Genomic DNA, 144,179 nt, shown 5'->3' with positions numbered 1-144,179 from the left:
ATGTGGGGTTATGAATGTTTGCTTTTCGCTCTGAAGTCATCTAGAAAACCTGAGTCTCTCCAGATAAGCCCTCTCCACTAGCTGCCCTCCCTCCCAATTCTCTTGGAATTATATCAGTTCATCTGTGGCTAAACCGAACCAGAAACTAATAAATACTCATTCACATTCCTATTATGTTAACCCGGTAATTTTTAAAGAGCTGTTTAGATCCATAGAAAAACTAAGGCACAAGGCTCTTGTACACTGTGCAACAGCGGTCGAGTAGGACTGAGCTATCCACAGTCACCCCTGAACTGGAGTCAAGAGCCTGTGTCTCCTGTGCAGTAAAGAGGCCCCACACTGCACCTGGGTCCTGCACAAGCTGTTGCTTCCCTAGCCCAGGAAACCATTCGGTTTTCCAGCGTGACCCTGCAGCCTGCTTATTTAAAGATGGGAAAGATGTTGGGGGAGGGAGGTTGGGGGTGGGGGGCGTGTAAGAAGTGAGCAAACTGCAAAAGAAAGAGAGGTGGCCCAGTCTCTGTCATCTGCATATGAGGGCATGGAGACTCTTGGTGGCCTTTTCCCCTAACTTTGAAGGCCATCACCAGTATTTGCTGGTTTATGGGAAACTATTATTTAAGACAACTCATCAATTAAGTGGGCCTTATCTGATGCCAGTTTTAAGAGAGAAGTTCTCTTGTTCAGAAAGGGGAGCTGTGAACAAGAGCTGTGCTCCCTCTTCTTACAAATGGCTTTTCCAAAACCCTGGAGTCAAAAGTTATTAAAACAGATCTATGTCAGATGGCTGGGAGGGTAGATATAAAGTACATTGGCTTTGTAATGATTGGATCATCCAGTTGGGGAGGAGGGGTGGGAGGCTACTTCAGATGAATGTGTTTATTCCGGCAATCTGGGTGAAATGCAGGATGCATTTGATAAGGTGCTAAAACATGACTTCCCATTAACCCACTAACTTTCCATATTATGACTGGGTTACTAAACTGCCTTTGAAATGTCTTGATCGACTAATTCTGACACACAGGGCACTAATTTAGAAAAATAAAATCTTGGAGTTGGTCAATATTGATCCAAACAGCCACAGCTCCCTAGGACGAAAATGCTGGGGGTCCCCTGATTTGCAGTAGTTTTATTATACTTGAGGGGTGGTTTATTTTATTTCTTAAACTAGGTACAAAATTTAAAGTTTCGTGTAAAGCAAAATGAAAGGAGGAGGAGGGGCGGGGGGAGGAGGAAAGAAAGAAAAATCCTGGAAGACCTGCATCTCTCTCCTTGTACAACTACAGCCTGAGCTCCACTGGGGACTTCCGTGTGTGTCCATGTGTCACAGTAAATCAGCTCAGCTTTCCCACTCGGGCTGGGAGAGCAGGAGAACAAAGGGCTGGAGCCACAAGGGCAGCCGTGGGGGAGAGGAGAGTCCCCCCGGCCACAGAGGCGGCCAGGAAGCACTGTGGTCAGGCACGCGTGTGCGGGCCCAGGAAGGAAGGCTGGCAGAAGGGCAAGGCAAGCCCGAGAGACAGCCCAGAGGAGAGAGGAGGCGTCATGTCAGCCCAAGGAAAAGCGGCCCCAAAATGATGACCCTTTGAAGGCACCGGGAATTTCTTTAATCAACTGATTTCCTTGGTGTCTAAAACACCTCGTTTAGCCAGGCTTGTTCTGGGCTGAAATTGAATAGGTGTAATTGACAAATGCTTGAATTTGGGTTCCACTGTGGGGGGGGGGGGGGCGGGGGGGCGTGGAGGGTGGGAATACCTCTCCACTGGCTTCTCAAATGGAATTACGGAGAAAGATGCATTTTAAGGCCTCTTCTTCCAATTCAATTTCCAGGTAGGTCCTGGCTTCCCTCTTGATCCCCGCCCCCTTTACCCAACACACACACACACACACACACACACACACACAATGCCAAGAGATCTGGCTTTCTTTCTCAGGAGAGGCACTAGGGCCACAGATGAGACAGCTGTCAGGGACTAGGCTATAATCAGCTTTAACTGGCTCCCAGCCTGCAGAGGACACGGACCCCCTTATTCCTATGCTAACGGGTCAGGCTGCTGGCCCTGGGATGAATGCAGGGGTGATCAAATTGGTTTCTGTTTCAAACATCCTCCTTGTGCAAGATCTGCCTGCAAATCTTACATTATCGCCAGTCCCCAAAATGTAAATATGCACACAGAAGAGGGTACTTTAAAATTCCAGATCATGACTTCAACCTCATGGGACATGTCACCCCCCCCCTCTACCCCCAGAATGGTTTTGAAGGACAGTAAATCAATGAGACAGTAAAAGGAAAAGTTAAAACACAACTGAAAATGAGTTTTCCAGGCAAGTCTGAAATGCTTCAAGATTGCTAGTTAAGAACAGTATCCCTTTTCTCAACTTGAGTGTTATAGCCCCCTCTCTTCACCAGCATCACAAACCGAGTGCCGGGTAACTTGGAAACCAAGATGAAATGTGGAGGCTCCTAGCTGCACAGGTGGCCAAAGATAGGGGTTCTCTCTACGCGGTTGAGCTGTCTGGGTGTGACAGGACCACCGACCCTCCCATCCCCTCAGAGGTCTATTGTAATAAGATATGGACTGGAGGAGATTAAGGTCACCATATCTGTACCACAAAACAAAAGAAAAAAGTTAAAAAAAAAAAAAAAAGGCATTCACTCGAGTCTTACAATGGGAGGTGGGAGTGGTGGGTGGGTGAGGGTGGGGATAGAAAAGCGAGGGGGGATATCTAAACAGCGGGATACGACAATAAATGGGGAAACAGCAAGAGAAAAAGCACACTAGGTTAATATAGGAAACTAGTTCTTTATTGAGAGATTGTATATTAGTATTAGTGGATTCTGTGTGTAACAATGTTGTCATGCACACGATACAAAAAAAAAAAGAAGAAAAAAAAAAAGAAAAGGGCTGGGTCCACCATGCTTCGAAGGGCAACAGAACAAAAGCAGCGTACAATGAGCAGATGGCCCGGGCTACACGACCACAGTGCGGTTCAGCAGGGTAACATCTCTAACCGAGCGCTGTACATTGTCAACTGGGGGATGGAAAAAAATACAGATCATGCTTTAGTTTTAGTACAAGAAAAGGTGAAAAAGATACACAACCAAAAGGATATTTGGTACAGAAAAAAATTACCCACAAAATAAGAACAGGAAGTAATTCAGCACAGCAGAACACGCTATCCCTGTTTAATGGAAAACCATTTTGCTGGGGATTCCTTTTTGGTTCTTCTTTTCTCCCCACCCCCCCACCCCCCCCCCCCACTTTCCTTTCAGATTGCCACATGGCAATCTAGGGAGGCCACTCGTGACTTTATTTTGGAAGGGCCCTTGAAGTAGGGGCCTTATTCTTTCATTATTGTTCCGTTTTGTTTCAAGCAGGTCTGGCCAGGGAGGCCGCAGAAGAGAGCGGCTATTAAAGGGGCAGCTCTGATGGCCAAGGCAGATGTCCAAAGATGCTCTTGACATTTTACAATTAAACAATTAAGACACCATGGGCCATGGCTCCCCTTAAGCCAGGGACCTTGCTGCACCAAATTTTCAGAAGCCATGGAGGAGCAGCAACTATCATTTCATCAAAGGTTTTCATAGGTATAGTTTCATTATTTTTTGCCTCCGACTAAATGTGATCTGTTCACTTAGGCCTGGGTGCTGCCAGAAAGGTAGCTGACGGTCACCCAGATAAGTGGGAAATGGGGTGCAATGGCCTCCAAGCCAAGGCAAGGCAAAAGGAATCCACTTAACAGGGATTTACAGTGCAATGTACTTGGCTAAACAAGATGAAGATACAAAAATGGTTATTTCTCTACATCTATTCTGAAATGGCCTACATCCTATATTACTACAATGGAAACTAAAAAGAACAGATTTAAGCTTGCAGGCTGTCTAATAGTTTTACAAGAAGATTGTGGTTTAGGACCTTGTTGGGTTAAGCATTAGTATCCGCTATCAGAAGGTCATGAATTCTTATCACACTGCTCAATTTTACCCACAGCCCAGTCATCCTCAGCCCTTGGATTTCCTGTGGGCGGGTTTGCATGAAAGTAAACTTTGACCTAAGGGCAGGATTTTTTCTGTTGGATTTTTTTTTTCGGGGGGTGAGTGAAGAGAGGGGGTAATTAAAATTAAAATTTAAAGACCGCTGAGCAATTTGAATTTCAAAACATGGACTCGGCATCCTGCAATGGTATTTAGAGATCGGTGGTATTAATGAGGATGATAATGATTTAATCAGGATAATTATACTTTCAGGCTCAACATCCTTCTTAATCATTTTTTAATTTCTGCCTAGTGTAACGTTCCACACTCGTTTTCAGAGGAAATGCCAAGTAATAAAACATAATTGTGATTTGGGGGAGTGGGGTTGGCATTTCAAGGGAGACCTCATCCAGCCCCCCATTCCAATTCCTCACACACCCACTCCCCACCACCACTCCCCCAGTGCTAGGCTGGCCTGAGATAGGGGATACTGCCGCTTAAATAGCAATGCTTCCTCAGATGGAGACAGGAGATGGTTAAGAGGGGTGTCACAATACAGCTAAATGCGGAGGCAGAGGGTCACAGCGCACACAGCAGCGAGTTGACCATTCACTGAGCTACACAATGAAGAAAAAAAAAGATTTGATAAATGCAGAATGTCATCATTCTATCATCACACAAAAAAACTGCGGTTCAAACAGGCCTAAGAGGGTCAACCTTGCCTTTTAGGTTCTGGGGAGAGGCGTGGGGTTGGGGACAGTTGGGCTGAAAGAAAGGGGGCTGGGCTTTCATCTTCTTGCCCAATCGGGCCCCTGGGGCGCACTAAGGCACTGGCCCCTCGGCCCACCCCCACCCCACCCCCCACCCCCCAACTGGGTCTAGGTGGAGCAGCCCGGTAGCTAAGGGAGGGAAGACATCATCGAAGACATCTTGGTGTGAGTGCGGGAGGGGAGAGGCGGGCCTTTGCCAGCAGGGATTTAAGCAGATGTGGAGTGGGAGAGGACAGAAGAAACATTTCCAAGAGAGAAATGTGAGTCCAGAAGCAGAATACAAAAAGAATAAAAAGTGAATCTAAATGAATCCCGGATTTGCTTTGGGAGGTGGGGATTTTTTTATTATTATTATTAAAAGAGGATGGAAGAAATGTGGGGAGAGGGAAATCAAGCTACTGTAGCAAAATGTGAGGGAAAGGGGTGTGGGGAAGGGGACCGTGCAAACACACCCCATATATCACAGTTAAAAACAAAGCCGGCGCTGGCCTGCTGCTCGGTCAACGCCTGCCCGGCAGCGGCCAGGCGGGGCAGCTCACCACCTCGTCCTCACACACAGCAACACCCAAGGGCCGGGCACCGGCTCTGGCTGGGCCCAGAGGTGCACCACAGTGCACGTCTGACTCTCCGAGGCGCGCACACTCTTGCACACACACACTCACACGCACACACCCAAGCATTTCGAACCCGTGAATACAACTGTCATACAAAGGCAATGGGGGGTGAAGGGGGTAGCACAAGGGCAAAATACAGAAAGGGTTAGAGGGAGAAAAGGATGGGCCGGGAAATCATGCAAATGCCCAAGAGAGGGCTGGGGGCTGGGGCATGGGATGGGGCCAAGACCAGATCCCAGCTACCCAGCCATCCGTATCAGTGGCCAAAAAATGAAATACAAACAACACAAAACACACATGTACCTTAAAAAAAAAAAGGCACATCACAGAAAACCAAGTATGTTTACACACACACACACACACACACACACACATACAATCCCACGCACACGCGCGCACACAGGCATGTATCTCCGTCTTGCGATCACACAGGGCTAGGAATCAAGGGAAGGGGCTGTGACTAGGGGAATTGCGATCGCCGCAAAGAATAAAAAATGGGGCTGGGAGGGAGGGACTCAAATTCGCCAAACCCTAACTTCACTACAAAAGCTCCCACGAGGGCGGCCGCCCCCTCACTCAGGGGTACCCCCCAAAAGGGAGAGGGGAGAAGCCACCGCTCGCCCTGCGTCCCGCGGGTGTGCCCTGAGCCCCCCGCCGCCCCGGTGCCCGCCCCCGCCCCGGTGCCCGCGGCGATCCACGCTCCGAAGCGGACCCCGAAAGGAAAAAGCGATACCTCTGTTTCGCACAGAGCCAAACACTGGAAGCACGAGATAGCCGACGTGGACCAGGACCATCCTGGCTCCTCGCGCGGCGGCGGCTGCTGCGCGCGGGCCCTTTGTGGCGCGGCTCCCGGGCGCGGGCGCGGGCGGCGGCGGGGCTGCGGGAGCCGCCGGGGCGGGAGGCGGAGCGCGGGGCGCGGGCGGCGGCGGGGCGGCGGCTGGCGGGGAGACAGATGGCCCATGGAAAGGCTCCCTTCCCGGCCCCTCTCGACATTCAAAGGCGCTGGGGCCGCAGCTGCCGCCACACAAAGGCGCGCGCAGCCAATGGGAGCGGAGCGCAGCGCGGCGCGGCCTCGCCGGAACCGCGGGGGACAGCGGGGACCGCGGGCGCGCGGGTGGCGGGGGGAGGGGGGAGGGAGGGATGACGGCGGAGAGGGAGCGGGCGGCCAATCGCGGTGGCCCGTGGCCCAGAGCGAAGGGGTGGGGCGGGGGTCAGCCCCGGGGGACGCGTGGAGCCCAGCGCGGATCCCCGGTCGCCTGCAGCCCAGAGCACACGCGCGTGAAGCGCCCTGCACACAGAATCGGGCGGCGTGCACATGCAACCTGCACGCACCGAGAGGAACGTGCACTCAGACATGTGGAGGTGCGTTCGTGCGTGCGGAGAGACGGGCACGAGCGCACCAAATGCACACGACCCGGAGGTCCTTGCACACTACACGCGGGTCACTCGGGGACTTGCGCGCGTGGAGGCTGGCGCACGTGCCGCGCCTGACTGCGGACACGAGTGGAGCTGGTCCGCGAGCCAGCAGCCGCACACAGAGCCCAGGCACTGTCACACAGACATGTGCACACCAAAAGCCTTGTTCATGCAGGAGGCGTGCGTGCCAAGAACACGTTCCCAAAGACACACAGAGGAGAACACAATGCAGATATGTGCACAGTGCAGATATGTATGCTCCGTGCCTGCCGCACAAAGCGGGCAGTAATCATATGTTGAACTGAAACCCACTCATCCACCAAGCTATGTGCACACATTCTATGCAGAGACATGGCCCAGAAAACCCAGTCATTCAACCAACATTCGCCCCACTCTGACACAGACACCGCCAGCCATGTGCACAGACACGCCCACTTCCCAGCAGGCAGGTATACACAAGACATCAGGGGAACTCAGCTCTTCTTGGCTTTTCAGATTCACACGTGGAGGCATAGCCACACTGTCGCATGTGGTCTGTGGCTGGCCTTCCAGGTACAAGCAAGAGAGAAGCAAAATGCTCAGCCCTGCTGTCCAGCGGACTGCTAAGACTGTTCCCGCATTCAGCACACCTGCAGTAAAAACTTCCAACATGACCCCCAGATCAAGCCTGCAGAAAGACAGAGGCCATTGCCTGCATTGGGGCTTGTCTTCAAAACCCAGTGGCTCCTTTATTTAATGAATCCGGTACAAACTAGATGGTAAAATTACAGAATGTGGGACTGGAAGAAATCCAATTCGTGCCAATCTGGCCCCCTTTTAGAGATGAGGAGGAGGACCATTCACTGAAGACATCTGTGCTTGTGTCAGGGCGAAGGACTGATGCAGATCCTCCTGGGACCCCAACCCTTGCAGCCCAGACGGGGCCTCTAAAATGCCAATGCAATCACCATGCCTGCCAGGTGCAGAGATGGGCGACAGCTGGGGGTGCTGGGGAAAGGACACCTAGGAGGGCCCATAGCCTAGTGGGTGGGAGGTAGGGAGGGCAGGTGGGGTTGACTGCAGGAAAGTGACTTCTAAGTTGAGACTTGAAGAATAAAGAACAGGAGAAGTGAGGTGAGGCAAAGGAAAAATGACAGCCTGGCTTTGTTGAGACAGTAACCGTATTCCCAGCAGCGACAGCAGGGCAAGATCCCAGTGCACATCTTCTTCTCACAAACACATATATCCCCTTCCCCACCCTCAACACCCCCGCTGACCCTAGAGAGCTCAGGGAGGAGGGCAGCCAGGGGAGACCTCCCAAGCCTCACTCCAGAAGATCATTTCAACCCGGTCCTGCCAGCAACTCTTTCCTTTTTCCGTTACCTGTCAAATAAACACAATGCCACCACTGATAAGAATCTTAAAAATGAAAAGACTGAATGCCTGGCTACTAGGAACTGTTTCCTGTTCTATTTCAGGCTTTGTCAATATGCATATATATCAAATTCATCGCCATAATCTGCATATTTTCATCCTGCTTTTTCCACTTAAAAATTTACCAGAAATGTTCCTGTCCTTCTACATGATTATCTTCATAATTTTCATTTTAAGTGTTTTCATAGTATTGCAACAAGTGAGTGTACCGTGAAATTACCTAATTATACTCTATTCTTAGACACTTAATTTGCTCCCAATTTTCCATCAGACAAAAGCAATCATCCAGGAACAGATCAGCACCGTAAACCTAGGGAAATCCACCTGCTAACTGTATCCTTCATGTTCACACATCAGAGAAACACAAAGACAGATGCCCACATCCACCAGTATACCAACATTCACACATAGGCACGTGCCACCTGCTAAGAAGGGATTATTGTGGATTAGGAAGGGGAGTTCCCTTTTTAAGGAAATATTGGGTAAACACCTACCATTCCTCAGCCTCAGTGCACTGATCTGTCTAGTGGGGGTAATGCTAATCCCTGTCAAACCTTCCTAAAGGTTCATTGTGTGGATCAAATGAGAAGATAGCCATGGAGGCTGTAAGCAGTACAGAGAATTCTAAAAACATAAACACAGTGGTGTCTCCAAGAATGAAACGATTATTATCTTACCCACCCTTTATTTAACAAATGAGGAGACTGGGGCTCAGAAATGGGGTTATCAACAAGGTCACAACCATTCTTGGCTGAGTTAGAACTGGAATCCACATTTCCCAGCACATGGCCCAGTATTGCTCTTACTTTCCATTTTCTTCCATCGCCTGAGATGACCTCTTTCTACCCGCCCCCCATTAGTCAAAGTCCACAGAAGTACAGTAAAGCAGATTCTTGAGAACAGAAAGATTTGTAGGAATACTCCATCCATCAGGGTATTTCCTTTGTATGCTCTTCCTGCCAAAACCAACACCTAGAGCATATTTGCGGGCTTAGCATGTAAAACTCAGTAAAAAGTATAAAAAATGAAAGGTGAAGGTCAATCTATAATTCTTGATCCAAGATGGAGACCATGACCTTGTAAGGTAGAAATGTCACTGTCACCTGAACTGTGACCCACACTTTGATGCCTCTGTCTCCACCCTGGCCACCTGCAGAAAGGGTCCTGTAGAACATCATGTTTATGGAGCCCAGAAGCATTTGTTTCAAGAACTACTTTGGCCCTAGCCTGTTTGGCTCAGTGGGTAGAACAACAGCTTGTGGATTGAAGGGTCCTGGGGTCAATTCTGGCCAATGGCACATGCCCAAGTTGTGGGCTCTATCCCCAGTGTGGAGCATTCAGGGGGAAACCAATCAATGATTCTCTCTCATCATTGATGTTTCTATCTCTCTCTCCCTCTCCCTTCCTCTCTGAAATCAATTATATATATATTTTAGAGGCCCAGTGCATGAAATTCATGCACAGGGTGGTGGTACCCTCAGCCCAACCTGCACCCTCTCCAATCCAGGACCCCTTGGGGGATGTCTGACTGCTGGTTTAGGCCTGATCCTGGGGCCTAAACCGGCAGTCAGACATCCCTCTCACAATCCAGGACTGCTGGCTCCTAACTGCTCACCTGTCTGCCTGCCTGATCACCCCTGTCTCTGCCTGGCGACCTTATTGCCCCTAACTGCCCCCTGCCAGCCTGGTCACCCCCAACTGCACCCTCTGCCAACCTGGTTGCCCCCAACTGCCCCTCTCTGCCGGCCTGGTGGCCCCTCACTGCCCCCCTCTGCCAACCTGGTCACCCCTCACTGCCACCCTTGCCGGCCTGGTCGCCCCACACAGCCTGCTGCTCAGTCGTTTGATTGTCCTCATTAACCCCTCTGCCGGCCTTGTTGCCCCACTCAGCCTGTTCGGTCATCCATTCAGTTGTTTCGGATGTGATGGCCCTTAGCTCTTCATATATATAGATTTTTATTTTATTTTTTTTAAATAACTACTTTGGAGCCAAACATCAGATCTGGGGTAAGACCACCATTACCCTTTAATCAACAAATGGAAATAAATCAAGCACACCAGTCATGTAGACATCAAAAATTTTTCCAAGACTAAGCACAAAATTCTTGCTTTTCTCCAGGTTGTGTTGGCATCAAGTAGATACAGCTTTCAAAATCTGTGCAAAACAGCTGTGCTACAATCCATGTGATTGGTGTCACAACAGCCCTCTGCTAAACATGGTGGTAATGGCGGGGTGGAGGGAGTGTCTAGTTGCAGCCTGATGCAGAAGAGGCACGGCCCCAGACACTGACAATCACAGGGCATAATCACAAGAAAATGAAGAGGATTCAAGAGGGGCTGCCCATAACCAAGGATGATGGGGAGTCAGACAGAAGTCAATGTGGCACAGTAGGAGAGGACCCTAAAGTGTGGGTCCATTTCTAACAGCCTGAGAAAATGGGGAAACGTTGAGTCAAGGAGGCAAAACATGTGCAAAGACCCAGAAGTAAAGTAGGAGAAGGAATTGGAAAGGGGGGCAAGAAGGAGAGAAAGAGAAGAGGAGGAAAAGGGAGGGAAGGAGGGTGAAAGGAAGAAAGAAGAGGAGGGGGAGAAAAAGGAGGCAAGAAGAAGAAGAAGAGGGAGGGGAAGGAACAGGAGGAACAGTAGCTCGGGCTGACTGAGGCTGCAGGAGGGAGTTCCATGCCCTGTGCTGAATTGGAAATTTGGGAGGTAGAACAGACAGCAGCAGTGAGGACTGGGCCATGTACTCGAGTGCTCCCTGCACACTCACTGAGCAGAGCCCTGTGTGCCAGGAACTGTCTCAGCGCTGAAACAGGTTTGGTCACAGGAAATGAAGGAGAACCGGGGCCCATGATCCTGCTCCGCTGTAATAGAGAAAGTGCCGAGCACCTGCTGTCCTGGTTTAAATGCTGAAGATCTCAGACCCCCTGACAGTGAGGCGGGGCCCTGTGACCGGGCCCTGGGAAAGGGATGAAAGCAGGAATGGTGAAGGATGGCTTTCTTAGAAAACAGAGCTGGTTTCGAGGATGCTAGGAAATCATTGAAAAACAAACAACTGGTAAACAGAAAGAATCAAGCATGTATCTTGCCTTTCCTTCTACGAACGCCATTTCAGGATAATGAATATTTGGTGAGGGGAAGTTTGTCTTGATAGAAGTATCCTATATAATAAAAGGCTAATAAGCAAATCAACTGAACAGCGGAATGACTGGTCACTATGATGCACACTGACCACCAGAGGGCAGACGCTCAACGCAGGAGCTGCCCCCTGGTGGTCAGTGCGCTCCCACAGGGGGAGTGTCACTCAGTCAGAAACCCTGAGCTGGGCTCACAGCTGGCGAGCACAGCGGCCACGGCAGCGCTAAGAATGTCTGACTGATGGCTTAGGTAGGGAGCAGGCCTAAGCCATCAGTCAGACATCCCCCAAGGGCTCCTGGACTGTGAGAGGGCGCAGGCTGGGCTGAGGGGACCCCCCTCCCCCCGAATTTGGTGCACCGGGCCTCTAGTTGACTAGTAAATGAAGAAAAAATGATATAATGAAAATACCTTAATGAAATGATAGTTCTAGGCAATGACCATCCATAGTTAATATCAAAAGAGAAACCCTGGGACATGACTTGCTTCCTGAGAGAAGAACGGGCCAGCACCTATGAAGTAGTCCTTCCAGAAAAGGGAAGCTGAACCTAATCAAACCTCTAGATTGAATTCCCAATTCAGAGAAAGCACAGGAAACAGAGATATACATTAAAAGATACTATTGGAGTGCAATTAGCAAAATCCAGATCATGGAGACTTTATGGGAAAAACATTTTCTTCAAAAAAATAAATTATAAGGGGGGAAAAGGAGATGGGGGGGAACTTAGAGAGACACAGGAGGCATGTCAACCAAAAGCAACATTCAGACTTTTGTGAAATATGATTAGAACAAATAAGCTACAAAAATAATTGGGAAAGCCCTGGCCAGTGTAGCTCAGTTGGTTGAGCACTGTCCCATGCAATGAAAGGCCACTCATTCAGTTCTCGGTCAGGGCACATAGCCAGGTTGTGGGTTCAATCCCCCATCGAGGTGCACGTGGGGGGCAACCAATCCATTTTTCTCTCTCACATCGATTTTTCTCTTTCTCTTCCTCTTCCTTCCTCTCTCTCTAAAAAATCAATAAAAACCTATTTTAAAAAATAATTGAGGAAATGCAAACACTGACTGGATATTAATTATATTAAGGAAATGTTGGCTTTATAGATGGGATAGTGGTATTGTGCTTATGTTTACACAATATTGCAGATGCTTTACAGGTTATAGTAATTGATGTCTGGGCGTCTCTTACCTCTCCCAGGGTGAGGGGCATAGATGAAACTAGATTGGTGTTGAGTTTATAATTGTTGACATTAGATGAAGGATACATGAGGGTTCATTATCTTATTCTCTCTACTTTTGTTTTTGTGATGGTTAGTTTTATGTGTCAACTTGACTGGGCTAACATTATTTCCGGGTGTGTCTGTGAGGATGCTTCTGGAAGTAATGAGCAAATGAATAGAGACTGAGTAAAGAAACACCTCACCCATGCAGGTGGCTGTCATCCAATCCACTGAGGACCTGTGTAGAACGAAAAGGCAGAGGAGCCCAGCCGGCATGGCTCAGTGATTGAGCGTCAACCTATGAACCAGGAGGTCACAGTTCGATTCCCGGTCAGGGCACATTCCTGGGCTCGATCCCCAGTGGGGGCCGTGCAGGAAGCAGTCCATCAATGATTCTCTCTCATCATTGATGTTTCTATCTCTCTCTCCCTCTTCATTCCTCTTTGAAATCAATAAGAATATATTTCTTTTTAAATACAGAGGAAGGGTGAATTCACTATCTTTGCTTGAGCTGGGACATCCACCTTCTGCCCTTGGACATGGTGCTTCTGGCTCTTGGGCCTTCACACTCAGACTGGGATTGAGGCCATGGCTTCCTGGTCCTAGGGCCTTCCGTGGACTGGAGCTCCACGGTCAGCTCTCCTCATTCTCCAGCGTGCAGACAGCAGACCTTGGGACTTCTCAGTTTCCATAATTGTGTAAGCCAATCCCTTATAATGAATCTCCTCTGTATATCTATACACATGCCCTAGCGGTTCTGTATCTCTGGAGAAGTTTGACTAATACAGTTTACATTTGAAATTCTTCAAAAAGAAAAGTAAAAACAAAAACACAACAAGACAGCTGGCATGAATCCGTGCTCTCTGCAGGGACACAGAAAGCTATTTCCTCGGGTTGGGCAAGTTAGAAAACGGTGCTTCTTCCTCGTATTCCCCACAGCCCTGGGCTGGGAGCTCGGCTGAATTTCCACTCCCACCCACCCCTCGGATTGTCTCTACTCTGCTGCGTGGAGGGCTCGGAACCAGACTGCTCCAGCCACAGCTTTCCCATGAGAGAGAAATAAACTCCTATCTTGGCTGACCCACTGTGGGAAGAATGTATCTAGTTAGGTGGATAGGTTAGCTCTTACTGAAAAGATAGTACATAATAAACAGTTATAGAATCACAGAGGCACACAATAGGCACGTATTCTCACAGACCTGCGCGGGCCAGCTCCGCCCTGCACAGAGGCAGCTGGTGGTTCTGCTTCTCAGGCCGGTCTGTGGGCAGCTGGGCGGCTCTGCTCCACTTGTCTGTCATCCTCCTTGGTCCGGCCAGGACATGCCCCTCTCCAGCAGGGCCAGTGGAAACTCGCTGAGGCGAGCCAGCGACGCAGCTTACGCAGAAGCTCGGAGAAGCCAAGACCCGGGGTGAGTTAAGGAAACAGTGAGTGGTTTTATTTGATGGGAATCACGTGTGGAGCACTGGAGCCTTCCAAGCAAAGGAGTGAGCTGATCAGAAAGAGTAATCTGTGCACAAAATGAATGGGGTGAGGGTAGGCTCCAGGGGCGGGGAAATCAGGGAGATCCATCATGGGGTGGGGTTGAAGGTCAGACTAGAAAAGGCACATTGATCCTGATTGCAGGGGTGCGAAGGAGGGACAGAGGACACGCCTGGCATTTTTCATGGAAAAGAATATTCTGTGAGCATTGCTCCCCTTAGGAGGATATAGTATTCCAAAGGTGGTCTCCACACCCAATTGTTCCGAAATCCAAAGTCATTATACATGCTCATTTGAAAAGTTACAATTTACTCGTATTCACTTTGTAATAATCTCACTCTGACTCTTACTAACTTCTCCACATTTTCTCCAGTTTTGCTCTTAATGGAGGTGAGGCAGTCAGCTATATTTATAAATCAGCTCAAATGTAACTATCACCGTAGCAAACAGGGGTCGGCTTGAAGAACTACAGTGGTGCCACAGAGTGCTAGCGGCCCCCATTTTCCGTCCTCCCCTTCTTCTTTGATTAGACAACCCCTGACTTTTAATTGGACATATGGGCACCTGAAATAAAGACTACATTTCCCAGATTTCTTTGAGCCATGACAAAGATCTAACCAATGGGATGTAAGCAAAAGTCATGTGTGACTCCCAAACGGTGTCTTGAAGGCAAGGAGGTGTGCCCTTCTCCTCCTCTTTATTGTTTGTACTAACTGGAAGGTGGATATGAGGGCAGGGGCTGGAGCAGCCACAGAGGACCATAAGTGGAAAGTACATAGCGAACCTCATGCAGAAGATAGAGAAGCAAGTTGGGAAGAGCCTGGATATTGGATGATTTCATAAAGCCACTCTACAAGCTCCAGGCGCCTCTCCTTAACTTCTTTAAAGTAGAAGAGAATTAAATGTCTATCTCACTGAAATCATTGCTATTTTGCAACTTTCTCCCACTTTTTCCACGTGCCACCAGATGTAAAATCACCACACGATCCCTGATTTCTGCTTATGTGGGTACAAGACAATGTGACATGTTTGGGCTATGAGTCCCAGGGCTTTGTTCAGGTGGCAATGTGTCCGTTGTAAGTTCCTAAGTAGGGGCACTACTTTCATGTGCATCAAGAGGCAATGAGAAAGGGAAAAGCAGGGGGAGAGTGGCCCAAATGTAGTCAACAAATGTTAAGGGCAGATCGAACAAATTGGATGTGACAGATGAATGACAGTCTGTCCTTGTCGGCAATGGGGACATTATGACTTTATCTCAGCTCCTTAGCTCCTTCATTCTTCTTCCTTGGTAGTGGGCATGGGTGAGGGGTGGAAATCCACATGGGGGCAAAGGGCAATCCCTAGATTCACGATCCTTAGGTGCTGGTTCTCATACTTCCGTGTGCAGAGAATCACATGGGGAATTTGCTTAGAAGGTGGATCCCCAGGTCCCAGCCCCTGAGATGCTGACTCAAGCCCTACCTCCACCCAGGTAAATCTCATATAGATGGTGCGGAAAACGCAGCTGGAAGATCTCAACTGTTGCACTGTGACTTGCTCCCCACCATATGCCCAGCACCCAGCACCTGGCACGCTGTTGGCCCTGGCAGCTGCTCAGTGCCTATCTGTTGGCAATGGGGAGCTGCTGTGCGATCTTGAGCAGGAGAGTGACTTCAAAAACACTCCCACTCCTACTGGCTCTGCTGCCCCGAGCCTGCTGAGGGAGAACCAAAAGGAATGTCTAATCCAGTGATGGCGAACCTATGACACGCGTGTCAGAGGTGACACGCGAACTCATTTTTTTGGTTGATTTTTCTTTGTTAAATGGCATTTAAATATATAAAATAAATATCAAAAATATAAATCTTTGTTTTACTATGGTTGCAAATGTCAAAAAATTTCTATATGTGACACGGCACCAGAGTTAAGTTAGGGTTTTTCAAAATGCTGACACGCCGAGCTCAAAAGGTTTGCCATCACTGGTAATCCAACAGGAACTGAGGAGTTTCTTAAAAAAAAAAAAAAAAAAAAAGATTCTCAGGACAGCATTTTGATCCTCAGCCTACTTTCTCCCTTTGTAGCCAGTGTCTCATTGGCCTGCAATGAACTCTGTGTTGGTATTAGGTGATTCATCCTTTGGAGATGGGGCCTGAGAAGACCTGGAGGAAAGAGATGGGGTGTGGAGGGGAGGCAGAGTTTAGGGCCAAGGCCTCACGTGTGCAGAGCTTCCTATAGTGTCCACTGGCCTTCCCCACGGGGCTCCTCGTTCCTCCCTGCAGGGGCATGGTGACTGTGCTTGTCCTCCTTTCACGGCTGGGGAAACTGAGGCTTTGAGAGAGTAGGTCACTTTATCCAAGTCAAGGGTAAAAATTCACAACCAGGCATGCCTCCTAGCCCTGGTCATTCCACCATGGGACACAGCTCATGGTGGCTCAAGTACATTTATGCACAAGCACCTCCCCCACCTCCCCCCCCCCCCACCCCCCGCCTGCACACACACACAACCAGGAGCCCAGTCTTCCCACAGCTCAAGATGAGCATGGGTAGCCCACCTTAGCATGTTTACCACGTCAGCTGACTTTGTCTCCCTTTCCCCTCTCCGGAGTCTCTTGTCCCCACTTCTCTGGGTGGTCTCCATGCCTTGGGTCAGACTCCAAAGTCAGTTTCAAGTGTTAGCCAGGCCAAGGGGTGGATTTGAGAGGCCCACTGGTCCTTAAGGTAAGGAAAGGGGAGAGAGAGGCTTAGGGCAGAGGCCTGGTCTCTACCCCCTAAGGGGCCTGGAGGGAGGTGGGAAGAGGTCAGAGCCAGCAGACCTCCTGGGGATGTCCCCCTGCCACTTCCTGGCAGGTCACAATCTGGCAGCCCCAGGACGGCCAAGACAGATGTGGTCCAGCCCTCACCGCACACTGTGTTCAGGCAGCATCATTAGGGCTGGATTGATGGTTGATTACCAATAATAACTGCTCCAAAGCAAAGCCAGATGGGGAGTGTTCAAACTGAATGAAGAAGGAAATGAGCTGCCATCCACAGGGAGAATGGCTTCATGGGGGGCCTTGGATCAGAGACGCTCAGATCCAGAAGACACGGTTCACAAAATCCAGTCCACCCCCGACTCAGGAAGGGAATCTTCGTTGTAGCATCACCCACAAGTAGTCACTCAGCCTTTGCAAAAATACTCAAGGTGACGAAGGGCTCCTCCCCTCATGTGTCTGTCCTTCCGGGTCCCATCTGCCCATCTGCACATTGAGGAGGTCATCCAAATGCTCTCCAGAGGCCCTGCCTCTTCTAACACTCTCCACCCTCACATGCTTAAACCTTGTAGGCATCTGACCCAGAAGGCTGTACTTAACTGAGGTTACAGCTCAGGGAGCTCTGAAGTGTCTAGCCAGAGGTCTGCAACATCTTCCTCCTATGAGCTTACAAACAAGGCTGGAGAGTGAGTCCCAGCTTCCCACACAGCCCCCCGGGGAGGGGGGCGGGGGCGTGCGATGAGACACCTGGAAACCGCCTGAGGTGAGAGCAAGGGGCCTGAGCCACTTCCTGGCGGGTCACAGAGGACGGCCAGGGCAGCAGAGGTGGGGGCTTCCCATGTATGGCTGTTTAGCCAGCAGAGTTGTGGTGGTGTTTGATTTTTGTGTCAAAGCACTTCACTCCACCACAGAATCCCACTCCCTATGGTCTTAGTCCCTACCTAGACTCACACATCTCATTTCACTACCTGCCTGCCCCTGAGGGTGCTAGAATTTGCCACTCCTGGTTCATCCCTCTGCCAGGATGCCCTCCCAGCTTGACACCTGTGCCTGCTGGCCCTCTCCTCACCTGCCCCAGCATGAGGCTAAACCAGCCCCGGGTTCTTATTTTGCATGAGTTCTCAAATCCCTTCGCTGGCCTTGCTTCCTCCAGGCCCGGCCTGTCTGTATCATTTTTGTTTCCTCACACTGTCTGCTGCACGGTACAGACATTCTCAACCTGGGAAAAACCTGAGCCTCACATTTTTGTTTTGTTTTGTTTTGTTTTATTGTAGTCAAATATACATAACCTCAAAGTTACAGTTTGACCATTTTTTGGTACATTCACATGAATTACTTTCACATTAACATTAAGTGCTTTCACAATGTTGTGCAACCATTACTACCATTTCCCAAACTTTTGCATCACCTCAAACAGAAACTCTGTACCCATTAAGCACCCCATCTCCCCTTCGCCCCCGACCCGGGGCGACCTCTAATCTACTTTGTGTCTCTATGCATTTGCCAATTCCAGGCACCTCATGTAAGTGGAATCATACAACCTTTGACCTTTTGCGACCAGCTTATTTCACTTATCATAATGCCCTCAAGGCTCATCCACACTATAGCCTGTGTCAGAATTTCCCTCCTTTTTGGGGCTGAATATTATTCCGTTGTAGAGATAGGCAACGTTTTGTTTACCCAGCCGTCTGTGGACAGACCTTTGTGTTGCTCCCACACTTTGGCGATTGTGCATGAGGCTGCAATGAATGTGGGTGCACAAGTACCTCTTTGAGTCCCTATTTTCAATTCTTTGGGGCCATTATACCTAGGAAGAGGATTGCTGGGTCAAATAGTAATTGTACACTTAACTTGCTAAGGAGCCACCAAACTATTTTCCTGAGCCTTGCTTTTAAATCCACAAAATAGCCCCTTTACTGTGATCCTTCAGTCTCCAGCGCTCTCCCCGTCTCCTGTAACAGGCATCTATGTATATGACCATGCAGCCCCATCACATTGACCTCTGGTCATTGTTTGCTGGTGTCTAGGCTATGAGCGACCTGAGGCAGGGACAGGGTCTTCTCTAGCCTCATGTTCCCAGAGCCTAGGAGGTGTGCTCTTGGCTCAGGGTAAGCCAATGAGGAAATGAATCCACACTTATTTGAAGGCTGAGTGATCAGTCGCTCATTGACTCACTGACTAGCTGCCTGGCCGACTGACTAACTGAACAAACACCACACTCTCCCTATGATCTCTGCCAAATCATATCCTTTTATTCTTGGCTGGAAAGGGGACACTCATTACCTGTACACCTGTGAAGTGATTAAGTGTGGGCTCAGGATCCAATCCTTACTAGCTGTGCTGCCATGAAAAAGTTTTGGAAGCTCTCTGAGCCTCAATTTCTTCATCAGTATAATGGGGATAATACCTCTACCTACCACAAGTGGCTGGTGTGCCAATCTATATATATAAAAGCCTAAGTGACCGGCCGGTAGCTATGATGTGCACTGAGCACCAGGGGGCAGATGCTCAGTGCAGTAGTGGAAACCACAGGCATGGAAACATGAAACAGACTGATGAATCTCAGAGGGATGGGGGGAGGGGAGAGGGTGGGAAGAGATTAACCAAAGATCTTCTATGCATACTAGAGGCCCGGTGCACAGATTCATGCACCGGTGGGGTCCATCAGCCTGGCCTGTGGGGATCAGGTGAAACCGGCTCTCCAAAATCCCCCGAGGGGTCCCAGATTGCGAGAGGGTGCAGGCCAGGCCGAGGGACCCCACCGGTGCACAAATCCGTTCACCGGGCCTCTAGTTGAATATAACATGCTTAGTGCAATGCCCGTACATGGCCTGATATACTCAGTGGTAGCATCAGGAAAATCCTGCTTAGTCTCTTTCTGCTTGATGCCTCCTACACCTTTCTGGTTTGTTTTTGACACAGGGCAATGGGATTGCTGTGACTGGCTTTAACAGCTCATGACCTACCTGGGTTGGCCCAACAATCAATATTCTGTTAGGCAGGAAGAGAGGCCATGGCTGTTGAGTGGGTACCAAGAATGTCCCATGAATTGGGAGAGACACAGGCAAGCAGACTATAGCCTCCAACATACAGGAGGACATTGTCATCAGTAAGGAGTTGATCTCACAGATAAGAGTGAGCCTCAGTTCTGAAAAGAAGGAACCCGTGCCCCAAAACGATCAGGCTTCAGAAGGCAAACATTTCTCTTTTTTTAAAGCAGTTTTTTTATATATATATATTTTATTGATTTTCCACAGAGAGGAAGGGAGAGAGACAGAGAGTCAGAAACATCGATGAGAGAGAAACATCGATCAGCTGCCTCCTGCACATCCACTGGGAATGTGCCCGCAACCCAGGTACATGCCCCTGACCGGGATCGAACCCGGGACCCTTCAGTCCGCAGGCCGACGCTCCATCCACTGAGCCAAACCGGCTTTGGCAAGAAGGCAAACATTTCAATAAAGACCAGAAAGAACAATGTAAGGGCCTTTCCAGGGTGTGGTCCACCCTCCCTGCCATCACAGCACCTGGACACGTGGACATGAAGGCAACTGGACTGCCCACCCAACTGCTGGATTGGGTTGTCCTTGGCCTTGCCTGGCTGGACTCCATCCCCTCTCACACAGAGAACCGACTGGTCCATCTCAGCTCCCTGTGAAGGAGCCACAGGTCTTTGAGGCTCTGAGAGGCCTGGGAGGAGCGGGGTGGGGGCTCTGTCCCCGGGGAACCTGTTCCTGCCTCCCAGCTGCCGCAATTTGAGAAGCAGCCCAGCAGGGGCCTAACTAACTGCCAGGCCACTGAGGTGACGCGAACAGGACTGAGGCCTCTGAAAGGATCTGACCCCTCGGTGGGATAATCAGAGCATAGTGGGAGGTCAGGCAAAAGTGACAGATTGAATCACACACCTGAGTTTGTTCCCTTCCACAATTCACTAAACTAATTTGAAAAAAACTTTTTAAAGACTTAAACCTACAAGGTCAGGGAAGACAGGAGATAATATTGCAGCAACAAATTGGGGGGCTTTGGCGGGGGGGGCGGGGGGGGGAGCTGGAAAGCAAATGGACAAGAAGTAACTGGAAATGTGCAGCCCAAGGGAGCTGAATCCTAAGTCAATGAGAGAAAAACCGAGAAAGGATTCGATTCCACTACCGAATCCTCAGAGGGTTCAAGAGCTGCCTGCTAGGGCAGTGGTCGGCAAACTGTGGCTCAGGAGCCACATGTGGCTCTTTGGCCGCTTGAGTGTGGCTGTTCCACAAATTACCACGTGCGGATGCACACATACAGGGCGATTGAAACTTCATGGCCCACGCGCAGAAGTCGGTTTTCGGAAAGGAGACAGACGAAACAAATATACAAGACGAGTGTGGATGGGAGAGTTGGAAGGGGTCGACCTCAGCGAACGTACCTCAATCAGATTGAGGACGTTTTTAGCAAAGGCCAGCTTAGGAGTACCCTAATTACGTTAATAACAATGTACCTACCTATATAGTTTAAGTTTAAAAAATTTGGCTCTCAAAAGAAATTTCAATCATAGTACTGTTGATATTTGGCTCTGTTGACTAATGAGTTTGCCGACCACTGTGCTAGGGTATCCTTGGAACTGGGAGTAAGGAGCTGCTGAAAATTAGGAGATTTGAGCAGCACTCCACCGTGCTGGGCATCTGGCCCCTTCTCCATCAGCCCAGGGAGTCTGTAGGTTTATCTTCTATGGAAGATAAGACAGAGTCTTTGGACAGGGGATTAATTAGTACCCCCACCCCAAATTCCCTCCAACTCAGCCTCCACAACACTGGCACCCGACATTTGCCCTCCAGACAGGAGATCAGAAAAGAACCCTCTGGACATTTGACCATCCAAAAGAAAAGACCTAAATAATGGCATTGACTTCATCCTGGCAGGGTATCTCAGTTGGTTAGAGTTGTCCCAAGCACATACAAGAATCAACCAGTGAATGCATAATTAAGTGGAACAACAAATTGATGTTTTCTCTCTCTCCCTCTCTCTCTCTCTCTCTCTCTCTCTCTCTCTCTCTCTCTCCCCCCCCCCTCCCCCAACTTCCTCTCTTTAAAAATTAATTTTAAAAAAGGCATTGACCCCGAGGTTCCCCAGCAAAGGGCCCACCAAAATCATCCTAAAGTGAAGCTTAAAGTCAAAGTGCCCCACTCACCACTCAGTTTCCCATCATCTTTTTGGTCTCTCCTCACCATCACCACACTCAGTCCTAAGCAGACACCCAAAGGTTACCAGGCTTCCCAGAAAATCCTCCCTAATACAGAGACTAAATGACCTGGGGGCAGCAGACACTGTGCAGGAAGAAGAAAAAAACAAATTTTAAGATCATTAATATCCCCAGAGAAATAAGAGAAAATGCTGCACACTAAGAACAGAATGTTATCTTAAAAAGGAACATTTAGAGAACAAAAAAAGGAGTTCTTGGAAATAAAAAATAAAAAGAACCTGAGAGCAGACATGTGAAACAGTGAAGGGTTGGAAGATCAAGTTGAGGAAATCTCCCAGAAAGGAGACAAAGACACAAATACAAGGAAACCCAGGAACTCCAGCGTGGTGCTGGGGGTGGGAAGGCGGGGGGGGGGGGGGGGGGGGGGGCGGGGGGGGGGCGGGGGGGCTGGAGACACACAGAGCAAATGGAGATGATTAAACGATTCTCGAAACCACCCGGAAGAGCATGAGTTATAGGGCTGTTGTAAACACGGGTCCTTCTGGGTCTTCACCCCTGATGTGCACCAGGGTTCAAGGAGAATTACACAACCCATAAGTGGTGAGGAAGAGTCTTTACTGGAAAAAGATAAAGAAAAACACACACATGTAAGAAGAGACATGAAGACAAGGACTGGGAATCCCTGACTCTCAATCATGCCCTGGAGAAGCGTGTTGGGGACAGGGTACTGCTGGGCCACAGTGTGAGTCTGGTTCCAGTGGAGGGACTCCCATCCTCACGAAGGGTCTCCCTCTTACAGACAACTGTAGGAAAGCAGCCTTGTCAAGGGGGGTACTAGCAGGCTCCTGGGCACCAGGCAGATGGGATTCAGGGTACCTAACGTTTGCAGTTGCTGGGTAATGCCAACTGCCCAGCACCCGGTGACCTTGGAGTCTGTGGGAATTTGTAGATGTACCACTAGGGAAGGGTGGGAGAGAGGAAGCTGGTGGCCCTGTAGGAAGCTAAGCTTAGGTGTAGTTCCCTGAGGTCTAGCTGGCTTATGTCTAGGCAACCCAGGGTCTTTTTAATAATTCGGCACCATGCAGACTGAATAGCCCACTGAGCCTCCAGAGTAGTGGCTAAGAACAGTCCCATTCCAACGCACATCACTGGAAATTTTCAGGACACTGAGGACAAGGGGAAACCTTTCAGACTTCCAGGGAGAAAAGCGCAGGTCCCTACGAGGGGTCAGTGACCCCAATGGACTTGAACTTCTCAGCATCCATAGTAGTAGAGAAGAAGATGAAGCAAGGCCCTCCTCATTCTAAAAGAATAGATAACCCAGAATTCTCTATCCAGACAAATTATCAATAAAGTTGGGCCCAGCTGGCATGTCTCCGGGTTCAGCATCGACCTATGAACCAGGAGGTCATGGTTCAATTCCCAGTCAGGGCACATGCCCGGGTTTCGGGCTCCATCCCCAGTGTGGGATGTGCAGGAGGCAGCTTATCAATGATTCTCTCTCATCATTGATGTTTCTATTTCTCTCTCCCTCTCCCTTCCTCTCTGAAATCAATAAAAATATATTTTAAAAATAAATGTAAAAAAATGAAGTTGGGAAAGTGTTTTGTTTGTTTGTTTTCAGCTGTGCAAAGTCTCCAATTACCACTCCAGACCCTTTTTTAAGAAACTACAAATTGTTCACCACTAAAACCAAGAAAGATGGCTGCAGGAAACAGGCGATCCAAAAGTCAAATGAATTTCGTGGCGGATGATGGAGCGAGGCCTCGGAGGGCAGTCAGTCCAGACTGGAAGGATCATAGTCATGCCCTCTGCTCTTAGACCACACTATTCACCTGAAAATGTGCTTTACCAACGCAAGGGAGGAAACCAAGGAAGAGAAAGCCATGACATCCAGAACACACCAACCCCCCACCCAAAAGAAAGGGAAAGGGAATTGTAAAGACGACCGAAGCGTGAAGTCCCAGGATGACAACTGCATGGCAGAGAGAACAGCAAGTCCGACTGGAGAGAAATGAAAGTCTCCAGGAGGGGCACCTCCAGGGGAAAAGCAACCGGAAATGGCAGATTACCTCCTAGGACTGACCTTATGGAAAATTCTGCTGTGGGAAGGATAGGCAATGGGTGCGAAGAAAGTTGAGCAGATGAAAACAACAAAGCAATGATTAACTTCAGGAAAAACAAAAGCAAAAAAATAAACAATAGCATGCATTACAATGCTCAGCTGTGAATAATTTTTAAGCATAATAGGCATAATAACTAGACTCTGAATGTTGATTTAAACAAAAGTTGTAAAATAGCCATATTGGCAGGATGGGTGAGGGGAAGGAGAGAGAATACTGGTGTAAGAGCACTAAGCCTCATCTATCACAATAAGACATGAATCGATAATGCCTGTCATCAAGCAACCAAAAGATGGCAAACAGCATAGGTATATTCTTCAGAGATATAGAAATCGGCAAATTCCAGAAGAGATAGGTAATAGAGTCTGGTGGTTGCCTCATAGGAAGAGAACTGGATAGAGCAGGGAATCAACCACCACATTATGTCATAAGCCTTTTAGTACTCTTTAACTTTTAAAAATGTGTGTGTATATCAGCTGTACTTTTAAAACTAGTTAAACAAATACAAGCATAGCAATATGTAAGGCTGGGGCTTGGGAATTGTTCCAATGTTTGATTTGACCGACTGACTGACTTGTAAACACTGTAAAGACTCACAGATTTGCTCTTATTTAATAGCTTTGGGTCTGTGATTCTCCCCAAGAGGGTGGATGTTTCCAACATACACAATAAGCATTTGTAGAGGGAATGAATGAACCGAAAAGCCAGGTAGCCACCCGAAGTAAAGCATAACATACTCATAAGAACCCAATGGATGCTGGTACTGTATTGTGTCACAGAAGCCATCCGTTAGGGCCAAGGCAAAGACGACTGCACAAGAGCAGGCAGCCTCTTGGTGAGGGATGGTTGGGATCCAGGAAAACCCCCCCTCTATAGGAGGTTTTTTGGTCCCAATTCCAGACCTACATGGGACAACTGACCCCATGGCATGGGTGCCAGGTACACAGGAGCTGGGGCTTTGTTAGTTGGTCTCCTCTGGTAGAAAGAAACCAAGACTCACCTAAGCCACTTAAGGAAAGCGACATGATGATCAGGAAATGTGAGGCATGAGACAGGACACACAGGGAGGTGGTTTCCTCATAAGAAAGCTGGTCTAGACGACTGGAGAATGAGAGGTCACATGAAGGGGGACTGAGCCACCCCAGCCAACTGCCAGACACATGAGCAAGGCTGTTGTGGACCCTCTATCTTGGTCAACCTCCATTGAATGCAGGTGCATGAGGGAGCTAGGTGAGAAAGCAGAAGAGCTGCCAGCCAACCCACAGAATCATGAGAAATAATCGAACATTATTGTTTCACACCACACAATTTTTGGATGGTTTGTTCCATGGCAATAGAGAACTGTTATATCAAGCTAGTTGCCACTTGGGGCAACTGGAGCTCGACCCTGTGGGGAGCTCTGGGAGACGCTGTAGGACATGCCGCAGAGAGCTGGGGTATTTATTCACCAACTCTCCATCCATCGTAGTTTGAGAGCTGCTTTCAGGGGCATGAACTCTCTAGCACTTCTGGTTTGTCCTGCACACAGACCACACCTGTCCCTGTGGCCAGAACTCTATACATGGTCCCATTAAACAGAATGCAAGGGGGTCTGGCCGGGGCACTGACAGAGCCTTCTACAGTGTTTTTTGTTTGTTGTTGTTGTTTTTTTAAAGAAACTTCTTTCCTGTTTAATCAGCCAGTAACTGTCTGTTGCTTGCACCCTGGAACTCTGGCTGATGAGTGTATATCTCTATTCCAGTCCTTCCTGGCCCCTCTCTATTCCACAGTCCAAATTCTGAAGGCAGCCAAGTAGATGGCTCCCCATACCTCCATCGCTCCTGATGGGCTGAGCTCTTCCAGCCAGGTGGTCACCACGTGGCCTGCACATAGGCCGCCTGCAGTCTGGGACCTGCCTGGACCATTCAGGGTTCAGTTACTTCCCTGAGCAGGGCCATTGAGTGTGTGCAGGCACCCTGACTGATCTGCTCCAACGAGGTGAGGAGAGGTATTTGTGTCTGAATTCCTACCTCTGCCCTATCTCACTGTGGGAACTTGGCCCATTGTTCCCCAATTCAGAACCTCCGGGGCATGGAGCCCTCTGTCCACCCACCATGGGGGAGAAGTAAGGAGTTCCTGGCATGCAAAATAGTTGCCCCACCCCCCAGCTCCCCAAGGAGCCCCCAGCCTCCTGATGCCACTTAGAAGTGAGATGCATACCTGAACTCCAGAGCCAGGTTCCCATAAACCCCCTTTTAACTATTGACCAAGTGCAGTTAACATTGCACTGTTAATGATAAACTTCAGGAACATTATGAGTTAAACAGAAATTTGTGGGCTGGCCTGAGAAACCAACCACCATTTATAACTTGGTTTCTATGGGGAAATGCACTGAGTTCCAAACAATTGGTCCACATAGAGATCTCTGGAACACTGCCTGGTCACAACGTTGGGAACTGTAGGTGGCTGCTCGGTATACCCAATTAACGTGGTCATTGTGGGTAGTTAATGGTGGGCTCTCCATCCAGGCTCGGAGAGCCTGAAAGAAAGGTGTGGGGTGCTCTGGGCAACCTTGTGCAGTATCCCACCGTTCCTTCTGCAGGGGACAGAGCTGATGGCCACCCAGGGTGACATCCCTGACAGTCTCTCTTACATGTTCCCAAGGCCAAGAAGCTTCACAAACAGAAGGTATGAAGGGCCAACAATCTTTCTCATATTGAGGTGAAATCTGCCCTCCCCTTCCTCCCACCCTGACCCCACCCCTGCAATTTCTACTCATCCTTCAAACCTGGCTCAGGTTTTAAGTTCTCTGTGAAGCCTTCCCTGACCCCCACCTTCCTCCATGTCAGAGTACTGTTAGCTGCCTCAAATGTTTTAGACTGTATCCTTCCTTGTCATAGTGGGGGTCTTACTCAGCTCAGACCAAATACCACAGACTGGGTAGCTTAAACAACAAGCATTTACTAGTACTTCTCACAATTCTGGAAGCTGGGAAGTCCTGTGATCTAGTGCTGGCAGGTTCCGTGTCTGGTGACTTCCTGGTTCATAGACAATTGTCTTCTCACTGTGCTCACACAGCAGAGAGATCATCTCTCTCATGTCTCCTCTTATAAGGGCACTAATCTCATTCACCAGGGGTGCACCCTTACAATCTAATTACCTCCCAAAGGCCCCAACTCCTAACACCATCACATTGAGGTTAAGACTTCAACATATGAATTGGGGGCACAGGTACTCAGTCCACACACAGCAGTGGGTGTTTCTAGCTAGCACTTCCCATCTGGTGATTTCGGGTCCCAGTCTCCTGCCAACCTGCCAACCTCCTCTTGGCAGGTGGGAAGGAGAGCAAGGAGAAGACATACCTGCTTCTTAACAGCCAACGCTTATCTGGGAAGTGAGCCACCACTTCTTTTCAGTGCCATTGTCAAGAACTAGTCACATGCCTCCATCCAGATGAAGAGAGAGGAAAGATCTGAAAATGTTATCCAAAGCTAGCCAGGCATTTCTAGTGACAACTATAGACCAAGGAAGCAGAAGCACAAAGTTTTGATGGATATCAAGTTGTCTGTCTTCCTCTCTCTGTCACTATATTTCTTTCTCTCTCTCTCTATCTCTCTCAGCCTGCTATCAGCGGGTTCATAATTCCCAGCCAGTCTGCATGTGTTAAGCAGTACACTGAGCTCAGACTCATTGAAGCAAAAGACCTGGCCAATCTCCTTCCCCTGAACTCACCCAGGTATCCCAGAGGTCACAGGACACAACGGGGAGGGAAAGATTAATGCTCCCAGAATTCCTTCCTCCAGCGGGGGACACAATAGAAACAGAAGCCTTACTGACTACCTGCAACTGTACGAACTTGAGAATGGCCCTGAGAACTCCCTGTCCCTAAAATGTTCCCTATTGGCAGATGCCAGCAATTCCACCCTTAGAGAAACCCAGCATGGAGAATGGTCAAACAGTAATAATCACTCACATTTACTGGACTCCTACTATGTGCCAGCATTCTTCTGAGAACTTGACACTGTTAACTCGACCACCACTCTTCCACCCCATGACTGAGCTCTGTTATTTGGGCTGTATATTACAGACCGAGGGCACTTGGGGGCGCTGGGATTAAATCACTTGCCCAACGTCACAGAACCAGGATGTGGAGGAGCTGGGCTACAACCCCAAACTCTGGCTGCAGAGCCAGGTTCTTCTAACCACCGGACCCTCAGGCCTTGGCACTTCATTGTAAAGCCATCCTAATTCCCCTCCACTCCAAGGAAGGTGGAGAGGGGAGGGAGCATGAAGGTGGGAGGCCAGGTTGAGTTCCTCACTGGGCCTGGGTGTCATGCAGAGAGCAGCATTCATGGGCCCTGCAGTTCCGGGCTCTGGGCCCTCCCTGTCCCCTGACCAGCACTCTCTAGTAGGTGACCTGTGACCAGAGCACAAAGAGCAGCAGGAGCCTGGGGGCCCCCTCCCATGAGGGGATTCCCTAGGCAGGGAAGGGGAAGCTGACCCAGGATAGACATGCCTAGTGGCTTTTCTGCTGGGGCTGGCAGCAAATCCCCCAGCCCAAGTGCCATCAGGGATGATGCATGGTTACTCCATAAGGTCATCGGGGACCCAGGCTCCTTCTGGTTTCTTTCTCTTTTTTTGCACATCTTCAGTGTGCACAGTCTATACCCAAGGTTGCCCCATGGACCAAGATAAGCACCAGGAAGCAGGAAGAAGGAAGGCCACATCTCCCCCATGAGTCACTTCTTTTTAAGAACCTCTTCCAAGAGTTCCATATCCCACCTCCACTGCGTCTCACTGATAGAAGCTGGGCTCCTGGCCACATCTAACTACAAGGGAGGCTGGGAAATGTAGTCTTTCAACTGGGCACGCTGCTCAGGGTTCTGTAAGTAGGGAAGAGGGCGGGATGGATATTGGCTAGGCCATCTTCAGCCTCTGCCACACCATCTCTAAAGCCCACTGCATTCAGTGAAGCCTTGTCCACCCACTCCCGATGGCCAGTGGTCTCAGCTCCCTATGCCACCTTGCAGTCTGCATCTAAGGCTTTTATTTTCTGATTCCCATCACCAGCTGTTTTAAAGATACCTTATTGCTGTTTAAATGGTTTTCTACCACAAGATATCAAAGTCTGTGGAATGCAACTAAAGTAGGACTTTGAGAGAAAGTTATCACACTAAATGTTTTTATTAAGAAAGAGAATCTCAAATTGGTAGTCTAAGTTTTCACCTTAATAAACTAGAGGGGGGGAAAAGAGCAAATTAACCCAAAGCAAGCACAAGAAAAGACATAATAAAGAGTAGAAATCCATAAAACCAAAAACAGAAAAACAATAGATAAGATCGGTGGACCCAAAAGGTGATTTTTGAACAGATCGATAAAAAAAGTGATAAACCTTTAGGGTTTGATCATAGTGAAAACCTGTACCTCTTGGGCTTTCACTAGACCCTGGGTGCCCTTCCCAGCATTCAGCGTGCATTACCCTGTTTAATACTGAGATCCTCTGAGGTTGGGACTCTTGCCCCAGTTTTATAGATCAGGCATGGAGGCTCAGCAAGCCTGCATATCGCCTGTGGCCACACGGGTGATGGATGTGAGGCCCCCGGGCATGCAGGCAGGCCAGCACCGGAGCTCCAGCTCTGGGGAAAGTAGGAGGTGAGTCAGAAGAGCATGGCTGGAAATGTGTGGAGAAAGAAGAGAGCCCCTGGAAATGCGAATGCAAACACTTCCCAGCCATCTCTTAACTTCTCCTGTTTTCTTGGTACCAGTCCTAGTCCAGTTGAGATGTAAAGGAAAATGAAGTTTATTTGGGATTCTTTCTCTGCTTCCTTCCCTCCCTGTATCCCTCCCTTCCTTTCTTCTTTCCCTCCTTCCAGGGGTCTGCTTCCCCCATCAGGGAATCCGGATGGGGTCTCTCAGTGGCTTCAATCACAGAAAGTTGCCTAGTAAAAGCTGCTGCAGGGCATCACAGACCTTATGCGTATCTATGCAGGAACCTCAGACGTTAAGAGTGTGATGAGCATGATGGAGGACCACTACTCCTCCAGTGGGGAGGGGTGCGAGGGCTGCCCTAAGGTGGGTCCCCAGGAACTGGGTAGAATATGTGAAATTCCACCCTGCCTTCCCTACCCCCAGTTAAAACTACAAGTGCCCTGGGAGGGGAAGCTTTGTAATCAAGCCCAGGAAAGAACAAGTTTACGAGATCCTCTTAAAAGTGATGAAAGGATGGGGCCAGGCTGAGTGGAGCCTGGGGGGAGGAAGGGAAGGTCCTCTGGGGAAACAGATGCCTGTGGTCAGGAGAGAACAGGCCCCAGATGGGGAGGTTAGAGGTGGTCTGACTTCGCCTCCCCTGCTCCCTCTTTTGGGCTCCTTACCAGTCCTGCTGACCCTGCTTCCACCCACTCCCCGGTGCTGGCCAGCACCTGGCCAGATGCCCCAGCAGAGCAGAGCGGATTAGGCCTCTCTCTGCAGCTCCCAGGGCCATCCTCAGAGCCACAGCTGCTTACACAGCTGCTCCTCCTCACAGCTGGGTCAGGGCTCCAGTGGCTCAGAGCTCCCGGAGAGACCCTTTCGAGCCTGGAGCCCTACCTTCTCCCTGCACAGGGCTGACACCCACGAGGGGATCCAGGGAGGTGGGAGGTGGAGGGTGACCTTTGTTGCATGAGAACAATGCAGTTTGGCGGCAGCCGCTGGGAGGGGCAGAGCTTCTGGAGAGATGCGTCCTTAAAGCCTCCTGGCCCACTCTGCTGTAATAAATTATGTCAACCTAGTGGCTTAAAACAGAGCCATTTAATTCCCTCACAGTGCTAGATGCTAGAAGTCCAAGATCACGGTGCCAACAGGGTGGTACTCCCTCCAGAAGATCTAGGAGAAAATCCATCTTTGCCTCTTCCAGCTTCTGGTGGCTCCAGGTGTTCCTTGGCTTGTGGCCACATCACTCCCATCTCTGCCTGTGTCTTCACCTGGCCTCCTCGGGGTCCCTGGGTCTTCTGTCCTCTTCTGTCTCTCTAAGGACCCCTGCCATTGGGTTGAGGGACCCCCTGGGTAACCCAGGATGATCTCATCTCAGGATCCTTAACTTAATTACACCTTCAAAGACCCCTTTTTCAAAAAAGTTCATATTCACAAGTTCTGATGGTTGAATGTATCTTTCGAGGAGCCCCTGTGCAACCTGCTGCCCCCACCCACTCCCATGGGCCCCTCAGAACCCCCTGCCTTCATTTCCAGTGGATCCTCCAAAGGCAGGTGACCTTTCCTACCACTTTTCCGGGGACAGGTGCCCAGGGTGTCCCCTTTCGTTCTCACAGGTGTGAGAGACAAACTCCCTGGTGACACTGCGCAAAAGTCAGACTCCTCCCGGGACACACTGATACTCTGTGTCACTCCACCATCCTGTGCCACGCCTGGCAGCAAGGCAAGTCCCACTCCCTCTGAGCTCCCTTCCTCTCCATTCCCTCCTGGCACCTGAGGGAGGAAATCCAGGTCTGGTTGCAGTCCCTGAGTTGGTGCAAATGCTAAGGCGCATGTCCAAATGCCCCACTCTTATGACAGTCCAGGGGAAACTAAGCTAGTTTAAGGTCCAGGGCAGCCTCACGATGGAAGGAGACCCAGGGAGGACAGGGGAGATGAGTTTTTATTAGTGACCAGGGCAGTGGCTTCCATGCTGTGTTCTGAGACTGAGTGGAGTTCCCTCAGGGGCAGGGATGGGAGAGGGGGGGTCCAACCACCCCACTTCAATCAGAGCACCTCTTTATTGTTTGCTAACAGGGGTTCTAACAGCAACAATGTACATGAACATCCCTGGGGAGGACAGCAGGTGCCTCCCTATCCCCACCCTGACACTGCACCAGGCCTTCCAGCCCTGCTGGTGGGCAGCCAGGTACCTGAGCATCTAGACCAGACCACCTGTCTCTTTCATTTGCAGAAGAATTGGCTGAATGGTCCCTGACCTTGTTTGACTACTGAGAGCCCCTGAGCCACTGAGAGCCTCTGTCCAGATTCCCTGGTGGGGGAAGCAGACCCCTGGAAGGAGGGAAAGAAGAAAGGAAGGGAGGGAGGAAGGGAGAGAGGAAGAAACAGAATGGTCAGCGCACGTGGAGAAAGTTTCTCCCTGAGTAGGGCTGACTCCCTCTTGGAGGAGTTGAGGGGAGGCCAGGAGTTACGGTAAGAAGTGGCCCCATCCCACTCAATAGTAACCCACTGGCTTCTCCAATGTGGTCCTCTGCTCGCCCTCACTGTCCACAAGCAACACCCACTGGCAAGGGGGAGCCCCACTCACTATCCTCGAGAGAGGCCTCATTCTCTCTCCAGGGTCCCTTGTGCCCTCCCCCCGGCTAAGTTACAACCCCTGGAACATGCTGGGAAGGTTTCTCCTATTTGTCATACCACATGCACAGATGTCCCCTCGGCCTATCACACACACCAGCGAGGCAGGGAATTATTCTAAAGATGTGGCAACGGAGGCACCAAGAAGAGAAAGTCCCATGGCATGGCCAGGGAGAAATGACAAAGAACAATCTGGAATCCTTAGTTCTTCATTCATTCAACATTTGGAAGAGGCAGTGGGTAAGGACAAGATTTCAGAGTTTGGCAGACCTGAATTCAAACTATCCCCAAAATAACCAATAGCATGACCTTGGGCAAGTAATGTGCCCTCACTGAACCCCAGTCTCCTCATCAGTAAAGTGGGAACAGAGGAGGTTCTGTCTCAGTGTTGTGGAGATTAGATGAGGGAATGATGAAAAGTCTTAGCACAGTGTCCATTGTTATGGTTTAAGGCAGTGGTTCTCAACCTTCCTAATGCCGAGACCCTTTAATACAGTTCCTCATGTAGTGGTGACCCCCAATTTCATTGTTACAAATTGAACATAATTAAAGCATAGTGATTAACCACAAAACAATATGTAATTATATATGTGTTTTCCGATGGTCTTAGGCGACCCCTGTGAAAGGGTCGTTCGACTCCCAAAGGGTCACGACCCACAGGTTGAGAACTGCTGGTTTAAAGGCTTGTGTTGTGTGTGTGTGTGTGTGGGGTGTGGTGTGTGTGTGTGTGTGTGTGTGTGTGTGTATACTTTAATTTTGAAATAATTCCAAACTTATTTAGGAAAGGTTGCAAGAAGACTTCGGTATGGATGTCCTAAGAACAAGAATATTCTTGTATGTAATCACAGTATAGTTATCAAATCTGGGGAATGTGGCCCATTGGGTGTTCCCTAGTTTGTTCAACCCATCTCTTGATGTTTAGGTGGTTTCCTATATTCTGATCACAGATCATGCTGCCATGATCCCAGCATCCTCATGTACGTCCATACTGTTGAGGTGCACAGTCAGGGTAAGTTCCTGCATGGGGTTCCTGGGTGGAAGGGTACATGTACTTGTGGTTTTCTTGGGTGTTGACAATTCTCCATGGGGTGCTGTTGTGCATCCCCATCAATGATGTCTAAGATGGCCCATCTCCCCGCAACCTCGCCAAGCAAGAGCTTATCAAGCTACTGACTGTTTGCCAATCTTAGGAATAAGAAATGGTATCTCAGTGTAGTTTTAGTGAGCAATTCTCTCAATATTTTTATATGTTTAAGGGCTATTTTAATTATTGTGTGTGTGTGTGTGTGTGTGTGTGTGTGTGTAGGAATTGCCTATTCATATCTTTTGCCCATTTGTCTATAGAGTTTTAAATGTTTTTTCTTCTGTTTTTTAATGTTCTTTATATGTGATGGTATCTCCTTTTATTGTGACTGTGTAGCTCCTATCTCCTCTGTGCTAGCCACCATACTAAGGGTTCTATATTTGGAGCAGTCAAGTTTAGAAGAAGAGAAGAGTTTGACACATCATCCTCAAAGTTGTAATAGGGACACAAAAAGGTAGGAGAAACATTGCTGCCTGTGGAATCCAGGAAGGCTTCACAAAGGAGGTCACCTTTAGGAAGCTATCAGAACTGTAAAACATAGAAAGACAAACAAATGCAGGTGGGAAAGAGTGGGGAATAGAAGGAGGTGGTCCGGGCTCCAGGGTCTTTTCCAGTACGTCTGACACATTTACTTACAGACCATGCTCAGACTCCTCCCACCCAGCCCTCTTCCTGGGCCACTCCCGTGTCCATTCATGGAGGCATACTTCTGCCTGGACCGTGGTCAGCCAAGGCCTCCTGCCAGCCGCTACAAGTACTCTTACCTACCCAAGTTGGTTAGACTAGTGGGAGTGGGCTCAGCTGTTGCAAGCACAATTGGCTTTGCTGTCTTGTTTGTGGGCCTGAAGACATTTGTGTTTGTGAGAGAATGAGAAAGAGCAAGAGAAAGCGTGCATGGGGCACGTGCCCAGGAGCACCCAAGAGAAATGTAATCCATTACCGCAAGGTCATGTTTCCTCCATGTGCCTGCGACCTGTGGGTTTGCAGTTAAAATTAGCTCTCGCCTTTCCTCTGCCAGCGGAGACTCCCACCGCCCCAGGCTGCGGAGGAGTCACATTCTTGTCTCCCTGCCTCTCTACCGGGAAAGGAAGGGGACTCATGGACCGGCTGGGCCGGAGGGTCGGACCTGTCAGAGGCTTTTCCTGAAATGGCCAGGGAGGGCTTCTGGGCAGACATCGAGATTTGAACCAGACTGTGAAAGTTGAGTGGAACTTAGAGAAGCTGGAAAGGCAGTGGGGAGTGTGAGCGACATAAGGGAAAAACAAGGATCCCGCACTCGGCACAGTGTGTACATTGAGGAAAGGCCATAGCAGCTATGGGAACATAAGTTGAGAGAGACCCCAGAGAGATAGGATGTGTGCAGCTGCAGACCTAGAAAGGCTAGAGTATAGTGAGGACAGGGAAACTGCTGTGATAAACAGACCCCAGATACACAGAGACTTGAACACAATAGAAATCCAAGGCACAGTCCAAGGCTCACCAGGGAACTGCTCTCTTCCATGTGGTGATGCAGGCACCCAGGCTCATTCCCTTTTGTGGCTCCACCATCCGTAACCGAAGGCCTTATTGCATGCAACTGCCTGCTAGAAAGAGAACCTGGAGGAGGCACGCAGCGGTGCTTAAAAGCACCAGCCTAGAAGTGACACGTGTCATTTCCACTCACACTCTAGGAGGTGGTGGCCACCCCTCCAGGTACTTGGGACCCTGAACCCTTTTCCTTTCATGGGCCCTGTTGGAGTCATAATACCCCTGGCCCTTCCCTTGATGACCATGGCCTCTGCAAAGCTGAGCCTGCTCTCCGGAGTCCTGTCCTGGGGTTTGCTGGACTGGATCTCCACATTTTCTGGTGAACAGAACTGCAAACTGGGGCTCTCATCATTGGCAAGTTTGGACCCTGATCACCCCCTACATGCACACATGACACAGGAGTTCGTGCAAACTGGCCAGCTCAACAGGACACCCAGCCTACCCTCCACACGTGCACTAGGGATCCAACTCCTGCAGAGCCTGGGGAACATTTCCCAGCCCCAGCAGCAGCCCAGCTCTTGGCTCATTCCCTTTCAATGGTGCTGAGAAAGGATCCTTAAGGGAGTGTGCCGGGGAGAATGGTCTTACCTGTTCCCTACAGATCCAGGGATCCCATCAGCTGCCCCTACTTCCAGAGAACATTTTTCCTGCTCAGCCTCGTCAGCCTCTGGCTGTGTGCCTCTGGCTTCTAGCACTCACCGCCTTCAGGAAGTCTGCTGGATTAACACCCCCTGACCACAACCTACCAGGCAAAGCCTCAGTGAGAGCTCATACATTTGGTTCACGTTTGATCTATAAGAGGTTCCAGCATCATTTGGGCTCCAGGAGTCCTCTCCCTCATCCTAATATATAAAAACCCTGGATCCGTCATGACGGAGGCTCGACCAACCGGAAGTCAGTCCTGCAGTCAGCGCTGGGTTGCTGTGGCGACCCAGCACTGATTGCTGAGGGGGGCTGCAAATCAGGCCTGGAGAGAGGCCTGAAGAGAGAAGCAGGGTCTGATCCATAGCCTCTGTGGCAGCTGTTGATCAGCACTTGCCTCTCTCTTTCTCTCCAGCAGCCGTGCCTCCATTTCTCTCCAGGCCTCCACCAAGGCTGCTGATCAGCCCTGCCTTTCTGATCAGGCCCCATTGATAGGCCCAGAGATGCTGACTGGCATAGAAACCAACCAATCAGAACCAAATCTGGGTGAACTGTGAGGAGCCAATGGCTGCTAGGAGGCAGAGCTTTTGATGCTGACTGGCATAGGAACCAACCAATCAGAACCAAATCATGGTGAACTGTGAGGAGCCAATGGCTGCTAGGAGGCAGAGCTTTTGATGCTGACTGGCATAGAAACTGACCAATCAGAACCAAATTGGCCAGCAGAGGAGGGCAGTTGGAGGCAAGATCAGGCCTGCAGGGGAGGGCAGTTGGAGGCAAGATCAGGCCGGCAGGGGATGGCAGTTGGGGGCAATCAGGCTGGCAGGAGAGCAGTTAGGTGTTAATCAGGCCGTCAGGGGAGTGGTTAGGGGGTGATCAGGCTGGCAGGCAGAAACGGTTAGGGGCAATCAGCAGGCAGGCAGGCGAGCAGTTAGGAGCCAGCAGTCCCGGATTGTGAGAGGGATATCTGATTGGGGATATCCCACAGGGATCGGGCCTAAACCGGCAGTCAGACATCCCCCGAGGGGTCCCAGATTGGAGAGGGTGCAGGCTGGGCGAGGAACACCCCTCACCAGTGCACGAATTTCATGCACTGGGCCGCTAGTTATAATATAATTCTCTAGAGCAGAGTGTGCACAACTCTCCACTCTCATTCTTTCTTTTTCCACCTGGTTCAGGTCCCACTGTGGAATGGCTCTGTATCTTCAGCTGTTCAAAGTCTGAATCTCACAATAGCTCTGTCAAATGCACCGATGTGGGGGCAGTGTGGCCAGTGGGCACCCACCTGTGGTTGGTTCTGCATTGCTCCTTTCTTCCTATACAGAGAGGTACTTCCTCTGTTTTTAACTATGTTTCTTTTTTAAATATATTTTTATTGATTTCAGAGAGGAAAGGAGAGAACAGAGAGAAACATCAATGATCGGATGCCTCCTGCACACCCTACATTGGGGAACGAGCCTGCAACCCAGGCATGTGCCCTGACTGGGAATCAAACCGTGACCTCCTGGTTCACAGGTCAATGCTCAACCACTGAGCCATGTAGGCTGAGCTTTAACTATGTTTTAAAGAGAACACTGTATCTGTTCTTTGTCCTTTGTTCTGTAAGCCTTGAAATGGCTTTTGGACAACATAAAAAAAAATGATGCCCTAAGGAAATTATTAATCAATACATTTCCCATTTTTGAAAATTATATGTGCTTTATGATTTCACATGAAAATATACATGTTAAATAAATCCAATCTTTATTCCCATAAGAAACATTCAGAGGTGGTTTGTAAAGACTTTTTCTTCCTCCCTCCCCCTCCCCCTCCCTCTCCTCCCTCTCCTCCCTCTCCTTCTCTGTCTCCCCCTCTTCCCCCATAGGGCACTATCATATTTCATATTTTGTTCCAGGAGCAGGGAACATGCTTGTTGGGGCCACTTACCACTTTAATTGATGTGAACGGGTTGTGTTATGGATCTCACTCTCTGACACCTTTCCCTGGGCTGTTTTTTGCTCCTCCATTCGGCTGTCTGTACATCAAATCTGTTACTTCTGACTAGGGAGGCAGCCGACATATCTGAGGGTAGAACAGGGAGGCTGGTGGCCAGCACACGGCACTGTGAGGGGCAGGGGTTTGAGTTATCGGCAAGTGCACAGCCTCAAGGCCCTCAAACGTTAGATCTGTCTAATCTGATCTTCAGCAGGGTCCATGTCCATCAATTAAGCTTGGATTAACTTTAGAGGTGTTGTCCTTATTGGGGATGGGGACAGGGGAGACTGGGGGTGTCTGGCAGATATTGCAGGGGAAAGGAGGGGGTGAAGGTAGGGACAGGAGGCATACTATGGGGGTGGGGTGGGCGTGGCACGCACAGGGGCGGCTCATGTCATCAGCTCAGTTGGGCTCTGGGCACTTACTGTCTGCCCCTGATCCCTAGGCAGGGGAGGCGGGAGTGTTGGTGTTAGAGCTCCATGTTGGGCCCCTTCTCCCCAGCTCCCAGGAACAGGGAACAGAACCATCCAGAGAAGGGCTATGGACCCCAGGGTTTGGGGCATAGTGTGCCTGGCTCTGGGTCCATGCCCAAGTGTCCAGGAGTCGGCCTGGCAGGGTGGGCAGCAAAGAAGGCCCCTCCTCAGCTCCCACTGCTCGCCTGCCATGGCCCAGCAGGGGCTGGAAAGAGATCAGAGTTCAGGTGCTGACTCTGCCCCACTGGCTTCAGGAGGGGAGGGAGGGGAGAGGCCTTGTGTGGCTGGGGAGACCTCCTTATAGAATGTCTGTGCTTCTCAAACTGCTTTCCCAGCCCTAGGGTCCTGCGACGGCATCTCAGGGAGGATGCCAACCCCCAGTCTGCCCCAGTCTGAGCACTGGAGTGAGAGCATTTAAATTTTCTCAACCTTCCTAATGCTGCGACCCTTTAATACAGTTCCTCATGTTGTGGTGACCCCCAATTTCATTGTTACAAATTGAACATAATTAAAGCATAGTGATTAATCACAAAAACAATATGTAATTATATATGTTTTCCGATGGTCTTAGGTGACCCCTGTGAAGGGGTCTCGACCCACAGGTTGAGAACCGCTGATTAAATAAAAGGGCCTGAAAACCACTCCAAGGCATCGCCCTGTCTTAAGTGAAATGCGATCCTTAACACCTTCATGAAGATGAGTTTATTAAACCCCTTTTCTCCTGCCTGGGCACCTTGGTAGTGTGAGGGCCTGAGCACCTGGGGATGGGCTCCCAGGGAGGAGGCAAAGGGGAGGCTGGGGACCTGAGAGACACGGCCTCCTGCACAGCGGAGCCAAAGACACCACCAGGCGCACCCCTCCCCCAGCTTCCTTCTCTGGTTCCAGGCTTCCCACCTGTTCCTGCTGAAAAGGAAACTGTCTGGAGGGGACCCCAGCTCCCTGTAGAAGGAGTGGGGGCGGGGACACCAGAGACTGGGTCCCCAAACCGGTCTCCCAGCCCCAGACAAAGGAGGGTGGTCCCCACTGAGCTGAAAAGAGATCCGTCCATCTGGGCTGAATTTCAGGACAAGACTGGCCTTGGCATCCCGCCTCCGCCTCTGCCTCCCACCTCCTGGGTGAAGGAGGGAGAGGAGCCTGCCTCCCTTGGGCCTGAGAGAAGGGAATATACTTTCTCTTCACCCTTGGCTGACGGCAACGTCGGAGATGACAGCAGGGGCTGACATTTTTGAGCTTCCGTTATTTTCATTTTAGAGATGAGCAGACAGATTCCAGGGTCAAAGGGCTGCTGTGGGCAGGGATACCCAGGCGGGTCTGGCCTGAGCCCTGTATATCCAGCTGCTCCACCCTCCACCAGGGGCAGGTGAGCAGGTCTGGGTCCCCACAGCTCCCTGTTACTCCCATGAGCCCTTCCAGCCATGGTCCTCATCCCAAAAGTGGGTGGGTATCAGATTTGCCTGGGAAATTTTCCAACATGAACCCACCCTCTCCTCCCTGGGCTTGTATCGGAATAGGCTGGGGCTCGGAGCTCGGTACATCATCAGAAGTAGCTCCCCAATGATTCCTCCCACCACCCCCAGGCCTGGGCGTCTGGAGACCTGTGCCCACCAGGCCCCAGGAGGGGAAAGTGCGGATGTGAGCACAGGCCCCATGTATCCAGCACCACAAAACAGGGGGGCAGAACGGAGAGAGGTGGGGACCGAGCTTTAACTCCAGCTCCTCCACTGCGGAGCCTAGCACCATGGGACTCCCCCAGACTCGGCCTGGGGCACGGGCTGCATTATCCCACGCACTTTGCATGCGCTTGAATGTTTCTATAATAAAAAGTGGGTGTTTTTCCCCCTGATGGTTTGCAGTAAGGATCAAATGAAATAGTGGACACCATGTGCATTGCCTCTGCAGGCAGGAAGGGTGATGTCAGGATTAACTAGCTCCTCTCTTTAATTCTCCCTGGAGGAAGGTCTGGTGGAAGGTCGGGGCACCAACCCTGCCTAGGAGGGCAGAGGCCCAGAGAGAGTGACCAGGTCACAGATATCCAGGGCAGGAACAGGGACACTTCTGCAGTGGGGGTTTTTGTGTGTGTGTTGTTGGTTTTTTTTTTTGGGGGGGGGGGGGGTGAGGGTGCTAGGGGGTTGGGGAAGGAGGCCTCTGTTACAAAAAGAATACAAATCTACAAATACAAAATTAGTCCAAAGATGAACATTTATCTAGAATGAGAAAAGCATAGCAAATTACAAATATTGAAAAGCAGAGACATACCACAAAACCCATAAAAATAAGCTAACATGGTTATTAATGTACAGCCCAATCCACCTCTATTATACTTTTCTGCTATACTTTTTGGCTGCATCCTCTTTGGTTACCTCTTCTTCATAATTTTTTCCCATAGAGAAAACAGAAAGATAGTCTAGCCTTTCCTCAATCATGGTCGATCCAAATTTGTTTTATTTATGATGGATAGTTTAGAAAATGTTCATGTTTACAGATGAGTATTGCTATAGTCATCTAAATGTTTAGGTTTGTTGCTAAACTTGGGGACATCTGTATCAGTATCTTTGTATAGAAATTAAGGGCATTTCACATTTTCTTGTTCAAATCAGCCAGAAATTTCAGGGGATTCCCTTAAATATATATATATATATATATATATATATATATATATAGAGAGAGAGAGAGAGAGAGAGAGAGAGAGAGATAGAGAGAGACAGAGAGAGACAGAGAGAGAGAGAATGGTAACAGGCTTTATTCAAGGGGGCTACTGGGAGTTTTAGTAGAGGAGAGAGAGATCAGGCTTAATTCAAGGGGAAGTGGAAATTTGTAGGAGCAGGGCTGGGGTTGGTGGGTGGAAAACTACTAAGAGGAAACGTCATGAGTAAGGGAGGTTCTGGCTAAACTGACCCACAGGCTTCTTACTGAAGGCAGACCAGGTCATCAGACATCACCTTGGGGGAGGCCGTGGGGGAGGATGAGAGTGATCAGATATGGAGGGGGGGTCTGGTTAAACTGACTTAGCAGGATTCTTGCTAAATTTGGAATGTGGAAGCTCAAATGTGAGGGCCATGTAGAGAAGACAGTTCAGAGGAGCCTGCCTACAATTTGGTCAAGGAGAGAATCTTTGTCAATTAGAGAATTGCCTTTCCATTTTGAATGGGAATTGGTGAGAACCACAGTTTCTGATGTAATACATCTGATGGTCAGAAGAATGTTCCCAACTAGCTCTGGCTCCATCATTTCCAATCTCATTTCTCCCACAATATCTGCAAGCAACGCCCACCCCCCCCCCCCCCCCCGCCCCCCGGTATTTTTTGCTCTTAATTAGCTGAGACCTTAAGTGCCAGTGACAGACTCTGTTGTGCCATCTCTCCCCACCCTGTGCTCCCCCGGGCTCCACAATGACTGGATTGCCCCGTGGCCTGCCAATGGGGACAGCCCTTTGAAATCGATTAACTCACCCAGCTCTTGGGGGAAAACTGTTCATGTTGTTACAGACCTCACCTAACTCTGTATCTCCCCTCCCTCCTCACATTTCTCTCTCCCGTCCACATGGGGAGCACGGGAAACGTCATTCAGTGCATTGCCAAGATATCCTCTGCTTTTCCAACCATGCTGATCATAACTATGTTGAATGAATAAAGTAAAATAAAACCCCTTTGCTAATGAAAGTCGCTGGGAGGTTGGTTTGATGTGATTTAATGAGTTAATTCGGGAACAAGCATGGCTCTCTGTAACGTGCTCCCAGACCATCTGTTTAATAATTCTACAATGCTGTGGAGTGACATTAAGCTTACATCCCAGCACCATATTCTCTTTTTGAAAATCGGAACATTTTGCTCCCTCTGGCTGGCTAATCCTTCCTCTCTTCTCTAACCCAATTGACAGGTCCTGTCTTCTGGGGATCATTTGGTGGCTCTGTCCCTTCCTGAACTCCAGTAATCATTCACAACCAGCAATGGTAACGGGTACCACTTACTACTAGTGAGTGTGCCAGACACTTTGCTAAAGGGCTTTACACACTTTATCACACATATCCCTCAATTATCACTGCATCATACTTCTGAATATATAGGATTAAAGTTTTAATCATTGAATAGCAGGTGCTATTAGCATCCCCATTTAGCAGATGAGAAAACTGAGATTCAGAGGTTCGCGTTCCTGCATTGCTCACCATCCCTCAGTTGATGAACATCTCTGATTTGTTTGGGTCCCAAGTCAGGGCTCTAGTTACCTTACCCCCAGGTATTAGCATCTGTGTCACACAATTCAGCCCTTCATGGTGTGCCATTCTCCTGTTGTTTCTAGGGCTTTCATCTTAATATTTTTGGTTCCTCCTGGGTAGCACCTAACATGGCCATAGGTGTACAGTCAGTGGGTCCTTGGCAGCCAAGCGGCTTTTCTTGAGCAATGCCTGGTTCCACCCCAGGCTGGGTGCTGGCAGCATCCGTCATCTCCACCAGCAGGCGCTGGGAGAAGCTGCCTTGGAGGGGGCCGGGCAGGGTGCACCGAGGGCCCGGCCCAGGGGTCTCCACCTCTCACTGCAGGATAACGGACAGACCACATCGCAGAAGCCAGAGGGATTGTGAGAAGTTCCCCACTTCTGTTCTCTCCCACTGAGCCCCTACAGGCTGAGGCCCCAGCTGATAATTCTGATAATCTAATTCTCAACCAGGCCTTCCTGGCTGGTAATTAAATTCTGTGTTTGCCTCCCAACCCAGTCAGGGGGCCTCACCCCCACGTCTGTTTTGCAAAATACTGGGCCCGGCAGCTGGGGCAGGGCAGAGGCATGGAGACCCTCCTTGGCCTGCAGGCGCTTATATTTCTTTTGCTAACGGTGCAGGACTCGGTGACAGGATTGAGTGGCACATCCCTACGGCTGTCCCTTCCAGGACCATCGCCGGGGTTAGGAGGGCTTCCAGCGTGGAAGGAGGAGGGGAAGGATGGAGAGCAGGCTTCTGACAGACGAGGAGGAAAGGCAGAGGCATGGACCAAGGCCTGGAGACAGGAAAATGCATCACACATTTGAGTGACAAGACCTGAGCCTGGGTGATGGGCCTTCATTGTCTTCAACCAAGGAGTGACTCCAGAACACTCACACAGTCCCTGGGAAGAATGTGTGCAGGGAGGGGTGGGGGCCCACTGGCCCATGACTATCACTGGGCCTCTGTCTACAGAACAAAGAGAAATCTGTGGGGCTGGGTGTAGAGGGGTGTGCCCCAACCCAGGACCACCTGGCTTGTGTAGCCCAGAAACATGACATTTCCTCATCTCCAAGTCCTGCCTATTTCACCCTTCTATCACCCCTCTGCCAGGTGGGCCACTGTCACATCTGCCCCATCCTGTGGCAACCAGCCCCTCCCTGACCACTCTCCTCCAGCCCTGTTGCCTTCTGGTACATTCTCCACACACATCTGCACAGGGCTGCCCACATCTGACTCTCCGGTGGAGCCTTTACATCCAGAGTGTGGTGATTAAGCCCTCTGTGACTTTGTTCTCCTTCTCTCCAGTGTCATCCCCCATCAAACAAAGTTCCCACGAATCCCTTGCTCATCTCTGGACCTTTAGCTCCATTTATAATTACAATCCCATCCCAACAGTAGTAAGTAACATTTCTTCTTTTTTTTAAATTAATTTCAGAGTGGAAGGGAGAGGGAGAGATAGAAACATCAATGATGAAAGAGAATGATTGATAGGCTGCTTCCTGCATGCCCCCCACTGGGGATCGAGTCTGCAACCTGGGTATGTGCCCTGACTGGGAATCAAACTATGACATCCTGGTTCATAGGCCGATGCTCAACCACTGGGCCACGCTGGCCAGGCTAACGTTTTCATGGGAAACCCACGTGGGGCAGAATAGAGGGGTTGAGTCACTTGCCTGTGGCCACACCAGCTATAAGGACATAGCAGAACTTGCACCCACTACACTTGTCTCCAGAGCCCAGCTTCTTCAGTTCCTTTGAACTGATTACAGTTCCTTTGAACTTCCTATAGCCACCAGCAGCCCCCCACTCCTCCATATTCCCCTCTACCCCTTGCTCACTGACAAGCCCCCAGTGCATGTGAGGTTTCTGCCTACATGATACCCTTGAGGAAGCTTTCTCAGTGCCCCACACCCCAGACTTGGGTTGGGGCATGGGGCCCCCTACTTCGCTGCATGTTGGAATCACCTTGGAATCTCTTGTAAAAACAACTGGTGCTGCGCCCCGTCCCAGACATTGTGATTAAATTGGTACTGGGTGCCCCCGGATGACTGTAAAGTACAGCAAACTCTGGTAACCACTGGTAACCATTCTCAAATTAGAATAGGCGTCAGTATCAGTGGGCGGGCTTATTGAAAAAGACAGCCAGGCTCATCCCCGGAGTTTCTGATCCTGTACATCGGGGTTTTAGCCACTGAGCTAAGGAGTCTTCCAGGTGCCCATGTGTCTGAGATCGCCTAGTGCCAATCACCACCTCCACTCTTTCCACATCTGTGGTAACTGTCTGTGTGCTCCTCGGCCACATTGGCCAGGCCCACAGCTTTCTGCTCAGTTATCTTTGATAACAGGTGTCAACACATGTTGGATCACTGAATCTGAGATTCCAGGCAGGCTTCCGAGGGGACGGGCACTCTGCAGCGATCTTGTTTCTGACTGGAAAGGAGCTGTTGTTATAACCAGTGCTGTCTTTTGCTGAGCACAGAGGGTGGAGTAAGTCACCCAGGCCACAGATGGAGAAAAGGCTGAGCCCGGATTCCATGCCGCCGCCTGGCTCCCAAGCCCACACTCCTCACTGCTATACTGAGAGGCCCTTCCTCAGTGACCCCAAATTCCCCCTCATGCACACACTCCCCCCGCTTAGACTCCCAGAGGGTTTGTGAATACAGGTCTCCATCTATTGGCGAGTGTGAGCAGCTTTTTTAAAATCACCAAATGTTAGAACTGAACTAGAAAAAGATCAGAGTGCACCCATGCAGTAAGGGTAAGTATTGCTTAGAAAAATACACATGTGCATAAACTACACTGATGTAAAATGCAAGTCCAACTGTGGGTCATGGTCAAAAAACCTCTGCCAAACCCTAGCTTAGGGAAAGAGCCTCCACCAAATCTCCAAGCAGCTCTGAGCCACAGACGGAGAAGAGTGAGGCCGCCCCCTGCTGGGAGCTGCCAGCACTGCGCCAGGAGCCATCTGCAGCCTGGACTGGGTGTGAGAGTCTGGAGAGGTGGTACCAATTTTCTCATGGGACCAGATCAAAATACAAAAATTAACTAACTAATTAGCAAAGTATTAACTCATTTTAATTTCCAAAATAAATACTGCCCTGGTCATCAGACCCACACTCAGTCTTCGCTTTGTTAAATCCCATCATCTCCCCAGGAAGAGCTAAAGGACAAAAAGCCCCCAGGTGAACCCCTCAACAGTCGGTGGAAGAACTATGCCCACCCTTGCCTCCTCCCAGCTTCAGAAGGAAGGCTTCCTTAGCTGACCACGTTAGTGAACCTGTGCTCTGGGTTTTTATACCCTAGATGTCCCTGGGCTCTCTCTTCCATCAATCATCCCATTTCCTGTATGCCTACTGGTCCTTCATCATCATCATCATCACCATGTACAGATGTTTGTCTCTACAGTATCTTTCCAAACTCTTCCTCTGGCCTATAGCTCCTTGTAGCTCATCCAAACACTCCTTCCTTTCCTTCATCTCAAGGCTCCTGAAAAGAGCCAGTGCTTGTCTTCACTGCCTTCCAGTCATGCCTTCCCCCACTCCAAACCGACTGCTGCCCATTTGCTGCTGAACAATGGTCCTTGTTGCTAAACTAAATGGATGGCTATGGTTCCTACGTCCCCTGATCCCCTGCAGTGCTGACCTGCTGGCCCTCTGGCTTTCACAGCACCACTCTCTCCTGGATTTCCTCCTACCACTCTTACTGCTCCTTTGCAATCTTCATAGAACAGTTTCTCCACTGTTGACATTTGGGGTGGATGATTCTTTGTTACTGGGATCTGACCTGTGCATTGCTGGGTGTTTAGCAGCATCCTTGACCTCGACCCACTGGATGCCAGTGGCAGCATTATCTCCCCCTCCACCCACATCTGATAACTAAAACTGTCCTCAGATGTCAGACGGCCCCTGGGGGAGAACCACTGACTTAGAAGGGTGATCCCCTTCCACTGGCCCCTTAAATATAAGTTTTCCCCATGTTGTTTTCTGCCACTTTGCTAACATATAAGGTCTACATCTTTTAAAGTTACATGGCCACTGTCTGCCTCCTGTTTCCACTCACTGTCTCTTCAGCAGTCACCTGTCACCTTCCTGTCCCTGGTGTCTGGCTCAGTGCCTAGCACATGGCCAGTGTTTACTAAGCTCAGAGTGAACACCACCTCTTTCTCCCCGTCTCTGGATTCAGCCAAAGGCAGAGCCTGAGGTAAGAACTCGGCTGTAGGTGGTTTCATTGGGAGGTGGTCTCAGGAAATAGGAGTAAGGAATGGAAGAGAATGAGAGAGCAGAGGAGGAAAAGCCAGTATAAGGTCCATTATCAAAAGTACTGCTGTGAGCAATGGGGGCTCAATTTCACTGCGATCTCCTGAATTCACAGAATGCCTCCAAGAATTAGCCAACCTTGCTCACATGCTCTGCAGCCCCCAACACTCTGCCCACAAAGTCCTGAAGATACCTCTTAAATTTATTTCTTCATTCTGATCTCGCTGCTCTCCTTCCCATCACCTTGGAGCTTCCTAACCAAATTCCCCACTTCCAGCTTCAATTCTCCTCTAAATCATGCCCCCTTTTTCCTGCCAGGAAGAGCTGCTGTTATTCCTCTCCTCCATACAATACCTCAGTGCTCCCATCATTTCAGAGGTACATCTTTATTGCATGTATGTATGTATTAGTTCATTTTCTGCCTCTAACTGCAGACTTTTTAAGCGTATAGGACATGTTCTATCGGTGGAGACCAATACCCAGAGTGTCTGGGAGGTCAGTAAGGCATTCACGGCCCTTTACCACATGGCTCCCAACATATCTCCAATTGACTCCCCACTACTCACCCCTTTACCCAACTAGCAGTTTGCCTGTTGAGCCATGCTCTGTCTCATCTGCATGCTTTCCTGAGCTTTGTACCTGGAATGACACCCTCACACCCTCCACTCTCTACTTCCCTTGATCTCATCGTTCCTCCCCATCCTGCAAACCTCCCCATCCTGCAACCATCACCCCCTGAATGACTCTTCTCCCATTTGCTCGTTCCACCCCAACATTGGCTTTGGCGCCTTCTCCACCCCCTTCCTGCACTGAGCTGTCTTAGCGCTTGCCAGGTTTTGTGACAATGGTTTGTGACACCAGACAGAACAAGTTACTTGAGGGTGAGGACTGGCTTCCAGTCACCTGTCACCTTCCTGTCCCGGGGGTCTGGCTCAGTGCCTCGCACACAGCAAGTGTTTACTAAGAGTTTGCCAAACCAGTGAAATTTGCATGGTACAAAAGTAGCAAACGGCAGCCTGCAGGCTAAATCAGGATCACAGACATGTTTTGTTTGGCCCACACACCTCCTGGCTGAACAAGCCCAAGTAGGATTGATCAGGTTACAGGGCGGGTGAGACTGAAGGCAAAGAATTGGCCTTCGTTCCCTTTGGTTGACTAACCAGAGAGAGGTACTCAGGCAATGCACCAGACCAAGGATACAAGTGGCCACAGCTCTCTGGGGTACACTCTGGCCCTTACAGCGGAGACTCACCTGCAGCTCCAAAGACTCAGCAGCTTGTACAGAGTGAGGGTGGGAGCACCAGAATGCCCTCTGCTTTTTATCCTATGCGAGGACCCAGGGGATGGGGAGGAGGGACGAGGGGATAGATAGCAAGTTTATTCAAGCTGTACATTCTTCAGGTCTGACTGTGGCCACACAAGAACATCCACAAGTCAGAAATTTCGTTTATATTTTAAAATCCCGATTTCTGTTTTCTGTTGAAAAATCCATAAATCTGACAGCATCAAGCCTGCACTCTCTCGTGGCCAGGGACACAGCTTTCTCCTGTGGACAAAGTACAAGCTCTCTCCATTTTGCCGCACTCCCACCTGTCTGGCCCACTGCTCCTGTAGCCACTTGAGTCCCTAACTTCTAGAGCAGCGGTTCTCAACCTGTGGGTCGCCAACCTGTGGGTCGCAACCCCTTTGGGGGTCGAACAACCCTTTCACAGGGGTAGCCTAAGACCATCGGAAAACACATATATAATTACATATTGTTTTTGTGATTAATCACTATGCTTTATGTTCAATTTGTAACAATGAAAATACATCCTGCATATCAGATATTTACATTATGATTCATAACAGTAGCAAAATTACAGTTATGAAGTAGCAACGAAAATAATTTTATGGTTGGGGGTCACAACATGAGGAACTGCATTAAAGGGTCACGGCATTAGGAAGGTTGAGAACCACTGTCTGGCTTTGAATCATCCTGTGCTATTCTATTACCTTATGCAATGGCCTCACCCCCACCTGGTGGTGGGCCTGAAAGTATTCTCCCTTCACAGATGAACAAGGTGAGATCCAGAGAGGTAACGGATCTTAGTAGGTCACACAGCTGGTTAGCCCTGAAGGCAGGACTAAAATCCAGATCTTGGCACTTTTTTTTTTCCCTACCCCTTGCCAGTTATCATATACCCAAATGGTTGGTTGCTTGCTTTAAAGGACTTCACTTCTGGCTATGGGCAGTGTGGCTAAGGGGATAGAGCATCAGCCCATGCATCAAAGGGCTGTGGGTTCAATTCCAGGTCAAGGGCATGTAACTTGGGTTGCAGGTTTGATTCCCAGCCTCGGTCAGGGTGCATGTGTTCAATGTTTCTCTCTCACATTGATGTTTTTCTCTCTCTTTCTCACCCGCTCCCTCCCTTCTACTTTCTCTAAAATCAATGGAAAAAATATCCTCGGGTGAGGATTTAAAAAAAAAAAGTACTTCAATTCTGTTTCAGAATGCTTCTCTGACATTGTCAGCAGCCTACAGACAAGTTTCATTTGGTCTACACACTTCCCAGCGGCCAAGACTGATGGCATGGACTTGGCCTTCATTTATTTTCTCCTTATAATAATCCCATATGGCAGATACTAATCCCCATATTATGGGTGAGGAACCTGAGGCAGAGAGGCTAGGTGAATGCAAGACTGATCTTCCAAAGGTATACACTAGTTTAGTTCTATCAGTTGTTGAAATAATCGCATCTTTTAAAAAAATCCTTACCTAAGGATACATTTTACTGATTTTATAGTACATGTTACTGATTTTAGAGAGAGGGGAACGAGAGAGTGAGAGAGAGAGAGAGAGAATATGAATGTGTGAAAGAAACATTGATCAGTTGCCTCCCATCCACACCCAATCGGGGACTGAACCTGCAACCTAGGTACATGCCCTGACCGGGAGTCAAAGCGGGAACCTGTCAGTGCACTGGGCAACAATCCGACCCAGCCACACCAGCTAGGGCTAAAATAGTTACATCTTTTAATGGCAGTTGGCCAGCAGCCCCTGCCTGAGCCTCTACAGCACATCCCCCACCACCCTGGCGGCTCCCCCAGGGTTACAGCTGAGCAATGACTGGGTTACTCTCATACCTGCACAGGAGCTTGTGCCAGCCACACCCCAGTGCTGGTTCTGACTGGGTGGTGTCTGTGTCGAAAAGATTTGGGATATTCACCACTGAGTGATCAGTTTGCATTTTTAATGGTACACATTTTCAATGTTACAACTAACGAATGTACTCTGCCAAAAGCCCAAAGAGCTATGAGAATTTAGCCATCTACGGTGGAAAACTACTAAATGGATGAAAGAGAAGAGGCACTACCCAGTACTGCCTAAAGCACATTTTCTGCCTCAGTACCTCTGAGGACAACACAAACTCTCAGCAGTGACAGTGACAGTGACTTTGGCAGCTCATAGCAGAAGCTCCCAGGGGAAAGGGGCATGTACAGTGAGAAACTGCCCCACCCCATCCCAGTGTGACTCACTGCCCAAAGGATGCATTTAGGGCCACTTGGCGGATGTCAGCGTCAGAAATGGTCCCTCAGAGTAGCTGCAAACTTTCTGGGCAAAAGCCAGGGGCAAGTCCCAGGAGCTCACAGACTGTGGTCCTGACCTTGCCCTGAGGGCAAGCACTCACATTTCAGTGGGCAATGGTTGGTTTCTTTCTGAATAATCTTCACCCTTGGGTGGTAGGTCAGGGATGTCTGTACTCAGTGAGGAAGTTGGTCATTCTTGCCTTCAGTTATTGTCATCTTGGTCTCCTGAGTCCCTTTATATAGCTGGGTTGCAACTTCCTACTCTTTAATATCCCATTACTTAAACCCATTTTGTGCAGATTAACAACTTAAAGAATAGTACTCTTTATAAAAATTGACATTTTTATAACAGCTTTATCTATCTATATAAAACCCTAATATGCAAATCAACCAAATGGTGGAATGACTGGTCGCTATGACATGCACTGACCACAGGGGGCAGACGCTCAACACAGGAGCTGCCCCCAGCCCACAGGCCCTGACCTGCGGTGGGGGGGGGGGGGGGGGGGGGCAGCACCGGCGAGTGGGTGGCGCCAGGCCAGCCAAGGCGGATGCGAGCAGACCTAGAGACCCTACCTGTGCGCTAATTTTGTGCACCGGGCCTCTAGTTGATATATAACTCACATACCATAAAATTCACCCTTTTAAAGTACACAATTCAATGATTTTTAGTATATTCAGAATGGTGTACCATTACCCATGGAATTTAAAAATATTTTCTTCAAACCTGCCCCCTCCCCCAAAGAAACCTCTTACCCATTTGCAGTCACTCCCTATTTTCCACCTGCCCCCAGCCAGTCCCTGGCATCCATGAATCTACTTTTTTCTATAGATTTGTCTTCTGGACATTTCCTATAAATGAAAAAAAAACAACACATCTTTTGTAATTGTTTTTTCTTTAAGCATTTTTCAAGGTTCATCCATGCTGTAGTATGTATCAGTACGTCATTCCTATTATAGATAAATAATACTCAATGGTATGGTTACAGGAGACTTGGGTAGCTGCCATCCTTTGATTACCATGAATAATGCTGCTATAAACATTTGTGTACAAGTTTTTGTGTGAATGTTTTCATTAATTTTGGGTGTATACCTAGGAGTGGAATGTCTGTCATATAGTAACTCTGTTTAACCATTTGAGGAATAGTTAAACCATTTTCCAAAATGGCTCCACCAGTTTACATTCCCACCAGCAATGAATAAGGGTTCTGATTTCTCCACTTCATCATTTGTTGTTTAACTTCGTAAGTGTGAAGTTATCGCTCACTGTGATTTTGATTTACACTTCCCTACTAACTAATGATGTTGAGCATCATGTGTTATTGACCAACTAGGGGCCCAGTGCATGAATTCATGCACTTGAAAGGAACTGTGGGCCGCGAGGCTGCAGTGGGCTTAGGGGCAGGTCTCGGCCCATCCTCCGCGCCCCCACCTGGCCCCTCCTGCCACAGCCCCTGGTCCCATCTGCCAGCAGCCTCGCTCCTGCTCCCACGCGCTGACGGTGCCGGCCCCACTCACACCAACTGACGGTGTGGAGTGATTGGGGCTGGCACCAGCAGCAGATGCGAGCGGGGCCGGCACCATCAGTGGGTGCGAGTGGCAGCTGCTGCCCCAACCGCCCCTCAGGAGTAGGGGGAGGTAGAGAAGCCCACAGGAGCAATCAGGGCCAGCAGCCGCCACTCGTACCCACTGATGGCACCGAGTGATCAGGACCGGCGCCGGCAGCAGGTGTGAGTGGAGGCTCCAGCACTGGCTGCGAGCAGCAGGGCTGGCACCGGCAATGAGTGTTAGCGGGGCTGTCACCAGCAGCGGGTGCAAGAGGCAGCTGCGGGCCCTGATCGCCCCCTCAGGAGCAGGGGGAGGTGGAAAAGCCCTGAGGGGTGATCAGGGCAGCAGCTGCCGCTGAGTGATTGGGGCTGGGTGTGAGTGGGTCCGGCGCCGGCAGCAGGTGCGAGTGCTGGACGGGAACACAATGCGCAGGAACAAAGAATTTTCAGTAACCACTAGAGGCTCGCCCCAATGACAGCGACTGGAAGCCCCACCTTGGTCGGTGCCCCTGCTCACCTGCTCCACCATCCCGCCACGGCCGACACCCCCCATGTTCCACGCTCTGCCGTCCGCTGCTGATGCCTGCCATGTTCCGCATGTGCCCCCTGGTGGTCAGCGCACATCATAGTGACCGGTTGTTTGTTTGTTCTGCCGTTCGGTCTATTTGTATATTAGGGTTTTATAAATATAGTTTATCTTCCTCGGAGACATGTCTATTCAGATACTTTGTCCATTTTTTGTTAACTTGTAAGAGTTCTTTGTATATTTTAATACAAATTCCTTATCAAATATCATTTCCAATTATTTTCTCTAATTATGTGGGGTCTTTTCACTTTCTTGATGGATAGTATCCTTTGAAGCACAAAATTAATTTTCATAAAGTACAATTTATCGCATTTATTTTCGTTGCTGTTTGTGCTTTTGATGATACATCCAGTAAGTGTTGGGGGCACTAAAAGGAATCAGCTTCACATCTTATTCATGCCCACTAATACCATCTAGAAAGTCATAAAGAGCTTTTAGTCATTCTACTTGAGACAAAGAAAAATGTTAATTTTATTATGAAATATTTAAGATATAAAGGTACAAAGAACAACATACACCTGTGTCCCCACTACCCAACTTAAGAAAGTTTGCCAATAAAGTCCCTGTGTCCCCTTCCTATCTCCACTCAGGAGGTAGGCATTTACCCTAAAATTGGTGTTTATTATTCTCATGCATTTCTTCATACTCTTACTACATGTGTAGGTACCCTTGTCTCTTTAAACTTCATAAATAGCATCATGTAATTCTTATCTGCCACTGCTTTCCTCCACATTGTTGAGATTTGTCCATGTTATTACTGGTATAATTATATAAATATAGCTCTAGTTCATTAACATCTACAGTGGCTGAACATTGTAAAATACATTGTTTATCCATCCTATAGATGGATATCCATGCTGAAATACCTAAAAACTAGGAAAATGACACTAAACATTTTTGAGCACATAAACTAGTTACCCTAGAACCGTGGTCGGCAAACCGCGGCTCGCGAGCCACATGCGGCTCTTTGGCCCCTTCAGTGTGGCTCTTCCACAAAATACCACGTGCGGGCACGCACATACAGTGCGATTGAAACTTCATGGCCCATGCGCAGAAGTTGGTATTTTGTGGAAGAGCCACACTCAAAGGGCCAAAGAGCCGCACGTGGCTCGCGAGCCGCGGTTTGCCAAGCCGCAGTTTGCCGACCACTGCCCTAGAACCATGGCTTTCCCTATCTTTTTGACTGAAGCCCACAGTAAAAAATACATTTTATATCTCAACTCTATGCACATGTTTGTGTGTAGATGTATATTCAGTATATAACGAAAGTTTCACATGACATTGTCTCCATGTCTTATTTTGCTATAGTTCCTTAAATGCATAACAAAAGATGGTTTATAGCCCTAGCCGTTTTGGCTCAGTGGATAGAGCATCAGCCTATGGACCGAAGGGTCCCAGGTTCTACTCTGGTCAAGGGCACGTACCTAGGTTGCAGGCTCAATCCCTGGCCCTGGTCAGGGCAAGTGCGGGAGGCAACCAATCAATGTGTCTCTCTCACATCAAACATCTGTCTCTATCCCTCTCTTCCGCCCTCTCTAAAAATCAATGGAAAATATCCTTGGGTGAGGATTATAACAAAAAAGATGGTTTACAGACACTGAATTGATTTCATGGCTTCTCTGTATAGGCTACCATCACAGTTTAAAAGCTGCTCAAGAGTATCATTCCAAGGAGTGGAACTGCTGGGTCATGGAGTGTCTTAGCTTGAGTTGCCGTAACAAAACACTACAGAATGGGTGGTTTAAGCAACAGACATATTTTTTTCTCAGTTCTAGAGGCTGGAAGCCAGAGATCAGGGTGCTAAGCATGGTTGGATTCAGGTGTAAGTCCTCTTCCTGTCTTACAGGCCTTCTTACTTTGTCTTCCCATTAAGACTTTCCTCAAAAAAAAAAGAAAAAAAAAAAAAAGAAAAAAAACTCTCCTCTTCTTGTAAGAGCACTAATCCCATCATGGGGGCTTCACCCTTATGATCTCACCTAAATGTAACTACCTCCCAAGACCCCACCTCCATTGGGGAGTAGGGCTTTTTAACATATAAATTGGTGGCGCGGGGGGTGGGGGGGGAGAGACAAACATTCAGTCCATAGCTTGAAGTATACACTAAACAATTCCACTCTTTCCCAAAATAGTTGTAGCAAATTATGCTCAAAAAAAGACAAGCAAATTGTCACTGTTCTGCCTCCTTGGTGGATTTAAATGTACTCCTATCTGATTCTGCCTATGTGAAATGGCATCCTGTCATGTAAGTATGCATTTCCATGAGCCTGAGCATCAGTCCTATGTTTACTGGCCATCTATATTTTCTTTTTCCATATACTACAAGAAATGGATCTACCTACAGAAAATTTTCCATGGCTATTCCAGAGCCTGCGCTGGAACGCTTACTCAGGTGTGTGGTTCTGGTGTTTAAATCTGCAACTGCCGAAGAGAAAGGGGAGCCAATCAAACATTACCTTCTCAGGAACACTTTGTTTTCAGGCCAGTGTGAGTAGAATCAGCAGGGAAAGAAGAAAAGCCAGGTAAAGAGGTTTTGTTTTTCTTAAAGCTAAAAAGCCCTAATTTGAATCACAAGGGAAAAAATCTTCTCTTGTAAAGTCTAGCTATATAAATCTGAATAAGCTGTTTTTCTGTTCTGTCTTCCAATCTGCACAATCAGGCTAACAATCTGTACCACTTGTCCCCATGTGGAAATTTTGAAATAAACATTCTTTTAAAACTTTGAAAATAAAGAGTTTGCAGAAATTCAAAGTTCTGTGAGCATTAGTCACACAATGCCTTCCAAAAGCTTAAGTGAGAGGATAGAACTGTAGTCCTCTGAACAGCTTTTTGGAATAAGCCAATTCTCCCGAATTCCTGCCTAAAAAGCCCGATGGCTCTGCAGAACAATGAATTATCTCCTAGGCAATTATATCCTATCCACAGCCCTACCTTTCAGTGTCAGAGAAGAAATTCTACATTTTACAGGCATGGAAATCAAATGTCAGGGGGCAGATGGCCTTTCTGGAGCCTCCCGTTCCCTGGTTCGGGCTTTTTATACATTAGTAACCCCACTCTCTGGGTCTGATCCCCCTCATGCTGCAGGTGCCAAGATCCATCCTGATGTCAGACCTGCTTTAGACTCAGTCACAAGAGTGAGGGCTCAAGAGTCCACTACACTTCACCTTCCCATGCTTAGGAAGAAGCAATCACAGGAAGGAAACAAATGGCTGCTCTGAGATGTCAATTACCAAATCATAAAGGAAAAAGCTGGTTCCGAACAGCTTCCTTTACCAAAGAATAATTAGCTGGGTCGATATAATTTACAACCAAGGGATGCCCTCAACCAGCAGGCCAGGATCTGGAGATCATACCAGCTGCTGCTGCCACACCTTCCTTCTGAGGTTTGACTTCTCTGCCAACAGGTACACTCATCTTTTACTCACATCCCCCCATCACCAAATGGGATCTTGAGGCCTGGCAAAAAGAGATCCCTGCTGCCTAAACCCATCTCCAGCTAGAAGGCACACCACCTACAGCGTGGCAGCTGAACTGAGCCAACAGTCCCACCACCTCTGTTGAGCCAATGGGTGCTTCTCTGCATCTCTACAAGGTTTGTGATCATCACATGCATTTCTTTACTGAGCGCATCGCTCCTTCCAGTATTTACTACTGTCTGCTTTTCCTCAGGCGGATTCTCCCAGTCAAAGCTCCACGGCGGCCCAGGACTTCTTCAATTCTGTGAATCAGGGTGCTCCCAAACATGGAGTCGAGCAAGTGAAGAAAATCATACCTCCTAAGATTGCTCCTTCATAGATCAGTAACATGGTTAAAGCAAAACCTAGAAAAAATTCACTTTGATTGCAAAATTGGAACTGAAGAAATATTTACATATTTGATAAAGATTTACCGATAATTTTTCTCTATTTAGACTGAAGTTATAAATAGCTGTCAACTACTGTGACAAACATACAAATAAGGGAAGGCAAGGCCAAAAGGCAGCAAAGATAGGAGGAGGAAGCCAGAATGAGATTAAATACTAGCCACTGATTATTTTACTCATGCCTTGTCTAACCTTCAAAAGCACAGCATCCCAGGGCAAAAGGGTTAAAACGCAAGACTTTAAGTATTGTCTTCTCAAGCCTGTGTAAAGGAGTCTCACGGCACTAAAATATCTACGTCGGAAATACAAAATAGTATAGAAGAACTAAAAACATTTCCTATTTGCTAACAGATCTTGTTCTAGTGTAAGTAGAACTAAAAATTCTTAGCAACAATAAGAGATACAGGAGTGTATGTTTTAATAAATATAGGCCTCACTCTCCCTGGTTCCTCATTCTCCTTTACGTGAAATTACAAAAGCAACCAGATGTTAATATGGTAGTTCCTATAATTTTGATAACCAAATAAAAAATCTGAAAATAGAACCAAATTAGTGCAGAAAATTTATGTAGGCTATTTCTGAAACACCCTGTATTTGCTTCAATGTTCAAGCACCTGCAAAGTACATGCAGTAACCCTGTCTTACCCTGGTGCTCTGGCCTCTGGGAAGTAACTGTCAGCTGAATTTTATTCCCAGGAACAAAGGTGCCTAGCACTGGGGAGTCTTCAACCCTCTTTGAAATCTCATGGGAGGTGGAGGGCGGGGAGAACAGGAAAGCTAATGCAAAGCTATTTTTATCTACATCTAACATACCAAAGGCCACTTGCAAAACATTTTGGAAGCAGGATACAGTTATTACTTGGAAAAATCAGACATCTTATAACAGTAAACTCTGTTGACAAAATATAATCCACTTTCACATCCAAAAGCTAATTAGGGAGTTGCTCTAGGCACCACCTAATTAACTGAAGCATATAGAAAAAAAAATCCTTAGAAATTATCATTGTTTAAATACACTCTATTTTATTTTTGTCTTAAAATAGTTTAACCTTTATGCTACAGACTTATTTCAAAAAAACAGAAAATCTTATCTTGCACCAAAAAATATATATATAACACTCTGTTTTATTATTTTTTTTCTCCAAAGACCATTAAATACTAAATGGAAACAAAAACTAAATAATGAATGTAAAGAACCAAATTGTTTTAAAAACTAGAGTTGCACATTTTAAAACATAATTCTAAGCAATGATTTGTCGTCACTGCATCAAGTCCACACTCACACTCCAGCAACAGCAGATCTGTTAACCACCAAGTGCATTGATTCCTAGCCATACAATGGCTAACATTTCATTTTCACGGTAAGAGGAGCAAAAGGCTTCAATGACCTTTGTACTCTTTTTAAAAAACAAAAAAAACAAAACAACAACAAAAGAATATTTCCTAGTTATCCAGTGACTTTTTTTAAAGATTACTACCCTTTAAAGTTTGTTAAAGAATAGGTACATAGTGTTTTAAATAAAATGAAAAATACAACAGCATTGGACTAAAATATGTGATTATTTTAAACAAACAGTGCACAATCTGAGGAAGTTTGGTTAGGGTGCAATCATTTTTATATATACATGGAAGTCACATCATACACATACTGGAAAACAGGGATTAGGACTCTTTGCCTTTAAAAAAAAAAAGTTAAACTAAAAGACAAAATTGTGTCTCCAGCTTTTTCAAAAACTTTGTGACACAGTACAAAAAAGCAGGCAACACATTCATTTTGAAGTTACCTATGGTGCTAATCTGCTCAAAGTAACAATGAACAATTGACTAAATTAGCAAATCAGACAGTTCATATTCACAACTGATAATAATAAAAACAGTTATGGGATGCTCAATTGTAAAGGATAATGGAGTCCATTCAGTCTGGCTCCTTCCAACAAAATGAAAAGACAACTACAGTGAGCAGCAATTACATGTTACAGGCAGTCGTGATGATGTAATAAATAGTTGGTTACTGCTCTGTGGTTTCAAATTGGGTGGAGAGGAGACTTAACCAAATTAGTGCCATAAACCATCTGTGACCCAAGTGCACCATTTAGCAGATATATTATTTTGAATGGACAATGTTCTATGAAGCATAAAGAAGTATTTATGCTACCAAATGCAAAATTTTGGTTAAAAAAAATCACCTTACAAGAAATTTCAAATGTCACAGGAGTTGTTTACCACAGAATTTTGTCATTAATATCTTGCCAGAAACTACATCCCTGCTCTACTGGATCTGGCAATGAAAGAGGAGTTGAAGCATAGACTCTCTAGTTAATAGGTGGGAAAGTTCCAAACTAGTAGGAGGAAAGGATGACTGTCTCTACCATCCCTTCTCTCCTTTTGTGCATCTTAATTTCTAAATATCTGTTCTGGTGCATCAACTCAGGAGGCCGGGAGCTGGAAGAGGCACAGGTGAAGGCAAAGTGCAACCTGCTATAAAAGCAAAGGCCAGAAAAGAGCTTGGTTACAACTTCACTCTGCTCCTAATCTACAGTGCACACAGCACAATAAAATAATTCTCTTTAGAGGATGACTATTGGGAGCTAAAGAAAATATGTCATGGGAAATCACCTGCTGTACAGAACTGGACAAACATATTAACATGGGTATGTACTGCAAAACATTCTTTAAAACGGAGCTCTGCCCTGATATTGGGGACAAAATAAGCTGCAAAAACTTCAAGTCAAATAATCCATTCTATTCTTTTCCAATTATTTTCCTGGAACACACAGACCAGAAACTGTACATTTCTGCTTTGTCTAGCATTTTAATTCAAGTCACAAACAACGTGTAACAGTAAAATTTAATAAATTAATCCTAAAGTATAATGTGAAGTGAATCTGCAGAAGGTCCTATTTCACTCTGGCCTCTGGGTCTTTGGTTTTTGTCTAGAACTGTAACCATGTGAGAGACTGGAGATATGAGGTGCTAAAACTGGAAGTTAGTGATCTTTTAAAAGGCTTGATCTATTAGGAGTAGAATGACAGAAAAATAAAAACTTGATGAAGAACAGAGGCCAGATCAAATGAGACATCAGAGAAGCTCAAAGAACACATGCTTAAATACACTCCCAGGGAAGAGGTGTATGGAAGTAAAGCAGCAGGAAGAAGGGTAAAGGAACAATTGAGTCTTTCAAAACATAGAAGAAAAGGCCAGGCAGGTGAAGCCACGCCGGTGGGGGTCTTCAGGTGCATGCACACACGGGGTGTCTCATTTATCTCAGCGGCCCCACAGCACCCAACTTGCAAGTGCCTTATGTGAAACAGGCACTTACTAAATAAGTGTCCACTGAATGAAACTAAGAAACAGTAGTTCTCATGCTCTGATGATAAGGAAGAGCCAGCAAGGTATTTGGGGAGGGAGGCAAAGGGCTTTAGCAATATTATATGGTAAAAATGGAACCAAACCACCCCCCCAAAGGCCAACAAAAACTGTGGAGAAACAAAAGGAGGTTTTCTAAGCCAATATTACTTCATTCCTCCTTGTGCACAGTACATAGTGTTTTAACTCTAGGTATTGTTTGTAAACTAATTGCACTAGTAACTGCAACATGTCAGAGGAAAAAGGTAGTAACTAATGCCACAAACTCCAACACTGGTATTTCCTGAATTCCCTGAAGCTCCTACTATTCTTTGCCATACCTTTCAGAAACTGTAAAACGTACAGTGCCATTAATGTGCTTTGCATCTGATTTCCTATGGTGTATTTTGGTTTTTCTAATTTTAGAAGATATTGGAGAAAAATACCCAAATACAGAATCAGGTCAATTTCAGCTCAAGTTTGAACAGTTGTTGTACATCCTTTATAGAGAGACCAGCTATGAAAAAAGGCACGTTCCTCCTCTCAGATTTGCAAGTGCCCAAAGCCTTAGAAGCCACACAACTCTATATTCTACCTAAGTAGTAACAGGTTTCTATGTTTGCCCGTTATTTGAATAAACCAGGAAAAAGTTCAGGGCGAGAGATTTTTCCTACTGATCTCTCAGTACTCTCTTCAAATGCCCAAAAAACTTTGTGGTGGGTATCTATCCAAAATGCCTCGGCCACAAAAGGAGACATTTTCCAAAGAGTTTGAATTATTGCAACAAAGAGACAAATTAAGTCATCTTAGCAGTATTTATAAACACAAAGGGACATGTCAATTATTTGTGTTGTGGGAAGTCAGCCAGGAGCTAAGTCAGAAAAGAAGTTAGAAGATTTAAGCTAAAAGAAAATAATACTCTGTCTTCTATTTCTAAGGACAGGTTTCAAATGCACATGCCCTACTAGGTGCCAATAAGGACCTAACTAATATGTGTGCAAATGCCCTAAGGTGGGAGTGCCAATGGGTGGGCTGACAGAGGTCAAGTCTAGATATTAATTTTATTACACAGAAAAATAAATACAAGATTCAAACACTGAAATTCATTTCACCTGGTAATTAAAAGGAGGGCAGAGTTTCCTAAGAAAAAACTCACCAAGTAAAATGAAGTTATCTAATAAATTCATCATTCTCATATTCCTACTGAGGGAAAGAAGAAATTCTTTTTCTCTGTGATTACGTTATTTTCCTGACTTCTTTTGATTTACAAAAAAGAAAAAAGAAAAAGGAGGGGAGCAACTTTCCATGATTTTTGATTATACAAATGCCACAAACAGCTTCTGAGGCTGAAGCTATGACAATGAACTTCCATGTTGCAAAGAGGAGGAGGAGGGAGTGGAAGGGAACAGTGCGGAGGAACACAGTGACATTGTATTACAGTAGGTATTTACGTCTGCTATCCTCATCCAAGGTAAGGTCAACAACTTCTGCAGGTGAAGCCCAGGTCTGCTGGGGAGTCACAGCAGTCCATGACTGTGTCTGCCGGCTGCTAACATACGGTGTGCCCGAGCCATGCTTCCATGAAGAAACACTCTGAATCACACCTCCTCGAGGATGGACACACCTACAATTGAGATGAAGAGAAAAAGCATGGCTAACCGTACTACTGGAAAGATAGAAGGCAATACAGCTTCACTCGTACTGATCAATACTTTTACTAAGATCTACTATGCAAGATCATGAAACCCACAACCAATATCCCTTTTCTTCCCTCCCTCCATGTCTGTCCATCTGTCTGTCGTCCCCCCGCCCCCCTCAGTTTAGCCTAAAAAAGCCAGGAGTTTTGTCTCATTCAAAACTCCTGAGTTGCCTGGCCAGCATGGCTCAGTGGTTGAATGTCGACCTATGAACGAGGAGGTCACGGTTTGATTCCCGATGAGGGCACATGCCCAGGTTGCAGGCTCGATCCCCAGTGGGGGGCATGCAGGAGGCAGCTGATCAATGATTCTCTCTCATCATTGATGTTTCTATCTCTCTCTCCCTCTCCCTTCTTCTCTGAAATCAATAAAAAATATTTTTTAAAAAACAACTCCTGAGTTATGTGTAGGTCTGTTAGTGACAATGGATATATTTCTCTGAACTCATTTAAACCTTTGGATCTTCAGGACAGGGCACCATATAAATCCAGAACAAAATGAATATGCCCAAATAATCTTAGTCTGAACAAATAAAACAGTAAGAAATATAAGTGAAACTTGTTCTTAAAATAAGTTCTGTGCCATATTTGGTAATAACACCTTCAAAGACAGTAATAGTAATATCCCTTTAAGGATTAAATTTCTAAAAGTCTGCCGAACCGGTTTGGCTCAATGGATAGAGCATCGGCCTGCGGACTCTCGGATCCCAGGTTCGATTCCGGTCAAGGGCATGTACCTTGGTTGCGGGCACATCCCCAGTAGGGGGCGTGCAGGAGGCAGCTGATCGATCTCTCTCATCGATGTTTCTAACTCTCTGTCCCTCTTCCTTCTTCTCTGTAAAAAATCAATAAAATATATTTAAAAAATAAAAATAAAAAAATATATAAAAGTCTATAAAGGATCAATTTCCCTCATTCTGAAGGTGACAACAGAAACACCTGACTCTTTCATCAGAACTTCTTATGCTTTAGTGCAGTGTAAGTAACAAATACTCAGTTTAGATTCTCTAAAAGTAACAAGTACTCAGTTTAGATTCTCTAAAAGTACTCCATCAGAGGAACAGAACTGCCTTTTGCTGATGAACCTAAGGGTTCACTGGAAGAAAATTGTTTCAGAAGTACTGACAAATCGTTTCACATTCTGGTCAAATGATAGGACTGTAAGGTTCCAGTTTAAACCACTGAGTAAGTTTTGATTCAAATGAGAGGAAAGCAGGAAAGCTCAATTTATCATCATTATTTCAGGAGGAAATAGAACCCAATTGTTATAAGCCCTAAAGAGATGCCCTATAAAGAAAAATGCGAGAGGCTCAAAATACTGTAAGGCAACTAACATAAAGCACAGATTTTCATGTATTATCACACATTCTTTTTTTCTACATTATGAAAGGCATGGGGTGAGAGCATACTCAGCTATTTTTTAATTGGTCCAATCCCAATTCTAGTGCAGATACAGGCTTTCTCACATCTGCATATGACTGGCAATAGGTATAAAACAGTACCTAGTCATATAACCAAGAAAATGCTTAGGCCTTACTTTGGGGAGGAGGGGAAACCTTTGTAAAAAACTTTTTGTTGTTGTTAACCCTCACCTGAGGCTATTTTTTCCACTGACTTTTAGAGACAGCAGAAGGGAAGGGGGAGAGAGGGAGAGAGGAAGAGGGGGAGGGGGGAGGGGCAGGGGGAGGGAGAGAGGGAGAGGAAGAGGGAGAGGGAGAGGGAGAGGGAGAGGAGGAGGAGGAGGAGGAGGAGGAGGAGGAGGAGGAGGAGGAGGAAGAAGAAAGAAGAAGAAGAAGACATCGATTGTTTGCTTCCGGCACATGCTCCAAACCAGGCATCAAACCTGCTACCCAGGTATGTACCCTTGACGGGGATTCAAATCTGAGACCCTTTAGTATGCGTGGGCTGACACTCTATCCACTGAGCAACACCGGCCAGGGCATAAACAATAACTTTTTTTTTTTAATTGATTTTTTACAGAGAGGAAGGGAGAGAGATAGAGAGTTAGAAACATCGATGAGAGAGAAACATCGATCAGCTGCCTCCTGCACATCTCCCACTGGGGATGTGCCCGCAACCCAAGTACATGCCCTTGACCGGAATCGAACCTGGGACCTTTCAGTCCGCAGGCCGACGCTCTATCCACTGAGCCAAACCGGTTTTGGCTATTTTTGATAGAATAATTTCCTGCTCTTCATACACTAAAAAACCAATAAACGACAGACTTTACAGTAGAAGAGAACAAAACAAACAAACAAACAAACAAAAAACAAAAAGAACACAGAAAGGGGGCAGGCTCTGATGGTCAGCTTTTGATACAGTTAACTTATATTCTAAAAAGCAAACAAACAAAAACAGCAATGACATTAAAAATTAATCATTCTTGCTGTCATTTATAGAGCCTGAAGGTGACCTCTTAGATAATACTCCTACTTATTTTTCCTAATTGAGGATGAAATGAATCCTGTGGCTTTAGGAAAATACTTGTCTGTCTCCCTTGATTTTTTAGGATGTTAGCAATTGGGTTCTAGGAAGCAACCAGTCTAAAATGCAAAACGCTTCTCACATCTATTCTTTTGCTGAGGGATGAACAAACATTGATACCAATGACCAAAGAACCAAAGACTACACAGTGCATGAGGTAAGGGTCTGATTATCACAAAGGCTTCAGAGAATAGGTACTGAAGGAACTGTTCCAACACAGTTCCATGACAGGAAGATTTGTGCTATAAGGATTTAATTTCCTAGGGAAATTACCAATAAGGCTGGTAGAAGAAAAGAAGGAAAAGGGACCAAGAACCAAGAAAAACATTGGCATAGGGGTCATAAATTAAAACTGCTGGCAAAATGAAGTGGCACAGAACTAGAGGTGTTGGAAAAGTCTCTCACTGGCAAAGAACATCTAGTGAAAGTGGACTGTCCAACAATAAACACCTGGAAATTACAACATTTAGGTCAGGGGTTCTTCATAGCAATACAAAGCAGCCATAAAATATGCATTCAATTATTAGTTCAGAAAGCATGCTTTCTAGTCTATGACTAGAAGAAACACAGAAGTGAACATATCAAAATCGAAAGTAAAAGAGCAGGAAAGATGTTAACATGCAAGAAAAGAAAAGCAACTGGTTTTTTTTGTTTTGGTTTTTTTTTAAAAGCACATCACAACTAGAATTACTAGGTACAAAGGTCAAACAAAATGCTTCCAAATATGGAAAAATGGCACCCAAAGCAATCCAGAACCACAATTCCAAAGAAAACTCAAGGACCAAGTCCGTGTTTTAAAAAACCTCTCAGAAAGTCCACAACAAGGTAGAATATCGTAAGAAAAAATAAGAAAAGAATGACTAAATTCAAACAAAACATCTGTGCATGCAAAGCAAATTAGAACAAAAAGATGTTGATCAAAACCTAAAACCTTTTTCCAAGCGATAACCCTGCCAGAAGCCCATCAATACTTCATAACTGCAACCCTAGACCTGTAAAAGAAATAAATTCCAGATGAGATACAGGCGGCCACAGGGGCAATTCTGAAGCAACCAGGAAAGCCTCTCCCCCACCTGCTTCTCAGCTACTTAATCTCAATGTTTAAAAGCTTATCAGGCTTCTTTTCTAAAGAAACTGCTGAAATTTTTTCAGAAAAACAGAAGAGTCAGTGAGACTCCACTCAGTCTGTAACCAAAGACCAAAACAAAAGACAGCCCCAACACGATCTGTTAACTCTACATTCCATTGTCCAGACAATATAACCACTGAGATTTCAGAATGGAATTGCCACCTCTAAGATATGATTTCCCCAGGATTCAAACCAAAGAGTCAGAATAAAACACATCTTCACACTTCAGATCCTGTAAGAAAAAGTCCTTGAAAGTAATATTATAGCACATCATTTAAAATGTAGCTAAAGTCAGAACTAAAGTAAAACAAACATTATCTATAGAATAAAATGACAATCTGGATAAAAGACCTAACAAGTTTAGAAGAGGGTGTACTAGAGATCATCTGTGTGTATGCTGGAGGTGATGAGTGACTTAGAATTCACATTTCCAAGTTTTAACAGAACTATGATAATTTTAACTCCAGATAGCAATAATATTGGTAGAAAAAGAAGCAAAAATTTTCATGACGGAAGAACAGTTGAACAAAGAAGCTGAAAAGAAAGATGGCTCACTCTACAACATTTTAGGCATAAGGAGACAGTCAAGAAGGGAGACGTGGGAGGAGTTACTAGAGAACTGGACCAAGTGATATGTCTCAGCAGAATAAGAGATTAGATAAACAACATAGGTCACTATCTACTCTTTCCTACTTCAGTAGGAACACATGAATAATAACAGTGAATTAAAATTTGAAATGTAACTCAAGAGGAAGTTGGTGAATGGATAATGTGTTCCTGGCACAAATGAAGATAATTTACCGACATCAATCTGTCAATAGGCACAGTAAGTTTTATAGGAGGGAATCTGAAGTAAAAAAATACTGTAATATTCTAGAAAGATCCTGACATGGGGCTTAAAAGGAAAATATCTTCTATATTATAAGGAACAATGGTAAAATGAACTAATAGCAGACACATGCTGAAGTAAAGGAATAAGTCAGGAGTTCTACTTCCTCATCTAATAGATAAGTCAGCTTGAAGGGAATAAACAGAAAAATAGAAGAAAAAAGGAAAAGAGTTTTAGAACAGGCAGAAAAAAAGAGGAAAAATATGAGATAAAGAAAAGATTAAGAATGAAAATTCCTTCCCATGAGAATAGGGAAAATGACCATTAAAAAAGGAAAAGGAAACAGCTATGCAGGAATATTTATGGCATAAATAAAGATAGAGAATGAAATGCTAGGATAATACTAGTTCTAGTAAAAACAACTGGCCCTTTTGAGAGATGGCACTTTAAACTATGACTTAACTCTGTATTCCTAAAATCTCAATTGTTTAACTGAAAAATGCTCTGAGTATAATCAGTTTTCATTAGAAAAAGGCACCCTAAATTTCTGCGCCATGCGTATTTTGCCCCACTCTCCACTTCTAAATTCACCTTTTATAACAGAAGAAATGCTGGTAAATGTTTTATTGCTAACCAAAGAGTAAAATCAGATCTAAGGACAAGGCAATGTAGATATTGCGGAAATCAGGAAACCACAACTTAACTCTATAACATAGGAGAAAAGTTGTTTGCTATATAGAATACAGATTTTCCAGTCTAAATTTTTGTCTTATATCTACGTGTGTTAAATGTTCCCCAAGAATACCTCTGAGTGCTGCAACCAATTCTTATCGTAAAGCAAGAGTCAGTAAATTTTTTCTGCAAAGGGCTACATGGTAAATATCTTAGGCTTTTGAGAGCTATAAGGTATCTGCTGAAACTTCTGAACTCTGCCACTGGTTGCAAAAAAACACCCATAAATAATATGTAAATGAACAAGCATGGCTCTGTCCCAATAAAACTTAATACATGAATACATTTTATTTGAATTCCATAGAATTTTCACATCTCACAAAACATTCTTCTTTTGATTTCCCCCCCAACCATTTAGAAATATAAAAACCATTCTTAGCTCAAGGTCCGTACAAAAACAGGCAGCAGGCCAGATTTGGCCATTGGACCAGTTTGCTGACCTCTTTTAAAAATGCCAAACTTCATAAAATATTTTCACAATCGACTGCCTTGTAGCTTTTTAAAAATATATATATATTTGATTTTTTACAGAGAGGAAGGGAGAGGGATAGAGTTAGAAACATCAATGAGAGAAAAAATATCGATCAGCTGCCTCCTGCACACTCCCTACTGGGGATGTGCCTGCAACCAAGGTACATGCCCTTGACCGGAATCGAACCTGGGACCCTTGAGTCCGCAGGCTAACGCTCTATCCACTGAGCCAAACCAGTTAGGGCTGTAGCTTTTTTTTTAAACCCTAAGAAACAGAACTCTCTGAGTCACATAAATAACACTAGAAATATCCTCTGTTAGATACAGACCAAAGTAACTTGCAAGTTTTAATGAAAGATAAGAAGTACTCTAAGAAATAAGCAAAAGAGATACGTCATCAGATGCATACTTCCCAATTGTTTGCTCCAATATATTTCAAGATAAAGTGACAGGCAAGAAAATATGAATAAGAGGAGGGGAAAGTATGTCCTAAGAGAAAAATCTGTCATGTACTCTAATCAAGAATAACATCAGTTCTAGTTCACATACACATATGGTCACGCTGTTCTCGATATGAGACAATATGCAACACACACTGAAGCTCATATCATGTCTAATCAAAAAGTGTTTCTTAAGCCAAAGGAAGCTGAGGTAGCTCCCACCATTCATGCCAGCCATACTGTAATGCCTACCATTTTCTTCTCCCTTGATTTCTAGTTAAAATTCACAATGTAAAGTATCAGAATACTCCAAAAAATATCCTACCTTGCATGTTCCTGAACTCCCACAATCTCCACTTCACTATCTGAAGAGGCAATATTAATTTCTTCATTGAGTGGTGCACTGCCAGCAGATGTCTTGTCACTTGCTAGGAACCCTGGATCCAAATGACCTGAGAGAGAAGAGGGGGGAGGGAGATAAGCACTATATTTTGATTTCTTACAACAGCAGAAAGAACTCATTGACAGACTTCTCATCCAGGTTCAATCACAGAAAGAGAATGGTCTTATGAGATCTTGCCACAACAAAACGGTTACCCATGTCAAATAAACAGGAGCAGTGTTCTAGTAAAAAAAAAAAAAAAATTAAACAGACCACACCACACGCTCATAGTTATAAGAGTGTTCAAACAACATGGAAGCACATAAAAGTAAGAATTCCAAGTCTCACTCTCTACTTATATTCCTTAGGAGGAAAAACTTAGAGTATTTTGGTAAGTATGTATAGTATATCTAAATATAGGTAAATATAAATTATAATAATACTCTATGTTTAGTTCCATAATGCTTTTTGCATTTAACTCACACAAGAATTCTGCCACTACCTAGAGGGCAATGGAGCTCTCTGCTACTTATCATTTCAATAGAACAAAATTCTACCAGAAAAGTTCAAAGGCATAAATGGAATACTCTTCACTAAATTTTAAACAAATTTAACAATTTTCTCTAAAGAAGTGCAGATTTAAAAAAATCTAACCCCAAACCACATATAAAAGTGAAGATTGTAATTTTTGCTTTGAGCAACTAAAACATAACCTGTATGGTGTTGACAGTTCTCATTAGACAGACACAAACCACACAACTCTGGGAAAAACAACTGTTTGTGGCACTGGAGCACATGAGGATTATTTCACAAGGGTCTTAATAAAGCTTCTATTACATAGTGCAATAAAAAACATTCTCCAAAGAAACAAAACAAACAAACAAAAAAACACATTCTCCAACATCACATACAGCATGAGCTTCCACAGAATTCTCTCTCAAGAAAAGCTAATGACATAGCATCAAAGTACATAGCTCTATAAACAATTCTAGCAAGAGTTAAAATTCAGCTTTATTTCCCATGTCTTGAATGTTCTGACATAAAAGGATGAATTTTAGAATATCTAAGGAGTTAGTATGAATAAGAGGTTACAACAGGTACAAATTTGCATTTATTCTTTAAAGGGATTTTTATTTAAATACTAGAGGTCCGGTGCACGGATTCGTGCACAAGTGGGGTCCCTCAGCCTGGCCTGCAGGGATAGGGCCAAAACTGGCTCTCCGACATCCCCCAAGGGGTCCCAGATTGCGAGAGGGCACAGGCCAGGTGCACAATAGGGACCAGGGAGAGACCACAGGAGGACTCCATGGCGTTTCTGGCCCATCTTGCCCAGTCCCGATCAGCCAGACCCCAGCAGCAAGCTAACCTACTGGTTGGAGGGTCTGCCCCTTGGTGGTCAGTGTGTGTCACAGCAACTGGTTGAACGATCTAACGGTCATACTTACATATTAGGCTTTTATTATATAGGATATTGTCATCTAATACCAAATAATTTCTCCATATTTAAAAAAATCCTTTGTGACACCTTATATAAACTAAACCAGTAAGGTTTACATAAATACAACTCTCCTTTCCCCTAATCTCACTTATTTCAATTTTTCAAGGTCATTGAGCAATCTTATACTTTCATACTCCTGCAAACGATTTTTTCTTTTTAAAGTTATAGGTGGTCCCAAAACAAACACTTTACCATTTTTATACCCTTTGATCCTGTAATCCCACCCATGACAATTCAGCCTAATGAAAAAAAACTTTAAACAAAATGTTATGATGTCCAAAGATAAACACTACAGTGCTACGTAAAAACCTGGGGAAATGTATGAACATGTAAGTATCTCACATAACGCTATAAAGATATGTAGGTGCTAGGTAAAAGCTATGAAAAGTAATCAAGTTTGAATATAATTGTGGGTCTTCTTTACAATTCTTTAACAGTATTTTTTCTATGAAAATAATGCATAAATGAGAAAACAGAAGACTAAAAAGCTTAAACTGGCTTCTAGATACAACTGGTGATTGAGATATTACAGTGTAGATAGGATTCTATCAGTGGCAGTGAGCACTCACCTTTGAACCTTACAAACATACAAGAGATGGCATCCACCAGACAAAACCCAGTTTTGTTAAAGTTAGGGTAGCTGCTTAAATGGAGTTTTTTGTTAAGTCTAGGTTTGGTAAACCTAGATTCTTGTTATGACTCTAATACTTTGCTTGTGGCCAAGTCTTTTATCCAATTTCTACTTCAGTGTTATAGTTATCACTATTGTCATGTATACTATTTCTACTGCAATTCTAGAAAGGAATACAAATTGACAAGTCTCTCTTTTTTCAATTATTTTGAGCAGCTTTGCTTTTGTGCAACTATAACAGTTTACTTCATCGATTTGTTCTTCAATAAATACTTGTTTATAATATGCTATGCACTGTGTTAAGTGCTAAGAATACTATGGGGAACAAGACAGGTGTACTCTCTAAACTCAACAAGCTTACAATATATTTGGGGATAATAAAAAGTAGTCCATTGCAAGGTGGCTAAAAAACTGCTCTGAAAAGGAGGTAGAGAGTCCCTGGAAACACATAGAAAAGGAACATTTCCCAGACTAGAGGATAATCAAGGAAACTGAACTCTCAGGAAGGAGTAAGCACAGGTAAGAAGTAACATAAGAAACACTATATTACCCTTTAGGTTAGGGTATAAAAGTTTGCTGGGATCAGCCGGTTTGGCTCAGTGGTTGAGCATTGACCTAAGAACCAGGAGGTCATGATTCGATTCCTGGTCAGGACATAGGCCTGGGTTGCGGGCTCGATCCCCAGTGGGGGGCATACAGGAGGCAGCTGATCAATGATTCTCTCATTGATGTTTCTATCTCTCTCTCTCTCTCTCTCTCTCTCTCTCTCTCTCTCTCTCTCTCTCCCTTCCTCTCTGAAATAAATTTAAAAAATGAAATAAAAATCAGTGCAAGACAAAATATGGCACATGAGGTTAAATTAGAGTGAGCTAAATACAAATTTCCTGGTGAATGTTAAGTCTAGGCTAATGGTGTGAGAGTTTTGCCACATTTCCTGTCAGAGCCATTAGATAAAGTATGCTATTCAAATAACAAGTCAGCTGGGATCCGCATCAAGTCTGTGGAATGCCATGCTCTTCAAGAGACACCAAGGCATTCTCCAATAGCCAAGAATGAATCCCCCATTCTGTCTATTTCAGACCCAGGGCAATTAGTCCTCTTCTCTCAATGTAACCCTCTTTAGCATGTCACATTCCTTTGAGAGCTCCTGTGCAGAGCCTGACATTCTCTGGCCTTTGGTCCATTCCCCACTGCCTCCCCACCCCATGCCCTCACAGGAATCCAATGGCAGAACACTGCCTAAAGAATACACAAAAGTGAGCAAAGATGATATGAGGTTCTTCAAATACTGTCAGTGGTTGTAATCTATTCCCATTCTAGGACAAGAATAAGCCCTGTACAAAAAGTGTCAATACCACAATTATCATGTATTAAACTGAAAATTTTTTGTCCTCCCACTACAGACCTTTTCAACACATAAGTCAGAAAGAAGCAATAGAAAAAGTAGTAACTACATTATTATGGGAAATATTTCTTTTGCCTTCAAAAGAAATAATGTAGCTTTTTTATTTTTTAATTGATGTCAGAGAGAGGAAGGGAAAAGGAGAAACACATCCATGTGAGAGAGAAACATTGATCGGTTGTCTCTGGCATGCACCTTGACCAGGGATTGAACTTACAACCTGGGTATATGCCCTGACCAGGAATGGAACCCACCACCTATTGGTGTACGGGATGCTGCTGCAATCAACTGAGTCACCCGGGCCAGGACTGTAGCTACTTTTTAAATCACTAGTTTTAAGAACTAGTCCTGGACCTCTTTGTAGCACTTAAAGAAAATTATTACATACTGGATGGCAGCAGCATGTTAGCTATAAAATAGGTTAATATCTTAAGGTGCTACTCATTTAGCTTTAAAACAAACAAATTATTAGCTTGTGTTTAGTTTGCTTAAGAATGTTAAAAGCGTCAAAACCGGTTTGGCTCAGTGGATAGAGCGTTGGGCCTGCGGACTGAGAGGTCCCGGGTTCGATTCCGGTCAAGGGCATGTACCTGAGTTTCGGGCACATTCCCGGTGGGGGATGTGCAGGAAGCGGCTGATCGATGTTTCTAACTCTCTGTCTCTCTCCCTTCCTCTCTGTGGAAAATCAATAAAATATATTTTTTTTTAAAAAAAAAAAGAATGTTAAAAGCAACTTTAAAAAGGGAAAGGAGGTTAGAAACTAAAATCTTAAGAGTCCATATGAAGCTTGTAAACATGAGGAACCTGACCAAACTTGACCTCCTTCACGAGACTGATATATTGACTTTAAAGTGCTAATAGAAACATGGCCGTTCTGGTCTGATTATAAAAAGCCCTACACTAAGGACAGGAAACCCAAGATTTGTTTCTCTGCATTACAACAAAGCTTGCATAATGGACAAATCAAGATTACTATCCCTATTTTAAGAATGAGAAAATGCTCAATGTTTACCTTCTTAACAAGAAGGCTGGGAATGGGGGCTAAGGGAGGGGATAGGATCATTTGTTTAGAATTTTTAATTTCCCAGGGGGAAAACTCTAAATAAATTCAGTTTACCATAATTATAAGTCTTCCACACCAAAAGAACTTCAGACTTATGCTTCTCTTAGCCTCATCTACACGTTTACAGTGAGCTATTACTAGCAACAAACAAAAATATCAGATATGTTGGTACTGTTTCCTAAACATATCCAATGCAAGAGTTAACTGGGGGTGATTATTAAAAACAGATTCACAGCCCTGGCCGGTTTGGCTCAGTGGATAGAGCGTCGGCCTGAGGACTCAAGGGTCCCAGGTTCGATTCCGGTCAAGGGCATGTACCTTGGTTTCGGGCACATCCCCAGTGGGGAGTGTGCAGGAGGCGATTGATCTGATCGATGTTTCTCCTTCATCGATGTTTCTAACTCTCTATCCCTCTCCCTTCCTCTGTAAAAAATCAATAAAATATATTTTTTTAAAAACAGATTCACAGACTACATTTCAGATCTACTTTACAAAACCTTTGGGGAGAAACCCTAGGAGTCTGAACTTTTATAAGCACCCCAGGTAATATCTATACTCAGACAAAGTTTAGGAAATACTGTAACAAGAGCAACTTTATGCCAGGGCAGGGCATAAATTAGCAATCCATTAATTAGGCCCATTAATCACCTCCTTATTCAGTCTATTTCAGCATAAATACATTAACATCATGCTGGTTAGCACTCCTGTGGGCCTACTGTGTGCTGCATCCTGTTCTAAGTACATTATATATGTTACTTCACATTAATGGTACTAACCTTTAGGGATGGATACTAGTTTATAAATTGGGAAACTGAGGTTTTACATAAGTTACCTGACGTCCCACAGTTTTTAAGTGGCTGCTGGTTCAAAACCAGGATGTTTTGTTGCCACCTCCTATACTGTTCAATTCTAGCATCAAGTAAGAAAAAGTAAACACATGGCAACAGTTGAAATGAAAAGTTTAAGTCATTTATTGACCAGGGGGCCTTCCTAATTTCAACTCTTTTGCCTTGGTTAAAGTTAAAAATAAATAGTAATAACTATTTTGCATACAAGAACATGACCTAAATGCTTGGAAAAAGAGAAAAACTACTCTATCTCCAATGATTACTTATGTGATCCTAATGGAGTCGGGCTGCTGACCTGGTCTGAGATGCTATTAATTAACCCCTGACTAGTCTGTTCAGTGGCTGGGTTTTTATTTTGTTGGGAGAGAAAATTAACCTTTAGAACATTTATCTTAAATTCAAACCAGAAGAATGACCATTCAACTGATAATAGCTCAGGTCTCTAAACTATAAACTGGCCACTGAGGATAAATTCTTTTAACATTTACACATTTTAAGTACATTCAAATTCACAAAATGAGTTTCTTCAATAATAATTACATTAAAACTCGAGTGTATTAAGTTTTATTTATTACTCACATACCTGCATTACTATATTTGGGGGGGGGGGGGCGACTCACTTTGAATGAGTCAATAAATGGCTTCACAAGAAAATGTCATGAGGATCTGTTGAAAAGTGATGACCATGTCCTATGATGTACAAAAATTTACACATAATTTATGGCCTGATATAAGCATACATTTTTATCCTAGAGAAATCATCACACAGATGTACCAAGAGACACACACAAGAAATGTTAGTGGCAGTATCATTTGGAATAGTACCTTAAATGTCCAATAAGAAAATGGGTACGTCAATTGTGATATAATCATACAGTGGAATACTAAGTAACAGTAAAAATGAATTAACTAGAATCATATTTATTACCAAAAACAAAGCTCACAAAATGTTCAACTAAAAATGCAAGTTGCAAGTGACTATCTTCAATATAATATCAATTAGTATTAAAACATGCTTGTTTACAGATACGTAACAAATGCAATAAAAACATAAAATAATACAGAGTAATAGCAAACACCAAATACCAAATCATGACAGTTTTGGAGTGGGAAGGGAAAAATAAGGTGAATAAAGTTGAAGACATGGGTATTTCCCTCCTCACATATTTTTGCCATGTTTTATTTCTTAAGACCAGTGGTAAGTACCTGAATGGTACTGTCTTTCTAACTTTGAATGACTGAAATTCAAAAAGATAATCAAATACAGAATTAAGTACACAAAGGCTAATGATGTTTTGAATAGTCAAGCTAACAATTACTTGAATCTGAAAATGTGATGCTATCCCCAAAGCTGGTAACTCTAATGATACAAGACCCCAAACCTTGTACTATTAGGCTGAATCACATGAAACTGCTGGGTTTGTTGTAGGTCAAAAGTCAAATATTAACAATTTAGGTCAAACTAATATTAAAATTCTCTAAATGAAAAGCAAAAAAAAAGAAGTAATTGTTCATGTTTTTCTCAAGCATTTACAATAAAGTGGTCTACTTAATGGCAAACTAAGAAAACAAAGAAATACTAGTAAAACTGAAGTAGAATGAACCATTTAATTGTCAATGGATGAAAAATGAAGATAACTACCCAGTACACAGAACAAATTATAAAACTTAGAAACACATATTGGAGAAAATGTCAAACTACTCTCCTTTGATACAAAGTATTACTACTTAATTCTTTTTAAAGTACTTATACATATTAATAAATCCTTAAAAGACCCTTGTTATGCAAAGCAAGTATTTGACATCCAGAAAAGAACAGCTTGTCTAAGGTCAAATAGGCAGTTAGCAGTCAAAACATAGTTAAAATTAAGTCCAGGTCCTGCTCTGTTCCAAAATTAGTCAAAATAAATTAATTAGAAGCTCAACAACAAGAGATTTTTATTTGCTTCCATCAAAAAGTATGAAAGGAAGAATTAAGGACAATGATCTGTGGCGTTGTCTTTATTTCCTGACAACTTAAATATAAAAAGTTCTAAACTAAAACCCATTATTTGTGTAATACAAAACTCGTTTCCCATAAACATTTTAGGTAGTGATTAAGTTACTAGATTCGCTCATAAAAGCCAAAGCAATTCATAATTTAAATAGAAAATTATATTCTTTCTATAACATGAAAGAAAATACACTACCTAAAGTCTGTCAACAGCTTCCCCCTCCTTTCTTAAATTTAAGTGCTAGTACTTTTAGAGGGAAAAAAAAGGCTTACATGAGAATACTGAAAGAGTTTTGAGAACCATATTGAAGGAAACTTGGAGGCATCTGTGCAAGGTTTCAAAGGTAATAGCAATGGGTATTTTAGCAAATAAATATCACTCTTAAGAATCATCACAGAACCAAGATGAATAATGCAAGACAAGGAAAGAAATTTTTCTGAGATAATAGAGGCAGAAACTGTAAGAAAAGGATTAGAAAAGACAAATATGAAAACTACAGTAGAGGAAATAACAGGGGTACTTCACACCAAGAGGTGGAAGAACAGTGCAGCACTATATAGGAACAGCCCCTCAGGGCAAGTATGAACAGGCCCCTCCCCCAAGCTGCAAGGCTGCTGTGCAGCTAAGTGAGGAAAACCATTGAGAAGTGGGGATGGGATGGGAAAGTATTAGGTTATCTGGGTGGTTTTTACATGTCAGGCATTTTTAACTCAAGAAATATGCATACTAAAATCTGTTTATGCCTACAATTCATGTCATATATTGTCATTTTTGCTTCCTCCTGATTAAGAAAGATGAATGACATGTTACCCCAAACTCCTTTATAGTCAGTTATAAATGACACCCTGGATGCCTCTGGTTAGCCTGCGCACCTCAGCAGGGCCCACTATGAGAAACAACTGCCAGGACACATGCACATTACATTAAAGAAGGGGAAGGGGAGGGAGACCAACCTGCCTCCGCATCCAGCTCCTCTAGAAGCCCGCAGGTCCTCCAGGTAGCTCCTGTGTCCTGGCCTCCTACAGAATTACTGTGCTCTTGAACTACTGCAGCCGCCAATAAAGTGTCCACATTTACCACTTCTGGGTCAGAGCTGGTGTCAGACATATCATAATAAGCTATAACTGGAGGTCCATCTAGGGAGGAAAGAAAATGTATACTTGTGTCTAACTTGTGGGGTGAAAATACTTCTGAAACTAAGAGCCCTCTAAATGCCAGTTGCCTTTATCTTATTACTCTAGCTAATCAGAAAAGCTAATATTTACATCTAATATTTTGTACATGGTGTAAAAGTGAAAAAGATAACCCAAGCTTACAAAGATAAGGGACACATTAGGGAAGGAGGGAAAGGTGAGTTATGAAGAACAGAAGACAAGACTATACTGAACAATGTTACACTGAACTGACATCATACTCTTAAAGAGCAAAAGATTAAGAAAAAAGGGAAGACTCCACAGAGAAAGTGAAACTGATTTTTAAAGGAAAAAACAGATGCAAACTATTAAAACTCAACTTATATTTTTAAGAGAATGAATCTAGTTCTCTTAGTAGCTAATACTAAAACTCCCCAGTAGAGTCAAAGAAAATCAAATATGTATTTTTCTACTCTCTAAAGAAATAAAGTTAATACTAAGAGCTCTACCTGACTGACTTATTTCCAGGGAAGCCCTTTAAAATATCAGGGATGTTATACATTTTACAACATTCTACAAAAAGACAACACAAAATCCATCTTCAGGATTTTGCTTTGGATGTCTTGTGAGGGATATTTATTTTTTTTTTTTCCCTGAGAAAGACAAGCAACTCACACCCCAAGGAAATCATATGCAATCTTACGGGTCATTTTAGAGGAAGATAAAGTTCTTACCAGAAAAATAAGAGATCCCTTCTACCTCCAAATCACCCTAACTAGCTAAAAAAAAAGCAGCTCAGTTACAAAGTAATTACACTTCAGCAATTCATGCTAAAATAACTCAATAGTCATGCTTGTATAATAGATGCATGCTTTAAAATGCTAAAGTTACCCTTTTTCTAATACAACAGGAAAAAGTTTTCAGTCAAGTATGAAACACATCCCTTACTACTACCTCCAATTTAGAAGAAAGCAGAAATAACAGAATGCTCTTTCTCCCAACAACTATCTATGAAGTGCAGGCAAATAATCTATTTCTATAAAGATTTTTTAATATCATCCAACAAATTAATATTAAATACACCTATTTTATGAGACTCTTTATAAGAAATACATATGCTAATGAATCATTTAACTAAAACACAATGAAAGACTACTGTTTTAATACAAAAATACATTGTGTAAATTGTCACTGAACAAAACATAGAACACACTTCGGATATTTATCCCTTAAAACTAAGTTCCTAAACCATTGGTTTACATAGCAACATTAAAAAACAACACATGACCAAACATAAATGCAAATGAGTTAAGTGTCACTGTAAAAGGAACAGACATGTCACAATATGAAATTCTGACGACCGTAACAGTTTGTTCACTACTTAAAAAAATAATTTCTAATTCTCCCAAAAGGGTAAATCGAGCTCATAAAATTCAAGTGTGGCCTCAGTATCAATTGGCAATGGATTTTAGTTCAAATAGCAAAAAAGTTGGCTCATGTTTGAGGTTTCTCTTTTCTAATAAATAAAAGAAAATGGTATACTTTATGGAGTTCTCATCAGAGTTCAAAATGATTATGGAATAAAGATACTATGTAATGTCCAAATTCTTGAGTGCAGAAGATATGAAAGTCAAGTACAATAATGACTATTTGACCAAATGTTCTATTTTTAAAAGGGCTTTAAGTGTTTTGTGTTGACAAAAAAAATAGTTATTTATGTTAAAATTTATATCACTAATACCAATCAGAGCCACTTGCCCCACATCCCCCACCACAATCACCAAATTGAGGCAACAGGTCAACAGTCAAGTCAAAATTGTACCACTCCTACATGTATAATCATGCAAAAAAAAGTATTAAGTATATATGTACATGCAGTGTGATATCACCTACCCAAGGAAATAACTTCTCTGAAAGTCTTCATCAGTAGGAAATACAAGCATAAACTTGTTATCTGGCTTCATTCTTGCATCTTCCATATTTCCAAACAGCACACCTTATAGCTTAGCTTAAATTTAGTATTCATCACAAACAAAGACAGTAATATTTTCATATTTTAATTGCACTTAACAGTTAAAACAAATGATTATCACTGTCATTTTTCTCATTTCTAGGATATTCAAATGATGACAAGTCAATACTATACCAACTTTAATAAAGTAAAGGAATAGTTGCCTTTGTGACTTTGTCTTTCAACAGAAAACCAGTTAAGAATCTCGTGTTCCAAGGTCATCTTACACTTATCAATAGCAAATCAAGATTAACTAAGAGTTGTTTGAAGCACTTAGCAGCAGGGTTTGGACTTTAAAGCACTAAATGAATATTAATTAATGGTGACAATTTGTAACATTCTTTTAAAAAAATGACTTGCTGCACAGAATTAAGAAACAGGTTAGGTCCTATAATGAAATCATTTGCCTTTTAAAAGAAGTAACTCTTAAAGAAACAAATCAAAGCACTGAGAAGCTAGGAAAACTCAGCCACTAATATCACAAGCAGTGATCTATACTTTCAATATGATGCTTGCCAATTCATTACAGGATGGAATAAACATGGAGATACTGTCCTTCCTCTCACTTGATTATTGCTCTATGCTATTAAAACAACAGCACTGCTACCAAGATTTTAACTTTCAGAAACATCTAGTCACTTCAACATGGAAACATTTCCGATTTAAAGTTATCATTAATGTTAAGCGCATTCCATGTTATTCAGACTCCACATTCTCCTATCTACTCTGTCACAATCTGAAAACAAAAATTTACAATAATGAACTCACTAGTTTTTCTACAATCATTAAAATCATCTCTCTATAAGAGTAAATTTAACACAGTTAAGAATTATTTGGTCTGTGCTTAATCCAAGTCCTATTTTTCTTACTGATAGTTTGAAATTCTGCTGCTCATTAACAATTACAAGGCAAGAAAAATTAAAGGCTGAACAATCCACTGGCTACTTGTTCTATTTAAGAACATCAACTCATCCATTTTATGCTAGAAATAGGTTTGCACCCTCTTGCTGACCTCCTAGCCTATAAATAGGTTCTAACTTTTCAAATACCAAAATGCAGATGTATCTGTGTCATCACATTCCTAACAGTGAGATTTACCCTTTTATTACCTTAAACCTCCTGTACTATTATCATCAAATATTTAATTTTATGAGTTAGTTTTCTTTCAAATATGTTCTCTTCTTAATGTCATGGAAACAATTTGAATCACAAAAACAAAGCAAAATAAAACCTAATATCCTTTATTACATTTATCCCTAACAAACCCATTTTCAAATTTAACAATCAAAAGCACAAATTTAAAACTATACAAGGTAATTACATAATTTACCACTCATTTTACAGATAAGAAATCTGAATCCTAGTGAGGTGGAATCAGAAGAGATTACAGTTCTCCTTGTCAAGGGAACAAGGAATATACAAGATGAGAATGGGAGCAGCATAGAAGTACACCCAGATTTTTGGCAGCGAACACACAGGTTGAAGTCCTGCCTACTACTTCCTAGCTGTATGACTCAGTTTCTTCAAGGCTTATGGTGAGGGTTAAAGAAGATATAACACAGAATATCATAGGAGTTCAAATACTGGTCTGTTGCCCCACCTTTCCATTATAATTAGCACTTGCTCTACTTCATTATCTATTTGCTTATCTTTGCGTGTAAACTCTGCTATCCAAGGCATTCATGCAAGAAAGCTTTGAGAAAAACATCACTGCATGGGCTGGTGCCTTATATTATAGATTAACCCAACTTGTTAAGAAAATGCTTTGCTGGAATTAATGAGATCATCACAAATGTGACTTTCCTATTTTTATTTGTTTCAAGTGAAATGTCAGCTTGGATGTATTCATATAAAAGTGTTTCAAAGCCAAATACAACTTATTTTGGATTATTTCATATTTAGCATCATCCTTGCCTACAAAACCCTTGCACTAACACGAGCGTTGTCAGTATTCCAGTATGAAGTCTAATTAGTTCTAGGATCCAGGAATTGCTCTAGTATCCCTGAGGTACCTGAAAATGTCACTCTTCCTCCTCTCTTGATTACAAGTCTTAGGCCCAAGGAAAGGTGGGCTAATGAACCAATACATGGCTTCCCCCTTCAACTCCCATTTCCATGGCTACAGTAACATACAATAAAGCCCAGAGAAAATTCTTTCTCTCCTCCCTACAGCCAACCTCCCAAAATCCCTCACTGGGAGAGGAAAAATCTATTTTGTTGCTGCTAAAGGACCCCATATAGGCTCTGCACCCAGTCACTAAAGGGCCTGGGCCCAGTACCATTCTCTACATCAAGAGAGCCTCAATCCAGATATTGAGATTTTAAAAAGTTACACCTGGCCCTAGCTGGTTTTGCTCAGTGGATAGAGCGTAAGCCTGTAGACTGAAGGGCCCCGGGTTCGATTCCAGTCAAGGGCACATGCCTGAGTTTCAGGCTCAGTCCCTAGTATGGGGCGGGGCGTGCAGGAGGCAGCTGATCAATGATTCTCTCTGATCATTGATGTTTCTATCTCTTTCTCCTTCTCCCTTCCTCTCTGAAATCAATAAAAATATATATTTTGTTTAAATGCACTTAAAAAAAAGGTTATATCTGAAAGAGGAGTTCTCAGCAGAATCTCAAGAGCTGCAGAAGGGAATCTGCATTTTAGGAAAACTTATCCAAGAAAGAACAGCTTTTTCATTACACACCAAAATATTCACCAAGATGAAAATTTGTATTTGCAGATGAGAAAAAATATGAGAATATTTATGCTGTATTTTCACTATCAATCAAAAAATAAAATATAAACAGAATCTGAAACAATAGAAAGCTATTATTTTTAGAGTATCTCTTAGAAAAGATGAATAATTTATCAACCAGAAGAGACAAAAATCTGTATAGAAAAGCACCTCTCTAGAAAATATAGATTTAAATACAAAAAAATTGCACTGTGTATATTTTCTTCAGAGTAACATCATAAAGTGATTTTAGTAAAAAGAAAACTGTCAAGAACACAGGGCTAAATGGAAATGACATACAGCAATGTGCACTGAAATTTTGTTTGGGAATGAAGTCATTTTTTTTCAAATAAAACAATCAGTGTCTGTTTTGTACATTTCCCATTATACTTATCTCAATTACTAAAAAATTAGATATAAAATTTCCAAGGCAGAATATAAAATTTTAAGGATTATGTCTGTCTTTATATCATCCTGGTAAATGACAGGTCATTCTGTCCACTCAAGAAAAGTTACCTATGATACTGATGAAGAGTTAATTTTGGAAGAATCAAAGAAAAGGTAAAAGCAAATATTTCAGATAATCATAGTAGTTAAAAAGTTAATCAGCCCTGGCTGGTTTGGCTCAGTGGATGGAGCATTAGCCTGCGGACTAAAGGGTCCCGGGTTCGATTCTGGTCAAGGGCATATGCCTAGGTTTCGGGCTTGATCCCCAGTGGGGGACGTGCAGGAGGCAGCCAATCAATGATTCTCTTTCATCATTGATGTTACTATCTGTCTTTCCCTCTCCCTTCCTCTCTGAAATCAATAAAGGTATATTGGGGGGGGGAGGGGGGTGTTAATCACAAGAAAGAAAAACAATTTAAATTTAACCCTTCACCACTAACAACATACATGGGAAAACCAAATCAAGAGGTTATTCAAAAGATAACTCAGGCTCTAGCCGGTTTGGCTTAGTGAATAGAGCATCAGTCTGTGGACTGAAGGGTCCTGAGTTCGATTCTAGTCAAGGACATATGCCCGGAATGTGGACTCGATTCCCAGTAGGGGGCGTGCAGGAGGCAGATCAATGATTCTCTCTCATCATTGATGTTTTAATCTCTCTCCCTCTCCCTTCCTCTCTGAAATCAATAAAAATACATTTAGAAAAAAAGATAACTAAGGTAATTTGTCTTGATAATCAAGAGAACCTATAAAAACACAAGAAAGCCCTAGTCAGTTTGGCTCAGTGGATAGAGCATCAGCCTGTGGACTGAAGGGTCCCAGGTTCAATTATGGTCAAGGGCACATGCCCAGGTTGCAGGCTCAATCCCCAGTAGGGGGTGTGCAGGAGGCAGCCGATTAATGACTCTCTCTCATCATTGATGTTTTCCTCTCTCTCTCTCTCTGCCTTTCCCTTCCTTTTTGAAATTAATATATATATATATATATATATATATATATATACACACACACACACACACACACACACACACATACACATATGGAATAAAATGGCATTCTTAACACACACACAAGAAAACGGCACTGCAAGAGGTCACCATCTTTCAATATCTTTCTATTTCAGGGACAGATCCATGACCTGCTGTTTTGAGGATTCAGATTTATAGAGAACAAAACTAAAATATTCGCACCTACATACATGAAAGAAAAACATAAAAATTAGGCATGATTTTAACTACATCCAAATGTCTGATGCATCCTACTAAAGATTCATCCATTCAGCTTTTTAACAACTACACAAAGTAGTCTAAATTTTATTTTCCAAATATTCTTCAATTTTTAATTGCATAACCTATAGGGCATTAAAGGTAAAGATTCTTTTCCTTTATATGTTAACAATGGTATTGTTATTTCCTTTATCAATATACCAGTTACAAAAAAAACTGAAAATTATCCCCAAAACATATAAAGTCTATTATTATACTAAACTACAAACTAATAGCATTCATTTCATTATGGAAAAAAGCAGGTCTCTTGATTCAGGAACACCTAATCTGCATTAACTCATAGGGAATTACTAACATAACAACACTGCTCTCAATAGAGTAACAAGGAACGTTTCCTTTTTAAAATTTTTATTTATCTAGGTTAGCTGTTACACTTCGGATACACAGTTAAATAAAAGCTATAAAGGAAATGCAGTAAAATAAAAATCACAGTAATTTGATAACATTCTTCCCAAATTTTAAGATTATATGAATAAGACTTTGTTGCCGAAGAATATACTTTCTCCTAGACTATTATTCCTTCATTCTTTAGGATGTATTTTTATTCTGTGCTGTGGTAATTTAATATAATATGAAAAGATAAACTCAAGCTTGGCCACTGTGCTCAGTGGTTGAGCACCAACCCATGAACCAAGAGGTCACTGGTTCGATTCCTGGTCAGGGCACATGCTCGGGTTGCAGGCTCAATCCCCTGTGGGAAAGTGCAGGAGGCAGCTGAATGATGTTTCTCTCTCATCAATGTTTCTATCTCTCTATCCCTCTCCCGTCCTCTCTCTCACTAAAAAAAAAGACCAACTCAATACTAAACTAAAATTTGGTTTCAATTCCTACTAACTTTCCTAAACTTCAGAGGAATTAAAAACAAAAAAATTTAAAAGTACACATAGAAACTTGAAAGTTACTCATGCTGTTTAAAATTCATATACCCATATAACTTTTCTAGACATTTAAAACATAAATTTCTTAACTATACAATGACTGAGGACATATGTGCCATTTTTGGAGAGAATTTTAAGAAGATTTTTTTAAGAAGAATATTTATTTGAGAACAATTTTTATGTAACAAAATTAACAATAAATTAACTTTAATAAATTTGCTGAAATTTTTTTGATACTGTTTTCTGCCATATGGCATTCCACAAAATATTTTTCATTATGCCCTCACTGTAGCACTTAAATAATACAAACAGAGAGAAGGAAATCAATATAAGCTCAACAACTGTAACAGGTACAATCACTTAAAAGGTCTGTAAGATAACTTGCCTATAATTTGTTATTCTAAACAAATAAGCATAGCATAAAGCCTGCACACCATCTTTCCTATACCTAATGGTAACTGTACCATTAGGCAAATTCAGTTAATATTAAAAATGAAAATTATCAGTAATATCAATTTTTGATGCTTTGTTAACTCAATAGAAGGATCCCTATAGCATTTCTTTCATTAACAGTTTCAAATGATTTCGTTTCTAATATTCTGGCTTGCATACAAATTTATGTAATAAATCTTATGTAAATTGAGATACACCTATATTCAGAGTTCCTTGCTGTTAAATCTACATACCAGTAGGAAATGACAAAAGCGATGAAGCAAAATAAATTCTTCTATATTCGCCCTAACCGGTTTGGCTCAATGGATAGAGCATCGGCCTGGGGACTGAAGGGTCCCAGGTTCAATTCCGGTCAAGGGCATGTACCTTGGCTGCGGATACATCCCCAGTGGGGGGTATGCAGGAGGCAGCTGATCTATGTTTCTCGCTCATCGATGTTTCTAACTCTCTATCCCTCTCCCTTCCTCTCTGTAAAAAAATCAATAAAAATATATTAAAATAAATAAATAATAAATTCTTCTATATTCTTTTACTTAGTCTGCTAGTGAAACAAGAGGTCCAAAACCCTTCATTGACAATTTTAAAAGAAAAAGACAAAATGGCGTTTTCCCCCCATCAATTTAGTCACCCTAATTAGGTTTATATGTGGGCAATACTTTTTTTTTTTTACATACATTTAGGAAGCTATGATTGGATATTATATTAATGACCTGAATCTATTAAAATCCATGTAGATTATTGCATAGTTATCTGTCTCTAGCAGTCTGTCAACTATAATGTTAACAAAAACACAAAATTAATTATTACAGAATTCTGAAGGAGATCCACACACACCCTTGAGACTAGGCTCATACCTCTGAATTAATAACAAAAAAATAGGCAGTTCTCTTGGAGCCCCAAAATGACACTATCCTTTATTCTACTTCAAAGTGGAAAAGTAGCAAAAAACCCACTTCATGCAAAATATTAAATCTTAAGATTTTAGTCTCCCTGTTGTATTCCAAATTAAAATTTTATTTGGGTTTTTATTACACTCAATTGTAATAATACACACATATATACATCAATATAATTAAGAGTATTATTATTATATAATAAGTAGCTCAAACAACCAGATCATTCTCATCTGCTAGTTAAATTTTTTTTTCCTATCACCATTTGTCCCATCTATATCCTCTCCCACTTCCACCCACCTCCTCCCTAGTTAAATTCTCTTAAAATGATTAGGTATCTATTGTCCTAGAACACCAAATTAGTACAAACTAAGCAGAAAGCAGCCTGCAGGCAGATTATCAGAAAACACATTTACCTTTAGTGAGGTAAACACCTACTAAATTCTAAGAGAAATAAAATAATCCAGATATGGAATTTTATTCTTAAATAAATAGCATGTCAATCATGTCTAGGTTGAAAGACCTAATATTATAGGTTGAAAGAAGTTTCTTTCCAGCATTAACCCTTTATAAGACTACAAAAGAGTCCAAAGAGGATATACTCCTTATTATGCTTAAAGTTCCAGAAAAATTAAGGGAATTCAAGGGAAATTAAGGGAAGACCACTAGGCTCTTCTAAAACACCACCTACAGGGTGGGGGGGAAAAAAAGGACACATATGTAATACCCTTTGTAATACTTTAAGCAATAAAGAAAAAAATAAAAATAAATAAACCACCACCTACATAAAAATGCCACTACACAAGGCAAAAGTAATTCCCACTGCTTAGTATTAATAAATACTTATAATCTTAAGAACACAGACTTTGCCTAAGTGAAAGAGAATTCAATAATCCTCAAAAGCAGTCATGTTAAAAAAAAATAGTATTAAAACTACTTCAAATACTTGATGCTTATTTTAAATGTCCACAATACAGAAACAATTTTTTTTGAAAGAGCAATTTTTAAATTGTGCAATCTGGAAAAGGTGTGATCATTTTAAAGCACAACTCATAAAAACATTGTTTTCAAAACAATACTCAAGACAGCAACACCTCAAGGCCCTGAGAAACTAAAAATCAAGATAAAATTTATACATATGCTTCTGCTGTATTACTCTTATGGTTAAATTCTCCAAACCACAAAATACCAAATTGTACTTTAAAATTAACTTTAATATTTTGGCATATATTCTATGAATTAAATCAATGTATTCTGGTATTCTAATTCTTTTTATAAAAACTTCTTTCCACAAAATCTTTATCCAAAATTATGTAGAAAGGCTTCCCAAAATTATTAACATTTAACACCTCCTAAATATTCAAAATGTTATTCCTACCTTGAATATCAATTATTAAAACCTATGTTTGAACCCTTGTGTACTGTTGGTGCGAATGTAAATTGGTGCAGCCACTATGGAAAAAAGTATGGAGGTTCCTCAAAAAATTAAAGACAGCCGAAGCCGGTTTGGCTCAGTGGATAGAGCGTCAGCCTGCGGACTGAAGGGTCCCAGGTTCAATTCCGGTCAAGGGCATGTACCTGGGCTGCGGGCACATCCCCAGTGGGAGATGTGTAGAAGGCAGCTGATCGATGTTTCTCTCTCATCGATGTTTCTAGCTCTCTATCTCTCTCCCTTCCTCTCTGTAAAAAATCAATAAAATATATTTAAAAAAAAAAAAATTAAAGACAGAACTACTGCCCCTAGCTGGTTTGGCTCAGTGAATAAAACGCCAACCTGAGGACTGAAGGATCCTGGGTTCGATTCCGGTTGCAGGCTTGATCCAGGCCCTGGTCAGGGTGGGTGTGGGAGTAACCAATGGATGTGCCTCTCTGTCTCTCCCCTCTTTCCACTCTCTCTAAAAAATATCCTCCTTGAGGATTAACAACAACAAAAAACACACACAAAAAGATAATAAAAAAAGCCAGAATTGCCCTAACTGGTTTGGGCAATAGCATCGCGTGCAGACTGAAGAATCCCAGGTTCTATTCCGGTCAAGGGCATGTACCCTGGTTGCGGGCGCATCCCCAGTGGGGAGTGTGCAGGAGGCAGCTGAATCGATCTTTCTCTCTCATCATGTTTCTGACTCTCCAGCCCTCTCCCTTCCTCTCTCTAAAAAATCAATAAAATATATTTTTTAAAAAAAGCCAGAATTACCATATGATCCAGCAATTCCACTTCTGGATACAGATCCAAAGAAAATGAACACACTAACTGGAAGAGATATATGCACTCCCCCCATGTTCACTGCAGCATTATTTATAACTACAGGCCCAGTGCGCAAAATTCTTGCACTTGAGAGGGAGGGGGTCTCAGTCCGGCCTGCACCGTCTCGCAGTCCGGGAGCCCGCGGGGAGCAGACCTAAGCCGTCAGTTGGGCATCCTTAGCACTGCTGCAGAGGTGGGAGAGGCTCCCGCCACTGCCACTGTGCTCACCAGCCCTGCGCCTGCCTTCTGGCTGAGTGGAGCTTCCACAGCGGGAGCGCACTGACCACCAGGGGGCAGCTCCTGCATTGAGCATCTGATGGTCAGTGCACGACATAGCGACCGGTCGTTCCACTGTTCGGTCAATTTGCATATTAGCCTTTTATTGTATAGGATAGCCTAGACAAGGAAATAAGTGTCCCTGGATAAATGAAACGGACTTCGGATTTAAATGTGAAAATTAACACCCTATTAATTTTTAAATGCTTTTAACCAAGATTTGCTTACAATTATATTAACAGGTTATCTTTTTGTTATTAATTCACTTATTTTTAACAAATTTTAGCAAATAGGCCATGTTGGGGAAAAAACACTGTAGTAATTTTGCTGACATAAATAAATATTACATGTCTACAACTTTAGTCTAAATATTTAAATCCAAGAGTCACCGCTTGTAAACAATGTTAGGCAAATGATTAGCATGTGATCACATCATTACTCTTGGGGTTGTCCCATGGGGTGACTTTCTGCAGCAGTTTAACAGATGCCCGCCAATGTTGTGACATGCGCTAAGCCACGCCCCGGCCGTGTGCATTTGTTTACTCTTGGTGACTGGTGAATGCACAAATTTACTAGACCTATTCAGTATAAATTTAAAATTACTGTAATACACATGGAAAACTTTTCTGTGAAATTAAACTTTGCATACATACTTACACAAATGTGTCTACATAAGTAAAAACAAGTAAACTAACTTGTGAATTTTTTAACTATGCATTTGGAAAAGCTACTTTATTATATAACAGACTTTTGGCTTTGACACCCCTCCTCCCCACGCCCAAATTAGTCTATTATATCAAGATTTTACTCTATGTGAAATCTAAAAAAAAAATTAAAACCAAAACCAAGCTCATACATTGGTAGTTACCAGAGGCAAGGGGAGCGGTAAGGGGAGAGAGATGGAATAGGGTATACGGATGAAATCAAAAAGTATAAGCTTCCAGTTATAACATAAGTAAGTCATGGGGATATAATATACAGCATGGTGACTACAGTTAATAATGCTGTATTGTATATCTGAACGTTGCTGAAAAAGTAAATCTTAAGAGTTCTCATCACACAAATTATTTAACTATGTGTTGTGACAGATGTTAACTACATACAAACATTGAATCATCATGTTATTCACCTTAAATATAAAGTTGTAAGTCAATTTTACCTCAATAAAATATAACCTTTGTAATTTTCCGCTATAATCTTTCATTTCATTTTTCTCCTTTTTAAAATATTTTTTTATTGATTTCAGAGAGGAAGGGAGGGGGAAAAAGAGATAGAAACATCAATGATGAGAGAGAATCAATCGGCTGCCTCCTGCACACCCTGTTGATCGAGCCCACAACCTGGACATATGCCCTTGACTGGAATCAAACCCAGGACCCTTCAGTCCACAGGCTGACGCTCTATCCACTAGGCCAAACCAGCTAGGGCTCATTTTTCTCTTAATGACACACACACAAAATTATCTACTAACAAAAATTAGAGCATTACTAGGAATAATCTGTCTATATGTTAGTCTTAAAATATAAATTCATATTTTCTATTTAAAAATAAAAAGCATTTCAGAACATGCTTAATACATCAACTATTAAATCATAAAACAAAAAAAGAAACCTGTTAAATGTTTAAAGCAGTTTATACATGCACAGAAAAGTAGTCATGTTAATATGCTGAAATTAATATTTTCTTTTGTCTAAAATTCCATATCTAAAAAATCTCTGACACCAGGAAAAAGTTGGAAGACAGAACAAACGTCCCTGAAAACATCTCAACTTCAAGTAAAGGTTATGAAATTAGTTAAAATCTGATCAGTCATCCAAAACCAATATGCTCTTCCTATTGATATAAAACAACTTAAAAAAAAATAGTAGCTGAAGTAGTTTACAAATCTTGCACTGTCATTTCAGAGAAAAAAATCTATTGGCTATAATAAACTCCTATATATTTATGTTGAAAATTCATACTAACATTATGCAAGGGCTTAGTATAAATGTTAAGAAATTTATCTTAAGTTGCATTGGTGTTCAAACCTTACCCCTATTTGTCAAATTTTACATAAAAGAAATCTGACAGCCATTATACAATGACTAGTCTTTTTCATCAACTCATACATATTCTTAAATGAGAACTGAGCACATTAATAAGCCTTTGCCAAAGTTAACTCCCAATTCTCAAACACCAAGTTCTAAAAAGGAAACACCAAATCACAGTTATTTTTCAGTCAAAATTAGAAAAAGAAAAAAAAATGGGCTCAGTCTATTACAGTTAATTTGTAAGTTGCAAATATTTGGAAATAGAACTGAATAAAAAAGTGGTGACAATTTTTCTGAGTAAAGTTACAGATAAATTATTATTAAAATAAAGGTCTTGACTGTTTATATATGAAACTCCAAATACACTACCTATCCTTCCACTTAAAAACATAAAATTACATTTTTCCCAAAGATGCAACTTCATTAAATTTTAAAATAACCTTTTCATATTGAGAAATGACTGTTATAAATCTGAAGGGAAAGACTAATAAAATTTTATTCTAAGTAAATTCAGTAGAAAGCACAGTTTTTAAAAAACCAATTAGTGTTAGTTTAGCAAAATTATGTATTCTTATTGAAAAATTTCATCCTAATTTAGCTGTTTCTCACAATATTTCTTCCAATACAGAAATTGTCTGGTACCATCCCTGGATGACGTCTGCCAGGCTACTGATTCAGGCACCGAGCTTTAAATTAAAGCTCAAGATAAAAATGCATCTATGTAGCAGTGAAAAATACTGTTTTTCTCATGCATGACACCAAACACCAGTCTAAATCTGCTTTCCGTACAGTATCTTGCATAATAGGTACAGGGTATATATTTGCTCAAAAATTAATTCATTCTTCCTATATATAAATGCAATTTAATATTATAATTAATTAAAGACTAGGAACAAACTAGTTCATTAAGTGATATATGGAAGAATTATATGAAAATATTCATATAGTATATCCATTCATAATCTCCGATATGGAATTAATTACGTGATTTCCCCCCCCCCCCCCCCCCCCGGAATCAGAAGCGGGTCAGCAGTGTTTATAGAAAATAAATGCTAAAAGAAATTAAATACTTACCTATTTGGATTCACTAAGATTCCTCATTTTACTTATTTATATTTTGGGCATGAAAAGGCATAAAATAAGGATCATTGCTATTATTGTATGAATATGGTTCTATGTTCCAACCATATGTAACTCAAGATAAAATTTGTCAGACTACTGTGTTTTGAATATCTAATTTTTTAAAAAGAAACTGTTTACTATAACTTTTAAAACATCATCAAAAGAAACTTACAATGGGCAAAAGCATATTCTGTCTTACATAATCCAAAAAAACATAGTTAACACAATTAATTTTGTGATAGATTCAAGGGTTGTTCTGAAATATTCCCATTTTCAGCAACGTTAACTGAAAAACTGTTACAAGTCTTTGGGAATGTACTGCCAACATTCAGGCAAGAAGTCACATAAGAATCAAAGGGCTGCTGTGGCTGTTCTCGGGAACCAGGCACCTGCATGTAAGCACCTGATGGGGAAATGCTTTGGCCAGCTAGCTGCATTTTCAGTTCCCTGGATTCCAGTAGTGGCTTGTTCTCTTCGCCAGTGTCAAGATGAGTTAACTTTTCCATCCACACGCAGGAGCTTCTCCTCTGTCTGCCTCTGCATCTCGGAAAAACAGGTCATGGCCTCTTCTAGGACACTGCCTATGCGGTTCCTATCACACACAGCACCCCTGTCAAGCAATCCTGGAATTTCCCTGGGCGCTCCTTCAGATCCCCAAGCACGACTGATGTCAGCTTTAAAGACATTGAGGCCATTTGATAAAACATCATTAATTCAGAAAATTGCATTTTTATTAAGACATGCTTATTCAGGAAAATAACATAAGCATTTCTAAGAACAGCCATATAGAGCTCTGCTAAGCAGCACTTAAATTAACCAAACAAAAGTAATTCCAAGAAAAATAAAATATCAACATAACACTACCATTTTTCATAGCTTCAATGTATCTGGTTGGAACACATATTCGGTAACTATATAAACTATTAACCTATAACTGATTTTCAACCCTTTCCTAATAAACAAATAACAGCTAGGAGTGTTTAACAAATACCAAAACCTAGGTGAGCTCCAAGGCATTGTAGATTTGTTTTGTTTTGCTTTAAGCGCCCCAGGTGATTTAAATGTACAACTTTGGTTGAGAACCACAGTGTCCTTGAATATTTTATTGCTTTGACTTTAAAATTCTAAAAGTCATTTTGGCAGCTGACCCATAATAAATCAGTATACAATAATTCTCAGCTGGGAGTTTTATCAAATGCTCCTTTTAGGTTTTAAAAATTCTTTATGGAGCCCTGGCCAGTTTGGCTCAGTGGATAGAGCATCGGGCTGGGGATAGATGGGTCCTGAGTTCGATTCCGGTCAAGGGCACGTGCTGGGGTGTGCAGGAGGCAGCCCAATCAATGATTCTCTCTCATCACTGATGTTTCTATCTTTCCACCTCTCTTCCTCTCTGAAATAAATAAAAGTATATATATTTTTTAAATTCCTTATGGAAAACCACGTAAAGGATATACACAGTCCGTGTATATTTCTGAGTCAGCTATTTACAAACCCTACTCTATGCAATGTGTTACAAAGTTTGTCTCAAAAAATAGTTTTATGTTTAAGTTTGGGATATGCTATAAATCATCTCCCCCTCTGGAAAGCACATTAATGGCTGATCTGTCTTGCAGTAAAGAAACCTGTTTCACCCAGCCAGTGTGGCTCTGTGGTTGAGCGTTGACCTATAACCAGGAGGTCATGTTCAATTCTTAGTCAAGGCACATACCTGGGTTGTGGGCTCAATCCCCAACGTGGGGCATGCAGGAGGCAGCCAATCAATGATTCTCTCTAATCACTGATGTTTCTCTCTCTCTCTCCCTCTCCCTTTTTCTCTGAAATCAATAAAAATATATGAAAAAAAAAAAGAAAGAAAGAAACCTGACCCAGCACTTCCCAATGTACACATAGTGTACAGGCAGAACAGTAGTTTCATAGGATTTCAGTTTAGGATATGCTCCTCTACATACACTGTTTTATCTTGAACTAGGCCAGATCATCTTTGATTTGGGTCTCTTAAAAAAAAAAGCATCTACTTATATTGAACTCTTCATGTCTTCAGGGAGCTATTTAAAAAATTTTATCTCCTCAGACCACTTGACTACACTATCTAAAATGGCTTTTGCAACCTTTCCTAGTCAATCTTTATCTCTTCTATCCTGCTTTATTACTAATTAGAGGCCCGGTGCACGACATTCGTGCACTGGGGGAGAGAGGGAGGAATCCCTCAGCCCAGCCTGTGCCCTCTCGCAATTTGGGACCACTCAGGGGATATCCACCTGTGGGGAGCGGGTATAAGCCAGCAGTTGGACATCCCCTAAGGGGTCCTTAGCGCTGCCGCGGAGGCAGGAGAGGCTTGCATCACCATCACTGTGCTTGCCAGCCATGAGCCCGGCTTCTGGTGAGCGGAGCTCCCACAGGGCGAGTGCACTGACCACCAGGGGGCAGGCTCCTGCATTGAGCGTCTGCCCCCTGGTGGTCAGTGCGCATCATAGCGACCAGTCGTTCCACTGTTTGGTCAAATTGCATATTAGCTTTTTATTATATAGGAGGATAGGATAGTATATATTCCTACCTAATAGCATGATAAAGCATTTATTGTTTTCCTCAAAAAAAATTAAGTTCCATGAGGGCAGGGACTTTACATTCACTATTTCATAGGAGGTGCTCAAATATTTACTGAATAAAAGAATGATGGAATCAATCAATCTTAGCCTTATATCATATACTTGTACCATAAAGTCTTCTAAAGAATAATCCTATGAAATGCTCTATTGTAACTAATCCTTGATATTTCTGGAAATGTGGTTCAATTTATCTCAGTGACTTTTTGTGAAGATGCAAGAGAAAAACTTATCAATTCTCAGTATTAAGTGTTTCTCTTAGACAATGAGAACTGCTTAATCCATCATGCCACCTCTTTTCAATGCCTAAAAAGCTATGAGACAAATTTTAGCTCCATTCTACCTAGAAAATAAAAACCTCATCAAGTCTGTTGCCAATCTTTCCCAATAACTTCATCTTATTCCTTTTCCCCTAGTTAGTCTATCCCCTTCTTCATGTTTTAAAAAATCTTTTTTTTACATAAACTTCAAGATGGACTTACCTTTCACCAGAGGGTAGTATAGTTAGCTTACTGAAAGAAGTGGAATTTAAAGAATATTAAACTTTCTTTAAGCAGTTTATTCCCATTTTCAATGCTGGGTAAACCTAATTGTATAGGACAGAAAATCAGATAGCTACTTTGATCTGTTACAGATTCTGGCATTGCTTATTTTTCAAGGAAAAATGATATTTAAAAGCTGAATTCAGAAAATGTTCTGAAAATACTTATGCTGGATCCAAGCAGCCTCATAAAAATGACTACCAACAATAAATACTGATAAGCAAAATAATTCCAGATCTTAAAAAACAGGGATTAATTATACATTGGTCAAAACTCATAGTGCTAACATCACCAAGAGTGAACCCTAATGTAAACTATGGACTCTGAGTGACAATGATGTATCAATGTAGGTTCACTGACTGCAACAAATATACCACTCTGGTGATGAATGTTGATCAGGGGTGAGGCTGTGCATGAGTGGAGACAGGAAGTATATGTGAAATCTTTGTACCATCTGCTCAATTTTGCTGTAAACCTAAAACTGCTCTAAAACATAAAATCTATCAAAAAAAACAAACACCAAACCAAGGACCATATTCTCACCTTAAATACACATTTATTCTTTTATTGACACTAACATATATCCTACTTTGAGAAAAAGAATTATATCGAAAGCAAAGCTAATGCTTTTGCATGTACAAAGTTAATATAGGTACTCACTTTAGGGAATAAGTTAGAGGAAGCACGCTGAAAATAATACTTTGGTGCTTTAAACATTAGAAATTGCCAAAGGATAGCTTCTAAATTTAACATAACATTATCCAGACATTGTAGCATAGAGAAAACCACATTTAAAGAATACATGCTTTTAAAGTTATCACTTAAATGGAGTAAAAATAAAAGGGCTTATGCTTGCTAACTAATATAGAACTGTGCTGTGGTTTTTATAACTAATAAGATTTTTTAAAACCAGACTCCAATGTTCAGAATTTGATACCCATTAGCCATGACAGAATTACAAGTTTCACAACTGATGTTTAGCTCTGACTTAAAACATCACTGGCTCAACTGAGTTCTCAGCCACAACTGCAGACTGTCATTACTGGGGGAACTTTAAAAATTCTGATGCCTTTATGCTAAGTGAAATAAGTCAGACAGAAAAGGACAAATACTGTATTAATTTCACTTATATGTGGAATAAAACTGAACTCATAAAGATAGAGCAGTTGGTGGGAAGAGAATAAAGATGATCAAAGGATATTAACTTCCAGTTATAAGACAGTAAGCTCTAGGGATGCAATGCACAGCATGGTAACTATAGTTAACAATACTTAGTATATTGTATATTTGAAAATAACTAAGAGAGCAGACCTTAACGTTCTCAATATACACACACACAAATCATAACTATGTGAACTGATAGATATGTTAACTGACCTTGCTGTGGTAATCATTTTCCTATATAAACATTTATCAAATATTCAATGTTGTACACCTTAAACTTACACAATGCTTTATTTATTTATATATAATATCACCAAAAAGCTGGGGGGAAGGGGAGAATGCTGATACCTGGGTCAGGTCCAGAAGTTCTTATTTAATTGGTCTGGAGTGGGGTCTGGGCATCCTAAGTTTTAAGTGCTCCCCAGGTGATTCTAATACGTATATAGAGCCAGTTTAAAAACTGCATGGATTTTGCCTGACTCATCTGCATTTACTAAGTTGAAAATAGGCATTTATCATCTGATTACTCTGTCTCAGTGTTTTGTTACCAATGTATTTAGTGAGTCTCCTTAATAGCTACTAAAATACAAACAGATAATAAAAGGCTAAAGTGGGGATATGGGACTTTCAGCCACTTCATATTCAATCTAGGAAAAAGGTCATGGTATTCCCATAATGGGTTGTGGTCTCTTAACGTGAGTCCCCACTGCTTAAATTAATATTAATTTTTTTCCAAGTAATACAATTTCCAATAGGTTAAGAACCCTCACAAATCATAAGAAAAACAAATGTGGCAGCAGGAAAATGTGCAAAGAACATGAATAGACTGTTTACCAAAAGAATACAAATGGCCAAACATGATTTTTCAATTTCACTAGTGAACAAAGAAATACAAATTAACACTAAGATACAATTCTTCCATCAAATCAGCAATTTTTAAAAAACAATATCAAGAATGTAATGCAACAAATACTCAAGCTCCTAGATGGAATAAACTTAAAATATTCTTAAAAAGCAGTTTGACAGTATGTGTCAAAAGCCTTAAAGTGTAAAGTAAAAACTAAAAACAGCCCAAAGAACCATCGTTAGGGAAGCTCTCTTAGTTAGCTAAATTATTTATTTTTATTTTTTTTTAGAGAGAATATTATGTTTTGGTTAAATGCTCAAAATGCAATTAAGAGGAAAGGAAAAGAGATGTATACACAATATGATAATTTTTTGTTACATATTATGGAAAGCAATATACTCAATGTTAACAAAAGCAGGATTTGAGTGATTTTAATCTTCTACTTCAGAGTTTTCTACTTTCAAAAATTTCTACAAAGGATTTACTACTTCAAACATTTCATTTTTAAATTTCCAAGCAAGAGTTAACTAATCAAGCATAAGTCTCCACCTCAGAAAAACTGTGAGGTAAGATGATACCTTATCATGATGCATTTCAGTGCACAGATGTTTATGGTGAATAATGGGTGGTGAGATCCTGGCTTCAACAGGACTAAGTTGTTCTAACCTGGCCACAGATGAAAATTCAGGTGATCTCAAACAGTTGTCCTCAACAGCCTCTCTGACATGCTCCAAAATAGACCAATTATATTTTCTAAATGCAACCCTTCCTACCAAAGTGGGTACAATTTTTGGAACCTCAGTCTTAGCAGGCATTTACATGGTGACTATTAAACCACACAAAAGCAGGTCATTTTAGTCACGGCACGGTGAAGCAACCCTACAGTTTTACTCTAGGGTAAATAGTTATGAAAAACAAGTATTGAAAAAACTTTTCCCCACTGCCATGTACACTGATGCATGTTAGTCTATTCAGAGAATTTCTTGAACTGAATGAAGTCTGATGTCCATTATTCATATTCACTAAAATCAAAATTTCCTGTAAGAGCAGACTTTCCAAATCTAGTCTCAACTTAAAGTGATTTTACAAAGAGAAACTCACCCAACCCCAAGAAAAAATGTTCTACTCAAAGAACTGACAGGTGGTTAATAGTATAAAAAGATAATCAATAGCCCTAGACGGTTTAGCTCAGTGGATAGAGCATTGGCCTGCAGACTGAAGGGTCCTGGGTTTGATTCTGATCAAGGGCACATGCCCAGGTTGTGGACTCAATCCCCAGCAGGGGGCATGCAGGAGGTAGCCAGTCAATGATTCTTTCTCATCACTGATACTTCTATCTCTTTCTCCCTCTCCCGTCCTCTCTAAAATCAATAAAAATATATATTTTAAAAAAAGATAATCTATAAAAATAAATGAGACATTTGATAACAGCCCTGAACACTCAAGACCATCACATAGTATTTTATATTAATACTAGAGGCCCGTGCACAAAGATTCATGGAAGAATGGGCCTTCCTTCCCCTGGCTGCTGGCACCGCCTTCGCTCGGGCCCGGAGCCGCCTTTCCACCTTCCCACGCTGCCCAGAGGCCTGGAGCGGCTGGGGCGGTGCGGAACACCTGTGTCGTTGCCATGGTGACGATGCAAGTGCCCCGCCCCTGGCCACTTGGTGCCTGTGTATGCAAATTAACCCACCACCTGTGTTGGGTTAATTTGCACACTCACTGATTGGCTGGTGGTGCATCATGAAGGTACAGTCAATTTGCATCTTTCTCTTTTATTAGCGTAGATGCACTACAAAATACTCTATTTTTGCTCATTTTCAAGGCCCCCAACTGAAAAACTGCCAAAATTGTCTTGGTATGATACCTCCAAACAGACTCTTAAAACAGTAATATATTTTTCGAAGATTTCAAAGAAGAGAATGATCTAATATACATGCACACTAAGCTGCCTGCTAGTTAACTGTGAACCAAAAAAGTCTTCATAAACACTGTTGCCCAGATACCAAACTCAATTATTAAGCATTATCATGCACTATATAAGCCTAATCATTACTTATTTTTACTCTTATAAGAAAACACATTAATTGTTAAATTATTTGGCATAAGAACATTTAGCATAATTCCTTCAACATTTAAGCTGCTGCCAAACAACAGCTTCTAAATGAAGCATTTTCTGAATTATTAGATTACCTTGATAAAATATTATAGCAAGAATCTCAGTTTTTACTTTTCCTCTTGGTTTCCATTCTGTGTAACAGCTGAATTCAAATTTCAACATCCAAGAGATTGTTAGGCACATCCAGTTTAAGGTTCATCTAAATGTCCATGTTGTTGCACTCAAGTCAGCTCATAATTTATCCCATCTTTACAATTTACACAACTTTTCAACTGCCCTTGCTATAAGTTTGGGTGTATCCCCCTTCTCCAATATGTGACTCAGAAACCTGAAGTACAAATTATTATATCAAAAATGCACAATGTCGCAACTTTTCTGGGATAACAATATGGACAGTGTAAATGATATGTCAACTTAATATTTAAACTTAGGCTGTTCTAACTTTGCTGCTTTGCATAATTCTAGGAAGACCATTCATATATGTCTTGTGTGAACAGCACCTCCTGAAACTGTGCAAGGCACAGCACAGGCAGTCATATACAGCGACCGTGCACCTTCCCTACCATTTGATTTTCCATGATTACCTTAGAAAACTCTACATATTTTCAAAAGCCACAAACTTACTAAATGGTGTGAACAACAGAAACTAAATTATAGATCCAGTTAATTTACTTTGAGGTTTTAGTTAGTATACAATTCAGAATAGACAAGAAACAAACCAACGGTGTTTTAGTTTTAAACACTGGTCAAGGTAGTCAAAGAGATTTGGAAAATATAAACAAAGCACACCTAACTTATAAGCCAAACAGGTAGAGTGCCCATGAAGACGTTTTCTCATGCTACCCTTGCTACCTCTACAATAGCATCTATCTTCAAAGAGAATTTTTTTTCACCCACTTCTTCTACCTTCCAAAAAAAAGGCAAAATATTGGGGTGGTTACATAAAAATTTGTTTAGTGAGTGAAATTAAGCGCTGTATCAAGAGATCCATCATTATCTTGGTTAACAGATTAGTAAAGAACATAAGAATGCATGATCAAACAATTTTATAGGTATTAAAAGCTTTAAAATTATTAAATGCAAAACTGAAATATACCTAGAACCAGCCTCAGAACTCCAAAGTCTGCTTCGCTCATGCATTCAATTGATGAGCTTCAATTAAATCCCTTTACCATTAATTTTAGCACAAGAACTACCATAGGAATTCAATAGATATTAAAACAGTAAGCATGTCTAATGACTGTAAAACTCTAACATACCATATGAATGTGTTTTTTATTATAAATTGTAGAGCTTTAAAACCAATCATTCTTGTTACTGAGTTTATGTTTGGTTAGCTTTAAAACTAATCATTCTTGTTATTGAGTTTATATAAGTTTAGTTAGCTATTGGTATAATTAACCAATATTTTTTCTTCAAATATTCTTTGTATATCAGCAATATGTTATCTTCATGTGTAGAAACAAAAAAAAAAAACTTTCAGAAAAATAGAAGGAAAAACAGTCAACCATAAAACCAAAATTTCCCCCTTTAATGTAGTAATAAGTAATGCTGCTATGATCTACTAAGTGCCATGTAATTTACAGATTGTTCCTAATCATAAGTCTCTTTAATAATAAGAATCCACCAATTACTAACAATTCAAACCTCATCTTTCTCCCACTATGAGATCTCAATACTACCTTTGTAGTGCACAGTACCAGATGTGATAATATGGAGAAAGCAGGATGTCAAACATGTAATAAATTAGATCCTTACACCAGCGAGAGCTGAACAAGAAAATTTCTAGCAAACTTTTTAAAGCTTAGGAAGTAAGGGGGAAACTTTGAAAAAAACAACAACATTCTTTTTGATGAGAGTGACAACTTAGAATAGAAAAATGTGCAACAAGGTATAACTAGCTTATCATGCACTGAATGAGGAAAAGCACATAAAACTACTGTATTAGGAGAAACAGTTATTAGAGAACTTTAACGAACGATAAGACATGTGATTTTAGACACCATAAGCTCAAGTGCAGTGGCTATATAATAAAGCAAGGTGCCTATTCCTGAGGATAATGTACTTAGTAATAATGCTGAGCAGTAAGTATTAAATCTAAGCAGTGCTAAAAAGGCAATGATGAAAGTTCAGGTAATGTGTTACAGAGAAAGAGACATAAGAAATTCCGTTATTTAAAAATAATCTTGTCCCTATCATTAACCATTGAATTTTTTTTTTTTTTTGCTAATGTGCTAAAGTGCACTAGAAACCTCAGAATAGGTTTTTAAATTGGCCATGTCTTGTTAATACACTGCAGTCTTCAAATTTACACAGAGCTGCAGGTCTCTTGGATTTTTTTCAAGTGTCACTCATTTAACTGAGCCTGAAAGCTGAGAAATGCCATCAGGTGCTCTACAGTCAGTTTAAAAAACATCCTCTACCTGGTATCTCTGCAGTGATTGTCTTGCTGCTCCCTGAAACCTCTTCATCATCATCTGATGAGCTTGTGCTTGAGTCACAAGTCAGGTCACTATCACTGGTACTACTGTCCTGCAACAGGTTGTATTTCTTACGTGCAGCAGCCTCCCGTTTCTGCCTCAGTAGCCTGATTCTCTCCTTTTGCTTTTGGCTCCGGTGACCTTTAACCTTGGTGACTCGGCCATTCTGTTTATCACTAGATTGCCGGTTTTTCTTGGCAGCCATAGTGGACGTTTCACTTTCAGATCGGGACCGTCGAGACTTGCGCCCAACTGTGGCACCAGACACACCGGAAGGATCTCCTTCTACAGCTGTTTCTGCCTGGGAGGGTTCATTCTCTTCTGCAGAAGACAATGTATCTGAATCAGCCAGGTGACCACTAGAGGAAGGGGAAAGCATGCAGTGGTTAGAGGAGTCACTCTCATAAACTCGGCCAGTTGTCGGCTTGTCACTCTCTGTGGATGCTAACTGAGACTCAGAAGAGTCCCTTCTCAGTTCCATCAACAAGCAAGGCATTGAAGAAAGAACTGCAGAATCCACTACACCATCTTTCTGAATTTGAGATTCCAGTTCTACAGATCCATCTTCCTCCTTAGTTGTCTCTTGTTTGGATGTTTTTGGTGGGACTTCAGACTCAAGTTCTTCGACTTTTCCCACTGCCTCCTCCATCTTCATTTCAAACTTTTGAGTTAATCATGGAGCAGGGTCAAGGAAACTATGTCAAAGATGCAACAGGAAAGCAACCTGGGCAAAAACACACAAAATCAACAAACAGAAATGGCAAATTACTTAATTAACACAATATGCCTACCTTTCTAAGTGGGTAGCAAAAGTTATCATCATACAGGCTTTTCAAATATATATGCCTTCATATATTCATCAACGGTCAAATTCAAAAGACTTAGAACTATCAAAATACTAGCATACACAGCTACCAAAAATGACACAATTCAATCCTCTATTCCTGAACTTGAATGGACAGCAAACAATCAAACAAGGATTTTCAACTCTAAAACTTAATTTCATGTGTTTAAGAAAGAGATTCTCAAAATTATGATATAGTTAATATGTACATTTTGGGTTTAATACAAATGAAAAAGAATGCTTAAAAACTGGTCTAGAACAAGTTAAATGATTACTTTTACACTCAAATCATCAAAGAAAGGCAAAGGGGAAATTACAGTAGAGTAGCATTCAATGTACCCTTATATTAAAAAAAAAAAAAAAAAAAACACAAAAAACCTTCAACTAGGTGCATCTGGCAAATGCGCAAAGTAATTATATGCATTGAACCTGTCTGCCATTCCTCCCAACAGAAGTTGCTCTAGAGGGCATTAAGATGAAAGGCCTGACTCTGCTTTTCTTCAGTACTCCTAGTTCCCACAGTACTATCATGCTGAATATGAGTTTAGTGTTTAAACATGTTTTATTTAACTACTTTGTGAACCCAGAAAACCTAATGCACTCTATTCCAAGAATGATTTAAAGGGTTTAAGAGAAAATACCCTACACACATTTTCCACCTTATATGCTAACTTTAGAACCTAACATTCTTACCCTAATCACTATGTGTGCTACAATTCCACTTAATCATGGAGAAACAGGACATAATCTTTAGCCACCAGAGTTGGTACCTATACAGTATAAACTTCATTAACTGACAGTTTTTAAGAGGATGCTAACAATGTGCAAAGCAAGTAAATACCTCACCCTGTAATACGTGATGTTAAAGAAGGCAATTATCATAATGTCCCATAGGTCACAGACAAAATATTAAGCTAGATGGTATGCTAGTCAGGTGCAATGAAACATCATCGGCCCTGGCTGGGTAGTTCAATTGGTTAGAGCATCGTCCCGTTACGCCAAGGTTGCAGGGTCCATCCCTAGTCAGGGCAAATACAAGAATCAACCAATGAATGCATAACTAAGTGGAACAACAAATCAATGTGTCTGTCTGTCTGTCTGTCTCTCTCTCTCTCTCTCTCTCAAATTAATTAGTAAAAAGACATCTCCATCATTTGACTCCAGGTTACTTGACAGTTAAAATATATGGTAGGCAGCAACTAGAAAATATCTAAAAAACCTTTTATTAATCTAACATGCCAAGCCTACTTTTTGCTTAATATAAACACAAATTTTCTATACACTTGGGTTTTTTGTTTTTGTTTATAATGTACTTTTATTAATTTCAGAGAGGAAGGGAAAGAGAGATAGAAACATCAATGATGAGAATCATGGATCGGTTGCCTCCTGCATGCCCCACACTGGGGATCAAGCCCGAAACCCAGGCATGTGCCCTGACCAGGAATTGAACCGAAACCTACTGGTTCCTAGGTCAATGCTCAACCACTGAGCCACACCAGCTGGGCTATACCTGAGTTTTTTGTTTGTTTGTTTTTCATGGCCCTCATCTGAGCTACTGATAAAACAGGCATTTGAAGGAAGTTTCCTTAATTAGTTCATGAAAATAAATGTCCCTAGTGTCTATGAATGTTTTGATTAATTTAAAACAACCCAATGTGTAGCCTATTTCATAAGCATATTTGCATCACCACTAATCCTATATAATAAAAGGCTAATATGCAAATCAACCGAACAGCAGAACAACCAGTCGTTATGACACACACTGACCACCAGGAGGCAGACGGTCAATACCGGAGCTGCCTCCTGGTAGTCAGTGCACTCCCACAGGGGAAGCACCACTCAGCCAGAAGCCCTGAGTCAGGTTCACAGATGGCGAGCACAGCAGCGGTGGCGGGAGCCTCTCTCACCTACGCGGCAATGCTAGGCAACGCTAGGATGTCCAACTGACGGCTTAGACCCACTCTAGGTGGGGAGCGGGCCTAGGCCGTCAGTCAAACATCCACCGAGGGCTCCTGGACTACGAGAGGGCTCAGGCCGGGCTTAGGAACCCCCCTCCCCGAGTGCACGAATTTCATGCACTGGGCCTCTAGTTTTTAAATTAAATGAAAATAAGCATAAATGTTATTCCCAACACCATTACAAAAGGAATGTTACACCTCTGAAAGCCAACAGAGAGAATAAAAGTTAAACCAACAAACTGCCAGTGTCATAAATGAAGCATACTGGCAACACAAACAGGAAATAAAATATTTGCCCAGCCGGTATGGCTCAGTTGGTTGAGTGTCATTCCATGCACCAGGAGTTTACCAGTTTGATTCCTGGTCAGGGCACATGCCCCGGTTGCGGGCTCATCCCCAGTAGGGGTGTACAGGAGGCAGCCAATCAATATTTCTCTCTCATCAATGTTCCTCTCTTCCTCTCTCTCTCTCTCTCTCTCTCCCCCCGCCCCATCTTCCTTCCTCTATCTGAAATCAATAAAAACTATTTTAAAAAATAATCATAAACTCATTATATTAAGGAGAAAGCTAGCCATACTTCTGATGGGATTCCAACAGACATTTGTATTACATACAAGATAATTTATTAACATGTTATTAACATCCAGGACAAAAATAAAGTAGTCTTACAGGATCTCAAATTCAAAACTTAAAAGAAAAATAACCATACATATGAAATACCCCCAGGAATGAGGAATAAACCAAGATCTTCTAATTGAATAAAAATGAGAGTTAATTATTCTGTAAGAATGAAGTTATATATTCCGGAATAAAGCTTTTTTTAAAGCTGAAATATCTGGGAAATGTATGAAATTAACGTAAGCCATAACGCACAAGCATCAAGTCTCAAATTACCTCTGAAGGCAGAAGGCAATGGACTTTTTCAAAATATAACATTGAGTTGAAAAGTAAGTTTATTAAATAACAATAAAACCTTTATTTCTTTTATTTCTTCTGTGTGGGTAACACAAATTAATCTAGAATCTATTGTAAAACATTACAATATCAATGTCTTTCAATGACACACCAATCAAATAATTATCTTTCATTTCAACTTCCTTAAATTTAAGTGTTTAAGGTTTATAATGACATCGGGCCCAGCTGGTGTGGCTCAGCAGTTGAGCATCCAGGAGACAGCCGATCAATGTTTCTCATCGATGTTTCCATCTCTCCCTTCTCCCTCTCCCTTCCTCTCTCTCTATTTAAAAAAAAAAAAAAAGTAATAAAAACATCATATATAATGACTTCTGCTACCTAAAAACCACTTACATATGTCCAAATCTATCAAAAATACTGGTAACAACCATAAATAGGACACAAATAATTAGCTTATCATGGTATGTCCATGCAATGTGGCCACAAAGAATGAAGAGATTCTTTATATACTAATAAGGAGCAATGTTCAATGTAAGGTTAAATAAATTAAAAAGGTACATTATACCATTTGTGTATATAAGGAACAAAATTATATGTAAGTTTGTCTATAGATGCACAGTCTCTCTGGGAGGATCCTGATGAAAATGGTAACACCAGCTACCTTGGCAACAAAAGAAAAAAATCAGGAAACAGAAGTCAAAGACTTCTTACTGGATGTAGTTCTGTACATCTTGAATTTTGCATCACGTACAAGATTATCTATTTTAAAACCCACTCTAACACAATAGTCTACTGAAAAGTCTTCTGAATATTTTAAAACCCACTCTAACATAATAGTCTACTGAAAAGTCTTCTGAAGAAAAAGAAACCATGCTTCTGCTCATAACACCAACTACTATTCAGGTCAAATGTGGTCAGTAAATTCTACTAGAATTTTCCCCTATAGTGGAATTTTGTTATAATTCATAAAACACAGGGGGGAAAAGTCACAGGAAGTGGGGATACAAGCTCTGACATAAGTCCCTGCCATGGAATAAAAATAAAGTGCCCTGCCCTAACCGGTTTGGCTCAGTGGATAGAGCATCAGCCTGCGGACTCAAGGGTCCCAGGTTTGATTCCGGTCAAGGACATGTACCTTGGTTGCAGGCACATCCCCAGCAGGGAGTGTGCAGGAGGCAGCTGATTGATGTTTCTAACTCTTTATCCCTCTCCCTTTCTCTCTGTAAAAAAATCAGTAAAATATATAAAAACAAAAAAATAAAGTGCCCTAAACACGGGGGAAAAGATGTCATATATACCAATTAATCTTCCCAAACAACCAGATTTACTGCTTTTGGGGGGGGGGGGGGGGGGGGAGTACTTATTGTTTTTGGTAAGAGGGAAAAGAGTATTTTTCCGGTAGAGGTAGTCAAAAGTAGAAGGCAGTAAAAAAATGATAATTATCAAATGGAAATTGCAGCTTTTAAAAGAGATAAAATGGCCCTGACCGGTTTGGCTCAGTGGATAGAGCGTTGGCCTGCGGATTCAAGGGTCCCAGGTTCGAGTCTGGTCAAGGGCATGTACCTTGGCTGCAGGCACATCCCCAGTGGGGGGTGTACAGGAGGCAGCTGATGTATGTTTCTCTCTCATCGATGTTTCTTTTTTTTTTTTTCAAATATATTTTGTTGATTTTTTTTACAGAGAGGAAGGGAGAGAGATAGAGAGTCAGAAACATCGATCAGCTGCCTCCTGCACACCCCCTACTGGGGATGTGCCTGCAACCCAGGTACATGCCCTTAACCGGAATCGAACCTGGGACCTTTCAGTCCGCAGGCCGACGCTCTATCCACTGAGCCAAACCGGTTTCGGCTCTCATCGATGTTTCTAACTCTCTAGCCCTCTCCCTTCCTCTCTGTAAAAAAACCAATAAAATATATTTTTTTAAAAAGAGAGATAAAATGTTCTTAACCCTCTGGTTTATTGTTCACAGAAAATTTACAATGAAATAAGATTAAAACACCTCCCCCATGCTGTTCTTCCCTCTAATCTAAAGACAATACTCTTCTATATAGATATTTATATAATACAAGTCTAAGCGACCATTACACAGAACGACCAGAACCATCGGTCACTATAATATGCACTGACCACCAGGCAGCAGGTGCTCAACGCAGGAGCTGCCCCCTGGTGGTCAGTGCGCTCCCAGAGGGGCAGAGCTGCTCAGCCAGAAGCCAGGCTCACGGCTGGCTGGCGAGCACAGCAGTGATGGTGGGAGCCTCTCCCGCCTCCACGGTAGTGCTAGGGAGCAGTGAGCCGAGAGGTAAGAAGCAGCGAGCAGGTGGGTAATAAGGAGCGAGGGGTCCTGGACTGTGAAAGGGTGCAGGCAGGGCTGAGGGACACAAACACATACACCCAGTGCACAAATGTTGTGCACTGGGCCTCTAGTTATATTATCACCCCCCTCTCACCTCCCTAGAACCCTACATTAGTGATTATTCCTTGGCATTCATCAGCATCTCACACTCAACTAGACATCCACCCATCCATTCATCTGTTCTTTCATTTTTTTAAATCCTCCTTCTGCATATCATCTCAACCTCTTATTGTACCCTTCAGGTACCAATCTTCTTTCAAAGCCCTTATTAAGAGAGCTGTCTAAACACCCTCCTTCTATTTCTTTACCTCTCACATTCCCGCTCCAACCCAGTCCCATCTGATATCTGCTTCTATAAAACTAGTAGAACAGTTCTTACCAGGGTCATTAAAAACCCCCATGTCTCTAAATCCAACACACAGTTTGGCCCTCATCCTAATGTCTAAGCAGTATCCTATGCCTAATCCACTCCCTCTCCTTAAACTGTCTTTGTCTCCAAGGTCTCCTACTCTTCTTGCTATACCTTTTCTCAGCCTACTTTATAGGCTTAATTTCCTCTACCAAATGTCAGTAGTTAGTCCTAGTGCTAGGTCCTTTACTCACCCACTCAAGTGACCTCTTCTACACCTAGTTTCCAATACCATCCCCATATTAGTAATTTGTCACTCCATCTCAGGCCTTCTCTGAGCTCTATACAAGTCCACCAAATAGCCACCTGACATCTCCATTTCACAAGAGCACCACAATCTCATGTCCAAAACCAAATTAGTCATCTAAGGCCTCTGTAGCTCAGTAAATAGCACCACTATTATCTCAATTGCTCTTGTCAAAAACCCAAGCATTATTTTTGATAATGCTTTCTCCTTTACTCACTGTATCCCATCACTCACTAATTTCTATTAATCCCACCTTCTTAAATTTCTAGCCTGTCCACTATAATTCATCTCCATTATCAATCACTCTGAGCACAACCTCTGCCATTTATTTTCCAGTGGTATGACTGACAATCATCTCCTGTGTCTCTGTATTATCTTGGTATGACCTGTTCTACTTACAGCAGGCAGAACCATATTTTCACAAGGTAAATGTGACATGTTAATATGAAAAAGCATTTTTTTTAAATTACACATAAATAGAAAGTACTTTTTAAATACCATATAAGGTTAAGATGGGGGGATGACCAAGCAGAAAGTAGTTAAAGGCAACTTGAGCTGTATCTTAAAAAGGGTTACATGCAATAATTTTTAAAACCAGCTAATTCTGGACAATCAAAATAGAGCTTTTTTTTTTTTCCAGTCCTTGTACTTGATCTAAAAAACTAAGATGAGGACAGGTAGGAGAGTTAAATCACAGAAAGAAAGGAATAGTATACTGCTCCCCTCCGAGGAGATAGGGAAGTGGGAAGTATAAGGCTGAAAGAGGCTACTGTGAAAATCTGGAGGGAGTTTGTTTCATGTCAAACCTTATTCTTGGTCAACAAAGCTTAATACAAGGTGAAACAGAAGGCAGGTTTGGGAGTTTGTGAAAAGTGGAACATTTGTCACAGAAAATCTGACAGAGAATAAAACACAAACAAAAAAGAACAAATCACGATACTCAATTTCCAAACTACAAATGGACCATTTCGCAAACTAAAGGGGCTGCGGGAGGAGAGAAGAGATTGCTCTCCCCTGCTCAAAATCTCTGCCACTTCTCCACTTTCACCTAGGCCCACTCACACCCTACCTCTCTCCAGCTACAAAGAATGTCACATAGTTTTTTCAGATCTCTGATCTTTCACAATTATATTTGTGCCTGCTTTCTTGCCGGTACTCATTACAAATATCAGAATAAATATTACTTCCTTGGGGTGGCCTTTGGTACTTTACAGACTAATAAAATCCCCATAATAAACATTTTACACAGCTACTTTCCTTCAAAACACTTTGCATAACTGTAGTTAAGTAATTGTTTAATGCCCATCCCCCACACATAAGGACATAAAAAGTTTTAAAAGAAATTTATATAACTAACCCCCCCACCCCAGCTGATTTAACACAATGATTAACAGGCAAAAACATACCTTAAGGCAAAAATTATTATAAAGACAAAAGGTATCATTCTAATCTTGCATGCCCAATGATGATAAGCCTAATGGGACTCTGTAGGAGTTTTCTTCTGTGGAAGTAGACAGCAAGATCATCAGTTAAAAGAGAAGATAAATGAGGTGGTGTTGAGGCTGATCAGAGGACCAGGTGTGAAACAGTAGTAAGAAAATAAAGAAACTGGAAGTATGTTATTTCCAAACAATACAAGCCCCCATATTAAGGGTTGTAGTCATGAACTTAAGAGTGAGACTGGTAACCATGGGTGTTTTTCTCTTCTTTCAAGTTCAGCTGTGTAAATCCAAGGGCAGAGGAGGTAGAAACTGGATTTAACCAGAATTGTAGTTTTGCCAAGCTAGTAAAACAAAGCAAGAAAGAAGCAAGGAAATGTGTATGCAAGGAAATGATTTTAATGATCATATCAAGAAGGTACAAGTCTGTGAAAGCTGTGGTAGGAACAATGAAACAGAAAATCCAGTGCAGTCAGGGTACTATAGAGTGAGCTCGAAAGATGAAGGTGGAAATCCAAGAGCACTGTGAATGAAATTGAGATGAGAAGGGTTGCAGTTATTGGTAACTAGCAAGATCTCAAAATAGTGTTAAAGTGGTGCCCTGAATAACTGACTGTCTGCAATGAAAGAAGTGTAAAAATTAGAGTAAAGTTAGAAATTTACAGCCATTTAGTATTGTCATGACAACCAAAGAGCATTTCAATTTTCTAGTAATTGATTTTGACTGTACTTAAAAAAAAAACTAATAATAATGGATTAAAAATAAATATATACTGCTCCTTCACAACAGATAGTTCGAGAAGTATTGGTTAAAGTATGACTATGGAAGTACTTTGGCTAAGGTAGGGTGGAAAGTAAAATCATTATGGGAAAGTTCACAGAATGAATGGACAGTGTCAGAAGGATTATCTATGTGTATACTAAAGTCACAGATTTAAGAGTAATATGGACAAAATAACACTAAACAAGGAACAAAAATCACAATACAAAGAGGTCAGTGGTAAAAAGAAAACAGCAATATGGGGAAAAATGAAAGAGAAAAATTATCTGAAAGGTGGCAATGAGGAACAAGGAATCATTTACCCATCCTTCTTCAGGCCAGAGGGGAGGGGGAGTGACTATCAACTAAGAATTCTATATCCAACAAAACTACTCTTTCAAAATGAAGGAGGGGAAAACAACTAAGAAAATTCCCAGCTAAACAAAGACTAACAGATTTCATTGGTAGCAGACCTGCTTTAGAAGAATTAATATAAGAAAAACTATTTAAGCTGAAAGAAAATGACACCATACTGTGACTCAAATTCATAAAACTGCAGTAACAAAAAGTGGTAAATGTGTACATTAACATAAAGACTCTACAAATAATATTTCTTATCTTTTTAAAAGCTTTGTACAAAGCAATATGTATAACACTGTATTGCTAGGTTTATAATATACATAGATGTTACATATCTATATATATAAAAAAGCCTTCTATATATATAAAAGCCTAAGCGACCATTATGACCGGCCAGCCGAACGACGGGTTGAGGGGTTGCTATGACACTCACTGACCACCAGGGGGCAGACGCTCAATGCAGGAGCTGCCCCCTGGTGGTCAGTGTGTTCCCACAGCCAACCTCCCAAGGCCGGCCAATCTCCCGCAGTCCCTCCCCCCGGCTGGCCGGCCCTTACTGCAATAGACTGGGCGAGACGGCCCTGATTGCCGGTCAGGCCAAGGGACCCCACCCATGCACGAATTCATGCACTGGGCCTCTAGTATTAAAATAACAGCATAAAAGGAGGTCAAGTTCTCCCATACTGGTGCAATGTTTCTATATTTTATTGGAATTAAGTATTAATTTGAAGAAGACTGTGATAACTAAAGGTACAGATGCAATCCCTAAAGCAACCACTAAGAAAATAACTCAAAAATATCGTTTAATCCTCCACCCCAAAGACAGTAAAGAAGATATGGAGGGAAAACAAAAAAGAGACATTAGATGCCCTGACTGGTGTGGCTCAGCAGATTGAGCTTCACCCCATGCACAGAAAGACTGCCAGTTCTATTCTCGGTCAAGGCACAAACCCTGGGTGTGGACTTGATTCCCAGTGGGGGAATGCAGGAGGCAGGCATTCAATGTTTCTCTCTCATCAATGTCTGTCTTTCTCTCTCTCACTCCATCTCCCTCTCCCTCTCCCTCCCCTGTACTTTCTCTCTCTAAACTCAATAAAAACAAACAAACGTGTACAGAAAGAAGACAATGTGAAGAAACATAAGGAGAATGCCATGTGTGGACACAGGTTGGAGTGATATCATCCTATATAATAAAAGGGTAATATGCAAATTGACCATAACGGCAGAATGACTGGGAACAACCAGTCGCGATGACGCACACTGACCACCATGGGGCAGACGCTCAACGCAGGAGCTGTACCCTGGTGGTCAGTGCACTCCCACAGGGGGAGCTCCACTCAGTCACAAGCCAGGCTGACGGCTGCGAGTGCAGCGGCAGTGGCGGGAGACTCTCCTGCCTCCTCAGCAGCGCTAAGGATGTCCAACTGCAGCTTAGGCCAGGGAGCAGGCCTAAGCCATCAGTCAGACATATCCTGGGGGCTCCTGGGCTGCCCGAGGGATGTCTGACTGCCAGCTTAGGCCCAATCCCCTGGGGAGCAGGCCTAAGCTAGCAGGTGGACATCCTCCAAGGAGTCCCGGACTGCGAGAGGGCACAGGCCGGGCTGAGGCACACCCCCCACCCCCAGTGCACGAATTTTTGTGCACCGGGCCTCTAATCTATAATAATAAAAGCGTAATATGCTAATTAGACTGGACAGCCAAATGACCTTTCAGATGTCCTTCTGGATGAAGCTGGGGCTGCAAGGGCTGTGAGGACCAAGCCCCTTACACAAATTTTGTGCATTAGGCCTCTAGTGTATCTATAAGCCAAGGAATACTTGAGGCTACCAGACGTTAGGAGAGAGGCATGGAACAAACTAGTGCCTTCAGAGGGAGTACGGCCCTGCCAACACATTTATCTTGGAGTGCTGGCCTCCAGAATTGTAAGACAATACATTTTTACTGTTTTTAAGCCTCCCAGTATACAGTCCTCTGTTACAGAAGCCCTAGGAAACTAATATAAGCATCTTTTCAGGAAAAAAAAAAAAACTCAATACAAACATCTTTTTTTAAAAAACAAAAAAGAGAGAGACATTAGATTTAAAAAAGAGAGGTTAGAAAATAAATAGCAAAATGGCAATGTAAATCCAACCTTAGTAATAATTATATAAATATGAGTAGCCTAAACACTCCAATCAAAAGGGAGAGATCGTCAGGCTAGATAAATAAGATCCAATTCTACATAGACATAACTTAAATTCAAAGATATACTAGACAAAAAAATTAAATAATAAGTAAGCAAATAAAAAAAAGATACACTAGACTGAAATAATGGAAAAACATACTACGCAAAGAGCAACTATGGGAGAGCAGAAATGTCTATATCAACATCAGATAATATTACTAGATACAAAGAGGGACGATTCATAATGATACAAGATTTAATATATAAGAAAATATAATAATTATACATGTATACATATAAAAATATGCACTTAACAGGTTCACAATACATGAAACAAAAACTAACAGAATAAAAAGGACAGAGCTAATTCAACACTAATATATTTCAATTCCTCATTCTAAGTGGATAAAACTAGAGGGAAAATCAGCAAGAATATAGAGTACTTGAACATTATCAACCAACTCAACCCATACAAATTATATATCGAACACATCATTCCTTGGATAGTTACTGACATATAAAATTGAAATACAGATTTGGACATTATCAATAAAAATAGAGATAGTAGCTGAATATAACAGTTTATCCAGAGGAAAAAGCATCAAATGAACAGAGAAAAGACTTTAAAATAAAATAAAAAATTTAAAAAGCAAATGAGTTGCTTTATTGTATAAAATAGGTAAGAATTATCTTATCTTGCAGGGGAAAAAAAATATAAAGATATCCATTGAAAGCATGCACAGAAGAGCCCCAGCTGGTTTGGCTCAGTGGATAGAGCATTGGCCTGCGGACTGAAGGGTCCCAGGTTCGATTCCAGTCAAGGGCACATGCCCATGTTGCGGGCTCCATCTTGGGGCGGGGGGGGGGGGGGGGGGGGGCGGTGCAGGAGGCAGCCGATCAATGATTCTCTCTTATCGATGTTTCTCTCTCTCCCTCTCCCTCCCCATCTGAAATCAATAAAAATATTTATTTTTTAAAAAGCACGTACAGAAGACTTCCTTCTTAGATATATTCTCAGATGTTTAATAACTTCCTATAGAACTGTAAAAAAGGACCATGATTAATGGGATCTTATCTAAGAGCAACCATACAGGAAACCCTCCTGAGGGTTTTGACATAGCAATGTATAAAATCATTGAGCATTCAACATAAGAAAGCCTTGCCTTTCAATTTTACCACTTTCAATTATACCCCTTGTAAGCAACAACCATCATTATCCATTCTTTAATACCACTACCCTGACACAAACATGAATGAATAAACAAACTGTATTGTCCTTCCTGATGTGACAAATGCAAACTGAAGTCATTTTTTGTTACAAGTTTATGTTGCTACAGGCACTTTCCGTTGAAACCACAAGCTGACACAAGCACAGCCCATTAAATTAAATTGCTTCTAGGCAAGATTTTGCTCTACAGTCATGTAAAATGGGAATTGCTAATTGCTAACATTCCTGCATCTGTTTATTTCATATCACGACCCTAGAACTCTTAAGAAATACAAAGAGCTAATACCTCAAACACGATATATATGAACCAGTTAACTTATACTGATTCTTCACATGTAGTATTAAATTCATGAATTCCTACTTTGCTCTCTTGCACAAAACAATATTCTAACCTAATATTTAGACAAAAAAAGCAACTTTGGAGAGGGTCAGTGTTTTACTAACAAAACAAGAATGATTTTTCCCACTAGAGTAGAGGCTAAAACACTTTGTCAAAGAAATTTAAGTTAAAAACAAAACAAAACAAAAAAACACCTTATAAGAGATCCTGTCTATTCCCTTGCAATTCAGGATGGTCTAAATAGAATACCTGTTTTATCTAATCTAGCTTCAAATAACAAGTGATAGGGCTTACGTATACCAACTTCCCTTGAGAACATTATTTCAAATTGAATTTATGGCATAGTATTTTCAAAGATTAAGTTTACTATAGTCTATTTTATTTAAAATTGATAATAAAAATTCTGTCTATATCTGTGACCAACAGAAGTATCCAACATAAAAACAGTCCACAAGAAACATACTAAAGTTCTACCTTTCAGATGAGTCTGCTTATTTTCAATATTTAAATTCTTTCCCACTTCCCGCCACCCCCCCAAAAAAAATCTATACCCACAAATTTTCAAAAGTACCAGTAAGTGGGTGTTAGGCCACTATAAAACAAACTTGGGTACTAAGTTCTCTGCTCTTTAAACCAAAATTGATTGTGTCCTCTAAGTTTTTTAAGAAACATTTTATTTAAATATTAGCATAGAAAAGTCTATACACACCATAAGTATGCAACTTATCCTGGTAGCTCAGTTGGATATAGCATCATCCCCATACACCAAGGTTGACTCCCTGGTAATAGCACATACAAGAATCAACCAATGAATGCATAAATAAGTGAAATAATAAAGGGCTGTTTCTGTCACCTCCTCTCTCTCTAAAATCATCTTTTAAAAAAAAAAAAAAAAAAGAAGTGTGCAACTTCATGGATTTATTTAGATTCACATATCTATTTAGTAAGCACACAGATACAAAATATTTCCAAAATCCTAAAGCCTTCCTGCTACCTCTGGTCATTCATTACCTGCCCCTCAAAAGTAATCACTACTCTGACCTTTATCACAAACCAATTCTTCCTGTTCTTAACCTTTAAGATGATATAAATAAATGGGGAGATATTCTGTGTTCATGGATTGAAAGACTCATTATTGCTGAGATGGCAATTCTTCCCAACTTGATCCATAAATTCAATGTATTCCCAATCAAAATTCCAGCAAGGAATTTCGTAGATAATGGGTCCTACATTTATGTAGAAAGGCAAAAGACCCAGGATTGTCAACAAAATACTGAAAGTTGGAGGACTGACACTACCCAACTTCAAGACTTATAAAGCTACAGTAATCAAGACAGTGTAATTCCAGCCAAAGAACCAATACATAGATCAATGGAACTGATTATAGAGAGCCCAGAAATAGACCCATAGTTAAGTGACCTCTGGCAAAAGAGCCAAAGTAATTCAATGGAAAAAGTCTCCTCAATAAATGGTGCTAGGACAACTGAACAGCCACATGAAAAAAAATTAATCTAGACATAGACCTTTAAAAAAAAAGTTTCTATTGATTTTAGAGAGAGAAAGGGAGGATAGATAGAAACATGGAGGAGAGAGGATCATAGATCCTGCACGCTCCCTACTGGGGATCGAGCCCACAACCCAGGCATGTGTTCTGACCAGGAATTGAACAGTGGTAACCTCTTGGTTCAACACTCAACCACTAAGTCACAACTGCTGGACCAAAAATCAATAAAGACATATCCTCAGATGAGAATTAAAAAAAAAAAAAAGCAGTAAAGAACCAGTACACAAAGGGAGAAAAATAGTGCTGTTATCAAGTGAGTTCCTAGATCCAACTAGGCCAGAAGCCAGTTGCATATTGAACTTATCACAGTTAAATGAACCTACTAAATCTCATTTTTGCTTTTTAAAAAAGGCATGTAAAGCTACTGTGTATGTGTCTGTGCACACACTACAGTTATCTTCTGCATAAACATTTTCATAGGAGCTAGGGTCATAGCATACAGAAAAACCACTGCATTAATGGCTCTACTTATAGACTTTATGAAAAAGGCAACATAAGAACAATCTGCATTACCGTGGCCTTTGCTTCTCAGCATTGGAAAACTAGTGCTTCTAAGTGGCACTACTGGTGCTGTTGATCAATTTTAGATACAGCATAAATACTCAACCATGAATTAATTATCCAAGACCTCAAAGTTTTCAAAAAGTTTCAAGTGATATTTTAAAAAGCAAAAAGATAAAAGGCAATTTCAGCTTAAAATAAAACCCACTAAAAAACTGCTTCAGACACTAGTGATTAAAAAAAGATAAAATTGATCCAGCCAGCTTGGCTCAGTGGTTGAGCGTCAACCTGCGAACCAGGAGGTCATGGTTCAACTCCCGGTCATGGCATAGACCCACCCAGAATCAGGTTGTGGGCTCAATCCCCAGTGTGGGGTGTGCAGGAGGCAGCCAATCAATGATTCTCTCTCATCATTGATGTTTCTCTCTCTGAAATCAATAAAAATATATATATATTTTAAAATCAATGAATGTGTTATTGCATTATTTGTAGGATTTTTTTTTTAAGTTGTCATTTTAAAAGTGGTCTATCCATACTAACATTATCTAAACAATTCTATTTAGGTTTGGGGAACATTTTTTTTTATTATTGATTTCAGAGAGGAAGGGAGAGGGTTAGAGAGATAGAAACATCAATGATGAGAATCATTGATTGGCTACCTCCCGCACGCCCCCTAATGGCAGGGATCGAGCTCGCAATCCGGACATGTGCCCTTGGCCAAAATCGAACATGGGACCCTTTAGTCCACAGGCCCCCCAACACTTTATCTACTGAACTAAATGGGCTAGGGTTGGGGAACACTTTAATTATTTTTATTAATTATGGCTCATAGTTAACCTGAAAAGTATAATCCTCATTTCTAAGAAAAGAACATGTAGGTCAATAGCAAAGATATATTTAGATAAACTTAGACAGGTATATTTAGAACAGTTTCTGAATTTCCAACCTGCTTCGTAAGCTAAGACTAGATCACACTACACAAGTAGCTTCCTCTAACCAAAATAAAAGTTCTGAACCTCTGAATCTTTACAAAAGTTAAATTAGGTTACATATTTAAAAGGTAAGGTTTTAGCCGAAACCGGTTTGGCTCAGTGGATAGAGCGTCGGCCTGCGGACTGAAAGGTCCCAGGTTCGATTCCGGTCAAGGGCATGTACCGGGGTTTCGGGCACATCCCCAGTAGGAGATGTGCAGGAGGCAGCTGATCGATGTTTCTCGCTCATTGATGTTTCTAACTCTCTCTCTCTCTCCCTTCCTCTCTGCAAAAAAATCAATAAAATATATTTTAAAAAAATAAATAAAAGGTAAGGTTTTAATATAGACCCCTTTAAAACACATTTTCCTAATGTATTTGAAGTTTGTTATTTAAAATTTGGCTTTCCCAAAAAATATACAAGAATATATATTGTATATAAATTAAGGCATACCTACATTTTACACTTCAGAAAGTAAACAAAACTTCTTTGAAAATTTTTACTAAAAACAAAACATCCATTGTTTTGATTAATTTTATATAAACTACACAACCACCATTGTTTGTTATCTTTATATTGGAAGAAAACTGTAGTTTCCCATGTGCTTATTTTAAATTATGCCCAAGGCACACCAAATGGTTAATCAATAAAAATAAAAACTATGCAATATAAAGTGTGAAAGAGTTGCCCTGGCCAGTGTGGTACAGTTGGATGGGTGTTCAACCTGTGCACGGAAAGGTTGCCAGTTCAATTCTGGACAGAGCACATGCTCTGGTTGTGGGCTCAATCCTTAGGAGAGGGTGTGTGGGAGACAACCAATTGATGTTTTGCTCTCACATCAATGTTTCTCTCTTTTCTCTCTCTAAAATTCAATTAAAAAATAAAGAGGGAGTAGTTATTCGACAATAGAGTTGCAGTTTAAATAGCCTCCAACAATCTACTAATAAAAGCCTAAGTGGTCCTCGTGCCCTCGCCATCACAAGATGGTGGCCGCGCGGCGTGGAGGCGGGGCGTGGCAGCCACTCCACACAGTGAGGCCTGGGGGTCCCACAGCTCCGCTCTGCATCGCAGGTTGCAGCAGGGGAGGGCGGTTGTGGGCGACCAGGTAGGCAGGGGAGGGCAGTGTGGGCGAAGGGGTGGTGGGGGGGCTCTAGTCTAGTATAAACACATTTTTAAAAGTTATTTTTTAATGGGCTTAGCTTCAAAACCCTTAGCTGACTTACAGTTTAAATATTCAACTATGCATGTTTACTGCTGAATCTGAGAGTCAAAAATGATGCACTCCTAGCACTAAAACTCAAAGCAATTGGACTATTTTTTAAACTGCTGTAAAGACACTTAGTTCTTGCACTAGCTGGTTTGGCTCAGTGGTCAGAGCATCAGCCCAAGGACTGATGGGTCGTGAGTTTGATTCCCGTCATGCTGGGGTCCGACCCTAGCAGGTCCAGGGATCCCCAAAGGTGTGGACGGAGTCGGCGATGAAGGAAAGACACGGAGACAGCATTCAGTTGATCAGCAGTCTAGCCAGGATCTCTAGCCAGGAACTCCAGCCAAGTTCTGGCCAGGATCTCCAGCGAAGTTCTGGTCAGGATCTGATGTTTATTGTCTTGTTACATCTGTATTTATACCAGTTGATTTTAATCCTGTCAATTTTCATTCCAAAGGTTAAGGCGTTTCTTATCTCCATTCCAGGGAGTAAAGATTATGTAGCTTAAGCGTGATTGTTCATAGTTAAAGTGATTAACTACCCGCCTGGCACTAGTTAAGGGATTTTATTCCCTCCCTAACTTCAGGGAAAAATCCCTACCTGGGGAAACAACCTTTCTCAGAGAGGTGACCTTGGTTAAAACACATAGCGCTGGAGAGACCAAGATGGCGGCATAGGCAAACACCTGAGATTGCTGCGGCAAACAACCGCTTCAAAAATACAACTAAAAGACGGAACGGACATCACCCAGAACCACAGGAAGGCTGACCGAGGACAGACTCTTCAACTAGAAGGAAAGACAACAGCATACCGAGGCTCAGAAGAGGCGCAGTGTGGAAAATTTAAAGGTGCGGAGGTGCGCGCAAAAAGCGGGCTGGTGGCTGAGTGCGCGGTTGTCGTTTTCAATCAGGAGGGAGTCTCAGACTCTGAGCTCCAGATCCGGGCGAGTTTCTAGGGACTCAGACTCAAATGGGAGAAGCGGGATTGTCTGGCATCAGTTGAAACGTGAGGGCAGCCTTCTCTCCGAGATTTGCAGCCCTTGCTGGGGTTCTGAGAAGCAGAGCCTCTGGGAACGGGACTGAGAGCAGCCATAACTGCTCCCTCGGCCCAAGCCCTGCACAGAGCCATTTGCCGGATCGCCTCAGGCAAAGGCTAGATTAGCACCTCCCCAGAGGACAGAAGTTTTCCACACAGCTGATTCTCACAGCCAGTCGGCCTGGTAGTCAAATCCCTCTAGTATTAACTACAACAATCAAGGCTTAACTAGAACAAGACTGCGCACAAAGTCCACAAGGGGGTGCACCAAGAAAGCATAAAAGATGCAGAGACAAAAAAACATGACAGAAATGGAGGATATGGAGCTAAAAAACGCAATTTTGAGGGCTTGCAATAATGTGCTAGAAGCAGCCAATAAACTTGATGAGAGACTCATGAAAACTAATGAGACCCTCGATGCTATGATAAAGAAACAACTAGAAATTAAGCATACACGGACTGAAATAAAGCATATTATACAGACACCCAATAGCAGACCAGAGGAGCGCAAGAATCAAGTCAAAGATTTGAAATGCGAAGAAGCAAAAAACACCCAACCGGAAAAGCAAAAGGAAAAAAAAATCCGAAAATACGAAGATAGTGTAAGGAGCCTCTGGGACAGCTTCAAGCGTACAAACATCAGAATAATAGGGGTGCCAGAAGATGAGAGACAGCAAGATATTAAAAACCTATTTGAAGAAATAATGGCAGAAAACTTCCCCCACCTGGTGAAAGAAATGGACTTACAGGTCCAAGAAGCGCAGAGAACCCCAAACAAAAGGAATCCAAAGAGGACCACACCAAGACACATCATCATTAAAATGCCAAGAGCAAAAGACAAAGAGAGAATCTTAAAAGCAGCAAGAGAAAGAGACTCAATTACCTACAAGGGAATACCCATATGACTGTCAGCTGATTTCTCAACAGAAACTTTGCAGGCCAGAAGGGAATGGCAAGAAATATTCAAAGTGCTGAATACCAAGAACCTACAACCAAGATTACTTTATCCAGCAAAGCTATCATTCAGAACTGAAGGTCAGATAAAGAGCTTCACAGATAAGGAAAAGCTAAAGGAGTTCATCACCACTAAACCAGTATTACACGAAATACTGAAAGGTATCCTTTAAGAAGAGGAAGAAGAAAAAGGTAAAGATACAAATTGTGAACAACAAACATGCATCTATCAACAAGTGAATCTAAGAATCAAGTGAATAAATAATCTGATGTACAGAATGAACTGGTGATTATAATGAATCAGGGACATAGAAAGGGAATGGACTGACTATTCTTGGGGGGGAAAGGGGAATGGGAGATGGGGGAAGAGACTGGACAAAAATCGTGCACCTATGGATGAGGACAGTGGGTGGGGAGTGAGGGTGGAGGGTGGGGCAGGAACTGGGAGGAGGGGAGTTATGGGGGGGAAAAAAAGAGGAACAAATGTAATCTGAACAATAAAGATTTAATAAAAATTTAAAAAAAAGGTGCCAACAAAAACACATAGCGCTAAGGGGAGCAAACATATTAAGAACAGTATGCTATATATGCCAGGTCCCTTGAAACATATACTGTGCAGATGTTTCTTTCCTGCAGCGACTGTGTCAAGCAGCAAGGATGGACCGGCTTCCGGCACCGTCAAGGGCATGTACCCACATTGCAGCTTAAATCCCCAGTGCTGGTTGGGCATGAAGGAGGCAACCAATTGATGTCTCTCTCTCACATAATGTTTCTCTTTCACTGTTTCTCTTCCTCTCTTCCATTCTCTCTAAAAATCAATGGGAAAAATATATATATCCTCAGGTAAGGATAAAAAAAAGAAAACAAAACAAAAAAAACCACTTACTTCTTAAATGGATGGGACTTTTAAAACAAAAGAAAGCCATGAAACTGCCTACAGCAGTGGTTCTCAACCTTCCTAATGCCACAACCCTTTAATACAGTTCCTCATGTTGTGGTGACCCACAACCATAAAATTATTTTCATTGCTACTTCATAACTAATTTTGCTACTGTTATGAATCGTAATGTAAATATCTGATATGCAGGATGTATTTTCATTGTTACAAATTGAACATAATTAAAGCATAGTGATTAATCACAAAAACAATATGTAATTATATATGTGTTTTCTGATGATCTTAGGCGACCCCTGTGAAAGGGTTGTTCGATCCCCAGGTTGGCGACACACAGGTTGAGAAACACTGGCCTACAGGAATATAGCTAACCTTAGAATTTCTGCCTCCAAGTTAATTATGTAAATGTTTTCACTCACTCCCCTCAGCCCCATTATATTACCATCTCCTTAGAGAGAGATTAGGTTAAAACAGGGATTATTATGTTAATCATCTTCAGTTCACTCACAGTTTCTAACACATAATATTTAATAAGTATTTGAATTGATGAACTCAATCACTTTTAAAAATCACCAAGACTACTAATGAAATCTTTTGTTTGCTTAACCCTTTGCACTCTGCTGTCCCCTCTCAGGGGACATCGGAATTCTAGCATATCACTCGGATGTCCCCTCTCAGGGGACATTGCAGTTTATTAGTGATTACGGGGAATTGAGTTATTTCAACGCAACTTTTTGAGACATGCATGTTTCCCTGAAGTTTTATCTTGAAATGGCACAAGAAATTAAATCAAAATATCGTAAAATTACTAAGATATATACAAGAAATGTCAGCGGGTTTTGTGTCGGACGAGAACGTGAGATGCGTGTTCACGACGGTCCGAGCACTTCGCAACGCCACTTGAAAAGAGCGATAAGGGGAGTTTGTAGAAGAAAGGTCGGTTTTCGAACATAGGGCGCACTGTATAGTGAGATATATAATTACAAATAAACAAGTCTACATCTGGAGGAAAAGATTTTTAAAGCTGAGCTCATTTTGGTTTGAAGCTTCGAGCAGTGCACATAGATCTAACGAGGAGAAAATCGGAAAAGTGATTCTTTTCTTAGTGAATAAATTGTTTGGTGAAAGCTATTTTGGTAAATATCATCTTGTCAGTTAGTAATAACAATTAGAAATTTTCAACCCATGCATTTATTTATATTTTTTATTAGAACAATGGCAAAGCGTCCAACCACGAATGAGTCTCATGACACAAGTAGTAGTGAAGATGAGCTCCAGATAGACCTCTATACAGACACGTTAGAAAGACTAACTGTAGAACAAAACGACAGCAGTGATAGTGATATCGTTCAACCTAGAAGGCGACGAACTGTTCGCATAGATAGCGAAAGCGATAATAGTAGTACGGAAGAAAACACACGGCAACATGACAACGTATCGTCAAGTGAAGAGTGGGAAGATGTTACCGAATCGGACGTTCCTCCAGCCACGATAAATTTTGATTTACACGAAGAAATAGCCGGACCACAAGTCCTGAGTAACATAAAAGAGCCCATAGACTATTTCACATTATATTTTACTGAAGAATTAGTAGACAGCATAATAAAAGAGACAAACAATTATGCCAAAAAAGAAATTGGAAAGAAACAGTTGCATACAGAAAGAATAATACTACGCTTCTTGCGTGGAAAGATAAAAGAATTATTACCATGCTCACCAATTATTATAACACAAACCTACAATCTACCCAGAGAACATTACATGGTGGACATATCGTAACAGTCAGTAAGCCTGAAATGGTGTTAGAATATACGGCAAATATGGGTGGTGCGGATCGTGCGGATCAATATGCTTCGACGTATTGTTTCCTCCGTAAATCGCTCAAATGGTGGAGGAAGTTATTTTTTGGGGGGTTGGAAATGTGTGTGATAAACTCATACATAATGTATCGCATCGAAAAACAAACAAGTAATGAAACGCCAATGACACACCACAAGTTTGTCAAGACACTCGTTGACCAATTAAAGGGCGATTTTCGTGTATCGAGAACGCGTCCATCCACATCTTCTGCAGACAATAGATTAAACAATAAACTACATATTCCCGATGTGGGACAAAGAAAACGGGACTGCATTGTGTGTTCTAACAGGAAAACACCTGGTGGCAAGCGTCAAACCACTTATTACTGTCAAACATGCACTAATCAGCCTGCAATGCATATTGGGGAGTGTTACAAAACTTATCATACTGTACAAAATTATAAACAATAAAATATTGTTTTTTTTGCAAATATACATTCCTCGATGTCACCCAATTCATATAAGTCCAATATCATTATAATACGTTACTTGGTTCCAAAATTATACTAAATAATACAAGGGTCTGTAAATGCACGTTTCCGCCGCAAAGTAGCATCGAGTAGCTGGTAGCCAATGTCCAGAATGGTTCGGAGTGCAAAGGGTTAAAACTAAGTACTACTGACTTGCATATAAAAATATATTCCAGCCCTAGCTGGTTTGGCTTACTGGATAGAGCGTCAGCCTGCGGACTGAGGGGTCCCAGGTTCCATTCCAGCCAAGGGCATGTACCTTGGTTGCAGGCACATCCCCAGTAGGGGGTGTGCAGGAGGCAGCTGATCGATTCTTCTCTCTGGTCAATGTTTCTAACTCTCTGTCCCTTTCCCTTTCTCTCTGTAGGAGATCAATAAAATATATTTATATATATATATATACACACATATACACACATACACACACACACACACACACACATATATATATATATTCCAGCCCGGCCAGTGTGGCTCAGTGGTTGAGTGTCAACCCATGCACCAAGAGGTCAACTGTTCGATTCCTGATCAGGACACATGCCCAGGTTTTGCGTTCAATCCCCAGTGGAGGGACATGTAGAAGAGGCAGCCAACCAAAGTTGATGTCTCTCATTGATGTTTTCCCCCACCCCCGCCTCTTTCTGAAATTTATAAAAACATATTAAATATATAGATATGTTTTCCCATTACAAAGAATCAACACAATTTCTGACAGTAACTCTCCTTTTATCTTTCCACATCCTAAATAATAAAGAGCTAATATGCAAATGGTCATCACACCCTCACACTATCACGCTGTAACAGCTCAGACACTCAACACTGGGGAGAGAGGAATGGGGACCAGCCAGGCTACGGCCCGGGAGAGGGACAAGCCGCACGCCCTGCAGTCCCAGACACCAGCGACTGGGGCTGCGGCTCGGGACAGGGACAAGCCGCCCACCCCACAGTCCCGGGTGCCAGTGGCTGCACCTGCGTCTGTGGCCCAGGAGAGGGACAAGCCACCTGTCCCGCGGTCCCAGACATCCACCAAGGGGTCCCAGATTGGAGAGGGAGCAGGCCGGGCTGAGGGGACCACCACCACCCCACCACCCCACCCCCCGTGCACGAATTTCGTGCACCAGGCCTCTAGTAAAAACATAAGACAAAATTGACATACTGCAAATAGTCTAATAAAGCTGTTTCCTTACATTTATATGTATTATCAAATGATTGTGTATTTATGCATAAAGATGCAAAAAACAGACACTACAAAACCGAAGAAGAGCAGTATCTTACTAAGAAACAAAATTAAGCCCCACCTCCCCAGATATTTAGGTCTAGAACAGCAGTTCTCAACCTTTGGGTTGCGACCCCTTTGGGGGTCGAACATCTCTTTCACAGGGGTCACCTAAGACCATTGGAAAACACATATATAATTACATATTGTTTTTGTGATTAATCACTATGCTTTAATTATGTTCAATTTGTAACAATGAAATTGGGGGTCACCACACCATGAGGAACTGTATTAAAGGGTCACAGCATTAGGAAGGTTAAGAACCACTGGTCTAACAGATTATATTGCATCTGTAACAGTGATGTTCCCAAATCTTTTGAAATATAAAAATTAACCCCTTTTTAATTCTTATTATAAATACTAACTTAATGACAACAGTACTCTTATCTTAAACAAACACCAATATTACAAAACAAAAATTCTCATTTCGAAGGACATCTTCCCAATTTTGAGTCAGGATCTGGGGTTAGTTTTTTCACTGAGAAGTTGTAGCCTGGATAATGTGGAACAGTGCAGGAACCAAAGATCAGGACTGAATTAAAAACACTACAGAATTACAATATAGAAAATGGCTCTTTTCTCCACAGCAACTCTTCCCTTCACTTAGCTCTCAAAGAGGTTGAACAGGCTATAAATAAGATACAATATAAAAAACTCAGAACTAGGAATGATAAAAGGCATTTAGAGAAATTATGAGTAATAAATTAATGGAGCTAGGCAATAAGCATCAACAGCTGCTAACACCACAGAAAACCAAACATTATGTGCTTCCTGATACAAGTACTCAACATCATCTATAAAGCATTTTTCCCTCAAAGGAAAAAATGAGAGAGAATATACCTCATAGAAACCAAATTTGATCAAGCCTCTAAACCTAATACCAATTAACAAGAAACCCAGGGGGGCAGAGGAATGTGTTTAATAACACCATAGGAATGTAAGTGGCAAATTCAAACTGGGAAAACTCTTGTTTATTTAACAAATAATTTGCCAGGAATAAGAAATGGAAGGGAACCTATAGATTATAAAACAATGCACATGCCCTAAGCAGTTTGGCTCAGTGGACAGAGCATCAGCCTGCGGACTCAAGGGTCCCAGGTTCAATTCCGGTCAAGGGCATGTACCTGGGTTGCGGGCACATCCCCAGTAGAGGGTGTGCAGGAGGCAGCTGATCGATGTTTCTCTCTCATCGATGTTTCTAACTCTCTATCCCTCTCCCTTCCTTTCTGTAAAAAATCAATAAAATATATTTTTAAAAAAACAAAAAAAACCACACAATGCACTGATCTTATTTGACTCGTGATTTGAATGACTGTAAAAACACATTTATAAAATACAGTGGGGCCTTGACTTACGAGTGTCCCGACTAATCGAGTTTTTCGAGATACGAGCTGTCTCTCGGCCGATTTTTTGCTTTGAGTTGCGAGCTAAAATTCGGGTTACGAGCCAGCTTCAGATACCCCACCACTAGTTGGCGCAGCGAACGTCACAGTGAACGCCACAACATCAGCCCAGCATCACCTGTCTCACTTGTTCACTTTAAGATTTGACATACGAGTAATTTGAGTTGCGAGCTCCGTCACAAAACGAATTAAACTCGTAAGTCAAGGCCCCACTGTAGAGAAATCTGAACCCCAAATATCATGATATTAAGAAATTATTGCCCCAATTATTTTTCAGTGTGATAATAGTTATTTGGTATTTTTCCTTCAGGAGTTAAGAAACTGGAGTGCTAAAAGGTTAGTGTACAGAAAGGGATCACTAAAAATTAATGCAGTTCAATGATCTGGCTTAAGCGAAACTAAAATATAAATTCTGAGATTGCAACCATGGGAAGAGAGTTTTGCTTGCTTGCCAACCAACTTTTCTCCACTGATATAAGCTCTATAAATAGGTCAAGAGTGATAATGGCTGCTCAAATCACTTCATATGGCAGATACTACTACTACTGACATGTATCTGGCCCAGTACCAGGACTGCATATAAAATAACATCAAATAAGAAGGCAAGGGTGTTATCAAATGCAAAAAATGCACAGTGGCTAATGAAAGGACCTCTAAAAACTCAAAAGCAGCCGAAACCGGTTTGGCTCAGTGGATAGAGCGTCGGCCTGCGGACTGAAAGGTCCCGGGTTCGATTCCGGTCAAGGGCATGTACCTGGGTTGCGGGCGCATCCCCAGTGGGTGATGTGCAGGAGGCAGCTGATCGATGTTTCTCTCTCATCGATGTTTCTAACTATCTCTCTCCCTTCCTCTCTGTAAAAAATCAATAAAATATATTAAAAAAATAAAATAAAATAAAATAAAAACTCAAAAGCACCAATAGTGTAAATCAAGAATAATTTAAAACACAGGTTCTAGGTTTCCTCCTAGAATTCTGTTCAGGCCATTTTGTATCTCTCTCAGAAGACAGTACACATAAAGATGGATCACCACATGCTGGGACCTGAGGTCCCCAAAATATATGTTGCTAAAAACCTATCCACTATACATGCCCTCAGGCTCATGGCAAATTATTTAGTGGATTACAGTGCAGAAAAATAATGGGAAAACTTTGATGATAAAATGTTGATTGAAGAATACACTATACTTTCATATGCTGGGTTAAAACTAAGGCAGACAGGATACTACTTAAAATCTTAACCACATGAGGTTTTTGTTCTTAATACAGAAACGAAAACAGTCCTGTTTTCCTAGAGTTTTAGTCCACACCCAACTTCCCTCTCCCCAACAATACCTTTCTCTAATTATAAGGCACTAACAAAACGCTAACTCTGGACATCATAAAAGTGCTGTTGTTTTTTAACCAGTCAACTCAGTAAAAAAACAACTTCCACTGATTGCTGCGATATCTTGTTTCCCTAATGCTAACCATGCTAATGAAAACTTTAATTTCTATATTACCTAAACACAATCCTAGTTCATCCAGATTCATGGGAATGGCTGTATAAGTGTTTGGGGGTTTTTTTGTATAAGTTTTAAAAGATTTAATTTCATTCCTCTTTGAACAACAATCAGAACTGATTTACTAATACATTGACAAGAATTCCAGGCAGAGTAAAAAGTATTTTGTAAATGAACTGGCAGTTCAAAAAGAACATTCAAGACTCCAATCAGGATCTGGACACTGGGGCGGTGGAGGCTTGTCCTTGGGGGGGGGGGAACGGGACGGACATATGTAATACTTTAAATAATAAAAAAAGAAATTAATTTTTTTTAAAGACTCCAATCAATTCAAGCTTAGAGACCCATTTAAGAAAAGAGCTATCTTCCAATACCTTATTTAAAATGATTTTATAAAGGAAAAGACTAACTCCATACTATAGCTATTTTATTATACAGTACTTTTTTCTCCTACTTTTCTTCTCTACATTTTAGAGCAGGAAAGAAACTTAAAAATCATCTAGATCACTACATTTGAGTTCCCTGGACAGAAATTATTTCTTTTATCTTTGTACGAGGAGGAGGAGGAGGAGAAAAACATAGATGTGAAACATTGGTTACCTCCTGTAAATGCCATAACTGGGGTTCAAACCCACAACCTAGGTATGTACCCTGACTGATAATTGAATCTACAACCTTTTTTGGTGTATGGGATGATACTCCAACCAACTGAGCCACACTGGCCAGGGAAAGCAAGATACTTACTTTTTAGTTTCACCCTGCTCCTTCTTTTACCACAAGGACATGTAGGCAGAGTGTGAAAAAACTGACTAAATGAACATCAATCCCACTTCTACTGAGAAAAACTGCCCACACAGAAGCTGAAAACACTGTTTATTGTACTTCCCTTAAATGCAATCATGAGTCCTTAAAGAGTAGAGGAAAGTAGGTAAAATTAAAGATAATGGCTAAGGATTTTTAAAAGTTCCGTGATAACAGTCAAATTTAAATTTAACAGATATTTGACAACTAAAAAATAACTATGAAAGAATCAACCCAAAATAAAAAAAATAAAACCATAAAGTCTCTACTCACTGAAATGAAGGCTAAAGAAAAATCTTTCGCCCTAGCTGGTTTGGCTCTGTAAACAGAGCATCGGCCTGCAGACTGAAGGGTCCCAGGTTAGATTCTGGTTAAGGGCACATGCCTGGCTTGTGTGCTTGTTCCCCAGTGGGGGATGTGCAGGAGGCAGCCAATCAATGATTCTCTCTCATCACTGTTTCGCTCTCTCTCCTCCATTCCTCTCTGAAATCAACACACACATCTATAGTAATAAAAGCGTAATATGCTAATTAGACTGATGTCCTTCTGGACATCCTTCCAGACGATCTTCCAGATGAAGCCGCAGTGGTGGGGGCTGAGGCAGAGGTGACCACCACAGCAGGAGGGGGCCAAGCCTCTTGCACGAATTTCGTGCATCGGGCCTCTAGTATATATATAAGCCCTAATCAGTTTGGCCCAGTGGATAGAGCATCGGCCTGCGGACTGAAGGGTCCCAGGTTCAATTTCGATCAAGGGCATGTACCTTGGTTGCGGGCACATCCCCAGTAAAGAGTGTGCAGGAGGCAACTGATCGATGTTTCTCTCTCATCGATGTTTCTAACTCTCTATCCCTCTCTCTTCCACACTGTAAAAAATCAAAAAAATGTATTTTTTAAAAAGAGAAAAGAAATTCACCAAAAAAGAAAAATCTTTCAATAGGAATGCCTATCTCATCTTTTATGTTCCTCCTGAGTTCCACCCCTTCCCCCCAAAGAAATAATAACTCATTAGCAGACTAAGGTGCTGTTACTCTCAGAAACTGGCCCTACCTCCTTCTACCCTACCTATCCTTCTGTAAACTCAAGGCACTTGGACACACTTAACCATTCAAGATCATTAATACTCATGACTTTGCAGTTCTTTAGCCTAGAATGCACACCTGAAATCTACTTCAAACCTCAGGTTTAAATGTGTAAGTTCCTATACCATCAGGATCCTGTCAGTCTTATTCATCACTACAGCTCTAGCAACTAGAGTACTACTGGCACACAGTAAATGATCAATAAGTTAGTACTGTAAGAATAAAGAGGTGCCACCTGAATGTTTTGTTGTCTGTGTTTTCTCAAAAGTTCTTCCCACTTTCTATAGTCTCGGCTTTCTACTCGGTTATTAATGTATCTATTTCATTTTTACTATTTAATTACAGCTACCCAAGAAACTTTATTTGGCCCCAAACTCTTTCCTAAATAAGAGAAGACTGAAATCAGTATGGTTCAAAAGAAAACATACCATTGTACGTTTTTCATCTGTTACAGGTTTTCTCAAGTATTGTCAATTCAGTAAACGTGTCCCCAGTTACATGCAGAAAAATTAGAAAATTCTAAAGTGATTTGCCAAAGTTACAAACATAGGGTTTAGGTCTCTGGCATATACCAATTCCAAACTTTAAAGACAAAAAGCAAAAACAACTTAATTGCCCATATATAAAGCTTAGTTTATCTTTAATACATCAGTCTTGGATAAATCATATAAAATCGAAGATCCCAGCAAAATGACTCCTTGAATAATGACTACACAAGCTCCCAGAAGTTGCTAGTCATATAGTTAGGAGACTTAAGCTACCAATGTCACTTATGAAAATAGAAACCTTTGCCCTAGCCAGTTTGGCTCAGTGGATAGAGCATCGGCCTGCGAACCAAACGTCCCAGGTTTCATTATGGTCAAGTGCAAGTACCTAGGTTGCAGGCTCCTCCCCAGCGGACCCTGGTCAGGACCGTGCAGGAGGCAACCAATTGATGTGTTTCTCTCACATCAGTATTTCTCTCTGTCTTTCCCTCTCTCTTCCACTCTCCCTAAAAATCAATGGGAAAATATCCTCGGGTGAGGATTAACCAAAAAAAGAAAAAGAAAGAAATCTTTAAAGGACATACATGCACTCAGTTCTAAGAAAACTGCATTAAATTAAAACTTAAAGCTTAGCCCGCTGGTGTAGCTCAGTGGTTGAGCGTCGACCTAGGAACCAGGAGGTCACGTTTCAATTCCTGGTCAGGGCACATGCCCAGGTTGTGGGCTCCATCTCCAGTGTGGGGGCGTGCAGGAGGTAGCCGATCAATGATTCTCTCTCATCACTGATGTTTCTATCTCTCTCTTCCTCTCTCTTCCTCTGAGATCAATAAATAATATATTTTTTTAAAAACACCTAAAGCTTAGTTTATCTTTAATATATCAGTCTTGGATAAATCATGAAGACTTTAAAACAACGTATAGTGACACTCTTTCATAAATGCATTTAAGATTAATATGAATTAGTAATATTAAGAGCTACACTGTGAACTTAATATGAAGCTAATTAACAATGAGAAAGTTTCCAGCTCCAAAATCCAGTCCTTCCCATTTTTTCACTAAAAGATGTCAGGAAAAATATTTTTCCCATTAAGAAATCATATTTAGCTGATGCTCTAGGTATAATTACCATGTTCCTCCCTTTCTAATTGTATACACCTATTTTGAAGTTTACATCTATAATATTTACATTATGAAAAGGATGCGATTTTAAGTTTTAAGATTATAGTAGTAGTAGCGAAAAGGAATCTAATTTAGAAATGTCTAAAAATATTATTTCTCATTTCATGGAACTGCAAGAAATTTCACTTAAGCTCTTTTTAAAGTAACATACAGATTATCACAGTAAATCTCATCTAGTTTCCTGAATTCAAACTTAATTCATAATTTTATATTTACTGAACATAAAGTACTCAACTAGACATTGTATTAGCCAGGTCACTCTGCCAAAATATTACACTCCCTATAAAAACAACAACAAAAACGTTAGTGCTGTGACTCCTCGGGGCTTCAGGTAACAACTATCAAACGTAGGCCCCTAAAAATGACTGTTAAACCAAAAGGCAACGCTCTGCCTGGAAGAACCCAGATTGCCAGGACCAGCAAAACTACATGAGAAAGTTAGGAACCTCCGCCCTCAGATATCCCAGGAGAAGAAAGGGAGCGATTCAAACTGTTAGCATGTGCCTCACGACACGACACAACAAAAGCCTAAGCAAAACTGCCAGGAGAATTTGTCATTAAGCGGGCCAACCCTGACACAGCACCATCGGTGGGATCTGCATCCGACTGGATGGAAGAACTCAGAAAGCAAAAGTTCAAGCAAGAAACCAAAAGCACATCCAAGGATAAACCGCTCCAGCTGTGCCATCCGGGAGAACACGTACAGACGTTCACTCCTCCGACCAGGGAGCATCTACTCTGTGACAGCGGAGGGGGCGATTTCCCAGGCAGAACGAGTGACGTGAGCTGGTGCTTTTGGGGGGGGGGGGGGGGGGCTGCTGCTCCGAGAATGCACTGAGGTCGGCGTCATGAGACATGCCGTAGGAAGTGCTATGGGGGAAAGGAGAGAACGCCCTGGGAAGAGTCAGGGAAGACGATGATCTTTCACTTGGGGCTCGTCACTTCACATCCTCGCCGGTTTTCTAAATAAAGCTGACAAACGCACCCGAAGACACCCATTTTGGAGACTGACGCATCCCTCCCGTGGACCAGAGGCGTCTGCCGACGGGAAGAAAGCGCCCGGAGGCAGCCGGCGCCGAGCCCGGGGCAGCCTTTCCTGCCTCCGAGGCCACCGCAGCCGCGGCGCTCGGGCTGCCCGGCTCGCAGGGGCAGGGGCAGGGGCAGGTGTCGGCGCCAGGCACCGGCCGCGGGGCCGCGGAGTTGGCAGAGCTGCCGCCGCTTCCCCCGCCCGCCCGGGCGCCGGAAAGTTGCGCGAAGGCAACTCCAGGGCCGTAAAGTCGCTCCGCCGCGCGGCCCACGGACTGCGGCACCTCCAGCCTCCTCTCAGCCCCCCGGGAGGGAACGCGCCTCGCCCGGGCCCCAAGCGGTCCCGAGAACGGGAGGGGGGCTCGTTCCGCCAACTCGGCCGAGCCGGAGGACAAGGGGGTCACCAGCGGCGGGCGAGCGAGCGAGCAACCCCTCTAGTCTGTCCCTCCCCGGGCCGCGGCTGCCGCCAAGTCCCGGTGCGAACACCCGGCGCCCGCCAGCGGGCCCGTCACAACCCCGGCGGGCGCCGCAGATCCCTCACCCGCGCGGCCCGCCACCCTCCGACTCCACCCGGCCCCTCCCCGAGACCCCGACCAGGCCGCTGCCCCGCGCCCCTTCCCGCCTCACCTGCGCTCCGCGGCGGCGCCGCACCTCCGCGTCCGCTCCGCGCGCCCCGTCGGGGCACGCACCGACCCGGCCGGGACTCTCCGGGCCGCGGTGACTCGGGCCGCGACGGCCACTGCCGCCTTCTCCTCCTCAGCACAGGCCCCGGCGGCGAGCGCAGAGTTGCAGTCAGAGCCCAGCCGGGGCCAAAGGGAATCTCGCCGCTCCGCAGGTTCCACCACCACCTAGCCCCAGCACTCGTCCGCGCCGCCCGGAGAAAATGTCACCAGAGGCCGTTCCGCTCGGCGCCTCACTTCCGCCCGGAACCACAGAGCCCGCGGGGTCGGCTAGAGCGGCCGCACCAGCGGGAATCTCCAGGGGCCGGAGCGGGAAGCCAAAGGCAAGCCAGACAGCGCCATCTGGCGGCGAGAAGCGCGCGCTCCTCCCGCTGCAGAGAGCCGGGCGCGCAGTCAGCGGCTTCCCGGGATTTTCCCCCGCATTTCCCTCCACCTGATTAGGCAGCTCCGTTCCAGAAATCTTTCTTGGAGGTTCGAAAAGCCAGCCAGTACAAACTATGGGCAATACCCTAAGAAAAGGACAGCTACCTTTTCCGTGCGCAGCTCCGTACTCACCCCTCCTGAAGCCTTCCTGAGCGAAGCTCGTGGCGTCTGAAAGCCTGAGTAACTCCAACAGGAAGCAGCTTTCTCTCCCCGCTTTTTCGAGGATGCCCACCTCGGCGCGGGGATACTCGGCTATACTCTTCTCACGCAGTGCCGTCAACATCCCGTTCAAGTTTCTGGACGGGTACCTTGCAGGCCTCACAGATAGACCGCCACCTGCTGGCGATACAGGGTGCGCCAGGGAGACCCGCTCCGCCCACCCCTAGGCGCGCTGCAGACGCCCCAAATTCCACCTGGGCACTCCATGCGGAGTCCAGAGTCACTCCTCTGACTTGCCGTTCTCCCAGGGGCGGGGGGTCGCACGGGCGCACAATATGAATTGTCGAGGTCTGAGATGGAAGAAACGTGGGGGACTCGGGACCCGGAGGGAAGGTGAAGTGGGCACAGGCCACCTGGCAGCCACAAGAGGTGCTGAGAACAAACCACACTGTCCAAGTATGGCCAAGAGGCTGAGCTCCCTACAAGCAGGATTTTGAGAGATAAATAAATATGGGGTTTGAGGAGAAAAATGTAAAAGGTATTTACATTTTCAGGAGCTGTGCTGGGACCTGGTGTGACAGTCCCTAGGAGGAGATTATGAAAACAGGGCGCTGGCCCTATACTCCCATTAGCGTCAGTCTCCCCTTTAGACCAAGCCCTTAAGCTCCCTCCCCCCAGATCACTTATTTATTCCGACTGCCTGTATGCCTGGGAGTTTTCCATCACGAACTAAAGGAATAAGCTGATAAAATAATCTACACTAATAAAAGAGAAACATGGTAATTAGCGTACGACCGCTACCCTTCCCATTGGCTAATCAGTGAGTATATGCAAATTAACTGTCAGCCAAGATGGCGGCCGGCAGCCAGGCAGCTGGAAGCAAACATGAGGCTTGCTTGCTTCAGTGACTACTGGACTCCAACGTTCCCCGCCTCACTTTCCGGCCTCTCAGTTGCAACTCTAAGCAACTATCTACTATGTTGCAAATAAGAAAATAAACAAAAGCCCAGAAACCGGCTTTCAGTAAGCCGGGCTTTAGCAACATTGTATCAATGTTTTCAGCTGCGAGGCCTCAGAGCTAAAGCTGGCCCAGAATAAAAAAAAAAAAGAAAACAAGGAAGCTTCAGTCACTCGCTTCCGGAAAACAGCCCTCAGCCCCTCACCCAGACTGGCCAGGCACCCCAGTGGGGACCCCCACCCTGATCCAGGACACCCTTCAGGGCAAACCAGCCAGCCCCCACCCGTGCACCAGGCATCTATCCTATATAGTAAAAGGGTAATATGCCTCCCAGCACTGGGATCAGCATGACAGGGGGCAGCGCCCAAACCCCCTGATCGCCCTGCGGCTCTGTGTGTGACAAGGGAAGGCGCCCCAACCTCCCTATCTGCCCTGCTCTGTGCTTGATAGGGGGGAGCTCCCCAATCCCCTGATTGCCCTGCAGCTCTGTGTTTGACAGGGTGCAGCGCACCAACCCCCCCCCCCCCCATGGGCCCTGCTCTGTGTGTGACAGGGTGCAGCGCACCAACCCCCCCCCAGCCCCCTACAGGCCCTGCTCTGTGTGTGACAGGGTAGAGCCATAACCTCTCCATCGGCCCTGCCCCGAGTGTGACAGTGGTGGCGCCCCAACCCCCTGATCGGCCCTGCTCTGTGGGTGATAGAAGGTGGCGCCCCAACCCCCCTCCATGGGCCTTGCTCTGTGTGTGACAGGGTAGAGCCATAACCTCCCCATTGGCCCTGCCCTGAGTGTGACAGGGTGCAGCGCCCCAACCCCCTGATCCACCCTGCCCTGTGTGTGACAGGGGGCGGTGCCCCAACTCCCCTATTGGCCCTACTCTGTGAGTGACAGCGGGGAGCTCCTCAACCCCCTGATCAGCCCTGCTCTTGCGTGACAGGGGACAGCACCCCAACCCCCTGATGGGCCCTGCTCTGTGCATGACAGGGGGTAGCGCCGCAACCTCCCCATCGACCCTGCCTTGAGTGTGACAGGGGGCAGTGCCCCAACCCCCCAATTGGCCCTACCCTGAGCGTGACTGAGGGTGGCATTGCAACCTCCCAATGTGCCCTGCTCTGTGCATGATGGGGCGGTGCCCCAACTCCCCAATCGGCCCTGCTCTGAGCCTGACCAGGGGCTGCACTTAGGGATTGGGCCTGCCCTCTGCCACCTGGGAGCAGGCCTAAGCCAGCAGGTCGTTATCTCCCGAGGGGTCCCAGACATCAAGAGGGCACAGGCCGGGCTGGGGGACCTCCCCCCCCCCGGCCCCGAGTGCACAAATTTTTGTGCACCAGGCCTCTAGTTTTATAATAATAGCTAATTTTCATTGAACGCCTACTATATGCCGGGCACTGGACTATGCATTTCAATGGATTCATTTATTTAACCTTCACAACACTATGAATGTGGTGGTGTGACTAGCCCATGGTGACAAAGCTGGAAACTGCAGCACAGAGTGGTAAAGGGACCTGCCCAAGGTCACACATCAGTGGCAAGACTGGACTCCCACACAGCCCAAGTCCAGACCCTGCTTTCTCAACCACTATCACCAGCTGCCTCCTTGAAATTAACTGAGAACATACTGGGTGCCAGATAAACATTGTGTCTATGTAGGTTATTGCACTCGTTTGTTTGTTTGTTCATTTACTTATTTATTTATTTCCCTGCTACCTTCGTCCTCAAGGGATTTGAGAGCCTGTGAGTGGTCACAGGAGCCCAGGCTCTTTCAGGAGAAACAGAAAAGAAAATAACTACTCAGATCATAGCTGTCAGTCTTGGAATGAATGAATGAATGAATGTGGACTAGTACATTACATTTTAAAACAATTCCTGACGGTCTTATTTTGTCAATGCTATAGAGATACTGATATAGGACCCTGACTACTGATGTACCATCTTGGCTGTTCCTGTTTAATGCCAATAAGTCGATTCCCTATAGCAGGGGTCCTCAAACTACGGCCTGCGGGCCACATGCAAATACAAATATTGTATTTGTTCCCGTTTTGTTTTTTTACTTCAAAATAAGATATGTGCAGTGTGCATAGGAATTTGTTCATAGTTTTTTTTAAAACTATAGTCCGGCCCTCCGACGGTCTGAGGGACAGTGAATGGCCCCCTGTTTAAAAAGTTTGAGGACCCCTGCCCTATAGTGAATGGACTGTGCATATTGGTAGAGGATGGTGCATTTGATAGCCTACTTATTATCCCTATTACTGCCATATTTAGATAGCTAAAAAGGGCAATTGCTTTCTTCTACCCCTTGTAGGATTAGAAGGGCTGGACAGTTGATCCTCCTGCTGCCTTGGATTTGTCTCCTAGAATCTCCTGTGCATCATATACTCATCTCTCCCAGTTCCTGAAACCCCACCTCCATAAAATCAGCCCAGCCCAGCCCTGACGCCACCCACATCACCACCACCCTCACCATCCCCCTCCACCCCGTTGCCTCTACAGAAATTTCTGTCAAGTTTCCTCTCCTCACAGGCACTGTCCTACAAATGTCTACCCATTGGCCTCTCTGCAGTATTACGACTGAATCATATTGGCCGTTCTCCTCTCAACTTCTGCTATAAGCCCTGGAGGCCAAGGCCAGGCCTGTCAGCATTATTGTTTGCTCACGATGCACCACCTGGAATGGGTCTGGGCCTGCAGCAGGTGCCTGTTAGAAATGGTGACCTGAGCAGCAGCATCAGAATGTCACTGGCCTTGCTTTGACTCTTCCGTAGTCTGTTCCGTCCTGACCAGGCAGGTTACTTCCACCATTGGCCCCTGTAAGGTGGACACTATTATTAGAATCACTCTTTAAATTAGGAAAATGGGGAGGGGGGTCCAAGAGGCAGGACCCTTATCTTTGGGCTCTGGGCCACCTCTTCTTTTCCATATCAGATTGCTGAAAACTGGGCTAGCCCTCTCTTGGCATAACCACCCCCTCCCAGCATAACCAGCACTCACTAGATCTCCCAGCACCTCAAGCAGGCAGTTGAATTGGGGTTGGGGACAGGAATGAACCTCTGCACTGAGGTGGCCACGTAACCTCAGACAAGTCACCACTTCCAGAGTTAACATTACTTGCTCTGCCTCAGAGCATTACTCCACAGGATTTCATTTCGTGCTCATATGGAAGGCCAGCCAGAAGCATTCTAAGGTGGCATGCTCATCAGGACCAGGGGCTCTGGAATCTGATGGATCTGAATTTGGATCCGGTTCTCCCTCAGTTCCATAACCTCACCGAGCCTCAGCGTCCTCACCTGTCAAATGCAGCTGACCCCTGATACAACCTCACAGGCTCTCGTGAGAGGTGAGGGTGAAATGAGTCATGTGTGTAAAGCTCTCAGTACAATTCTTGGCTCAGAGAGAATGCTCTATAAACAGGACCATTATTCTGATGGTGACACTCCAGGCCAGCACTTCCCACAGACACAGACACACTGGTCAAGTACAGGGGCATTGCCATCTCAACGGATTCATTTTTCCAGAGCAACAAGTTCATGTGGAACCAGAATAGAACAGGGCAGAAGGATGTCATGAACATGGAGCCATTCGGTGGCCGAGGGTGATGGGAGGGGCACCTCCCTCAGCTCCCTCCATCCTCTGGGATGGATAATTGAGGCTCCCCTGTCTTGGGCTCCAAGTCCCTCTTTTCAATCAGGTGATCCTACTAATACTGCTTCTATATTGAAAGTCTATAACCAACTTCTAATCAAAACTGAACATAAAAGCAAAAGACAGTTTTAAACTTTTCAACAAGAATGAAAAGAACAGTTCTGTATGACACAACACCCACCTTGTGGGACCTCGGGGATGGGAGGGGCAAGGGCTCCTCGGATACCCCATCTGAACAAGCAGGCCCACTGCCCATCATGGCAGTTTGTTCCCTTTACAACACCTGCCTTCCTGTGTACTTGCATGTTCTTCTTTCTTATCCATCTGACACACCAGACCATAGGGGAGGGGCTAGATTGTGTTGTTCTGCTCTGGGGCAGGCATGCAATACAGGGAAGTGCATGGAGGAAGTCCATCTAAGCATCTAGCTGGGGAGACATAGAAACCTGAAAGGATGTCAAAACAAGGAAGTGGTGCCAGGTGCCAAGTTGATGAGCGGCTGGGAAGAAGGCAATTGGGGAATGCCTTGGGGAGGACTTGAAGCCTGGAGACAGGTGTTTATTAGGAGGAAGAGTCATGCCGTCCTTCCTCGTGGTCCTCTTGACATCCAGCACAGGACCTGGCAGACAGGACACATTCAGTAAATATGTGTGACTGAAAGAACAAATATGCAGAGAAGCTGACACTAGAGGAAAGGGAAAGAGGTGGAAAAGCCCTTGAGATGTTTGGAGGATGACAACTCAAGGGCAAGGCTGGGCAGCAGAGGACAAGAAGGCCAGAGGGAGGTGGGGAAGCTAAATGCGAGTGTAAGGAGTGTGGGCTTCATTTTTTAAGCACTAAAGGGCAAGCAGGTGTGACATTCTCACCTAGGCTCCTACTGAGTGTTGTAGTCAAGATCAGCAGAAAGCAGTTCCTCCCTGGCCCACTGACAACGTGGAGAGGAAGGAGAGTGATTGATCCCAGGCTGACCACACCAGGAGGCAGGTGGGTCTCTGGGAGGGAAAAGGGCTAAAACTGAGGACTGCTCAAAGAGAAGAAAGAAGGGGAAGCATTAGGAAAGAAGGGAAGTGCCTGCAGCCCTAGGGACCTTCTTTGTGGGTGGCAGAGAGGACACATTCCAAAGGAATACTGTGATTTGGAAGAAAGGACTCAAGGACTTGTAAGCGCTTCAGAGTAGTTGAAACACCAACTTTATGGAGAATGTCCCCTGACCTCTACCTTCCCCTGGACCCCTAGATGATTTCAGGATGGGGCCTGGTTGCCAGAGGAACCAACCTCAAGATGGGAGGGTTGGAACCTTCATTCCCACCCCCACCTCTGGAAAGGGGAGAGGGGTGGAGACTGAATTCAATCACCCATGGCCAGTGATTTCATTAACCATGCCTACATCATGACACCTCAATAAAATATCCCTAAATGCTGGGGCTCAAAGAGCTTCCAAGTTGAACACATTGAAATGCTGGGAGTCTGGTTCACCTGGAAAAGGCACAAAGCTCTGTGCCAACCCATCACCACCACCACCACATTTCTTTTCCACTTGGCTACTCCTGAGTTGTATCCTTTACAATAAACCAACAATAGAAGTTAAGTAACTTCCTGAGTTCTGTGAGTCATTCTAGAGAATTATAGAACTTGAGGAGGAGTCATGGCAATCCCAAATTTATAGTCTGCAGAGCATAAGTGTGGGTAGCCTGGGGATCACACTTGTGACTGGCATCTGAAGTGGGACCGTCTGGTGGGACTGAGCCCTGAACCTGTGGCGTCTGCATTAACTCTGGTGTCCAAATTGAACTGAATTGTTGGGTACCCAGTCATTTCCAGAGAATTGGTGTCAGAAAATAATTACACAGGATCCTAAAGCTTTGGCTTTCAATAAGTATGTTATATTTAGTTTTAAATAAACATGTTGTATTAAACAAGACCAGTGCTAAGCCTTGAGTCCTTTCTTCCAAGTCTCTCTTCAGATTCCTCTTTCCCTATGACTGTGTCCACCTTTTCATTGGCAGCCAAAGCTCCCATCACCCAAAACTCAGAAGGTGGATTGGTTTAATGCTTTGCCTCTCCCAATAGTACTGAAACATAAAAGAGTGTCTTTGGGGAGGAATTAATCTTTCCTGGTGATAATACAGGTACCAAATCCTGGTGGGGAAAATACTACTGGGTGAGGATGGTCCCAACATCCCTCGTTTGCAATATTAAGTGGCCACCTCCTCTATGTGCAGGTTAGGAGGGCCCAACAAAGTATGTATGCCATTCAACTTCGTTTAAAAGACATCTATTGGAAGCCTGCCCACTAACACAGGTGCACATGTGATATTTCATCAATCCTCACAACAGTCAGCAAGGATAGGCAAGTTTTACAAAGGCAGAAACTGAAGCTTGGACGAGACAGTACACAAGATCAAGGTCATATGAGCTAACGGGCAGAGGGAGGGTTCCTGGAAGAGAACACAGTCACCTCCCTCAAGAACAACATCGTCTGTCTAGCAACAGGGATCAATATGGAAACAAATTGCAATAGTTCACAGGTGGAACATGGTGATCTCTGAGGCAGATGAGGGACATGTAGGAAGGAGGGAGACATTATCCCCAAGAGCAAGAAGGGCTTTGTGGAAGAGGAGGCTTTTGACCAGGGCCTCGGATAAAGAGCAGGGTGTCCAAGGACAGAGACGAAGAGATACCTGGAGTGCAGGGCACAACCCAAGAGCCCAGAATAGGTGTCTTTCTCATAGAAGTGGTATATCAAGTGCTATGGTTTGGGCTCTCATCCCTCACCCCTCCAATTTTGTTTTTATCTGTTTGCCTGATGAATACCAACAAATACATTAGTGTAGAGTTTACCTTGAACACTTCATAGCATGATTTTATTAGCTTCTCTAAACAGTCCTGAAAGGTAGTGAGGGTGGGTATTGTTAGCATTTTGCAGAGATTATATGAATGACTGACACAAGGAGATTATGAATAAATTCTGAATGAATGAATGAATGAATGAATGAATAACATGCCCTAAATAAGAAAATCAGGACCAAATCTTGCTCTGCTGTTGAGGGATAATATAGGGGGCAACCTGGGGGGGGGGGGGGGGGGGGGGGGCGGGGCTAGAAATCTGAATCTGTGCCAGTAACCAGTATCCTAATGCACATTATTGTTAGCCTATAATTAAGTCACTGCTTCTTCCTTAGGCAATAATCTGATTTCCTAAATATTCCCAGTTTACAAGGGCCATAAACCAGGAATTTAACAGCTTAGCCAGAGGGGAGGTCACTGGCACCACCCAGGCCAGGCCTTTGGGCGTAATCTCACTTCCCCCATCCCGACCCACAGAGGACTGCAAAGCCCACGAAAAGTCCAGAAGCCTGGTCCATATTTGGGGAGACAAAGAAACCAAAGGGATAAATGGGAGAGACCCTCCACATTCAGTACTCAGGCTTTGGAAACCGACTCCCCTGAGTCACTGTACTAGTACATCTGCAAATAAAGGGTTTTTTCTGACTGAATCTTCTGAGTAACCCGTTGTGTGTTTTCTGGTTGCCTGGTAAATTCTGCAACGCTGTCACCAATTTGACTCTTCTCACTACTGTACCTATATATCTGGGGGACTTAGCAATACCATCATTTATGTATGTTGGGGGAGGGGGCTTGGACTTACTGTGTTTTTTTAATGTGATGATCATTTGGAAAAGGCTCTGGGTATAAGAACAATACAAGCATTTGTCAAAGGACTTCAATAGACTGACAGCAGCAACAATACCTCAAACTAAAGAAGCAAAGTATTCCATGTGATTCCTCTGAGGAGTCAGTGCAAAGGCACCAGGCTTTGGGGAACAGGACAGAGCTACCTAGAAGAAAGACAAAGCAGAGATTTACAGAATCGGTGTGGAGCCAGCTGGCTGGGAGGGCCCTACCAGAAGGGCAAGCAAGCCCCTGGGACAAGCAGAACCTCAACCAACTTCCAAAGGCCTCCTTCCTCTTGAGTAATTGTCATTTACTGGCAACCATGATTAACCATCAGGTCAAGAAGGGGGCCTTAGAAATCACCCTCTTATTTTGCAGGAAAATGGTATCTTTTCTTACTAATTTTACTTTTTGGAGAAATGTGTCCCTTAAAGTCCTTAGTAGAGCTGTTCTGCCTTTTAATTCTGCTGTGGTTTCTGCCATGAGGCCTTCAAGTCACCAGAAGGGCAAAAGGCCCTTCTTTTCCCAAGATTTCCACTTAAACCTCAGAAGCTTCAAAGTCTATATCCTCAAATCCACCCAACATCAGGAGTTGGGGGAGGACAGCCATAACCCAAACAGGATTGCCCATTGCCACAAGGACTGTAGGATGCTTGCTTTCATTCTGACAGGTCATGATCCCCTTATATAATCATTGTGTCCAGAAACCCCAACTTCAACGTTGTTGAACTGGAAGAGGCAGGAACACAAAGGAGACAGCTTATCTTCCTGGGAGGCCCAAAAGAGATCGCCCCTGACTACAAGGGGGTGGGGTTGTGCAGTCACTGCCAAGGCTACTCTGTCCCTGCACACAGGCCTGTCTGTATGAGGCTAAGAGATTGTCTGCTGTGTCTGAAGGAGCATTTGGGAGAGGAAATACCCATCAGAAAAGACTGGGACACTGAGAACTTACCCCAGCCAGTCCCAGGAGCTTTGCAAAGGGTCCCCAGCTGCCCTGCTTGTATCTTTCCACAAAACAGGACTGTTCATGTTTGTCTTGTCCTCCCCTCCTCGTCACCACCCTCGCTTCCTTCCTATCTCTCTTCTTTTGCTATTTCTTCTTCATGCTCCTCTCTTGTGTTGTGCTCCAGTTCATATCTTCACTCCATCTATGTGCTGATGTCACCTGCCCTGGAACTTCCCTCCTGGGACACTGGGACGGGTGTGGATAAACCTGGAAGAGAGAAGGGCCACAGGGTTAGCCGTGGCCAGCAGCGTGAGAACTGGTGGAGAAACGTCTGGTCTTTCCTTTGGGTGGACAGTTCTACAGCCCATTCTGTTCTGCAGAGTTCCTCAGAGGCAAACAGCAGGACCACGCCCCAGGTGTCCCCCATGGCGACTAACTTGGTAATACAGGCACCCTGGGAATGGCCCTCCCTCCTTTCTTGTGCAGCTCTTCCCTGACCCTCCCTCCTATTCCTGGGGTACTTCCCCAAACCGACTGCCGGTGTACAAGCTCTTGTATCCAACTCTGCTTTTGGGGGAACCCAAGCCACAGCTTTTCTTCCTCTCTCCTTTCCTCCCCAGTCCAGACTGAGCTTCCCCTCTTCCCTTTGCTGTTCTCTTCTCTCAAGGTATATTTTCCTCCCTCGTCTACTTTGGAGACAGTGTGTCCCAGGCTGACTGAGTGTGAGGAATCAGAGATTCCATCAGCACACAGTTCCAGGGAAGCTTTGGTCTCTGTGTCATCACATCATCAAGGGAGAGGAGAGTGGCAGGGACAAGAGAGGAGCTAAGGAGAGAGACGCTGGCTGTTTCTGTTACCAGACTAAAAGGGTTCGTTCACCTACGTGCATCAAAGCTCAAATGTCAACAAGAATGTACTGCAAAGAAAGTAGTGGTTTATTAGTCGAGGAAATGGTACCAAGCCTGGAGTCATAGGTAAGCTAGTGCTAGAATCTGATGGTTTCCAGAGGTTGGACGATATAGAGGAAAAATCATTCATCATGGTGACTGAGTGAGTGGAGTCGGAGACTCTGCTGATTGGTTGAGGCCAGGGGAGGGAGTAGTTGATCATTGCATCAGGTCCTGATGTCAACCATGGCATCGTTCTGCCTGGTTTTGTGAGAGTGTGGTCTCTAGGGCCCTTCCACTTTCCCGGGCCTGGGCTGAAACACAACTTTCCCCTTCCCCTCTTAGTTCTTCTGGCTGGTTGAATGACATACAACAGATTAATAGGGGAAAATTAAGCCCGGCTGGCATAGCCCAGTGTTTGAGTCGACCTATGAACAAGGAGGTCACAGTGTGATTCCTGGTCAGGGCACATGCCTGGGTTGTGGGCTCAATCCTCAGTGTGGAGCGTGCAGGAAGCAGCCAATCAATGATTCTCTCTCATCATTGATGTTTCTATCTCTCTCTCTCCCTCTCCTTTCCTTTCTGAACTTAATAAAAAAATATATTTTTTAAAATAGGAGAAAATTAAGTTTTGATACCTGCACACAGGGAATTCACATGAGCATGAAGATTCCAAAGACAGTAAGTCAAAATGAGGTCTACATGTCATTCAGAACTATGGAAGGGGAGTAATTCACAGGAGATTAGAGGAGTTACTGTTTATTAGACAAATATATATTGGGCCATCTTGAAACAATGGACACAGAGAACTTTGGTCAAATGGGTCTTGCTAGGTTCCTCCCTGTCAATCACACCTAGTTCTTACTAAAACATAGTCATCTATGATGATAGCTTCCTTCCTGGAGCAAGCCCTTTGTCTAAACTTTTTTTTTTTTTAATATATATTATTGATTTTTTTACAGAGAGGAAGGGAGAGGGATAGAAAGTTAGAAACATTGATGAAAGAGAACCATCTATCAGCTGCCTTCTGCACACTCCCTACTGGGTATGTGTCTGCAACCAAGGTACATGCCCTTGACTGGAATCGAACCTGGGGACCCTTGAGTCCGCAGGCCGACACTCTATCCGCTGAGCCAAACCAGCTGAGCCAAACCGGTTAGGGTTGTCTAAATTCTTTTAGGCAGTCAAAGTTTCCTCCTGAGCCTTCTGTACCTTGACTGTTTTCAGTTTGAAATAATCTGCATGCCAGACTGGCACACCTTGGGGTGACTCATTCTGATCCCTCACACGGTCGGGTCTGAGAGAGAGATCTATTGACCTCCTGTTCTTTGGGACACTTTATT

The 144,179-nt window shown here is 43.4% G+C and overlaps 2 protein-coding genes across 5 annotated transcripts in view; both read right to left on the bottom strand.

Annotated features, from left to right (window-relative positions):
• Positions 1 to 6,183, bottom strand: part of ARK2C (arkadia (RNF111) C-terminal like ring finger ubiquitin ligase 2C) — an 82,489-nt gene extending 76,306 nt beyond the window's left edge. The window contains exon 1 of the mRNA XM_070421096.1: positions 6,088 to 6,183. Coding sequence (XP_070277197.1) covers positions 6,088 to 6,148 — 61 coding nt within the window. The 5' untranslated portion in view covers positions 6,149 to 6,183. The remainder of the gene's footprint in view (positions 1 to 6,087) is intronic.
• Positions 6,184 to 57,062: 50,879 nt separating this feature from the next.
• ARK2N (arkadia (RNF111) N-terminal like PKA signaling regulator 2N) lies at positions 57,063 to 132,865 on the bottom strand. Of its 4 annotated transcripts, none has more exons than XM_070421093.1 (5): positions 132,707 to 132,865; positions 100,190 to 100,970; positions 75,957 to 76,139; positions 67,511 to 67,637; positions 57,063 to 61,028 (listed from the first exon to the last, which is right to left on the bottom strand). In XM_070421093.1, exons 2-5 carry the CDS (start codon positions 100,899 to 100,901, stop codon positions 60,839 to 60,841), a joined length of 1,212 nt encoding a protein of 403 aa, XP_070277194.1. In that variant the 5' UTR covers positions 100,902 to 100,970; positions 132,707 to 132,865; the 3' UTR covers positions 57,063 to 60,838. The 4 variants fall into 4 exon arrangements, with proteins under 4 accessions (XP_070277194.1, XP_070277192.1, XP_070277195.1 ...); XM_070421091.1 differs by lacking the exon at positions 132,707 to 132,865 and adding an exon at positions 132,099 to 132,383; XM_070421094.1 differs by lacking the exon at positions 132,707 to 132,865 and adding an exon at positions 101,937 to 102,089.
• Positions 132,866 to 144,179: the final 11,314 nt, after the last annotated feature.

This window comes from Myotis yumanensis, unplaced genomic scaffold, assembly GCF_028538775.1.
Source record: "Myotis yumanensis isolate MYYU_CA2020_CCGP unplaced genomic scaffold, mMyoYum1.0.hap1 SCAF_7, whole genome shotgun sequence".
NCBI classification, from domain to species: domain Eukaryota; kingdom Metazoa; phylum Chordata; class Mammalia; order Chiroptera; family Vespertilionidae; genus Myotis; species Myotis yumanensis.
This window is presented reverse-complemented; position numbering and strand designations above follow the sequence as displayed.

Excerpts from the sequence above, each read along its gene's own strand:
- ARK2N (XM_070421093.1), bottom strand. The coding sequence starts at position 100,901 with ATGAAGATGGAGGAGGCAGTGGGAAAAGTCGAAGAACTTGAGTCTGAA. Across the intron at positions 76,140-100,189 it reads AATCACTGCAGAGATACCAG|ATGGACCTCCAGTTATAGCT; the intron begins GTAGAGGATGTT and ends TTTCCTCCCTAG. Across the intron at positions 67,638-75,956 it reads GGAGCTGGATGCGGAGGCAG|GTCATTTGGATCCAGGGTTC; the intron begins GTTGGTCTCCCT and ends CTTCTCTCTCAG.